The sequence below is a fragment of the Phasianus colchicus genome, chromosome 2 (assembly GCF_987193195.1).
Source record: "Phasianus colchicus chromosome 2, bPhaCol1.hap1.1, whole genome shotgun sequence".
Lineage (NCBI taxonomy): Eukaryota > Metazoa > Chordata > Aves > Galliformes > Phasianidae > Phasianus > Phasianus colchicus.
The window spans coordinates 40,625,610-40,769,788 of NC_143437.1; the positions used below are offsets into that span (position 1 = coordinate 40,625,610).

At 41.2% G+C, this 144,179-nt stretch overlaps 2 protein-coding genes and 2 long non-coding RNA genes across 11 annotated transcripts; 2 read left to right on the forward strand and 2 right to left on the reverse strand.

Moving 5' to 3' along the window:
• Positions 1 to 12,847: 12,847 nt before the first annotated feature.
• On the reverse strand, positions 12,848 to 37,631 carry LOC149918975 (uncharacterized). 2 transcript variants are annotated; one of them, XR_016464690.1, is made up of 4 exons: positions 37,446 to 37,631; positions 24,575 to 24,669; positions 15,850 to 15,916; positions 12,848 to 13,059 (listed from the first exon to the last, which is right to left on the reverse strand). It is a non-coding gene; the product is annotated as an uncharacterized LOC149918975 (long non-coding RNA). The 2 variants fall into 2 exon arrangements; XR_016464691.1 differs by lacking the exon at positions 12,848 to 13,059 and adding an exon at positions 14,854 to 14,901.
• A 6,481-nt stretch (positions 37,632 to 44,112) lies between these two features.
• FAM120B (family with sequence similarity 120 member B) lies at positions 44,113 to 102,097 on the reverse strand. 5 transcript variants are annotated; one of them, XM_090135462.1, is made up of 10 exons: positions 102,055 to 102,097; positions 88,823 to 89,868; positions 85,700 to 85,880; positions 80,366 to 80,461; positions 73,754 to 73,926; positions 69,417 to 69,509; positions 55,387 to 55,593; positions 50,724 to 50,832; positions 48,878 to 48,991; positions 44,113 to 45,635 (listed from the first exon to the last, which is right to left on the reverse strand). In XM_090135462.1, exons 2-10 carry the CDS (start codon positions 89,840 to 89,842, stop codon positions 45,574 to 45,576), a joined length of 2,055 nt encoding a protein of 684 aa, XP_089991588.1. In that variant the 5' UTR covers positions 89,843 to 89,868; positions 102,055 to 102,097; the 3' UTR covers positions 44,113 to 45,573. The 5 variants fall into 5 exon arrangements, with proteins under 5 accessions (XP_089991588.1, XP_031469314.2, XP_089991586.1 ...); XM_031613454.2 differs by lacking the exon at positions 102,055 to 102,097 and adding an exon at positions 98,367 to 98,505; XM_090135460.1 differs by lacking the exon at positions 102,055 to 102,097 and adding an exon at positions 92,938 to 93,054.
• Positions 48,348 to 59,682, forward strand: LOC116242619 (uncharacterized). 3 transcript variants are annotated; one of them, XR_016464250.1, is made up of 6 exons: positions 48,348 to 48,483; positions 53,840 to 53,917; positions 56,112 to 56,304; positions 57,454 to 58,251; positions 58,413 to 58,470; positions 59,593 to 59,682. It is a non-coding gene; the product is annotated as an uncharacterized LOC116242619 (long non-coding RNA). The 3 variants fall into 3 exon arrangements; XR_004169781.2 differs by lacking the exon at positions 53,840 to 53,917 and having other exon boundaries at positions 48,350 to 48,483; XR_004169780.2 differs by lacking the exons at positions 53,840 to 53,917; positions 57,454 to 58,251 and having other exon boundaries at positions 48,362 to 48,483.
• On the forward strand, positions 99,312 to 106,730 carry DLL1 (delta like canonical Notch ligand 1). The gene is made up of 11 exons (XM_031613442.2): positions 99,312 to 99,442; positions 99,559 to 99,870; positions 99,972 to 100,032; positions 100,161 to 100,418; positions 102,690 to 102,750; positions 103,225 to 103,355; positions 103,503 to 103,672; positions 103,811 to 104,027; positions 104,704 to 105,496; positions 105,611 to 105,728; positions 106,122 to 106,730. The coding sequence occupies exons 1-11, from the start codon at positions 99,383 to 99,385 to the stop codon at positions 106,125 to 106,127; spliced, it is 2,187 nt and encodes a 728-aa protein (XP_031469302.1). The 5' UTR covers positions 99,312 to 99,382; the 3' UTR covers positions 106,128 to 106,730.
• The last annotated feature ends 37,449 nt before the right edge of the window (positions 106,731 to 144,179 follow it).

Genomic DNA, 144,179 nt, shown 5'->3' on the forward strand with positions numbered 1-144,179 from the left:
TTGGTTTTTTTTTTTTTTTTAATTATTTATAAACATATCAGCACCATCTTGTTTCTGCACCATCCCCTCAAGCCAGAGTTATAGAAGTGTGAGCTTTTATGGTTTGGGATGCTACCTGCACATACCTCAGGGATTGCAGAGAATAACCAAAGCAAACGTGATTGCTTTAGCTTTAAGGAAAGATATCAACTATGGACAAATGTTAGCAATATCCTAACCATAATAAGGTGTTGACTTTTATTTATGACCTATATGAGAACTGCTTTCAGAAGTTAAATAAGGGACTTCTGAAATTCCTGAGACAAGACCAACCAGATATATCTCTTATAAAAAACCGCAGCCTGGGCAGAGCAGCAGCAGGTAAGTAACTGTGGACCAAGGACAGTCAGCAGCAACTCAGGCAGGGCAGGAGTGCAGCAAGGAAACAGGCTGTGGTCCAGAGCCTTTTCCCCAGGGTGAGGCTGTGTCAGGCAGCTCATAGCCCAGCAGAAGCTGATAATTCCTGAGAGCAGTAGAAAGTGAAGGACTGGTGAAGCTTGGATATGATGTCCAAGGCTAGTTTATGAATTACTTTGTGTTAGCAGGAGAGTTCAATGTTTCTGACCTCCTGTGAGCCCTGTCAGTATCCAGAAACAGAGTCCAGGTATGTATGTGATCTGTGTGGGATACATGCAGGGGTTTGGATATGCTCTCCATGCACAGACCTGTGGTGTTGCGTGCCAGCTAAGGCTGTTGCTGCTTGAAACATCTGCTCCAGCAACAGTAGGGAGCCTTATGGGGTAAATGAGTCTGGCTTTGCAACATCCATGGTTCTGGCGGTTTTTCCTGTTCATGTGAGGTTACTCCACAGAAAAAGACTGCTCTGGAAGACATGGGTCAGGAACCTGCTCAGCAGAAGGCTCCGGGTGACCTGGGAGTCAAGACAGGCAGAGATGTGCTCTGACACCAGACCTGACCTGTGGGCATAATGGTTTCTGGTTTTGCTGAAGTCACAGAGCACCCATGTCTCTCCTGCAGTCTGTCTCTCCCATTATTAAAGGGCTTTAAAGCACAGTAAAGACACAGTAAAGACACATTACAAAGACAACAGCAACATGCAATGTTACTATGACTTTACAGACTACTAACCTTGGTCTCTCAGACTGCAGCTTGGGACCTCCTGCTCTGAGTGCCTAGGAGAGGAAAAGGATGAACTGGTGGCTCTTAGACAAACAGCTGTGTCGCGTGCCATCACAGTAAGTTCATGGTGGCTGCAGTTTTGACAGACTAAGTCAAAACAGAACCGAACAATCAGGGAGAGTTTTTGTCTTGTGGCTGCAATGAATTCCCTGGTGGCTGCATGTGGCCACTGTTATTGTCTGTGGGAGTCACTGCCCTAAGAGAAGAATTCTTCAACAAGTGAACAAATAACTCAATTAGAAATGAAAGCAGTACATTCCTGAGCAGAGCTCAGCAGCCTCTTCTCCCACTAGCAACAGTGGAAGTTCCCAGGCTCTGCATCTCTCAGCCTTCGACCCTGAGCCATAGCTCCTTGCTCCCCTTCAGCAGATGACACCTACCAGGGAGTGCGACCGACTGCTTCACAATGACATGCCAGCTTGTTTCTTTTGGGTACCATTTGTTGAGATGTGGCAATGCACTTATTTTGGTTGGTCAAATTTCAGCTTAGAAAAATAATCCAATTACACACAATAAAAAGGAAAGAGCAGGGGAGACGAGCAGATTTATGAACTGATGAATGAGTTTTTTTGTGAGAAATAATTACTGAGCACTCACTTTGTGGGTGAGCTTGGTCTACAAAGGAGAAGGAAAAATCAGCAGTCCTGGGATCTAAAAACAGACAAGAAATCAAGCTAAGCAATTAGAGATTGGCCAATCTGAATCATGGAGTGAGTGCAGATAATGATGACTTTCCTCCAAGGTATGAAAGAGAGAGAAAAGTATTTTTGTTAAATGTATTCAGTGGGTATGGGAAGCAGGGACCTCCTGCAAGGAAGAAAATATCCTTTGAGTGTATGTCGTGGTAATCTAGTACTGAAAAGCAGAAGGGGTGAAGGAATTGTGAACAGCTGGTAAGTGGCAGCCCTGTGCCGAAAGAATAAAGTGTGGAGGAGGGGAGAAAGCAATTAAAAAGGGGGGAAAAGGGGAGGGGGGAAGGGGGGCTAAAATGGAAACTCCTAATTTCAACAGTAAAATAAAACCAAAACAGAAAAACAAAACAGATGTGTTGGGAGTGTATTGTCAAACACCAGATTCCCGTGGATCCTAAGAGCTGCAGAAGCCATTGTCCTCTGCTGGGGATGGGGGTCATAAAAAACAACACGCTGGGCTGGGAACGTAACTGCTGTGTGCTCTCACTCACAGTTCTCAGCTAAACCCAACACAACTCTCTACTGATCACAAAAGATGCTCCAGAGAGAATGAATGCAGCCCTGACTATTTGACCTGTGAGCGCTCACCTTCCTTTTTGTGCTCCTAAAGCTGCACTTCTGACAGCGGGAATAGAGACTTATCTCAGCCCCAGGCAAGGCACACTGACTTTTCCCTGTCTTCTTCAGGTACCACAGTAGCTCCCTGAGGACGTGTCTGTGGCCAGGGTGAGTACAGCACATGCTGCTCACTGATATACCAAGCTGGAGAGCAGGTGAGATGCTGTGTGCTGGTGCACAGCAGGAGATTCTGAGCTGCTGCTTTCAGTTCCCTGGTGAATGTATTTCTCTCACTGCTGGTTGTTGGCTTCAATCCTTCTGAGCAGGCAGATGCCAACATTTGCCATGATGGTACATGTGGTAGCTTGGTACCAGGCTTAAGACGGCTGGTCACTGACTTTTCCAAATTGCCTTTCATAGACATCTACTTTTTCAAATGCTGCTCAGAAATCAGGTGCAGTGTTCATAGTGGTTTGGACACAACTAGGTATGTCCATAAACACAATTCAACACCAAAACATGGAGACAATTTCAGCTCAGCAATCCTTAAATCACAGACTACCCAAAACCTGGAGGACTTTGATTTTTTGCTTGCCCAATTCTTGCACACTGCTATTGATCAGTGTTGGAAGATGGATACCAGGTAGGAAAGATCTTCCCTGAGCCCATGGGTATAGTCTTGTTTCCCTGTATTTTTCACTAGACCTTTACATATAAGTGATCAAAATCAACTTGTCTTTGAAATAAATGCATTAAAATTACATTTATCCGAAGCTCTGTGTATATCTAACTGCCACATATTTCAACATGCAGAATATTTACAGTTCTAAAAAGGATTCTGCTGATGGCTGCACTCATTGTTTTTAGGGCATGATTGACAGGGATCTATTTCGAGACACCTCCCCTTAAAAAAAGAAGAGAAAACTACCTTAATGGTGAGGCAGGGAGTGACAGCAACAGACAAAAGGTCACTGCTTTTTTGTTCTCCACATCTGAAGAAAATACACAGAACTCCATTGTATGACTTTTCCACTCACAGCATTGTCTCCCTTGACCTCATGCACATCTGCAGCCTCTGTTATCTCTGGATAACAGCTGTTCCATCGCTGATTATGCGCCAGCTCCTGTTCAGTCTGCCTAAGGTGCTGTGAAAAGCCCCCAGGTTGCTGCGTTTATGAATGCAAATTCTAGATGAAGCCTAAAACTGTTGGGGGAAAAAAAAAAAAAAAGATAAATAATGGGTAACTCTTATTTGACAGTTTGTTCAGTTATCTCTAACAAGTGAGCCTATATTTCAGAAGTTTGGGGATCTTTAAATCCCCCCTACTCTCACCTAAGTCCTTTTGTTTTAAAGTCAGCTTTTGACAGAAAAAAAAAAAAGGCACTCAGCACTGGGGAAAGAAGTTCTTCAGATATATGATTCACAGGAGCAGAATTTGAAGAACAATTAATTAATGAGGATTTTGAGTTAAAAGAGAGTGACTCAAGGGATGGGATATGTGCAAAACTGACCTCTTTGAATGCAAATGATCCTTGATCTTTATTTGGGGCAGAGGAAGTAATTTCTGTTTTCTCACGCTTGCTATGTGGAGCACAATTCAGCATGCACCCCCTCCCCAGTTAACTTATCTTCTGTGCCTCTCCACATCCCCTCCCCATCTCATTTTCCACCTCTGCCACTCCCCAGTTACGGATGCTCACATTCCCACATGGGTGCTAAATCGCACCAGTCCCTCTGTCAGAAGGATAAGGATGGAAGAGGATTTCTTTGATCTCCCCGGCTCTTTCATGGGTCGTTTCGGAGGTGAAGATGGAAGAAGGTGAGGATTTCCAGTTTATCAGCAAGGTGTTGATGGCCACCAGATTGCTGGGAACATAATAGAGGACAATCCTGTAAAAAAAAAGAGCTGCTTTTGCAGCTCAGCACTAAGTTGTTAATGAGCTCCTAGTGTAAATGCATGGGGTGCAGGGGCTGTACCTAAGCAGGTGGCTCTGCAGTGACAAGCAGCCCCAGGTTATCTACTTAGGAGTAAGTTGTACAGCTCCCGTCTGTGAAATCTCTGCATGCTCACTGTGTGCATGTAGAGCAACGCTGCAGACCCCACAGCAGTGAGGTGTATTTCCAGAAGTGTGGGCCCACCTTACAGACTGTGGAAGCACAGGCTATCCCGTAGGGCTGGCCCCGAACCCTGCTACCCGCGGCCCATTTGCCCTGTGGCCATCTGTAGAACAGCTGCTCAGAAGGGGCTACTCATTGATTACCATTGTAAAGGTGCTATGTATGCACAAATGCTGAAGGCAGCAGCAGCAGCGTGCCTATCACAGCACAGAGCACTGCACCTCATGTGGGATGCAGGCACGCAAGCCTACTGAAATGACAGAGGGACAGAGTTAGAGGTAAACATTAAACCTTTGTCCCAAATTGCCCAATTTGATTGCAAAACTGACTTTTTTTTTCATGCTCGCAACTTTTCCTTTATCTCTTTGAGTCCATCTACATCACATCCCTTGCAATTACATTATACTGCCTTTGTCTGCTAGCCAAGAATTTGCCGAGAACTTGCAAAATCCTCACCCCCAATTGTTTACCTGTTTTGTACAGCATTTCTGCCTTTCTTCAGAAAGCAGTTCTACTATAGCTGCCTTCTGTTAGACAAAATTATGCAAATTGCATAGATTAAATTGCTGTATAATGGTTGATCAGCTTTTCCTTATTGTTTGCCATTTGTTACAGAGGATTTGCGTGCATTTAAGAGTTTTATGTGTTTAATAGTTATTTAAGAGGCTTAGCATAGCTAATACCTTCAAGCAGTTCTATCCCCTCAGACTGCAGAGAAGTAAAGGTTGTCACTGGCTTTGACTCTGGGAGTTTGTAAAAATTGTTTTAAAAGCCCAAGTGGCCAAGGAGCTGGGGAGAAAGCAGTGATGTGGTGATGCTGGCATGCTGCTGTTTACTAGAAAGAGCCCCGTCCTCTGCTGATAAAGGGAGCTATGGAGCAGCCCCAGCCCCAACTGGAGGAAAGGGCCCCACAGGATCCACGCCATCCTGCTCATCTCCAAATTCCACTTCATTCAATTATAGCCTGTTGCCATTCACGTACATGCAAAATCTTGGATTCGCTTTCACGCGAGCATAGGCTCATAGTCCTGCTTGAGGCTGTTTGCAAGCAAACACAGAGGCATTTCCTCCAAGTTGCCAGATCCTGTTCTCATTAACGTGTTGCCAACACATTAATCATATCTCAAACCTCGTGTGCCCCTGAGCAGGCCTTCTTTCCCAGATGCCTCATCCCCATTCCTTGACAGACGTACTTTCATCTCTCTCCCACTCCTTACACACCCCCGATGTCCTCTGAGAGCTGCAGCCCAGGCAGAGCCAGCAGGCCTGGGGAGGGGGGCAGGGGGCAGGGAGCAGCTCGCTGCCATGCAGCTTCCACGCCAGCAGCCCAGCTGAGGCTGCTCGGCAAAGCACACACAACTGCTGCAATACCTACAGCTTTTCTGTAAGCAATTAACTGAAGAAGTCAGGTTCGGTTTTCTTAAACAAATTAGCCTTTTAGTATTGAGTTATACACACCGTTGAGAAAACAGAGAGTAAAGTAAATACGTATTTGAAAAGCAACCCTTCTCCCAAGCAGCCCCAGAGAGCAGTACTCACACATTTGCTCACTGCAAACAGATGGGCCATTTTCTTGCGTCTCTATTAGGTAATAGGCTCAAGCTGTGAACAAATAAAGCAGAAAACACCCAATATGCCACTGTGTTAATTTTGTCTTCCTGTAGGTGTCCCTGTCGGTTGCAAAAATGAGTCAGGCCCAACTTTTCCCTTTCTTATTTTGTTTTGCTAACAAAGACAAGTTGCAACCTTGTTCTTGTGCAAAACAAACTCTGTTTTTCACAATAGCACATACCTAAGAAGCAATGACTAAGCCACATGCTAGTCTGCTTGATAGGCCATTGGTATATAGATTCTTTTTTTAGACTGCTGGATTCTCCTTTAAATCCACATCACAGTACATGTTACTAGTGACCCTAGTTCGAACTACATGCCCAGAACCAGTTTCCCTAATGTACATATCAATACACAGTACATGTAGTTACGCATCATTGGCACGGCCTTTCTTACTTGAGATAGATGGTGCACTTCAGTTCAGGACAGGATCTATCTCAGACATCACAGACTTGATAAACTCCTGTCACAAGTGAATTGTTCATCATTGCTTTTATACACAGGACTGTTTCCATGCTTGCATGAGGATTGTCAGGGGGACCAAAATGAAAGGAAACTGCATCAAGCAGGTCTAGCTATTGACTAAAACATTGTAGTGTGAAGAAAAAGATTCAGTATCATTTTTCCAAGGTCCTTCTGGTCCAAATTTGCAGTTTGACTTTTTTTGCCTAGGATGTCTTTGTTCTTGCAGGGCTGAATGCTTCAACCCAAGGAGAAGCAAGTTCTGAGCATCAGAGGGGGTTGTGCACTTCCCAATGCACACTGAAGAGTTTTTAATGCAGTCAGGCCTATGCTCAAGAGATATAAAGGTTCTTCTCTTTCTTTAAAGTCTAACCTGATTAGAGTCACTCCTATGACTCTTAATTTACCACTATCAAACGACCTCTCCTATTGTTACAACCTTTCTTTCTTTCATGAGGGCTCTTTGGGAGCTTTTCACGTACTTGTTAAATGCTCTTGGTCACAAAGCTTGCTCAAGGTTCCCTTGATCGTGTCATCGCTATGGTGTAAAATTGAATTACTTTTACAATGCAAGCTGTACCCTAGCAAGGGGAAGCCTTTTCCCACAGTTAACAGGGGTGGAAGGCCTCAAAATAAATGAATAAAGGAGCATACAAAAAAAAAAAAAAGAAAAGAAAAGAAAAGAAAAGAAAAGAAAAGAAAAGAAAAGAAAAGAAAAGAAAAGAAAAGAAAAGAAAAGAAAAGAAAAGAAAAGAAAAGAAAAGAAAAGAAAAGAAAAGAAAAGAAAAGAAAAGAAAAGGTGAATTTTCAGTAAAAGGAAGAAGATTTTTTTTTCTCACCTTTTCTTGAAACTTGAGGAAGGCAAGCTCAAAGGGCTCTCTGGTATGTGTCAACCAGCCCTGCTATCTCACTCTTGAAAGAGAGAAATGGATTGACCTGCTTGGACGGTATTAATAGCAGTGGAATATAAAGTATTTGCAGTTTGCTTTATTTTTTTTGGTGATGGTTATAGAAGAAACACCAAAGTCTTATCTTCCTCAAGGAATCAAGAACACAAACAGTTTCTCCATGGCTGATGAGGGATGTGGGATGCTTACAGAGCTGCAGGTCACAAAGTTAGTTTTCATCTTGTGTCCCTTTTTGTAGGATTTGTTACCAAATGACTGCTGTTATCCAAAGCAGAAATAAGTACTAGAACTAGACAAGCCTACACAGAGCATGCTTTGGGGCATGAAGTAACTCCTAGAAAATAGAGTCACTCAGAATTTCTTTTGTATACAAAGGTATTCTTATACCTTGTTGCGCTCTATGGTCTTAACTGTGGGTATAGTCCTCCTAGCCCCAGTAGAAATCCAGCCACATACTCCATCCTGGCAAATAAGTCAGGCTTTTTTGTTCCTATTGCACTGTCTAGATCTTGATCAGCCCTGCTTTTTCCAGGATGTCATTATACACTTGTAACACCATACAGCATCAAGACTGTACCCGCACTCCACTACTTCATGCTGGAGATAGCAGACGCTTGCACCCATTCTTCTCCTTGGTAACTCAGTCCCAGTTTCAGGTGCCTCAGAATTCCTGTTTCAGTTCAAGACAGTCTCAAGCAGTTTCACTCATGCCTATTCTGTAAAAAGGGCTATGCTGCTGCATCATCGCTGAGCTACCATGTATATACTATGCTATACATACTCTGGTGAGAGCTTGTTTCCCACCTGCCAGGGTGACTTTATTGTACTGCTAATGCCGAAGGCATGAAAGGTGTTTGTGGGAGCTGCTTCCACACAGGCAGCACTGCCCTAGGATGCTGGCAGAGCGCATGTGGGGAGATGTGATCTTCTCTTCTAAGAGAGACCCTCAGTCATCTAAGCAGCAGGAAGAACAATGGGAGCAGCACCTTTTGACTTGCATGGTTTTCATGTTTCTTTTGCATCCCCTGGATTTTCTAAGGCAGGCCGTGCATACTAAAGTGTCACCACTTGCACTTAAGGACTTAAGGTGATAGTGCTGCTTGTTCACATCAGTGTGAGAGGGACCCCACAGCAGGAACTCAGCTCTTTCAGACCTCTTTAGAAATGTGTGATAATCTTATAGTGCACTGACACTTTCTCCCTCATCTCTCTCCCAGCCTCTAATTTCTCTTCAACAAGGCTGTGTTAGTCTCTACATTTTGTTGCTGCTGCTGACACAGCTCTCCTTTCTCTAAATTTGCCCCGTTTCACACTTCACTGTTTCATACCATTGCACTCTTCAGTGTTTTGTAGAAAGGTTTACATGTCCACTTGACACCTAGCCTGCTGTGCAGTGCTCTTCATGACGCTTCTTTCCATATACTTTAGAAGAGACACATTTGGCGATAGATATGCGTGGCTTTTTATGTTCTCTTTCTTTTCTTCTTCTTTTATTCCTCCTCTTGTAAGGATTGCTCTGTATTTACATTTTGCTCTTATGCATCACATTCCTCTTGTTCTTAATACCTAGTTTAGAGCCAGATTTATTTTCTTATTATTTTTTAAAACTTTTTTTTTTTTTTTTTTTTAAATCAAACATCACAAATATGAAGAACTTACCAGGAAAGGAAAGCCCCAAGTTCAAGTCCCTCTATGAAACTCACATTCAAAGTGTGAATCCACATCCCATACGAACACACCAGCAAAATGATGTTTGGTCTATGTACATGTTTGTTTCAATTACAAATCTACCAAACAACCACTGAAAGATTGTTTTATTTTGATGTGCAATAAAGTTGAAGGATCTGCAAAGAGTTTCCTGCCCAGCTCTATTTATATCATTGTAGTATCTGAGTGCTACTCAGAGGTTGATTAATTTGCTCATGCAAACCTGCAAACGAGGCTGTAATAGATCAAGCTGAGTTTAGACTTGGGCAATAAAGATACAGAAAACAGGTTAAGCAATTTTGCTAAGGTAATATTCGAAATATCAGTGTACTCCCTAACGAGATTCTTTCTCATGCCAGGTGAAGCTTTATCCCCAAACCCAACATTTTTAGTTAAGAAAGTGGCAATATTTATTCCACTACCCGATACCAGAGCACTGAGACTTACTGAACTTTTCATTAAAGCTGCCTACAAGCACTAATGTCTTACAGGGTTCATCTGGAGTAGTGACCGCTATTTTATCACTCCTGTAGGCTGTGACACTGAAAGACACAGTGGAAAGGCGACGAGCCCAAAACCGTGCTGAAAATCAGCAGTAAAAGTCCTCATCCAACCACATGCACAATTGGGTCTCCCGTGGAGGACTTCACCAGGATTTCACCAGGATCCTTTTAATTTGATTTAACCATTGGATGCTAATACCTCTGTGTATATTATTAATCCTGGTGAAGATCAGCATTTTCCTCTTTAGTGCAACTGAGGTACTTTAAACCCCACCAGGATTTATACACCACATGTGGGCCTCTCTTAAGAAGCTCAGCTGTAAAAATAATTCTCATCACACATTTCAAAGTTGACTGTGGTGTTAAACACAGCAGACATTTGGTGAAGTGTACTCTTGGACAGGACCAAGTAGTTGTTAAGCATGCTAAGAAACTGTTCTTTCATTCAAACAGAGGCCACCAAAATTTTGAATTAGAACTCACAGGATTTTCTTTGCTCTTTCATCTTGTCAGGAAATCTCTGTGAACTTCCCTCCTCTCCATTTGCTTTCCTTCCCTTTTCTCTGCTGCCATTTACCAGCCGGGCTGTTTTCTTCAAAGTACCCTCTAAATGTCACAACCACCAAACAACCACAGCAAATAATGGAAATGCCCTAGTAACCCTTCTCTAAGCACTTACACACCAGCACTGAATAATTTGACCTGCTCTTATTCTTGGGATACATATTTCATTGTAGAGGCAGAGGAAAGGGAACGGCTTCAAGATTTTGTTCCCTTTTCTCTTGGTTCTCTTTTGATGTAAGACAGATCTACAAACACAAATGAGAAAAACCCTACAACCTCAACCAGATGCCCCTGAGGAGGAGTGTGCTAGCTAACACAGAATGAGGAACATTCCCATTTAAAGAGCGGTTGTACACGCTTCAGTGTGTCTCCCTGACGATAAGAAAATTACTTAGAAGTCCTCAGGGACCTCTGAAACAAATAAGCCGTAAAAACAAAGGACTTGGATATAGCAAAGGTGCATCTGCTTATCTGTGAACATAGGATTTCACCCGGGAAACTGTAAGACAGGATTTCAGGTAGAATGCCAGTTCTTAGTTTGGTTTTAAAAACCAGAAGCCTTTCAAAGAGCCATGGAAAGGGGTGTTTTTGGCTGTCTGATTCTTTCTAATGTATCAAAAAACACTTGCTCTGAAGGCCCACACTATTAAGCATTTTACAGAGTTAAAGTGTGTTAAGATTCACTACTGATTAATCCTGGGATTTCTGTATCATTTCATTCAGTGTTGCTTAAACTTGTCATCTATCAATTTATTTCAATCTGTCTCTTTGATCATTGAAAAGTACGAATTTCTTGATAGTTTGTATTTGAGACATGCCTGAAGCAATATCCTCCAACCAGCTTCTACTCAAGATCAGAAACTAAATATTTAAATCAACTCTTAAGCTTTGAAGATGATCTTACTGCAGTCCCAACAAGACCTCTAGATCTAATCTAGAACAGATCTTTGATCTCTGCCCCTTTCTCTTTTACAGGGAGAGAACAATCCTCAATGTGGACTTTCACAATACTCTTCCCTCCTTCCCTTCAGGCTTTTCCCTATACTTAATTTGCCTTACCCTAAACAAGAAGCATTGACCTTATCTACTGTTATGGCAGAGACACTTCAAATCTAAGAGTTACTCACTCTGTCTTACAGGCCAGGAGTGAGTAGAAAGTGTTCAATTAAGCTTTCAGAGGTGTGGATTTAGTGATAAACTTCTCTACTCACACTTATGGTCCTTCTGAAGTAAGTGCTTTGCATCTGTGGAGAATACAACAGTGGCACTGACAGTGCAACCAAAGCAAAGCCAAGGAGTTTCCCTAGACGTGACTAAAAGGGCACTAAAAGAAAGAAGGGGATACTCTTTACCAGGGTCTCTTGTGACAAAACAAGGAGAAATTATTTTGAACTAAAAGAAGGCAGATTTAAATTAGATATAAGGAAGAAGTTTTTTCAAGAAAAATGGTAAGGCACTGGAACAGGTTGCCCAAAGAGGTGGTGGATGCACTGTCCTTGGAGACACTTAAGGTCAGGCTGGACAGGGCTCTGAGCAGCCTGGTCTAGCTATGGATGTCCCTGTTTATGGCAAGGGAGTTGGACTAGATGACTTTTAAGAGTCCTATCCAACTCAAACAATTCTATGATTCTATGGCTGGAATATGCAGGTGAAGGAAATTCAAAAGAAACAAATACAGAAGAACACCTCCACAAATTCAGCAACTTAAGTGATTATGTAATGAGGAGAAAAAGATGTTTCTGTATCCCACTTGAGGACTGACATAACTGTCCTCCTGTAGTGCCTGTTTGGCAGACTCCCATCAGATCTGCACTGGAGACTCTTCTCACACCAGCTAACAGCAGCCAGAGTTGGAAAATACTGCTGCCTTTACCATAATTTTGCCAGAAAAAGCCCTTTCTTAGGTAGAACTAAGCCAGCAAAAGGGTTCATTGCTAATTCTGCTCAGCAGACTGACACTGAAGAGAAAATGTGAAGGCTAGCTGTTGGTTCAGAGAATGACTACAACAACATTCCCTGAAGAGCAGACGAAGCCTTGGCCCTTCTCACTGTGCAGCTGCAGGAGCTGTTTGCCTCCCAGACACCATGTGGCATCAGTTCCTCTTCTTAATTAGAAGCAGCATGAGCAGGAGATGTTTGCACACCCAGCCAGCCCCCTCAGTATCTTACACAACTGCTCAGGAGATGAGTAGGCCCTTGTGGTTGCTGAGACTGGCCTGCTTTGCAGGAAATGCATTGCTGCAATACCCAATCTACTTATATGCTGTAGCCCTCTGTCTCTCTAGTCTGTAGACCCGTGGCAAGGATTTTCTGGAAGTGCATGGTGCCCAGCACAACACAACTCCCCTATCAGCTGTGGTTTCTAAACTCTTACACAAACAGTTCCTAATGATAAGATGTCCCTTGTTCTCAGTGTATAAAAATAAGCAAGCAATAAAAGCTTTAAATGTTCAGCTCTGGTTTTCCCCCACGCAATGCAATGAAGTTGGAAAGAAGCAAATCCAAGCCCTTTAGCAGTGCTTTCACTCACCTACAAACCTCTTCTCTATTTTTACTGCAGCCTCTTTGGCAGCACAGAGTTCTTCACTCGACTGTTAATACATTGAAGGTCATCATTTCCTAACCTGCCCTGTTGGCTTCTTCTTGGGATTTACAAGCTCGCTCCTTCTCCTGGTGATCTGATTTCCATGTGTATGAGATGAGGTGAGAGTTTGGCCACTTCAAAGCCTCGGAAATGGACACCCAGCACCGGGATGCTGAAAGAAGGCAGAGGAATCAGCATGAGAATGTTATCCTGACACCTTGGCAAGCATGGGAGCCCTCGAAAAAATGTTTATTCAGAGCCAAGGGATAGCCTAGCTGGGGAACATTTTATTTTTCACTCCTAGGAGTGTGAAAGGAGGACACACAAAGAAATTTATGACTTTCAGTTCCCCTTTTGAGACCCAAAAGATGCTACAAAGTTGTGGGAAAAAAAAAAAAAGGGCGTTGTTGCTCACAGTGAGCTTAAACCTGCAGCTCGTTCTTCTGACTCAGGTAAGAGTCAGGAAAAAATTGATGTTAGCAGGAAGAGCATCAGAAAAGAGAAATGGGATTTTACTCAGGCTTTCAAAACCAAACATTACACTTCTTTTCTCTGGCTGGGAATGCTCAAGGCACGATATGGTATGGCCTCAGGGCTGTGGAGGGGGTGAGATACCTAACAGCGATTAGCAAATCTGGTCAAGTAATGAAAGTTGCCATCTGCCTAGCAAAAGCTGTGAGTACTTATCTGGTGTTCTTGAAAGAGCACATGGCATATTAATTAGTGTTAGACACTAATGAAAGGCTGGCCCAGTGATTACCGCTGAGCCAAACCAGTGGCTGGGCTGCTGCTGCTGCTCAGTGCATGGTGCAGAAGAATGCAGTACACAGATTGGGTATTTCTAAACGTTTTGTTTTGAAAAAGGCAAGCCTCTCCTGCCCGCATAACATCTCTGAGAAGATCATCCCATGAGTATATTCGGCCCTCATGGAATCACAGCAAAATGTAATTGGAACTTCCTATGTCTGGAGAGACTTATCCCAGAAAGCCCACTCAATTTTTCTGACCTGAACACCTGTGTCCCCTAGCCCATGGGACTGCAGCCCATTCTGGTGCACCAAACAAGACTTTCACTTCAGAAAGATGATAAATTGCTGTGCCCTGATATAGATCAAAAGCAGGTGAACAAACAGCATGGCCTTGACCTATTGCTCATACATTTCACACAGGTGAGTTCACCCAGTTTCTAAAGTTTACCTACCTGTCAATGATAAGCAGTTTACTTTGAGTATTGTGTTTTAAGCACCAGCCACTGGCTACCCTAGTAAAGTGTTATGGGGTCACACTTCTCTACTCCAGACCAACAAGTCCATTCCATGAGCAATCTCTGACTGAAGCCAGACCTGTTGCGGAGGAACTAAAGTAAACAGGTGTCCTGGCACAGTAGTCCTCACTGCCCAGTCTTTCAGGACACTTGAATGAAACTGATACATCCATCTGTACATCAGAACATGGTGGCATAATCATGCCAGCATGCCTTGGACCATTGTGGGCAAGACCTCTTCTATGGAGCACTTTTATGGGAAATGACAATTCATTACAATTCATTTAGTTTTCAAAATAAGAGCAGCCCACTACGTTAAGTTCACGTGTATGAGTGTCCATGCTTGGTAGTCTCTGCAGATTGTTTTCCAATTGATACAGTGTACATCTTGCCATCAAAAATTTTAAAAATATTGGTAAGTCATAATCTTCTTGTAAGGCTTTTGTGTCTCAGATGGTATCATTTATAGACTGCCATATTCAGAAGAAAAATAGGTCCAAGAGAGAGATTTCAAGAACTGGCAGAGCTCAGGTAGAAACAGGTTATCTTTCCTCCTCTGGGAGTGATGTGGCTTACAGGGGATAACATTCATCTCAGGCCAACAAGACAACAAAAATCAGGTTTCTATTTGGACATAGCACTTCAGTTTTCCTTTGCATTCAGATACACAACCAGCACATGCAGGAGACTGTTTTGCTACGTGTTTTAGGATGGGCTGAACTGCTCTCCGAAGTTCCTGTTGTCTCTCTACTGGCAAAGGAAAGAAGACAGTATTGATTTAGATCTGCAGCAGAGCAAGTTTCAGACAGCTAATGCTGGGTGAGAAAGCTCCTTGGCAGGTCAGGTGTCTCCAATTAGTCAAGAGCACCTGGGCCAAACATTTTTGTCAGCTTCATGAAGGAAGTTTCATATTTCCAGTATTGTACCTCTTCCAAAACTGATTGGAGAAGAACTGCAGAACAGATGAGCACATATTTACTTGGACACTTAGAATTTTAAATCTTCAACTGTGTGAGGGCAAAATAAGAGCAATCAGAAACAGCTGTGGTGATTTTGGTGGAAGGATTGAAACTTCCAGCCTGAGCTAAAATCTCACAGACATGCTGGCCACTGTGGCTAGTGCTGTACTCACCAATGTCTTGGAAGATCAGATGATAAGCTTGCACACCCACATGGAATTTTCCAAAACAGCCACAGGAAAAAACTTAATTCCCTGAATGAACCTCAAACTTCCTAGCAGGGCATTTTAATTCTCACATTACCGAAGACAGAGCACAGCTGGCTATTGCTTTTGATGGCAGTAAAATTGCACTGAAAAACCAGGTTGTAGGTTTAAAGAACTGCAATAATTACAATTAGAAGACCCAATGAACCTCTGAATTCCATGTCTGAGTGGCAAGAGTCATATGCAAAGAACTTACAGGAAAATTGAACCACAGATGTTCATCTTTCTCACCAACGTTATAAAGAAGTATTCCTGATTTCTTAGTAAATCATCAAGTTAAGCCTGTATCTGAAGATAGAGCCAGATAACCTAAACTGATAATCTGATCTGGTGCAGCAAATCGCTCTTGGTTGTTATTTTGGCCTCTTTTTTTTCTAGCATCAATAGTTATACTTGACATGCAAGGCACTGGGATAATTATTGCATCTGTGTTCTCTATTACAGGCTGCGTTTTTAGCCGTATAATCACTTACAATTGGGTGGAGGATTCTCTGTGTGTTTACCAAAGAAGTCTACCGGGAGGCATCTGTTTCATTTGGTCTAGAACGAAAAAAATTAAAAGTCAAAATTGAGTACTTACCCTGGGGCAATGCTAAAATTAAGCTACATACTGAAGTTCAGGCTGCTATTCCATTAAATACATTTTTAATGTCTCCTTGTTAAACCTGCTAACGTCTCCTGCACCAGGGGTGCCCATATCTTGCAAGCATCCTTGCCAATACTATGAAGCAAGTGATGCTAACCAAGAATAAAATGCAGCAAAATTCAATTCCCAGACTAAAATGAGCTTGTATTTTGTGCTGTTATAATAAGTAAACTCTAATTAAATGTACTAAGCAAAGCTCTGGCCTGCAGAAGCTCTGCACAGACTGCAAAAACTCTGAAGGGCAGGAGATGCTTTATTTGACAGCTTCTGCTAAAGAAAATAAAAATAAATACTTAAATGGAACATTCACATAACCCCTTGTTCATTTCAGAGTCTGTGGTTTGCAGATCACTGCAGAAGAACTACAATTGCAGGACTTGGCTAAGTGAATTCCCACATATCTGTTTCAAAGTCTTGTTGTTCTTTGAAGATGAAGGAAGTTTCAAGGATTAAGATCATATTTAAAATCTTTATGAGGCAGTGTGATGAGGTAACTTTGTGCCTGTGTAGAGATGGAAAACCAAAGATTTATAATTTCTTCTATCTTTTCTTATGCTACTAGCAAAACGAAGAGCACAACCTTGAGCTGCAGAGCAGAGACACCCACTGTGTGAGAGATGGCACTTCTCAGGCTGTGGGCATCTCAGCTACACTCTACACTGCACCACGTAGCCTTTTTGAAGAGCCATGGCCGGGCTGTGTGCCCTGCATTCCTTGTTCCCAGAACCAAACAGCCACCAGCCTATGGTGAAGAGCTGGGCAGGCACGGGCAGAGGTGGCCACAGCCTGATGCTACCAGGAGGATGCACAGCTTTTCAGGACACGGGGCATGCACTGTGCCATCTGGCTCACAGTAAAAATCTCTGTCTTCACTCCCTGGTAAATTCCTGACTGCTGGCGATATTCTCTATTTCAGTAAGGTTCTCTAGCAGCAAACAGAGGTATTGTTGAGCTTGGGACAGGATTATACTGAGGGTGAAGCCTCCCAGGAGTTGTGTCCAATGCTGCAACACTGTGGATAGGAGGGCAATGAAGAGAGAGTGACTCTCACACTCCGCTTTTTCTGATGGTGATCACTTGACAAGAAAAGATCCTGAGAAACCTGATTTAATTGAATGAGTTTAAGCAGACTGTGGGATTTAATGAGCTCCAGAGGTCCCTACTAGTGTGAATCATTCCATGCTCCAGTGATTTCATCTCCTTTTTATTCCCGAATTTCCTTAGTTTAAAAAAAAGTCACCTCAGGTTGAATGTGCCTATGTGCTCTTTATATAAAGGCAACTAGGCAAGCAGTTAAAAACCAACACCCCTGCTCCGAAAGGAGCAGGTTTACTGAGTTAAAAGCATCTCTTCCACTGGGGACTCTCAGTTCATACTTGTACATGTCTTGTTGATTTCTCTGGCACTGATCAATTGTTTCTTTCCACAGCTGCCTCCTCGGAGCTCCTTACCAAACAGTTTTCTGATCGCTAACGTTTAATTGTCCAATGCAGAAGTTGTTTTGCACAGGTTTTACATTTGCATGAAAGCTTAGGGATGCATTGTGACTTCCAAAGGGATCTGAAGCTATCCACCCATAGCTGTCAGTGTCAACTGATGTTAATAAAACACTGTGTAATATTTCAAGCACAGCTTCATGCTCATTTACTGCTATTTAGAAAACCCAACAGCGTGAGGTGATAGTTAAATAAAAGCACATGTTCCAAAGTCACAGAAATGACTATCAGAGATTGACTTCTGGTTGCTCATTCAGCTGGCTGCTGTCAACGTGAAGAACGAAGCAATTCCATTTTTTAATGCCATGTAAATTATACCACTGTGTTGTGATACATCAATTAAGTTCTTTGAATAAATTAATCAGAAAATTCTGTAAGGATGCTTCTCTGCTTTCTGAAGGAAAAAAACAATAAACCCAAACACAAACCCGGGCTTGTGTTTATCTCGTGATTTGTTTTCCTCTGGAGTTAATTCATGGGTTGAAATCTCCATGCATATACATTCACACATGTAAATAAGGAATGAAAAGCTTGACGTTCCGCATGAAAGGCCCAAAAACACTTCTCATAATTTAACTTAATAGATGTTAGCAACATGCCAACTAAATAAAATGCCTTACATGCATTTACATGAAGCATCAGTTTTGCAGCTGACTATTGCTCCATTATTTCTACTAATTACATATTTAACTGCCTTAAGGAGCAGTTATACTATTGATTCAACTGGAAACAGCTTGCACAAAGCCAAAAATAAAGCAGCATTACGAAGTCGGACTTTTACATGCAAATACAGGAGCCAGGCAGTGATGGTATCAAGCAGCAGTCACGGAATTGCACTAAGAGCTGTGCCACCTCCTCACAGCTGAATTCGCTACAGCTCAGGTTTTAACATGAAAGCAGATAGGCTGGTTAAAATCAGATGAATTTAGGGATAATGTGGTACATGAGAACATCTTCCAGTGAGTGTGAATACAGCAGTGCTGCACAAAAGAACAAGAGTCAGCTTCACAAGTGCTGAATACCAGCAAAGTTCTCAACACTGTATTAAGAGCTTGGCTCATGTGTTTTGTCAGGAGCAGTGCTGCGTTTTGAGCAGAGCCTAATTTATCAGAAATTAATAGCCTCTTCTCCCTGTGTTCGTACAGTCTCAATGAGCTGAGATCAAATAATGGTTATGTCCAAGTTCTGCAGACGAGTGACCCAGACTGAAATATGGTAAGACCCAACACTCTTCCTCCCTTGTGTTTGATTGCTTCATCAATCTTAGATCCTGCTGATTTTTAATACTTATGACTTTCAGGAGTGGCTCTGGATAGCTGAGGAGATGAGTGCAATGTTTATCCAATGCACAGAACTCTCATAAGTTGGATTTGCTCAGCCATTTCCAGGTCAAAATTTGCTTCCATTAACATGAATCATGCCCCTTCTCTACCCTAAAAAAAGAATCAGAAAAAAGTTGAAAAATAAAACCTAATCAAATGCAATGGTTCCAAATCCCACGTTGCATGGTACAAAACACTGATGCTGAACATCTATGGAGTTGCACTGCTTCATGCAAACAAGTAGAATCATAGAATCACAGAACCACCAAGGTTGGAAAAGACCTCCAAGATCATGCAGTCCAACCACCAACCTAACACCAGTATTTCCCCACTAAACACATGTTCAACATCTCAACATTTCTTGAACACCTCCGGTGACACTGGCTCCGCCACTTCCCTGGGCAGAGGTCACTCCTGTTCCAGCATATGATCAGTCTTTAGAGAAGAAATGTTTCCTAACATCCAAGCTGAACCCGCCCTGGTGCAACTCGAGGCCATTCCCTTTAGTCCTATTGCTAGTTACACAGGAGAAGAGGCCGATCCCCACCTCACTACAACCCCCTTTCCGGGAGTTGTGGAGAACAATAAGGTCTCCCCTGGGCCTGCTGAGCAGCAGAGTGGCTGAGCCTCGTCACAGAAGAGGAAGACGCTCCCTTCTGTATGCAACATGAACTGGTGATTTGTATTTCTCTCACTTTGACTTTTTTCTTTGCACAACATTTCAGTTGAATAAAACACCTTATCGCTTATATGAGAGGATTTCTTTTGCCACTAAAAGAGCAGTTAGCAAATTTCTTACCTAAAATGTTTGAAAACTGTGCTAAGTTATTCTTTATTTTCGTCTTTGCATCTATGATCTATTTGACACTATTAGAGATTAGATTAAATTGTTTATAGATAAATCTAGCTAAATAGCCTAGATGCTAAATTGCTGCAATAGCCCATTATTAAAACCAGTCCCTGTGACATTTTCCAAAACTCAGAACCCAAAAGGGAACACTACATCCAGATCAGCAGCAAAAATGAGCTCTTGTTGGTAAGAAGACAGTGGGTTTTTCTTTTATTTCTATTAACTTATGTGTCTAGGGATTTTGTCATCCAGCAAGTGAAAGATATGCATCCAATTCCATACACAGTGAGAGAAAGTGTATATTTTGCACACTTGTAGTGTATTCCTGCATGTGTGATTAAATGTACAATACGTGTCACATATTTTCAAGGGAATGTGTGATTGTTTCTTTTGGAATAATGAGCAGAGCACTGCTTGATTATGGGACTGAAAAGCTCCCCCATCCCTTTGCAAATTCAAGCCTCGTCTGTACTGCATTCTAGCAAAAAACATAAGCATTAATGCTCTTAAACAATGTGGGCTTGAAGAAAAGGGATGGATGGACCGAGGGAGGGGAGGTTTGTAAATATTGCCCACAAATCATTCAGTGCTTCTTTCACAGAGCAGTACTGAAGCCAGACTAAATTGTCAGTCCACTTCCCCCGCTCTCCTTCCCACTCAAGTCATGTCTGTTTACCCTCAGTAATGACAAAACGTAGACAACTGTCTGCGAGGACTGTGGTGACATTGGCACACACATACCAGACAAGCAGAATGTTGTGGGAAACAGAGATTGAAGCATCTTGATATACGAGAAACAATTATCATGGGAATTGTTGTTTCTCAATGCAACAGCTATAATAAATAGTTGCCATATGCTAAGCACAGATGCCTCCTTGAAAAGCAGCCCTGTGATGGCACAGCCCGTGTTCTACGGAGTCTGGGGCTTTGATGAAATGATCAGCTTTCTGCAGGCAGATCTGCGGCCCCATGGAAAGGTATCTGAGAAAAAAAAAGGGCTCAGTAACAGCTTTGTGTTTTGCTGGTGGGTTTTGCGGGGGAATCTGAAGCTGATCCCTTCAGTCAGCTGGGAGAACAGGAATGGCACTTTGTAAAACGGATTTCACCTCTGCTTGCTTCTGAAAAACAGATAAAGGGAGAGGCACAGAAAGCTCTGTGGGGAAGGAGCGTTGTATGTTTATCAGAACTGCAAGATTATTTAGTGCACTGCAGGGCTTTTGGGCTTTGATTTAAGGACATAGGGATGGAACACTTTATGTGCATATACGTACATATATGCATGTAAATATATGCATCTCCACTCCTATATCACAAGATTGTTCTGTCAGTCTTGATAGGAAAGTGGGAGAGGCAGCTGAAGATTTCTGTAGCAGAGGCAGATAAAGGAATGAATGGAAGACTGTGAGGATCTCTCTCCTATTTCACTAAAACTTCACAGGTGATTGTGCTGTTCAATGCAGAGAACAAAACAAAACAAAACCTGGCAGACCAACTGCAGCCCTCAGGACTAGTGCTATTTTATCAGCTCTCCTGCTTTCTCTTGTGCCTAAATCCTAAGTTTTCCCTGTGCCACAGAATCCCAGAGGCACATCTCTGGCCTTTCCCACTGCTCAGTTTAAAGGTGAGATTAATAATTTCAGTGCCTAAAAAGGCAGAGAGGCCCAGCCTATAAAATACATGAAACCTCCAGATTTCAGTGAGAGTTAGAAAGACTACTTCCTTTGAAACAAACAATCAGAAGTGCTATCTGTACCATAACTGTCAAATGTTAAAATAAAAAAAAAAAAAAGAGGAAAAAGGAAAAAAAAAAAAAAAGCACAATTGCCTCTGAGCTTTTCAAGGCAGTAAGCGTGACTAGCTCTTACAGCACTCAGCATTCCCAGCTTCTGCACTATTAGCAATACCTGCTTCTTCACGTGTCTGGAAATGGGATGGCAGGCTCAGCCTGGCCATCTAGGTGCTGCCATAGTGCAAACATCTGCTTAACACTCAGTGCTGTGCTGTCAGCGCACAAAAAGCTGCCATTCAGATGGATGCTGCTAAGTGAGAAAGCCAAGGGTGAACATCTAAACCTGCCTGCAATCTCAGTGTGTGTGTGTGTCACTTTAAGGGGATGGAAGGGCATATATTTGGAAAGCCAGCTGTAAGACCCTTAGATAGGCTTTGGAACAAGCCAGCCCATCATGCACAGCAGATGCTGGCTTCATAAATGTCACAGAAGGCAGTGATGTAACCTGCTGCACTGCTTGGCTGACATAATTTATGTGTGCAATCCTACAGAATGCTAATTGTTTATAAAATACATTTTTAAAAAGTTGTTAGCCGAATTACTAAAACATGCTACAGAAACCTTGGCTCTTTTTCCATTTCTCGTGCTATTACCATACGACACCGATTAGCAACAAAAAGAAATTTCCAATAACTTAAAAAAATGTTCATTCGTACGGTCTGTTTTAATCAGAAACTTTCTTTTATCTGCATTCAGCTGCATGCTTTGTCAAGTACTGTACCACCAACAATACCGGGAACTTCCTTATTATTATCCCATTTATGCCAAGGGTTCTGATTGCTACCCCCCACTCCCATCCCAAATTTAAAGGAAAATGGAAAACTGTTAAGGAAAATTAAACCCTGCCGAGTGGTTGCTATGCATTTTGAATAGCCCTTTTGTGCGTGTATTATACATACATACATACTACATGAACCTTTTATTGGCTAAATTTGTATCCAGTGTATGTTTATTAAACAGCCCCCAAAAAGCCCCCGTTAAGAGGCTCCTGCTTCCAGCACGTGCTGTGTTTGCAGCAGCACTTAGCAGATAGCTGAATAAAGGATGAACGCTCAAGTATTAAAGAGCCTTTTTATAGCATATGAAGACTTTACAGCTTGACACGTGAAGTTCTCTCAGAAGTTCCCATTTCCAGGACCTTTTTTGCTTTCCTATTGAAACTTCTGAAAGTTTGTTGGTTGTTTTCTTTTTTTTTTCAATCCAACTTAGTGGTCATTAAAATAAACAGGACTTTCGGCAGTGGTGATACCAACATACAGACTAATTGAACTCTGTGAATCCCACAGCGCTGCTTGATCAGGGACTGTACAGATGCAGCCCCCTCCTGCACCTGGCTCCTTCCAGAGAAGCCTTTCTTGCTTCATGGGGCTGCAGGGAGGGAATGAAATTCTACACTGGCACCAAGGTCTGCATAAATTTAGACATGGGATTGGATCCATTCTAGAGTCTTTACTTAAACCTTCTCCATACAACACCTGCACTGAAATTAAGGAAAGTGCCAACAGGAGTAAGGACTACAGAACTTGGCCCTTCAACACTTAGGTAACACTGTGCAGAACAAACAGGCTACTGGAATAAGGCTGCCCTTGGCTGGAGTGGCAAAAGGAAATCAGTGAGCCCAACAGCACTCTCCAGCAGTTTAGGACAGTGATGAAGAGGAGAAATTAAACCAAAATGAGGAAGTCAGAGAAGCAATGTCCAGTTACTTTGAGGTGCAATTCAGCTGCAGTGCACGAGTTGGTATTTGACAACTGTGAAACAACTTCCAGGAGATGCTTCAGGACAAGAAACAGTCAGAACCCTGGCTTTGCAGTTTATGTGAAGGAGGAGTTCAGACACATCAAAAAGAACCCATGATGGACCCAAACTGTGTTTTGGAGGGCAGGAAAGCAGGAAGTTTTCTTCCTCTTTAAGTTCATGCTCATTAAGGGAAGCAATTTCCTTCTGTTTCCCCAATATGAGAAGGGTTATTCTGGAGATGTTTGCAAGTGAAAATTCTACATTCAGATGAAGGAAAGGTAGAAAACTAGTAGCTGATTGAATTCATGACAAGATGTGGGTGTTCCTGAATGGTAAATCATGGTGTATCCATGACAAGTGACACACAGCACTCTATGGAATAGATGAAGTTGAATGCAATGACATTAATTTCCTGCAGGAACTCTGACTTAGCCTTCCTGCACAGATCCTCCCAGCTGAACACACAGCTCAGGCACCAACACAGAGTATGCTCATGAGCTGAGATTAAAAGTTTTTCCTAAAGATACATCTCCAAAAGACTTTCCTGCATCTTCTTACAAGCTCAGGTTGGAACACTTTTACAAGCTGTTCCCTGCTGCCATAGGACTTCTCCATAGACAAATAATTGGTACATTTATTTCCTCATTTGTAAACACCGCAGAAAAATTTCTTCAGGTGCTACACCTGTATTTTCCTGTGGCAGATAAGATCTTAAATAGTGCTTATTGCATGTTCTGGATGTGGGCTATCACAGCTCTCTGGAAGCAATACCTGCTGCTCACATCACTCTATGAGTTTGCAGGGCAGTGGCTGTTTCTGACTGTCCCTTTCTATCACTTTTGTTGCTCCTGATGACTGACTTCTGATAGACAGCGCTGGGAGCACGGCTCAGGCTGATTGGCCCAGCAGTTATTGTTAGCTCTGCTTTCTGACAAGTCTAATTCAGGACGCTCTTACGTTTGTGTCTGTTGTGTCAAGAGTTCCTGTAGAGGGATCTTCACCTAATCTCCTCCGGGATATTCCTAAGTGTCTTGTTTTCTCTCTTCCTCCTGCGTGGGCTTTGTGCCTTTTGGTTTACACACCAGCTACATTCTCAAGTTGACAGCAGTTCCAAAGAATCTGGAGGTAACTTCAAGTATCTCTATCACAGGAAAAAATTCCTCCTATTTTCCCCAATTCAACTTAGCATAGACCGAGTTTCCTTGGCTAATTACTGTTATTGCTCTTCTCAAAGACAAACATGGTGTCTGTGTTTGACTCTCGAGTCTTCCAAGGTAGGAAAAAAGAAAAAAAAGTCAAGAATAATCAGAGGTTTCAGGCACACAGTGTGTGTTTTAAATAGGATCAGAACTCACCAACTGAAGAGCTACGTCCATTTTTGTAACAGCTTGTCATCCTCCACAGTAGGTTTTACTTACTGGGAATGGATGCAGGAACTCGATGTATCTCACTATGTTTTCAAAGGAGACAAGGAGAAAAAGTGACATTAACATTAGATTCCTAAATGCGCAAAGAAGGATTTAAGAAAATGCCTGAGGTATCAAGGAATCAGAGCAGCAGTCACCAGGATGTCAAAATTACACTCTGGGATTACATTCCTGTAAGTCTCATGAAAACAAGCTGGGTTGAGGAAGATGATTCTGTTTGTGCTGTCATTAGCAGCACAGAAGAAAAGGCATTAGCAGAAGCCAAACCTTACTAGGTGCAAGGAATCCACATGGGAGACATAATGAATGTCTCAGTCATGGAAGAACCCTCCACTAGAGGCAATTTTTTATTAAACACCAGAGAATACAAGCACAAAGCAGAAGTCCTGCAGTGATCACGCTCCTTTGATTCCTTCACTCCTGCCATGGAATATATTTTGTTAATTTTTTAATAAATTTTCTCATGTGGCCAATTCTCAGGTTCATCTGTCTTAGTTATTATGGGCTATTTTAAAACATTTAAATCAAAGCAGTACAAAGTATTACACAGACAGTCCTTTTGCCTTATTCATCAGACAAGATAGTCTGTTACTACTTCTAAGTTTGTCTGCTTCTTTCCACTGATTGCCTATATGCAAATAATCAAAGAAACATAACTGGGAGATCTGTGCTAACAATGTTCTGCCTGAGGAATTATTTTCTGAAGATAATCTTTTATTTAATTTATTGCACAATCAAATACTGCTGGCCAGGCCTGATATGGGTATTTGCAACAACGTGAAATTTAGCCAAGAACGTTGTTTTGCTAAGGATGAAATACTACTCAGCTACATATCCATTTCAACAATTTTCTGGTCCAGACCCCTCTAGTCATTTCTTATTACAGAGTGACTGGAGAATGAACTGAAAGGTTTGAGTTTGCAAGGCTATATATATGAAAATCCAGTAAAAAGGGATTTATTCATCTAGTACTGAAGGAAAGCCAGGGAAATATTGGTAATATCAGGAATTTATGGGAGTCAAGTAACACAAAGAATTGCATGAAAGCAATCTGTTCTGAAAAGAACCCACTTTTGCATTATTTTTTGCTGTTGTATCTTAGAGTTGCTGAATTCTGCCCTTTCACTAAAATTTCACACCCTCTACTTGGTTGAGAATAAGCTGAGATAGCACATCTGTCACCCTCCTATTGCTGATGGGTTGCTCATAAAGTGGAGGTACAACACTTTCCCTCTTAATCAAAGACTCAGAGTAGTGAGTCATTTTAAAAGGAAAACGTTGAGTTGTATTTATTTCTATGAATTAGCAAAGTTTGCATTATCTCCCTGCTTGACTGTTATAAGACAACATATCTGTATGGTTTAGCAGTCTGAAGGCAAATTACAAATGTCAAACTGATCAGCTTTTCCAGAATGGTCACCAAATGAAAACCGAAGTATTGGTTTTCTTTACATGCACTCATTGTGCTTACATGATAGTGAGCTTTGCTGATGCTTCCAATGCATGCATCTTTTTCTGCCAGTTTGAAATATTAGTGTCATGTCAGTGAATGCACACTTTGAACAACTTCAGAAGACCAAGATCTAACCTAAAGCTGTATCTGAGCATGTGCTTGCAAATGCTCTAAGAATGCTGCTTAGACTTGCAACTAGATTCTGTTTCAGGATGCTGCCAAACAAAAATGTATCTTCACAGATTTAGTACTGTGAGAAGTATGAATAACTGTGGCAAAAAAAAAAAAAAGCAAAAAAACCCAACTTCTTTGGGGACATCCCTGGGTCAAAGGAATAAGGCAACAAAGACCAAGAAGGGAGAAAGCTCTGAGAAAACAAAGAAACAGGATCCAAGGAGTCGGAGGTGTCTTCCATCAGAGGAAAACAAGAAAAATAAATTAGTAGTAGAGAAAAGCCTTCTGTATAACAAGTGATCTTTGCTTTTATCATAAAGTATATTTTTGTTAATCTGGGTCCGATGGCAATTTTTATCTCTGATTTTTTTCTATATGAAGGGGAAAAATGTAAAACAATAAATAATGTTTCAAAGGAGAAAAAAATTGTTTGGAACCTGAAAGACCATGTTTGGTATTTATCAGCCAGGGAGACAAAGGAGAAGGGCTCACATATCCAGACAACTTGTTGATGGATATGCTTGCCAAACATAATTTAGTGCTGAACACTGAGCTGAAAGCAACCAAGTAAAAATCAATAGGTATCCAAGTGGTGCTGTGCAGAGCAGTTTTACAGAGGACAGCAGACATCAAAGTATGCAGGGAGAGCGAGCTGTGGCCTTTTCAGCTCTCAGAACTGAATTAAGTCAAATGCACATCGTTTCTTCATACAATGCTAACAGGATAGAAGGAAGACTTAAGCCCATCAGCAAGAACAGAGCAACGGATAAACCTCTTTGACTAAGACTTAGTTTATTTAGTCAGATGGGGGAAAAAATGGTACACCAAAGCCCCCCTGAAACCACCACTATCCCATCTGTCTGTGTTATTAACAAAGACTCGTCCAAAGGCTGAGTGGTGTTAACAAGGCATCTCTGCTCATTTGAACTATACGAAGGTGTAGAAAGCCATAAAGTTAAAGCATTCACCAGACAAAAACAACAAAAGGTGACGAGAAATCCAAGAGGATCTGCTACCAGCATTCATTTCAAGGGCACAAATGCAGGCCACAAAATCCAAGTAACAGAATTTTTTTTCTCTCGTCCCATCAGCAAGTTAAACTTTTTCACATATGAAAAAAAAAAAAAGTGTGCAAGTGTGTAAATCACAAAAATAAAGTATATTATGGAGTTCTCTGTTGAACTGTGATCTTTGCTTATTATCTAACCACCACAAGAAAACAGAACTCAAAGTACCATAAGAGAAGGAAGACATGTTACATTGCATGCTGAAATGATGGGTGAAATCCAGCAGTAATATGGATCTTGGCTAATGCATGAGAAAGTTGGAAACCAGACACAAAACATTATTCACTGACAGTAATATAATAACATGCTCTCCTGAGACTGCTGCATGCAGGGTACTGATTGGCCCATATGTCTTTTTGGGATGCAATGCTGTTAGTCTTTTTTCAGACAAAGGAAAATTGGGAGCCCTAGAACTCATGCAAAGAAAATGGCATTACCAGTATAACTTTTCAATGTTTGGACGACACTGGGAGATTTCATCAGGCTTCTTTCAGAAATTACAAGAACTCACATGCCATCTGTTTGTCCCTAAATGTGCAACAACTGATGCCATTATCAACTTTTCTCGGCTAAAGGGGATGAAATTGACTCCAGCCAGCTTCCCCCATGCAAAGATTGCTTATTCCAGCATGAACTGCATGCAAACTATTAAGCCAGAATTTGGAGATGATTCCTGCAATGTGAACTCACTCTGCTGGATCCAACAAGTTATGGCTAGACGACAGATGCCAAAGGGAATTTGGACATTCATTGGAGTCATCATCACCCAAAACGATCTTGAAGCTTATGAATTACAGATGTGTAATGTCCATTCCTGCCAAACTGATGAATGCTTATGCATTAGTAATGGATTCAAATGCACAAAGATCCGTAAGTTCCAAGCCATACCAACTAAGTGACTGGCAACAGAGTTTGCAGGATCTCTACGCTGAAGATATGGCAGAGAAATATGAAAAAGAGAATAATCATTACCTAAAATGCCATCTGCAAGCAGTGTAGTGCTATACAAGACCTGTGAAGTAAATATCCAACACATTTCCACAAGGGGAAAATACTGTGTTGCTTATTGGTGGTATATTTAAACTTAGCAGTTCTCCACTCGTGTAATCTTTCTGTGTAATCAAATAAAGTGAGGATTATACACAGAAGCATGCTTAGCATCACTGAAGTACTTCACTGAGAAAACTGTCAGATCCAAGCAAAGTCTACAGGTACTAACACCTGCAAAGAGCTCTAGGAACAGAACATCTATCTGACCATGGCTCAGTGGCTGCTGGCTGGACACCCATCTGTACTTCTCAAGATCTCCTCAATGAGTTCCTTTTGGTAGATGAACCCGCTGTTACAGATGGGTAAATTGTCCTTTTTCACCAGCTTTCCCTAAATGGGAAAACAGGTTTCATTGGTGATGACAAGCTAGTGCTAGCACTAAAAAAAAAGTTCTGTTCTCTCCCTGCTCTCATTGTTCAATTCCATCCTTGTGGTACCATATGCTGTCTACTGACACAAGGGTTCGTGTAGACATGTAGTGAACTAGTCTGGAGAAAGTGGGTGCAGATACACCCTGCCAGCACACCCCTCCCCCTCACAATCTCTGAAATAATCTGCAAAGTTTATTTCCAGCTGAATTTCTTCCAGTTCAGCATTAGGTTGCAGAAGGGAAAGTACAGTGAAATAGTACAAGAGTGAGAACAAGCAGCCAGAAGCAGAGGAAGTATGGAATGACTTCTTTTATCAACACTGACAACTTATGCCAGCTTAAAACGTTTCTCTGACTACAACTCTGGGATATTCCAAATAGCAACTCATTCCAGTTTATGTATTACCATTCCATAACCCTGTTATCACTGCCTGAAGCTGGTCTAAATACTGCAGGAGAAGAGGGTTGTTTGGTGTTTTTTTTTTTGGGTGGGGGGGGGAGAAGGAGCAAATTCTCTTCCAAAAACTAAACTCAAGAATTTCTTCAGGTGTGGGTAGATATGAAAAGGACTCAATACCCCAAAGCCTTCTCCTGCACATTTAGACACAACGTGATCCCTCACTCCAAAATATGCCTTGCCTCCTTGCCTTTGACAAGCGGTAATTCATGATTACCAAACACCAAAAGTCTGAACCAGACAACAAGCCCAAACCAAGTAAAACAAGATCACACTTATTCAGAGAGCTTTTCACCCGCATTAACCTAACTTCAGCACTCCTCTCATAAGTTACAGAAGAGTTGCTCCCCATTTGCTTCTTTACTTGCACAACACACACAGTTTGTTGTGCAGGTCTGACAGTGTCCAAAACCTCTGCCTCCAGTGGGAAAAGCAAGCTGTCTCCACACAGCTCTAGATTACTTATTTCTGCTAACCAACAGCATCAAGTGCCATCTTGAAAACTTTAGGCCAAGATTGTAAAATAAATCAGCCTCCCTCCTCAGAAAGTTTCAATATTGACAAGTCTATGAGAAAAAACATCAAACATTTATTTTATCCTTTGCATATGGTTCATTTCAGATGAACTTCTTAGCTTCAATTCACTTGCATTGTCTTTTGCTAAGAAAATATTTTAAACACATGCCATGAAGTATTTTTTTTCCATAATTTGCTTTATTTCAGCACAACTTAACACATGCTAATATTGCATTCTTTTATACTTTAACACAAAAACTGACATAACTAAAATTGAGAATTTCAACTTCACAGAAATACAAATAATGTGTGAATAAAAGTGGCACATCTATTCTACAACAAATATACACGTTTCTGCTTTTTTCATCGATTCTGAGAATAAATACCCCTAATATTCATTTTCTGTGGATGCCTACTTGCTCTCCTAAAGGATGGCATTGGAGCAGTTGTGGTGGTACCCCGGAGCCCTATTTGCTGCTGCAGTGGTAAAACTGGTGACAACTTTTGGAGAAATGAAGTTCCTGCAGCACTCTCCAGATCTGCCACTCACTCTGGTTACAATCTGACTAGGTTTTTTTTTTTTTTTTTTTTTTTTTTAAATTGATTGTTGGAGCAAAGTTGAACATTCTGAGATGATGTCAGTACTCTGATACCTGATTTGGCTGAAGCCAAAGTCTCTTTGAGATCAGGAGGTTTTACATGCAAAACAAACTCAAGCCAATTCAGATGCTGATTTTAACCTCCACAGTGTTCAGGTGCAGAGAGGTCTCACTTCAATTCAATGATTCAAACCTACCTTTATGTAATAGCTCCTACCCTTTCCATAGGCAGCTTACAAGACTCTGAAAAACTTCTGGAATTCTGAGAATCATTCTTTTCCCTCACAGCCCTCTGCAGGCACTAGCATACATATTGCTGATAATACCAGAAACAACAACCAATTCCAACCCAAAGGAGGGACCTCACATTCGGGATAAAAGCAGGTAATGCCATTTCCCTCTCCTCTCCAGCACAGCCTCCCCTCAACAGGAACAGGCAAGAAACATTTTCTGAAAGTGACATATGTCTAATTGGCTGAAAGGTAATATTCAAAGGCCCGCTGCTCCTCTCTGTGCTCAGGGACTGCAGCTGGCAGAGTGTTAAATCAGTTAACAGTTGGGCCCATTACTGTGCTGCACCACTGCTGCTGCTGCTGCTGTTACCGGGGCTGCTGCCGAGCTTGGCTCATTGAGCCCCTCAGTCAATGGAGAAGGCATCTCTATTGTGCACCTCAAAGCATGCTCACAGCCCCTGAAAGAGAAACAGGCCCCAAACTACTGGGGCAGATCGTATGACAGGATTACTTGCTTGTTGTTCCTCTTTCTTTCTTTTTTTTTTTTTTTTTTTTTTTTGTCTTTGAAGGACTTCTATTGGACTATAGGAAGGAATTACGTGAGGGGGAGACCGTATTACATAGCGACAGCTGGAAAATTGGGGACTGTGGACTAGTAACAGAGCTGGGTTCCTTCTGTGCCTGCTGGACACCTACCTACGGCATCTTTTAATTAATTTGTGTGGAGAGTGATCTGCGGGGCTTGGGCAGCACAGTGCAAATCCTCCCACAACCGACGTTAATGGCAGGCTGCCCCCACCACAGGGACCATGGGATCTTTTCCCAAAAGTGCACGTTACAGCCCCACTTTGCACTGAGAGCACAGCAGTGCAATCAGGGATGTACTGTTTATTAATCACAGTACAACACTGACTACAGTTTACCTTCCAGAGTTGGGGATGGGCCACAGCACCAAAGACCTCTGCTACCAGTTAAGATGAGGACAGTAGTCAGTAGCTGTCACAATCCTATAAATGTAAAACAGCAAGAGTATCCTATCCCTATTTGGAACTCCAGCATGACCCTTAGCCACTGCCCTTTCCTAGAAATGCTCAGACATTACAAATTGCTGGTAAAAGATACACATCTGTCTTGTTTTGTACCACCTCAAAGCTTTGAAATTATTTAGTTAAACACTCTTGTTGTTCAAAAATCACCCCATAAATCCACATGGCAATCTAACTATGTAGCCACATGTAAAAATTCATATAACTGCTTAATCTCAGTCAAAAAATTGCAGAAAACTTGCAATCCTGTCCTGTGTAGAAATGCTGCTGGAGGCTGGGCAGATGGTGGCTCATACTATCAGTTTTCCCTCATGTTCCTTGATCAAAGGAAATCCGTGTTGTCAATTCTTAAAGCAAAGTGTTAAATTCTGTGTTGTTTTGATTCAAGATGTGTAGCAGTCCAGGCCTGTAAAATCAGCAAACCCCCGAGCTTTATGAAATTCTTAGATCAAAAGTTGGCCCCATTTTCATCTATTTTCTGGCACAATTATACCATTCTGGCAATGCAAAGGGACACCAAAGCAGATTTAAAAGCAGACTGGCACCAAATGAGTCACTACAAGAGAAGGTATAAATCTAGAGTGCCCAGGCTCCACTGTGGTAATTGTGATGAACTGAAGATAAATGCCTTTACCATAACCATGGTAAACACAAGGCAAAAGACTCCGCTTGCTGCTTGACAAAAGCACAGCACCTCACGTTCACTACAGAATACAAACCAGCACAGGCACTTACCACAATGAGGCAATGCGAATCCCCACCCTTGCTGGCCTTGTGGCAATTTGTTCATTGCTCGGCCCCAGGGTGAATTAAACCAAGCCATTGTGCCAGAACATCCTGAAATAGCAACATATGCTGAAGTTGTACATTATTATTGTTAACACCTAGGATTATGTCAGTGTGTATCACATCCAGCTCTACCACACGTGCCACGTAGTCTCTGAGCACATAACGTTATTATACTGTTCAGTCATTTAATTAGAGCAATAATTGATGTGTAGGGTAAAAAAGAAATAGCCCTTTTTCTTACAACTCTTACAAGAGCCTACAGCTCACTCTTATGAAAAGGATCTGACAGGGTGAGTTAACAAAAATGGGAAGAGGATTTCTGTGCTAGGAAGAGGAGAGGATTTCAGAACCAGAAGAAGCAAGGGGAAGGAGTGGAATGGCCAACCAGAGTGAGCAACTGCCAGGAACACTGGGAGAAAACAGAAAGGACAGGCTGGAGAAGAGGCTAAAAACTTTACTTTTTCTATGTAGGGACTACACATAGGAAAAAAGGTTTCAGTAAAACAGAAAAGCAGCAAGGCTGAGTGGAGGGAGAGGAATGGATGGGAGAATCTTTTGTGCTGGGGCTAAGAGATCATGGAAGTGCCCAGTGTGCTCCAGGGACCAAAACTGCAGGGTCAACAGGGAGAAACGCCAAGGAGCACTGACAGAAAATGAGAGACTGAGGCATTTCACCATCTCACAGTGTTTAACACCTACTGGCCATCACTTCTTACCCTGTTACCACAGTGCTGAGTCTATCACAGCAGCCTTCCCAACAAAGTTCATTTATCGGACACTGCTGTTTTCCCCTCACATTAAACATGGAGAGAACTAAAGGGGAGAGCCTGCCCAGCCCTCGTTTCTGGTATGCAGCTCCTGTTGGCACCGTGGCTGAGCAGGGGCCCTTGGTGTGCAGTGAAGGGCAATATGGTCTAGTGATCTCAGCAGGCGAAGGCTGGGAGGTGGGCATGCCTCGGTTCTCATGCCAGCTCTCACATTTTGCTTCTCTCTCTCTAACATGGGAATACCACCTGCCAGCCCCATAGGCTTGTCATGAGGATTGATTAACGCTTGCAGACATTTTTAAGAGGGGGGAAAGCTCTCCAGACAGAGCTGCAAAAAGGACACGTGCGGGCAGTTTTATCATTGCTGCTATGGCTTATCATCGCTCTGGCCCTACAAACCAAAGCTAAGGTTGTAAAGAGATGATTACATTTGGATCCAGTTATGCCTGTAAGACTTGTGGCTGTCAGACACAAATACAGAACGCAATAATTACAGAGCAAATGACTCTGGATGAAGGAAAAAGTTGCTTTTGCTCAGCCCCAAAAACAGGTCTGCAGCCCTGCACAGCATCAGGCTTACAGCACGTCTGTGCTGTGCCAGCCACGGCCCACAGGCCCTTCCCACACACACCTCCTGCTCTTAGATCTGAGCTTGCGATGGCAACAGTTGATCACAGTCACCACGTGCACGTAGGTTCCGCTCCAACCTTCCGCATTCACCCCAAAACGTGCAACTTGAATCCTGTGGAAAGCAGCCAGTGTAAGGACATGGCAGGGACACGGTAACCCGTGCCCACCCGGGGCTGCCATTCCAGAGCACAGATAAAAGTGAAACCCAAGCAGAAAATGTTTGTGGTGCCACTGGCAATCAAGGGCTGGGTTGTCCCAGCAACGGGAACACTTCATCAGCTCAGCTAACAGATGGTCAGTGAGCAACAGGCAGCATATGTTCCAATAAGCACTGACATCAGCACAGATGGAGGGTGGGCAGGAGGCTGGCCCTGAAACATAACCTGACATTTCCTTCTCATTTGGTGCTGCATTGTTATAACTCACACAGGAAGATTAGCAGGGAAAAGTGAATAGCATTAGGGAATCTGCTCAGGAACCGATTACTAACACTTCAGTGCAGTTTTAGATTTTTACTTAACCAGAGTGCAACATTGTTAACAACATTCAAGGGCAGAAAATGAAAATGCAGTGGGTTTTAACGACGGGCTTTATTTTCATCACAGGCAGGTTTTCCCAAGAACACTAATTAACAGATTGCCACCTTCTAGGCTCTGGATCTCCAGTTCCACTGATTTCTGCAGCTTTTTCTTTTACTCTTTCCACCCCCCTCCCCTCCCCCCCCCCCAGCAAAATGCACCCAAATGCCCCACAGGATTAAATAAGCCCCTACGACACATTGTCAGAAAGTGTGTAACTTTCCTCTGCCTAAAAATAAACTTTAATGGTTGCTACAAAAGACAGAAAAACTAAGTGCCACTGAAGGAAAAAAAAAAAAAAACCCTCAAGCATATATCCTTGCTGATGAGAGTTCAGTAAAAACCAGGAATCAAAGGGGACTATACTGCTTGGAAAGCAATGAGAGATTGATCTGGGAAACAGGGAATCAGTATGCAAACAGATTGCATGCATGTTGTATATTTATAGTCTTGCACTGAGGATAATGGGAAAGCATGCTGGATGGCTCCAAAATGCCTCTTTGTGACAGACAGCAGGATTTCAAGCACATCTACCCAAATGATGTTGGCAGACCGCTGTATCACAGGGAAATAGTAAAGAAATGCAACATGCAACAATAATATTTTGTTACTTTGTAAGATACCTTTGGAAGATTTTTCTTCCATTAACACATGGGAAAGTTTAGTAGGCACTTCTCTTTAACACTACTGGGACTTGGATGTACATCCATCTCTTGGGCAAGCAGAGGAACAGACCTGCAGTGAAAACCAGTCTTCAGTCCTGGGGGTTTATGAAGCAGTTTGGGGATGGCAAACACTTGCATCTCTGTTCATTGTACCTTTCTTTGGTGTGCAAGAATTTGCTCAAAGACTTGCAGTCTGGAGCCCACCCCAGCAATTTATATTTGTCTCTGAAGCTTTATTCAAATACTACACTGTCCTACAGTCCATTCACATAAAGTATCTCCTACTTCTCTTTTAGCAAAGGGTAGCACAGACAGCCAATTGCTCACATCTCATGTGGCTTCTAACTTTGCACACCTCAGTATCTGGCCTCAACATTGCATAACTATTAAGGATAATATTTCACTGGCATTTAGTAGCCACTTGCTACAGATATAACAGTGTCAGTAGATCTAAACTCCATACAGACTTCTAGAGAAAAGCAGGCTGTGCTCCATCAGATCGCAATGGGTGGCACAAGAAATTGGTATGTCTTAAACAAGGTCATTAAGTAAAGTAAATGACAGGTCTGGGAAGATGCAGGGGAGTTAATCAGTTCCCTAACTCTGTCCCATATCCTGTCGGTTAGACAGAATCTTCTTACAGCAGGCCAAATTCATCAAGTCTGAAAGACTGAAGTCTGAAAGCATGCGTTCAGTGAGCACTCTTGAACAAAAGATGAATGCAAATGAGTGGACAGTTGATCAGATATAAAGTGCAGATTTCTGCAGAGTAACAGTGTGTCCCATGTGCTCTTATTGCTGACTTCCACAGACAGGCACTGAAATTGAAGCCATTTAAGGACATTGTTAATCCAAAACCACTGAGTAGCTGAACCACCTTTCATCAGTTTCAGGAATCAGGTTGCCAGATGTTTTATGCTAATAGCCTACGAAAAAGACAATCCACAAGTCTGAGATGGTTCTCTTCCTGTTATAGGTCATTTTTCTTCCTTTTCTCCACTTCACATATATGAAGCTTGCACATACATCTTAGTTTGGTGCAGTCTCACTGCACATTACTTTGTATTTCAAACATCACTGTTTGGTTCTTTGGCAAACCTTCACCTAGCTTAAAGCAGAATAGCTCCTTCATGATCAACATTCTGCTTACATGGCAGTTTAGGTTGGGCAGACACACAAAGTCAAAATGACAAATTCAAAGCATGTATTTTATCTGCAGCAGTAACAGAGGTTGCTTACAAAACACCTGCAAGGTGAGCACAAACAGCCAATATCTGCCTACTAAGAACATTTGGAATGACTTTTAACAAATTAAGACTTTTAGGATCCAGGAGGATTGATCTTATTTTGCATAATGTGCATTAGAGAAAAAATATCACTCACATCTTTATTTGCACTATTTGAACTGAAAAAAGAGGTAAGCAGTGCATAGTCAACTGAGACTGTCTCTAGATTGACACAGTTTGTTCCCCACACAGGATTACTTTAGTCAGCCAGGACTGGGGTAACACCATGCTATTCATGGAACTCATAATAACATTGGTGTGGATAAAGAAGTGCTTTAAATTCCAGATAGCCAACATTTTTAATGTTTTCCAGAACAAATCTAGTGCTTTCAAACAGTCACATGTAGTTATATAAATGATCAAATAAGTGATTAATTAGGTTATTAATGGTTTTATGTACAAAAAGATGTATGTTAGATACTAACTCAACTCACGCTGCAACTGTAGAGCAGTCGTACAGATTCTAAAGGGCAATTACAAGCCAGTTTAATGGCATTAAACTGGAAGAAGGTGTATTTAGTTTAGACTTTAGGAAGAAATTCTTCACTGTGAGGGTGGTGACACACTGGAACAGGTTGCCCAGAGAGGTTATGAATGCCCTCTCCCTGGAAGTGTTAAAAGCTAGGATGGATGGGGCTTTGAGCAACCTGGTCTAGTGGCAGGTGTCCCTGTCTATAGGAAGGGGTTGGAACTAGGTGATCTGAAAGGTCCCTTCCAACCCAAACTATTCCATGATTCTATGATACAACCCATGTATTCCCATGAATGTGTGTCAGCTCATTGTTGCAGTGGATATTTAATCAACACCTTCTAACAAACACTTTTTCTTGGAGTGAGCCCAACAGTGAGCTTTTGGATGGAGAACTCAGGACAGTGAGCTCATCTGTAAGGCTGCATTAATGTTTCAGAACTTTGGCCTGTTTGCCAGCATGTATTATCCTTACTGAGCAAATTTCCTTCTGTGTGACTCAGATAAAATACTGGACCTTTTTGCTCTGAATTCTGTTAAATGAAACACTACAGTGTAACACTACAGTTACAGTGAGTCTCTCACCATGCACACCTTCACCTTCTTCAGCATAGACACAAACATGGTCCAAAACCCAGCAATCATAGTACCTGACTGATTTCCTGCTTCTGGGGGATGAGTGATATTCTTGAAGGGGCTGACAGCGCAGGGAATGGAAACACACAGCAGGAACACAGTCCACACTGATGAAGCACCTGCCTTGGGGTGACTGGGAAAGAAAGCACTGTTCTCCCTGGAATGAGTGCCCTTTCTTCCGCAGCTCTAGCAACAGCAGATGTCACAACTGCAATGCCTTGGAACTGAGACCTGGAACTTAGTGAGGACTAAAGGAGAAACATCCAAACAGAAACTGCTGTCCACATTGCTGAACAAGTGTGGTCTGGGGGCCCTGAGCAATGATCAATGTTTGGGTTTTGAAAAGACAGGCTGTTTTTTCAATTTTCAGTCAATCTGGCTTCCTGACCATAAACTAAGTATTCTGGGTGTCCTGTATTCATTCATTCAAGCAAACTAAGTATGCTGACAGCAGTTTTCAGTTTGCTACTGCCTGCTGGGAGTTTTCACGAGCTCACATACCAGTAAAGGTTCCAGACTCCCATTCTGCTTTATCCTGATAGCTTTGCTGTACACAAACAGAGCAGGAAATATTCTCCAGGAAATCAAGCATGCAGAAAGGGATGTGCAGTGGCAAACACCTGGGAATGACTGCAAAGTATTAACGCAGACAGCCTATAGCATATGCCCTACACCTACAGCTACCATCTCTGACAGGACAGACAAAACTACAGTCATCATAACTGAATACAGGACACCCAGAATCAGTTCATGGAAGACTTCCTGAGCAATTGCCTTTGGGACGTGGAGGGCAGGGGTCGTAAAATATAGAAGAATCCTTACTGAGCACAGTGCCTGAGGCCTATGAGAGATCACAGCAAATGGTGTAGTTGCTTTGCCTCGTGTTCCCATCGATATGAGGGCTGCAGTGATATGTTAAAGCATCACTAATAGAGGGACCTCAGCAAAATTTGCTTGGAGGAAGCATAAACAGAGCAGTTCTAACGAGGCTCGTGCAATATTAGGAGCATATTTGTGCAGGGACTGGCAGTGTTTTACAATCAATTGCAGGTGCCTGATCTTAATGCTAGCAACCGCTCCTTTTTGTCTGTACTGCAGCCAGGACTTGTGAGTGTGAGAGAGATTGAATGCTTTGTAATGAAGGTATATTGTAACATTTCTCTCCAGGTGGCACTTTGTTAACAACAATTAGATCCTGATTGATCTTTGAAGGGCTAATTCTTATGTGGTTTGCAAGGGTCCTACAAGGAGCAAGTGTTGAGTGGGGGCACTTTAAAAGTATTAGTGAGGAAAAAAAAAAAAAAGAATAGTGCCATAAGAAATTTGCAATACAATGCTCAAGCCTCCTTTGCACCCCACAGTAATTTGTTCTTATTCCTGTTATTATCCCCTCGGGCACTAATGGTCACTTTATTAATTAGTTGAAAATTGCATTCTAGGTCAAATGGCAGCTTTTTTCCCTCCCATTGTTGCAAATTGCTAGTGGTATGGCCCAGTAAATGGCAGTGTTACTGCAAAATGGGAAAGATCCTTTGCTTTTCAAGATAAAGCCCATGGACCAGCTGCGCTTTCCATGACATTTCTAAGCAGAGCATTTCCCCAGGCCTGCTTTTAAGCAGTTAGAAATTAAACAGAACTCACTGTCATTGTTGAGATTTCTAATCATAGGCTGTTACTGTATTAGCTCTCACTCTCCTCACCCTCCCCCCCCCCCATTTTAATTCTAGCTGAGCCTGTTTTCTAAGGTGCATCTCGGCAGTGCTTAGCCCCATTTCTCAGGAAAGGAGGCAGAGTGTTTAGGTGCCTTGGTTTATGATGCTGTAATGGAAATACTTTTGAGACATCTGCTCTAGCAGTAGAGGACAGATGCTCAGCAATTTCTGAGAAATATGGTTCTGTCTGTGGCATCTGAAGTTAGAGGCTCAAAAATTAAAAATCACTCTTGCAAACATCGCTGGCAATGTAGGAATAGAGCAAACCACAGCCTCTGAAAACAAAATTGGAATTGACAGATTTTGTGAGAGCTTTTCATAAAGAAAACTCCTACTGAGGACAATAGGTGTTTAGCCTTTAGACAGGAGGACCAGCCCACCAGAAGTGAACATCAAAGCATTCTATTTTCCATTAACTCCATTCTGCAGCCTACTGTGCTGGATGCAATCTGTCACACGAGTTGTAGCCCAGCAGTCAGGACACCTACCAGAAGTCAGGTCTGGGCTAATTTCCCAGCACTGTCAGCCCAACGCATCTAAAAGGATGTGGTTAATCTGAAAACATTTGCACAAAGCATTTAAAATCAAACATAACCCTTAATTTCTATTTTTCAAGCAATACTCTCATATTCTCATTCTTTTAATCCTGTTCTGTAAAATTACATTCACACTGATTTATAATCTTTTCTGGTGGGCCCAATCTAAAACCAACTTAATGCAGGAAAGAAAACCGCCCTCCCTGTTGCCTCTTTGAAATCATACAGGGCAAGGAATCTTGAACAGGAGGAAGATGCTTCAGTGTCTCTGACAGGAACTTCACACATGGTACCCTCACATACCTAGCATTATAACCACTGGTGGATTAACACCGTTCCTTTTTGAAGGCTGTATCGTATCTAGCATATGGAAAGGAGAATGCATCTCATCCTCCTGCAGGCTGGACACTCATCCACTCAAAATCCAAAAGCTCCAGCAGGCTGTAGCAGCTGGAGCCCCTAGTTAGCATTACATGCACAGTTAACAACCCCTTGAATCACTGCACTCTGGGAGCACAAGCAACAGAAGAGAAGCATCATCATCATCATTATTATTTTTATTATTATTATTATTACTATTACTATTATTTTGCCTTTCAAATCCTAATTTCTAAAACAACAAATTATGAGCCTTGCCAGTTTGGGCTTTCTCTGTAGACAGATGGGAGTGTTGATCAGGAAGAGGGAAGAACAACGTGGAGGATTGATCAAGCAATAACATGTTAGTGTAAACAAATGCATAATCAGAAATTTGGGATTTCTTTCTTAGTTCCAACAGGCAAGTGCTAGGACACACAAACTGGCTTCTACTAGCACTTTTTTAAAAAAAATGCTATTATTTTTATTACTCGGAGCAAGAATTTCTTGCAGAACTATTTATTATCACGGATTAACCCAGTAGCCATTAATGCAAAGGAATAGGAGTCTGTTCTCAAAGTAAGAGACAGCTGAATTTGCAGGTTATTGACTACTTTTGAACAATTACTTCAGGAAATCATTCAAAATGTGACCTTTATGAAAAGCACAAATCACGGTCACTGTCAAGACTTGCAGAGGGGTCTTAAAGTTGCCAAACAAACCTAGATGTGCACAAAGTCTGTTCTCTGCACAGGAAAGGTATCGGAGAAATTATCTAACACCTACAAAACAAAAGCATTCTCAAAGGCATAAGTATTGTCATTAGCTCAAAGACGTTTTAGATTAGGATTATCACTGTATTCAGTAAGCAACACATTTAAACCTGGTGATCTTTCATATGCATATTACCTCACAAGAGATCTTCATCGCCAGCATGCTACAAACCTGAATGAACTTTGCACAAATTGAAGGCCCTCCAGCAGAATGTAGGCTGGCACTTAAGGATCTGATGGGTTCAGTACGCCAGAGGCTGAAGATGATTATCAAAAAGCACAGCATTACACATTTGCAGCTGCTTAGATGAGCCGCATTGTCATCATAAATAAAAATTGTTCTCAGAAAGTAAATAGAGAGCCTGCTAGGCCTCTGCTATTAACAATCTTTTGACTAGAATAAAGCTGGATCTGATAAAGGTAATTCCTGAATGGTTACCATGAATTAAGTGTTCCAAATGTCGTAAGTGATGTACAAGTTCTCATCACAGTTCTAAAAACTACTATTGCCTTCTCTGTCCAATGACATTTAGAGCTAACTACAGCACATTCAAAAATCACATCTGAGGTCAGAGCAGTTCTTACAGTACACTCTTGCTCTTTAAGAAGAGTCCAAAGACCAGCTGCATAGCTGGCTACTTTTTTTTTTAAAACAGAGGGCACTATTCTCTACTTATAAGCCTCCAGGGCATTGTCAGAAGTATCACACCCAGGATTGGTTTCTGTGTCTAGTACTTTGTGTGTTCTCTGGCATGGCGAAGAGGACATGAATACATTTGAAATATCAGTGTATTTCAAACTAAAATTCATGCCTTGTTTAAGTATACTGACTTTGAATATGTAGCTTTTTATCTATCTTTTTAGCTCCAAGTGTGGAGCCCCCAGTACAAAAAAGACAGGGAGGTGTTGGAGAGGGTCCAGAGGAGAGTCACAAAGATGATCAGGGGACTGGAGCACCTCCCCTATGAGGACAGGCTGAGGGAGCTGTGCTTGTTCAGCCTGGAGAAAAGAAGGCTGCGGGGTGACCTCATTGCAGCCTTTCAGTACCTAAAGGGAGCCTACAAACAGGAGGGGAATCAACTCTTTGAAAGGGTAGATAACAGCAGGACAAGGGGAAATGGTTTTAAGTTGAGGGAGGGGAGATTTAGGTTGGACGTCAGGGGGAAATTCTTTACAGAGAGAGTGGTGAGGTACTGGAACAGGCTGCCCAGAGAGGTTGTGGATGCCCCGTCCCTGGAAGTGTTCAAGGCCAGATTGGATGGGGCCCTGGGCAGCCTGGTCTAGCATTAAATGAGGAGGTTGGTGGCCCTGCATGTGGCAGGGGGGTTGGAGAGTCATGATCCTTGAGGTCCCTTCCAACCCTGGCCATTCTGTGATTCTGTGATTCTGTGACCACTTATAATAATAGGACGTTCAATAAGTGATTTAAATAACAACTACCAGAGAATAAAAAGTACTAACAACAATAAAAATTCCTAAAAGTTGTATGCATCCTTCATATCCTGTGTATCTTATTTTCCCAGATATAATGCATTTTGTCTTTTGATGATGCTTATTGATAAAACACAATTTTGATATCAAATATGAACACCTAAGGTAGAATGCAACACTGTGACTGAAATTCTGCAGACAGTGTAGTTCTTTGGCCCCAGTCTACATCCTATCTGTGGTATGTAGAGATATGGATGACAGAACTTGAAACTGCTACAGCTGAAGTCCTGTCTGCACTCATAATCCTTAGTTGGAAGGGACCTTTGTGGACTAGATGGCCCTCAGAGGTCCTTTCCAACTCCAAGGATTCTATGATTGTTTTCAACGGGCTTCACATTTTGAAGCACTGTTAATGGGTGAGAAAGGTCTGGATGTCAGCTCTAAGGTCTATGAAAGCACCAAATGCAAGCTCCTAACTAGAGAGAGCTTTACAGTGACATTGCTGTTGTTACTGTCTTCAGTTTTTCAAGCTGCTTTCAACGGCAAGCTATTCCATAGAACATATTTACCAGTTTTACCTTGTCCAGTTACTATGGTACCTGCAGTCAGGCTTTCTGATGCCCTGTGCTATTTGGGCCTAAAGCCCCACTGCCACAGAGCAGCAAGTGTGGGCAGCTGGAAGAGGGAAGGGCAGATGCAGTGAGGGTGCAGGTCCACAGTACCCGAGCAAGCGCAGAGCAATTTGGTGATGGTAACCAGGTTCATGAAGTCTCATGATTGCTGGACAAGCCCACGGTAACGAGGCACAACCATGGTGAAACCAGGAAGCAAAATGTCTCTTGTTGGTCACTATTTCTGTTCAGTCAAGGTAGACCAAATTACTGACATTAATGAATGTTCTCTGAAACTTTCTTCAAGAGTCATTGATAAATAAATGCTCAATTTCAATGAACATTTGGTGAAAGGCAGCTGCAGTTCATAAGGGCTAAAGAAAATGGTAAGCAATCTAATCGAACAAAATAAGAATGCTTTTCTTGCATTTTTTTTTCAATTCACATAGATTCCCTCACTTCAAATCCATGCCTGTTTTACCAATTCAAAGTTACCCTATAGCCAGTTATTAATGCAACATCATTAGGTTGGAAGCTTTAAGGCTGTTTTTCTGTACATGAATTCCTTCTACAGTCCATAAGTTTGTGGTATTTATATTTCAATGACACTGGAAAATAACCCCTTTATCTTTCAGCTTCCTCCTATGGCTCTATGATTCCAAGTGGGAAAAATCTTAGCTTGGAAATAATAACAGCAGCTTCTGCTTATAGTCTAGTATCAGGAAGAAAAAAACCAACACAAATTCTCAGAGTCTAATAGTTCTTCAGTGGTCAGGGCAATTATTACCAACAATTCATATCATATCACAACTAGCACAGCAAAACTTCCACTCTAACTGTATGTAATTTTGTTTATTGAGGCCAACAGAAATCTTCCCTCGTATCTGAATTGAAAGAGGAATTACTAAGAAATTCTGGCTCATAGTGGCATTCTTTTCATATACACTGTTAAACACAAGATACCTGAAACTAAAGAACTTTCCATAAAACTCAGACCACATTATTCCAAAAGCTTTGGGAGTGGAAGGGAGAAGAAAAAGAAGAAAAAAGGAAAAAGAAAAAGAAAAGAAAAAAGGAAAAAGGAAAAGGAAAAGAAAAAAAGAAAAAGAGAGAAAAAAAAGAAAAAAATAGTGCAATTACAGTCATTGACAAATCAAACGAAAAAGGAAGCAGGAGTATCCCTTTCAAGACAGGAGTCCTCCAACGTAACTCAGATACTATATTGTATAAAAACTGTGTCTGCTCAGAATTAGAAATCCTGTGTTGCTGTCAATTTATTTGTTTAGTTGTTGCTATATACAGAGTACAAAAGAATGTATTTATTGTGTTACAATCAGAAAAAGACACATAAGAAAATTATAATATTTTCATCCACTTCCAGTATTGAATAGCGTCATCTGGGCAACCTAAAAGATCAACAGTTGTGAGGAGTCAAATAAGACACACAAACATCAACACTGAAACAATTCTAGTAACAAAAAGTTCTGTAAAAAGTTTCAATAGCAAACTGCTCACGAAAGCCACATGTGCCTGAAAAGTACTATTTTGAATTTCCTTTAAAAAAAAAAAATCCCTAAATAAAAGGAAATCAAAGGAATTTAGACAGAAAATAATAGGTGGATGCCAAAGGTGTACAAATTCAAGCCAGATAAAAGGCACTGAATGGTTTGTTAGCCCTGTGAAAATCTGTACGCTGTACCAGATTATAAAACTTCCTTTTAACATTTTGCCTCCATCTTTGTATATCCTTTATTCATTTCTGCTGCTCAGTCTTATCAAACTTTCATTTTCCTTTCATTATATACTTCCCATACAGAGATTATGATATGACTTATTATACTGAAAATGCTGAAGTACAAAACTAAAGATATGATGATTACAAAGCACATAAACAAAGGAAATCAGTTCCATAAACATCCACTTGAGTCAAGCCTATTAAAAGATCGCTAGAAACCTAAGAAAATGAAACTGTTGAGGATTACATAGATGAAGACAATTTTCAATTATATTGTTGAGATTTTGGATAGGGAAAAGTCTGGTTCTTATAAGTATTATTTATTGCCAAAGTAGGGCAGGACAAGACTCAGATTCTTTCTCTCCTCGGCAGTGTTGTGGTTCATTCTGCACATTCAGATGAGAGAATTGCTTAAGTACCAAAAGCAACAGCAGTTTTTGGCTGTTTCAAGAAATCACTGCATTTTACAGGAAGATCATTTTGTTTTGCTGGCAGGTGATATTTACATGGCAACAGTGATGACATCTTTCAAACTTTTCAACAGGTTTCAGTACCAATGGCATTACCCTTAAGATTAAGATATAATCCACCCAAGACACAAACAACAATTCAGCATGAATATTCCACGTGATTCATGATGAGCAAACTCTTGGAGTATACAAAACTAGAATAGTCAGGAATATCTTATGATGTGGTACAAGTGCTTTAGAATTTCCATTGTCAGTGGTACAAAATTATGTAACGACACCTGGATAATACTCTTCTTCAGCTGGTGCCATTAACCTTAGTTCCGTGATTCTGGTCTCATAGCAAGTTCAGATATAGCAAGGGATTCACATACTAAATACCCTCAGCTTTGAGCCATTTCTTCTGCAGTCATATGGTTCAGTTATTCTGTAAAGTTTGTGAGAGGCTCTCACAGACAAAAAACAATCTCAACAGCAACTATCCCACCATCGCAGTCTGCTAGCTCATCACATTTATTCTTTACCAAGGAGGAACGTGGAATCTTCTCCTCTGGTCTGGATGTCCTGATCTGTATCTTCTACCTGAAGGAAATCAAAATAGGAAAACCTTGTTTAGACTGCCTCCAAGAAAAATTATATTCACATATATCTTGAGAAAAGAACAGGTTCTTCAGTTGACATGTAATTACGGATAGTATTTTGAGATGTTAAAAGCTGAAGTCCATGACGGAGCTCTTCCTGAAGCTCCTAGGCTACTGTAACTTCTAAATCTATGGCCAAGTAAATGCTCCAGATAGTGAATTATAGAGGTCATATATACACAATGGTTGGTAGATCAGACTGTGCGAATTCAGGAGAAGAAAATACACTATTTTGAACCAGATAGAAGCTATACTAAGAAATATTTTCATATCATTTTAAGTGTGCCATATACAATACTGCTTTACTTGTACACTGTAGGTTCCTATAAGCAGAGTAGGATCCTAAATGTAAAACTTAGACAGAATAGAGTTGACCCCCAAATCCAACTTCTAAATACAAGTGTAAGTATGAAATTGTCAAAATACTTCACTATTTCCCAACCTCACTGTTGAGGATTCTTGTGGTAGCAGACTGGTAGCTGAAATTATTATCCATCACTTCTAGCTCTCTGATAGCTTTTATTCATTATGTCCTCATCCCCAACAAGGGTCCATCAGACAGAGGGTTCTATCCTACCAAAGGCAGATCAGAAAAGCTATATCCTTGCCAATGCCTTTCACCATTTCAAATGTACTAAGGTATCCTCAGCCATTCATGTAGCTTTTACAACCAGTCCCACTGATGACCTTCCCCTATTTTCAGCTCACTTTTGTGCTTTTTCAGAGAGGTCTTCCAATAACAGCATCAATGCCCAAATTACTGATATTTTTAAACAAAGTTTTAGAAATATAAGACAATATGCAAAAAAGGTTAGACTTTTTTTCACAATCTTTTGTACTTTGACTTAGAACTAAGTAATAGTTTGTACTAAAAAAATGCAACTGATAAAATCTCAATGTATATCAGATTCCCTTCTTTCAAACCCCAGATGGAAGATTAGATAGTAATTACAACAGACCAGTGGTTAGTATTCATCACAAAACGAGGGATACCTCAGTTCAATTCTTAGTCTGCCTGAGGGTATTCAAACCAACATCTCATTGAAATACTAGTGAGTCTTAGGTTTATGCTTTCTGGTGGAGGCACTGTTTCCTCCTCTGCTGAAGTCAAGCCATTGTCGTGGAATTCTTAAACATTAACTGATAAGCACGAGCAAAGAACACATAATCACTGAGTACTTTTCTGACAGAAGATATGGGTCCCATGGTTACTGTACCAGTAACTTTTAAATTGTTTTTTAAAATGCATTTTATTTAATGATTTATCTATAATATGCAACAGCAGGAAATTTAACATTTAACAATGGCCTTGCAGAAGTCCAGACGATGAAATCAAAGCCTGAACCTGCATCCTTGGGTCCAGTGAGACAAGTCACTAGGTTAAGTGCTCTAGCCACTAGGTCAAACAGGTTCCTGAAATGTATATGGCTAGATATCAGTAATATCATAGCAAGTTTTACCACAAGCTATCACACTTTCTTCATTTTTATTCCCTGTTTCTCTGATGAGAAACACACAGAACAGAGACAACAGCTACATAATGAAGCAAATCAAATACCTGTCTTAACATCAGCAAACTTATGAAAAAGAAGCTTTGTCAAAACATCAAAAATCTTGGCAGGTCAGCTTAAAACGAGCCTGAAACACTTCAAGACTCTTTCATAAGGAGAAGCATGTTTTCCTACTAAATCATTTTTATTTATAACAAAGATTTAACTGCAATTACAGCATCATATTTTAAGAGTGCCCTGAAGGTAGTAAATAAGGTTTAATTTTGCCTGTGTAGAAGAAGACATAATATTTTATTAATGTTATTGAATTATTAACACAATTCAGTGCAGTTACTGTGGAATATGCTTTATGGAATACATCTAGTGGTAAGATATGTGGAGGTGAACAGAGTGCCTGCAAAAATGATTCCTGAATAACAGGCTTTTTGAGACAGTCACGATGATAAGTTTTGGTTTTTAGTCAGCATGAATGCTATTGTTGTATTTGTTACATATACCATCAAACAAATTTATCTGTGAATTAAATGATAATAACTCATTTTGAAGACTACAACAAAAGCATCTGACGCACATTAAAGTCTTTACTGTATTTATTTATTAACACTTCTCCCCAATCACAGTCTTCTTTGAAAACATCATCTGGAAACACAAAAGAAGTTTAGGCTCTGCAGACTTAACAAAATAACTGATCTTTCTTAGACACTTCTCTCCCTTTTGTTTATTTAATCTATGTTAATACACCTTCATTTATAATAACAAGGAAGTAAGACTGAAGTAGTATCAACTCAGTGGAGTTATCCACAGTGATGCATTGCTGAAATGTCTGTTGTGTTCAAGAAGTGGGATTGGTAAATGATTCAAGATTAACTGATTAACTTTTGTCAAGACAAATCAGGACATCCATTTCTATTATTTAAGCAATGGTCTGGAAACTGAGACCTGATCTAGAAAATCACGTAAAATGTGTTTATTTCCATGCTTAATTGTTTTACTGAAGTATAAACTAAGGTTTGCAACTGAAGACTTTACACTTACATTTCAGTGCAGCTGTGCTGTATGGGAACTGCTGAATCATGGCCTGAACCTCTGATTGACCACCTGAGGTGAGCAATGAGTCAGCCACAGGGGCACAGGTGAAGGCAATTCACCTGTGCTGCCCAAAGGGGTGGAGCCTGGCTCCATCTCTCCTAGATCCATTTAAGAGCTGACTACCACTAGAGAAGGATCTCTTTTGGAGATCTGCTCTGCTGGAGTTTCACAAGTGAGCCCTGGATATGGGTAAGCATCCTGTCTTTTCTGCTTTAGTGTAATAATTTCATAGCTAAGCTCTCTGGTATGCTGTAATATCTGTATATTCATTGATTGTAGATGTGCTAACTCATTTTAGATCTGTTACAGTTTTAAACACCACTCAGCTGAGACCAAGCATGTAAGGTTTAAATACCACATGAGATGTTTTTTTTTTTTAGAATGTTGTGAGGAAAAGAAGATGTACTTCACTTGGTGGAGTTAGTTTCTGCTAGTAAGTTTTAAAAGTTTTGTTGCTGAGTGCTGTGGGCACAGGGTAACAGCAAACATACAATATATAAATATATACACTTATATACATATAAACTGTATGCAGACCTGTTATAGTATTCACAGAAAGAATTCCAAATACAAACATCTTTACCTTGTGGTTGAGGATTTCTCCAGAGGTTGCCCCTCATTTGATTATGATATGGAGAAATAAAGGAGCTTCTGTGTGATTGCTGGAACATAGGATTTAGTTCTCTTCGGTGTGTTCCTGAAAAACAGAAGTTACTAGCCAACTTCAATGGTACAGAAGATAAAATGAAGAAGAACAGAGATAACATTCTTTTTCTTCCTTTTTTTCTTGGGGGGGGGGGGGGAGGAGAACACTTTTATTAGATTTATGTCAAAACAGTTACATACAATTATGATTCTTTCAAACTACTCAGCCTAATAAGTATGGTTCTTGTCCTCATTTCCATCTATAGACATCATGATTACAAGCTGTTAACAAGTAAAATCAGATAATTTCCTGACACAGATTTGGAAACTGAAGTCATTACAATAAAACAGAAATCTCTGTCCAAATTAGAATCACAAATAATAATTAAAATGCTTAAGTACTGCTCTGAAGCAATAACAGACACTAACAAGATCTGGAATCATAAAACACCAACAGATACCCTTAGTTTTGAATGCTACCCACTAGTATGGTATAGTATCATATCCAGAAGCAGATAGAAGTGCTGTTACATAATGCAAAGTTCTGAACTAACAGAAAATCACTCTGCCTGTTGCAATTTTCTCAAGAAACTTGTAACAGGTAGATTTTATCCTCACAGACATCATACTTGATTAGGTATTAAGCAGGTAATAAAGATAATACCAGCAAAAATGCTCTATTACGTGATGTTCAGGTGATTCAACCACAATCCAATCTGAACCAGATCAAATTTACAATGCTAGATGAGTCTGTCATGCATGGATTGATAATTAATGAAAGCAGAACCAGATCTCTACTAGTAGACACTGAAACTATAGAACAGTTTATATGAATAAAAAGGTCCACAGACAGGCTACCTAGACCATCTACCAGTTCATACATTCAAAAGCTATCAAAAAACCTTCCTTTCTCTCACATAACTTGAAAAAGCACTAAGTTCATAGAGAGAAACTGACATACAAAAGGAAGATAGGGGTTCTTAGTGTTCTGTGTGAAGATAATTAGAGGCTGAAGGCATAAACTTTTTCTTAATAGAAATAATTAGCAGATAATGCCTCTGCTGTCTTATCCATATTTCAACAATTTAGAGACACTACTTAATAACAGCACTTTGAATAGTAATAATGACATTTTAAAGTCTACTAATTTCAGAGTGAATTATTTCAAAGCCTCAAAAACCTCAACAACCAAGATATGTGAATCATGCTGAAAACATTTTAAATTTTTTTCTGAAGGCCAGACAGACCAGGTGGGAAAAGGAATGTCTTCAGTAAAGCAAGCCAGATAGTTGGAAAAAAAAAAAAAAAAGTAAGCCAAAGTCTTAGCCTGAAAGCCTTTCTCCACACTGCCTCAAAGCTTGCCTTGGTTTTGAACTGCATCAGTGTGTTTTCAGTGCCTTACTCAGACCTTAGACTGTCATGGCTAGAATAGCTCCCTTTAGGGAAAGGCAGAAAAAACCTGTTATTTGGTTCTTCCTCTAAAAATAACTTTAGTCACTGAGCAAATAGCAGTGGTTTCTGTCAGTGAATAATATTTTATTTACTGCATGTATCTCACCAGCTATGTAACTAGATGGAAATATTTTATCCAAACTTGAGTAATCCAATCCACATGAATTGCTAAAAGCGGGAGGTATTTTCTCAAATCTCTCCTTTGGTTCTTGGAGAAAAATCTTATGATTTATTTAGCTTGACATGTTCCCTAGGTAAATGCTTTTGCAGTTGAAGGATAACTGAGCTTATCAACATGTTGATTTGATTGAGAAAACTAACATAGTGCCAACCTGTGGTAAATCCATTTCCTCTTGGTCTGCTCTGTATTGTTCTTTTCTTCACTGCACAAACCTTGCAAATGAGTGACTTCAGATTCTGGAAGGGTGTATACAAAGACTCCTGCAGACAACAGCATTAACATTAATGGCTGTTCTATCTTTCTATCTTCAGGTGTAGCACAAATCAATTACACATATAACAATCAAAATTATTTTATTAGTCCACACTCATACATATGTGAAGATGTCAGATTTTCTGGTTCACACTTTTTTAGGAAATGTTTAATATTAAAAATGGATTATTGGAGGGATTATTAGGGGTGCAGAAGGAATATTTTTTCCTTTTTTGGTTATGTTTGTTTTTCTCCTCTGCTCACATCTGTTTATTACTTACTTCCATGTTCTATTGTTTTGAATTGCTACCTAAGCTTAAGTCTATCAGCAGTACCTCAGGGAGAGACAGGTAAAGACTGATAAAGTGGAATGAACGAGTGAAAAATCAAAGTATCTTAATCTCATACATTACAAACACAATAGTAATACATCTGCCTTAACTTCAGATACTTGTCTGATAAAATGGAACTTCATCTAGAGACATGGAGGAACTGAATATCAGTGTTTACCCTGTGGGCTGAAAAATTCTGCTGTCAAAAGGACAAGCCAAAACTATTTGAAGACTTAATACTATGAGATGTGGTATATGAGGGCTGCTCTGAAAGCAATGCCTCCTATTTTATTATGATGGCACCTGACATCAGAGGCAGATATTGGTGGTATGGCAACAGAGGTTGAACCTTCCCACCAATATTGCATTACATTTTGTTGCTGTGTGACAGATGGCAGCAGAGGGGCAGTCTTAACCAATGGTGTCTGACATGGAAGTGTGTATGAAGCGGAGCTGTGTGACTGAATTCCTCCATGAGATAAAAATGGCACCCAATGACATTCACTGATGCTTGCTGAATGCAAAGAGAAACCAAAGAGTGGATGTGAGCACTGTGAGGTGGTGGTTGGTGTTTCAGCAGTGGTGACAGCAGATGACCTCCATAGTGGGTCACTTCCACAGACTGTTACAAGTGCAATGTGAAGGCTCTTGTTCATTGCTGGCAAAAAAAGCACAGCTAGTGGTAGTAACTGTTGGAAAAAAGGTTTTGTAGCTTCTCCACCAAACAGAGCTATTGTACTCTATCTGTTGTAGTTCCCGTGGAAATAAACAGGAGGTGTTACTTTTGCAGCAATCTACATATCTAATTTTACAGGTTTCAGTGAGCTTTGTAGAAGTGTCACATCCTATAATCTTCTTTGGTTAATTTATGTGGGGAGTTGCACACACTGAAGAGAATGAGGAAAAATAGTAGTTTTTAGAACATTGTAATTAGTGATTTTCATAAAACTGAACTGATTTTTAGCAGGATGACAATTCCATTTTGTAACCTATGTGGTGGAAAGGGGGGCAGCAAGAATGAGAGAGGATTACAGGAAAAGGTAAAAAGTCAACATGTATTGGGACTGGAGGAACTGGAGAGGTTTCTTAAGAGTCTAAATCTCTGAACTCCCTCATGAATTTTCCTAGCACTTTTCTTTTTTTTTGTATTAATAACCCTGTTTTCAGACAAAGTCTTAAGTGCAACCCACAGACATGTACAATTTTTTTAATACAGACTAAGTACAGTCTGTGAAGAACTCCCACTAATTGGAAAATCCTCTTGCTATATTACTGAGAGAACAAATTCAGGATGTGTTCATGAAGGTTGGATGAAAGGCATGATCAAAAAAGGCCAAAACATATCACTTATGCTGACCCAGTGGGTAATTTGTTTTTAATTTAAAAAAAAGAAAAAAGATAATGAACATACTCTGAGAAGTGCAATAAAAAGATTAATGAAGTGATAATATCATTACTTCGCTGCTTTATGGGACTGTTATATCCAGTTTTCTGTGTGGATAAACCAATATGATTACTATTATGTAAAACAGAACTAGTGCAATAAGAACTGAGTATGTATATATATTTTAAAAAACAGGATGGATATATTTTCGATTCTTATCAGCTTTCATTTTTTTATCTTTAAAAATTTCCAAGGCTGTGTAGAGCTAAATTTCAAAACAAACAAAACCATCTTGCCCACAAATATATTAACTGCATTTAATTTACATTTTCTTTCAGCAAAAGAATACGTAAGTGAACCTTAAAACATTCACAAGTGCTTGTGCACATGTAAATATTTAACCAAAATGGTGTTTCCACTGTAGTTTTCATAAAGTTATTAAATGTATTTTAAACCATCATAATCAAAACAACTCTGATTCTGAGATCTTCTGAACTCCTTGTAGCAATATAACTGTACAGATACATAGATCCTAGAAGTTAGGAAACAAGCAGGGACACCAAAGCAGTAACTTTTTCCTCTTATCTTTACAATAACAAAACACCAATGTAGAATAACTTTTTTTTTTCCCCCTAAATATAGCACTGTAGCTATCAACAGGTTAGATTTATGATGCTGAAGGGTAAATTGCTAACAAACAAGTGCTGAAAGACTTTGGCTTCCAATGATACATCAAGCTCTGCCAGAAACTAAGTACCAGTTTTATTTACTAAGTTCAATTTATAGTAATAGGGGCAACCAATCACATACACTTGTTGCCTTGCCAGTGTCCCCAGCTAAACTGAACTGGCATCTGCATCTCTCAGCAATTCTCCCAAAAACAGATTCCTGCTTTTCAAACTGATAAGCTATTTTATTAGAAAGCTATTTTATTAGTCTGGAAGCTCTCTTTGCCATGTATCATACCTAAAAAAAAAAAAAAAAAAAAAAAAAAAAAAAAAAAAAATTAAAAAGTTATTTAAAATTAACAGGGCTGGGCTATTTTTTTTCTCCTGACAGAACAGTTTATCTGGGGTTTGTTTAAACTTGAGTATTATGCTTTCTAAAATCCTATCCTAGATATTTTAGTTGGTCAAATAAAACTCCAGCTCTGTTCTAGGGATCTAAGCATCTTTCCTCACCTCCTGAGACATGCTAAAATAGAACTTCAATCTGGTTATAATGAGATTTTCAAATGTTAACTAAAGCATACCAGTTAATATATTTTTAGAATAACTCTCAGTCAATCTTTTTTTTCAGATTTATGTATACATATGCTAAAAGCTGTTAACTAATCTGAATTCTACCTGAATGGAAAAGAAGTAGTTTCACAGAGGTGTATGTAAATTTGTATTTTTTTTTTAATTTATTCTTTAGATCTCCTATTGTTCTGCGAAAGTTCTATGGGAAAAATTGAATGAATAGCTGGCCCAATCCAAAATGTGCTGAAATCAACACACTGATGGCCTCAAGTTGAGCCAGGGGAGGTTTAGGTTGGATATCAGGAAAAAGTTCTTCACAGAAAGGGTGATTAAGTACTGGAATAGACTCCCCCCAGGGAGGTGGTTGAGTCACTATCCCTGGATGTGTTTAAAATACATTTGGATGTGGTGTTCAGGGACATGACTTAGTGGTGGGCTGTCAGGGTAGTATGGTTAGGTTGTGGTTGGACTTCATGATCTTGAAGGGGAATGGATGCACTTGAGGCCAGGCTAGGTGTGGCTCTGGGCAGCTGAGTTTAGTGGTTGGTGACCTTGCCCATGGCAGGGGGGTTGAAACTAGATGATCTTTGAGGTGCCATTCCTTAAAGATCAGGCCATTCTGTGATTATATGAAGGTTTTTTTCCCACCTGAGCAATTCTAGGATTCTGTGATTCTATGATCATAGGAGCCTCAGGGTTTGGATGGAGGTGATAGTCCTAATCATATATAGGACTCCATATGGAAAGGATTATCATCTACATTCCACCACCTATGTGCATTCCACTATCACTCCAGATTAGGATGCAAATGAATTGAACACAGAATTGGATAAGAAAACTACAGTAAAACTGATACGAAGAGCACAAGATTGAAATTATTAAAAAATAAAACTCATTTCTCTATAATATTTATTTTAACCACAAGTAGCAGATGCAACAACAGAAAAAAGCCATTTCATAACTAAAGCTTTCAGAAATAACTAAATTGTATGTGTTTCTCAGTTCAACACTGAGAATAGAGGTATGAATTTAAGGTCTCAAGAACTATCTACACAGGTGAGTACAGATATACCCAATCTCCTCTCCATTTATTCTGTTTAAAAAAAACAACCCAGATGATATCTTCCTCTGACTTCCTGTTCCTTCTGGAATTCACTAAACCTTCATCTCAAATTTAAAGCACATAAGAGCGATATTTTAAAGGTATGAAGGAACTTAAAAAGTTATACCTAGAAAGATGATCTAAATATATTCTCATGATTTTGCCTAAAATCTTGCAGCAGAAAGATCTCACTGTATTTACAAGTACTAGTAAACTGCTATGGTAATTTTCATTTTTTGAAATTGCGAACATTTTTATTTCCTTGTATTGTTTTCTGAATATTGGAAACAAAAAGAAAGGCAGATGTTCAGCTTCCTGCACAGTCTCAGTATTTCTTCCCTATTGCCGTTTATTTGGCAGGAAGGATGAAATAGAAATAATGAAAAGAAGAAAAATACAAAGAAAGGAGGCCAGTGCAACAATGAATATTAATATATGTATAATTATGGACAGGTACACTCTTCAAGGAATAGAAAATTCTCTAAGAGGATGTAAGTACTCACATTGCCTTCCAAGAGCTCCTCCAAAGAGCAACTTTGGTGTGACTTTTGGTATTTTTCTTGAAAAAGTTTTCCGTCAAACACTTTCCAGGGCATCAAATCATCCATTCTGAATGGAAAGCCACAGGCACTATTGGCCATGAGCAATGTTGTAAGGCCACGAACCAAAACAGCACCGAGATGTACAGCTCTGGAGTCCACTTGCACAAGCTGAGAATATAAAAAAATAAAAAATAAAAAAAAAATATAGGGAATATAGGCAATCTTACCATGACACAATTCTGGGAACTGCAGAACAAATGAAAAATAGCCCCAGAGCTGTGACAATTGTGGTTTTCTATTGCGCAGTGAAATTAATCAAGGGATTCTATATCTCATTTTATTCAAGAAAATGAACAGTTTGTTTCAATAAATACAGCATCACATTCAAGCTTCTTAAGACAGATACATCTGAAGTGAAAACTGAAACAAATGGCTATTCTCTACAGCATTTCTCAAGATGTTAGCAGTTCCCCAGAAAGAATTATGTTGTGGAATGTAAAATATGAACTGGGTGTATTAAAAAAAAAAAAGTATATAATGATCCATTGCCCTTCCACAGCTTGATCAACCGGGAAATATTACAGCACTTATGAGATCATTTAAGTTACAAGACTTGATAGAACAAAGTTTATTGTGCCCAGGCTTCAGAAATACTTTAAATGCTCAAAATTTTCCTCTGATTGCAGACTGAAAGCCACATTATTTCTCTTAAACATGGATGTTCCCAGAAGAAATACAGGAATGGTATGACAGCATCCAGAAAATGCAAACTGAGAAACTCAACTAGACAAGTAAAACTTCTGGCCAAAACTAAGTCAATGGGTGAATTTAACACTCCTCTGTGGCAGAATGTAGCAAACTGTAAAAGCCTTGAATCCGGTAAGTGGAGAACTTTGATTTTAAGTATCTTGTAGATGGTACAAAGCTCCTCAGTAGGGAATGCTGCTTCTACGCTCTGTATTGCAGCAGAATACAGAACTAGGAGTGGTTCATAATGATGTGGACATCACTACCGTAATCCATAGCAGCTGTTGTACCCTAAGAGTAAAGTTTTCCTTACAGAGTAAGTTATACTAGAAATGGAACAGCATTCAAAACAGCCCAGAGTAGAAAGGCCTAAGAATGGCTCAAATTCATCTTAACTCTACTTCCCTGAGAGCTCTGTTTTGTCTGAAAGGCATTGGAAGGTTAGCTTTGGTTGCCACATGATAAGGACATCAAACTATCTGAGAGCAACCAAAGGAGGGCTAAAAGATGATGAAGAGTCTGGAGGCCAAGATGTATGAGGAGCAGCTCAGGTCTGTGTTCAGACCAGTGCAGAGTTGCTGAGGGGAGGCCTCATGGCACCACACAGCTCAGTGACAGGGCCTGAGGGAATGGCATGGAGCTGTGTCAAGGGAGGGGCATTGGGGGTTAGGGACAGGTTCTGCACCAGAGGGCAGTGGAATGGGCTGCCAGAGTTAGAGATGTGTTTGGACAATGCTCTCAGACATAGGGTTTTTTTTTTTTTTTGGTGGGTGGTCCTGTGTAGTGCCAGGAGTTGAATTCAGTGATCCCTATGGATGCCTTCCAACTCAGGATATTCTATGATTCACTATTACTAATGATAATATCATCTTATATCTTGAAAGATTCCCAAAAGATTCACAGGTATACACATATACCATCTCTATTCTATTTAAGAAAAATTACAGGTAATGGCAGACAACCTGAAATATTGTACTACTGGATCAGAACTGTTTTCCTGTTATGGTCCATGTACCAAAACCAGAAAAGCTTTGCTAGCAACACATAGCCACAAAAAAAAAACTTTCAAAAGAGCCAAACACAGTAAATCATTTGGGTGAATATAGCTCGAAGTTGGTCATAGGCTTAATCTTGCTGTATTATGAGCAAACATTGTACAACTTAACAATGTGAAAGTGATTTCTATGATAGGATCCCACTAAACACAGACAATGGGCAGGAGAGCTTTGTTTAAACAAACTTGAAGAAATGAGGTTACCTCCACTGGCTGTTTTTCTACAGGGCAGAAGCTAAAGAGGACCTATAGATGATGGCAAAGATACCAGGCAGGGCCACCCAGAACCCTCTAAGAAGAACTGTGGCCACCAGTGATTCCAGAGAGGCCTTCAGGGCACTGACCCAATGCAACACTTGGTTCCTGAAATCCACTCAGTGAGACAACCAAAGACAACCACAGATATCCAGACAAATGCAGACAACACAAGCTAACTTGAGCAGTCATTCAGAAAATGAAAGGCTCATGATTTATCTAATGTGATACTTCATATTTGAGTAAGGAAGACCTCCTCACTTTAAAATAAAAGTATTTTCAGGATAGGAACAGGCTACAAGTTTCAGGAAATTATTGCCTCCAGCTGCAAGTAATCATCTTCCCAGCCTATACCAGTAACTACATGCACTCTTACATCTCTGTTGCTCTGGCAAGTAAAGCAGGCTTTTGCAAAGCACTTTAAAATGCTGACAGGTACTTAAAATAGGAATGTGGTTTAAATGAACCAGTATTATTTGTACTAAAGTAGACTGTAATAGAGTACAATGCACACATCCAGTTATTAGGTTGCAGCTGAGAGATTCTTACATCATGCTAACATAACTGCTTCTGATCACCTGCCTAAATCTCAAGACCAGCTAAGGAAACCAGTTCACCTCAATTCAGGCTTTAAAATAGATTCTGCTTGGTTTGTGACTGAAGTGATACTTTATGAGTGGAAATCTAATGTGTAAGAACTACCAAGAATCTTCACAACTCTCCTTTTTTGTAATTTCCTCAACAGAATACTTTGACAAGTGCTGAATAAGGTAAGGCTTTGCTATTTAAGCTTGTACGGAAAATGGATGCTATCAAGCTAAAATTAGCAGCAGAGTCCAAAAATGATAGTAGCACATTAATCTGTTGAACCAAATTTGTTGGACAAATTTTATCAATATGACTTACACAACCAATATTCTCTTTATTATAGATACCTGTTTTTTTATTCCTTGGCATACAGATCAGTATCTTCTATTACTGAAGTCTCAGTAAGTATTGATAACACCAAAAGATTTAATTGTTGAAAATAAACTTTTCATTAGTATTTGAAACAGGTATTTAAGTTGCTGAAAAGAAAATAGTAAATGCTGTCTTAAACAGAAGCTTGTCTAACTTGATGGCTGTGTACTAAATGACCATTCATACCTTTTTGTCATTTATTGACAGAGATATGCTCTTACTGTCCATTTTAATCCTACTGGTACCAAGGATGTATAACAGCTGTTAGGACAGATTACTAATGCTATATATAGATGATGGATGCCATCTGGGCCACAAATCTCTAAGGCAGGGATTTCAAATCTTTATTTAATTTTGTTCTGAAATTTCTAAGCATACATACAACACAAGTATGTGATTAATCTAACTTTCTGTGATGACATTATTCACGTTAATGCAAATGCATACGTATTTGCAGAACACGCGTCTAAATAAGAATTTGAAAAATTTTCCTTTTGATGGTGACATACAAAGTAATAAAACATAGAAAAGGACTTTGAGGTTTCAGTTTGAATGACATCTCAAGCTGGAGATCGGTATAGTGCTGTCATTGATACTAGTTGCTGCTTAGTGAGTATGAAGTCTGAGCTAGCAATATAATGCTAGCTGTGCTCTTCAACTGAGATAAGAAAGTCACTGGTGGCAGGTTTTACAGGTCCCTAGTCTTCACTGTCTAAGGATAACAATCCAGAATTTTCCCCAAGAACTAATATAAGAGGTGGGAGGTGAAGGGAAGGCTTGATTTTTAGTGTAAATCAATATTACTGAGACTGAGAGAAGAGCTGTCAAGGGTGACTTCTTTATTTTAATAAGACAGGAAATAGATTTGCTAAAGGGTAGTTTTTCTATTTTCCATGTCTGGTAATGAAAAACAAAGAAAATGAAAGTGGAGCGAGTCTATAACAATTAGCCTGTGCACATGGCAAACCACAGAGTTGCTTTGCCATGGGAATGCTCACAACAGCTTGGTGTTTGCAATGCAAAGATGTCATGATGAGGATAAGTGGAAAATTCCAAAAGAAAAGAAGACTTGCCTTCCAGGGCATTACACCCTAGAGATTACTTCTTATTGGAAACTGTGTCTGTGCTTTTTGCTATTTTTATGAACTCAGGACCTTAGTGAATCATGTAAGATACACCCCTGTGATCCTGCTGCTGCTGCTCCTACCATCAGCTGATGACATCTGTGTGAGAGAGACAAGGAGTGCGTGAGAACAGCTTTTCTTGCACCAGCTGCCTGTGTTGTGTTGCTGCCACTGCTCCACCAACACCAGTTCCCCATCCTCCCAGGGTTTGGGGAAGAAAGATTACACTTCCAATTTGCCAACACTGATGGAAGACTGAGAACTCAAAGGTCACAGTCCTCTGAAGTCAGTGTAGTAGAGGTTATTGATATTGTGCTTAGAAAGCCTGAGCTGAACTGGATAACCCAATTCAAAAAGAGAGAAATGCAGCAATATCTACATGACAAATGCCTAATGCTTTTTGTAACAATTTGAGAAATATCTTTGCTAGAAGGGACATCATCAGAGAACAATTTCATACTATGCTTTCTTCTGCTCTACAAACACAGTGTTGCAGCTGATGGACCTTGTAAGTTCAGGCTGGTAACTGTGCTTGTGTGCACTCTCACTGACCACTGAGAGGGTCTTTGCAAGAAGGAATGCATTTACTCACAGATGCAGTCAGCAAATCTAGACTAAAAGACTGTAATGTATATCCAGCTGAAGGTTTTTTACTTGCAGGAAAAAATATATACATAATCTTATATATGATAAGCAAATTTTCAGATCAAATAAAATTAAATCATTTAAAAAAAATAAAGAAAACATTTTCATGATGTAAAAATACCTTGATGCTTTAAGACCTTTGAGTCTTCTTTGTGGATTCACAAATGTTTTTTCTTAATAGATGTATGAACTGTATCTGATGTGCTTCAAAAGCAGCACTTCTATGTGATATGAATATGGCAAAAACAAAAACCCACAAATCTTTCACCTAGAATGGTGAAACTGTACCAAGTTTTGAGAGCTCTGATTCTGTTTAAAAGATGAATAGGCTCTACCATGCTTAAATTGTAACAGTAAGTATCTGAATGTGCCTAATGTCAGAAGAAACAAGTGACAGCCAGTGGTAAACTGGTCTTTATTTCTAGAAATCAAGACCAATAAATACATGGTAATCATCTCACATTTCTTTATTTACACTACTTCATTCCTCATCTGTACTTCAGTGCACTAGATACTACATTTCATTTAAGAACTGGTTCCTTTAAGTAGGAATTTTAATAGCATTCTGGGGACACACTTTATTAATCATTAATATACATTTTTATTACATTGGAATTAAAGCTGTTCTTATACACTTTTCCCTCACTTTTTCCCTTCTTTCTGCAGCTGGATTGAATATAAAATATATGAACATGGCCAACATTTAAAATATTAGTTTAAAAATAAATAGCTTTAAAATGGTACAGAGCTTTTTTTCTCCTTTCTCTCAAAGGAATATTTGTGTTTCTGTTGTAAAAAGGAAAGTGCAACTCTCAAGGACGGGTTAGTACTTGCTTATTTCTGGTTAGAAGTAATCAAGTGAAGAACAGTAACTAAAAATCAGTGAAATTTGATTGCAGCAATAAGCTGCTGGAATTCATGTGATGGTGATAAAAATCTAAGTACTTTTCCAGTTTCACCATTTCTTTTTAGACCCATTTGAACTCAGTCAGTGCATTATCAGTATATTACTTGGTATATACTGATATACCCTCAAACACAACTTAAAACATCAAATATTTACCACAGGCAATTTATGCTTGAGCAATAATGGTAGCAAGTAGATTGTATCTTAAGTTCTTGTCATTGAAACACAGTAAGGTTTAGCTTTGCCTGGGAGAGGTAATGCACGCTGTGATTCAGATATAAACTTCAAATATAAACAGATGAACTGTTAACTGATGACAGCTTCACTGAAGTTAAAATTTGCTACAGCGGAAAGAATCAATGAACAGATTTTTTCAACCTCAAGATAAGAGTCATTTCCAGAATTGCAGGTGTTTCTGCCTTCAGCCCTTTGTATAAATTCCAAGTGCAAGCTGTCAACAGATCCATATGTACTGGAACTATATACTTTGCTCTTGCAAAAATAATCTCAACCAGTGCAACAGCAGTAAATGTAAGGAGCATTATCAGAGATGATAACACTGATGAAACAGTATGTTTACTTGGCAGCGGTCAGCTTTGTGCAATGGGTTGCTGGAACTGTAGTAAGTACCTCACCTGCTCCCTTCACCTGTCACAGTGAGAGGGGAGTTAAGTGCCTATGTTTTGAAAACATTACTAAGGTTTATTCTGATAAAAGATTATGGCTTAGTTTAAGCTCTTCCTGCTTAAACAAGGTGGGTGCAAAGAAAAACGGGGACTGAAAGGAGGAGATCCTATGAGGGTATCTACCAGCAACGGAAACGAGAAAAAACAGTTCTTAAATACTTCCAAAGACTTCACAGTAAATATTTAGGAGTAAATAACCCAATTGTTCAGTGTTTATACCTTGAAAGAGGTTTGTTTACTGTGCTTTGTCAGGAGTTTGATGTAAAATGATACACTGTTATTTACATGAGGTCAAAAACTCCAATGAAGTCAACCTAAACAAAACTGCTTTTACATTTAAGCACCAGAGGTAGTAACAACAAAAAATACCACTGCTTACCAACCCTAGAAGTCTCCTTCAGTTGCAGAAAGACTGCTTTTTAATTGCTTGTTTCATTTTCAAACATACGAATACTTATCAGGATTCTTAGCAGTGACTACAACAAAATCAAGCACAAAGGAAATTTCTATGATGATGAATATTACACTAGTAAAAAAAGTTCAACCCTTCCAAGTTATTCACACAGTTATGTCATAGACAGCACACTAGCACTTGCAGAAAGGTTAAAATAGCACCACTTTCCTTATTGTAACCACAGTTGTGCTCAATTCTGATAATAATGACTGCAGGGCTAATAACAGTTTATAATACACGTGACATTCTCAGAACATTCAGATAAACTCTGAGTTTACAGTCCTCAGGCTGTGACCCAGCCAGCAGTCACATCCTTTCTACAGAAACGGGCTCACTGGAATCTTAACTCTTACCATCTTCACACGTTTTTTTCCCATGCGTGTAGCAATGTCTCTCTCTGACTTGGATGCCCTAATAACGTGATATTACATTAGACCTTCCTCCTCTCTTGGGATATGTAGAGTGCCCTCCTTCCTTTTTTCCCACATTTAGAATATCTGCAGTAACTTATTTCTTTCCTTTCTTACTCCTACAGAACTGTCAAACATTCCTGAAAAAAACCAACATATTCAGAAACCATTAGGAGATGGTTAGTAGGAAAAAAAACCAAAACAGTTTAAAGAACTGTACAGAAGTTTATCTTCCTCTCTCAGTTCCAGAAATTTCCCACTGTAAATCCTCAAAGTTCAAAATTTCTTTCACTCTCTTTCTGACACTCACTCCATATTTCTGTATTGTATTCTGTATTGATGAGCACCTCTAACAAAACACTCAGAATCAAGTGCTTCACTTCCCACCACCAACATCTTAACCACAAGCCCAATCTGAAAATCTTATCTACACCTCACCTTAGCCTTCTCCCTCTGTTTAATTCTAAGACTGGTCCATAAGAAAGTTACAGAAGTAAAAAATTTGCCAGCAACACAGCTGCCCAGCAGCTTCCTTTCCACAGCAGCAGACTATACTGGTAAAAGATAACTGTGTGCAACTGTTCTCACTGGAGTGTGCCACTCACTACTGTCTTTTCTCAAGGATGTTTTGCACTGCATACTGTGAAACAGTTGCTGTGGATTAAGACATCATTGAAACTACAACAAAATTTTGATAGGTGAGAGTTAATTAGCCAAGTTTAGAATTTACTTTATCCCTGCAGTCCAAGTAGATGTTCAAGATCTACTTCATTGTCTCAGCATATAACCATTCCCTCAAATCTGTTTTGAGTACACACTTTTTAAGTGATCTATTTGTGACTGAAGCCAACAGAAGACCAGTGACTTTTAGCAGAATTTAGATCAGGCACTGCTTGGGACATTGAAGCTCTATAACTTTCAGAAAGCTTATAACAATAGTTACTAAAGTCATGTCTACTATATAAGCTCTTTAAATGAAAGCACCAGTGAACTGAGATGGTTAACACAGGGAACTTCAGGAGAACAATCACTGTTTGCCAGTGCAATAAAGCATTTTTTCTTCTTTCTCCCTGCTGCCAACCCCAGTTTCTTTGTATTGCAGAGCAGGTGCACAATTAGATTATAGATACTAAGGTTCACCTCTGAAGTGATGTATTCCAAGGTAAACAGTTCTGGCTAAAGAACTTGCAGGTGCTAAGTCCACGTGTTGAGGAAGGAAAGAGCTATCTGATTCTATTTCAGGACAAGCTTCAAGTCCAAGACAAATCAAACCACAGTTCAAAGCAGCAGCATCTCAGATGACCTGTGAAAGGATCTGCCAACCTTCAGCTTGTAATCAACTATGTTCAAGATACTTGGAATTGATTTGTAATTAAGTTGCAAGAAAGCACCCACTTCCAGAACATCAATTTCTCTTGGAATGGAAAAACTGCTATAGAGGACTTGAAAAGTGATAATTTCTGGTACAAAAATATCAACCCTATGATACAGTTTAGATGAAAACAAAAAAACCTGAAATTTGAGAATCCATACAGCTGTACCATGCAACCATAATTTTAGCTGGAGTGCCAGATTGTCTTTACCTTAAACATCTTGAAATAGCAATAGAACTAGATAGGGGGATTTCAAGACATACTGTTGCCTCACAGTCTTCACTTGATGCACGTTCTTATTGATCAACAATGTAATTTATTTATTGATTGATTTATTTTATGTTTAAATGCAAAACAGATCTAACTATTTGAAGATTTGAACTGTTTTATTTGGACTGATTCACTTAAAATGATGTTGAAGCAATGAGAAGAAAGCTGTATTTCTAAAGCTGAACAAGGACTGAACCAATCTCAGCTTGAAATCACCTGCTGTACTACTGCACTTTTATTCCAGATTAGCTCAGAACACTGAGAAACCTGAAGGTTACAGAAGATGAAAGAATGAGCTGGGAAGCAACCTCAGCCTGCCCATTCCCCTCTGACTAGTTACAATGCTCCCTATCATCTTAAACTTAAAACATTGTCAGATGCAAGTTTTTATGGGAATATAAAGCCCTGATTCGGTAAAGCACTTGGAAATGCATTATTACCAAAATACCCAGATGAAAGCAGACACTGAATAGAACAGATTTATCTGGGAGATCTCTACAATATTCTTTCTTATATTTTATGTTCTCTTTAATCCAACCAGATGGCAAGTAAGTATTTTCATCAGGAACAGTCAGTGTCTCTCCTGATGAGAAGCAATTTCTTTTTTAAAAATAATTGTATTTTGAAAAATATAGATAGCTTATAAAAGTTGCTCAGAGTCTGTCTGAAAATCATGGCATTTAATGGCTCTGACAAACATAGCTTGGCTTGCCAAATTCTGGAATGTTCAGAATCAGGTTATTATTTATGCTTTTCTGTTTGGATGGCAAGGAAAAAACATACCAAGGTTAAAAATACAAAATAAATCTGAACTATTATAAATACTCTAAAACACACTAATTTATTTGCATGAATGTGGCCAACTGTTTCTCAGGAAAATACTGAAAGAAAATTATCTTGTGTAATTTTGATATCGTATCATTACCAAGCTAATTTTGCTTGTGTGCCACTGTAAAACAGAAGATATCAGAACCTTCTACACGACCAAAATTCTTGCTTAAACTATTTTTGCCTGTTAGGCCAGTTTGCTGAGGTTAGTCTTTATTTTTTTATTTTTATTTTTAATTCTGAAATCTAATGAAGCAATACTTGCTAGTGATTTTTGTGGAAGTTCATTTGCAACCAAACTGCAAAGACTCTGGAACTGATCATGTAAGATCCAAAATGTCTGTGCTTACCCCGGATCTATAGCACTTTCTAAGAACTGAGAACACTTGAACTGCTGAAGGCATACATTTCAAGTCTGATGTTCTTACCTACCACACACAGCCAAACAGACTCTTATACCAGGGGGACAAAAGATGTAACTGCTCTGAAGTAGATACCATGGCATAATTGGATGTGTTACGGCAAAGCTGTAAGGAGCTTACAGATGCCATGAATTCAAGCAATATGTGATGCCTATATCCACCTACGTATCTCCCACTAACATTTTGTTAGTGTTTTATGACATACATATAACTTTTATAAGCATTTACAGAACTCATAGAATCATAGAATGGCCTGGGCTGAAAAGGACCTCAAAGATCATCTAGTGTCCACCCCCCTGCTACGTCCAGGGTCACCAACCACCAGACCAGGCTGCCCAGAGCTACATCCAGCCTGGCCCTGAATGCCTCCAGGGATGGGGCATCCACAACCTCCTTGGGCAACCTGTTCCAGTGCATCACCACCTTTTGAGTGAACTCAAATTTCATCTATCAATTTCCAGGCATATTTGCTTTTTAACCAAGTTTTCCCAACTGATCTTTGGCTGCAACTTCTATAAAGATTGATTCAAAACTTTTCACCACTGAAACAAATGTTCCCATACTTGAAGAAATCCTAGAAGAAATGTATTGTTTCTGTTTGTAACTCACTGTGGCCTTTCCTATTTGAACAGTATTTAGACATGTTACAGGTGAAAGATGATCTATCGCTGCACTTGTGAAGAACCAGGGCTGGCACAATATAAGAAACAACACTGCAAGCAGGACTGCTGGTGCCTTTTTTTTTTCTACAATGGCTGCAAAGTTAGACTGATGGCTCTCTGGGCTTCCTGCCAGAACAGCACACCAGATTAAAATAGAAAGAAGGGAAATAGGCAACCTGGGGTCCAAAAGTTAATTCTGACCTTATGTATAAGCTCTACGGGAGGCTTGGGCAAAGCAGAATATAAATATACCATATAAGGGGTGCACAAGGAAACCAGATTAAAAAGAAATGAATTTACAAAAGCTCTTGTCTATCACGTTCACATTTCAGTATTTTGAAACTGATCTTGAAAAACAACTTCACGTCTAAGAACTGAGTAGGTACTCGTAGTTAATAGTATAATGTGCATTTGAGTGATATGTCCACAGGACAGTTTCTTTCAGTGTGAAGTAAACTGTACTTTTTAATGGCTTTAACCCATTTTATTCAAACCATGCCCCTTTCTATTTCATGAATTTGTAGGCTTATGGATCTCATTAACTATGAAATATGGATAGCATATCAGAAAGCAGATTTGGAAGTGAAGGCTGAAATGATCTCTTCACCATAAGAGAAAACTGGGCTCCATTTACATTTTCTCTCATGTTAATAGTAGAATTTTTCAAATAAATTCACTAATGGACTCTTGCGCAGGAATAGAGCAAAACTATTTTGATTAAATTCATGTTCTTCACAGAATCATTTAGAAGGAGTAAACATTAACACTGTATTATCAGTTAAAATAGAAAGACAAATCCAAGATTGCAAATAAGCAAGCATTTTCATAAAAAATTGTAGATGCTGCCCAAGTTAAACACAACTTCTTTGAAAGCTTTGTAATAAGTTCTTCCCAAAGATCACATTTAACTTTTCAGAGAAAAAAAAGTATGACAAGTAGATTAAACTGTACTCCTCCATTTTCCTCCCCTAAAACCCATATTTATTAGCTGTATACTTGAATCTTCTATAGATTTTAAACACGAATACCTAGAAAATCAACTTAATAAATATCTACTGCAGAGTGATTTCATTTTTGAAAGTACCTGCAAACGGCAACAGTACCCAATCCCAACATGATACTGCCTGCTCCAGTAGTGTGCTTCAGTAGAGTGCACCATACAGCATAATAGCAGTTTCACATGTCATTTACCTTCATGCCATCTTATCTCCCACAAGTTTTGTGGGTAAACTGCAAAATTTGTGAGCAACTTTGAATTAGCAGAATGACTGCTGGAAAGTACTATGTATCAATTAATATTACATGTTTGGATGCGAAATAAGTGTCCTAAGCCACAACATTAATGAACAAGACATCCAATTCCAAGAGAGCAAACTTCCAAGCTCTTTAGAAATTTACATAACAACATCTGTAGAGGCATCTATAACAAACTGTTTCAATACTTCCTGCTTATGCTTGGCTGCCTTCGTGCTTTTACTGAATGACTGCCACATCAAACTTCGTAAAATAATTATACGCTCAATGTTAAGTACATTGTGTGTAATGATGTCCTCAAGACAGAAATAAATCCTACGTTTCCGCTGTTTTCCACATTGCTATTGTTTCATTGCTTCGTTTCTGGCATACAGTTCTAACATTTGACTACCTGCAGAATAAATTTGTGATGAATTTGTAAAAAAAAAAAAAGACGACTGAATTTCATCTGTCCAATAATCTGTCTGGAATCACGCTGTTTTTCTTATTTTGGTTTCTATGCATTAGAAACTCACAGACAATAACAGCAGCAGTTGAATTACCTTGCTATCAACATAAAGGACTTCTAAAGTCTAACATGGTCTGGTTAGAGTAGCATAGAGTTCCCTGGAAATATAAACAAGATCTGAGTGAAGGTGAATTGAAGTTCCTACCATTACTAACCCATCCTTACTTTTAGGTAGGCCCACAACTCAATTAGCCATTGACACATGCAGTCTGTGCTTTACACAACTAATAACTTGAATGCAACCTCAAATTGTGACTGAAAATACTCTTGCACAGATATTCAAAAATAACTATTTAGATGATTCTACTGCAATAACTAAGAATCTGTTTTTCAAAACATGAGTTCAAGAAGACAGGAAAGGGGAAAAACACAGATTTGCACAGAATGTATATAAAATTTAAAATCTCCTGAATAATGGACAGTCATGAGACTTGAATCTTAAGCAAGAATTCCTATCTCCACCCTTCAGCCTCTTGACTACAGCATATGAAGGAGAGCATGCTGACCCTCTGCAATCACTGTACAGAAAAAAAATGGTGCAATATAGGTTTCCTTAACCATTGTCAGTATCTTCAAAAATATTTTCAAAACGTACTACAGTTTGGTTCCAGGTATAAAAGCAGACTTGTAGAAGCCCTTGTAAATATTAGATAATTTTATATTTCTGCCTTTATCAACACACTGCTATTACTAATACATCACAAAATGATCATTACTTGACTGCTCAAATGTGCAGTCTCCACGCCTGTTTCCACAACAGCCATGACTATGTAATCCACACAGTTTCTGCTATATTTTCATTCCCTGCTAACCATTTACTAATAAAAAATAAAATATCCAGAACTATGTTAGAAAAGCTTTATGCACAGATCATAAGCTCTAAGAGATTAGACTAGACCGCATCAACACAGAAAAGAAAAAATAGTTCTCCGTAACCTAATATTATAGTCTAGAATGTCTTCACTACAATGGGGCCACATTAGGTAACACTTTTTTCTGGCTGGTTATACATTTTGCCACAAACAGTAATACCAGATTCTATTTAGTGTAGTGATTTTCAAACAGCTGATGTTCTGAAACACTGTTCTTCTACAGGAAAAAAAAAAAAATGAAGCAATGTTGCAGGACAAGACTCACCATTAAAATTTTCCATCATTGAAATATCCAGAAGCCAAGTTAGGCAGAAACCTGAGACTCATTCCTTCACCCTAAGAACACAACCACTAGAGAATATCCTTTCTATTTTTTTCCCACATGATTAACAAATATAAATATTTACATGAACTGTAGCACTAAAAGCCTACGTGTTTACCACCACATTCAGTTCCCATATCTGAAAAAAAAATTAAAGCTGAATCCCCCTCACCCCTCAAAATATTTATCTCTGAGTTTCTGTGAACATTTTCTGTTACTCAGTTATTCCAATCAGTACCTGCAAACTTGCCAGTTCAGCAGCTGACTTTCCTCTGAGGCAGAGAATGAGTGCCACAAATGCATTTAAGTCTTCCAGAGAGAGACTACTGACCTAAAACAGATGAAAAAGTAACACATTATTTGTAAGCTCTGAAAAGAAATTTTTTGATAATTGGTTCCTCTTTTTCTCAAGTACACCAAACTTAAATGAATGATCTCATGGAGTTATGACAACCATGAATTCATTGACAAGGAAAAGATGTTTAAATGGAACAAAATGCTTAAGTTACAATATTTGAATGAAGTGCATAGCTCATTATACCTGTGTATAGCATATACACACAATTTCCAAACACTAAACAAAACGCCCACTCTTTATGTATTCCCTTCTTCTATTCCTTTAGCACTTCTTAACAACAGGAAATTTCACAGAATCACAGAATGGCCAGGGTTGAAAGGGACCTCAAGGATCATCAAGGTCCAACCCCCCCGCCACATGCAGGGCCACCAACCTCCTCATTTAATGCTAGACCAGGCTGCCCAGGGCCCCATCCAATCTGGCCTTGAACACTTCCAGGAATGGGGCATCCACAGCCTCTCTGGGCAGCCTGTTCCAGCACCTCACCACTCTCATAATAAAGAACTTCCCTCTGACGTCCAACCTACATTTTCCCTACATTTCCCATTTCCTCTTGTCCTGCTGTTATCTACCCTTTCAAAGAGTTGATTCCCCTCCCGTTTGTAGGCTCCCTTTAGGTACTGAAAGGCTGCAATGAGGTCACCCCGCAGCCTTCTCTTCTCGAGGCTGAACAAGCCCAGTTCCCTCAGCCTGTCTTTGTAGGGGAGGTGCTCCAGTCCCCTGATCATCTTTGTGGCCCTCCTCTGGACCCCCTCCAACAGCTCTCTGACCTCAAGTGAGCCACAGATGTCACAACCATTAGGATTTATTCAAATGCTTACATGGTTACCTGTTGATTGTTACATATTGACGTGGGAACAACTCAAGACTGTAAGAAAACTAAATCTAAGATGCTCAAGAAAACATGAAGGAAAAGTCTCAATTCATGCAATAGCTCACTCAAACATTTCTACCAAAAAAGGGAGTACAAGGGGTATTTACTGCTGTGAAAAAGCGTTTGGGGATTCTCTAGATGCACGTGATCACCTCAGGATGAAGACAAAGCCTCTGTACCAGCCAGATTATCTCCCTGACTGTACTGTCTAATTCTGATCATCTACTTCCTCTGTGTGAACAATGTAAATTATACATGTGCAATGAGACAATGTACGAATTGCAACTGTTAAGACTACAAAGAGGACTCTAAATGAGATTCACAAAGCACTGAAAATCATTATCAATTGGAAACTGAAGGAAAGTTTCTCTTGTAAAAGTGAGGAAATTTGCAATGTGGGATTACAGTACAGCTAAAAGGCTGTAAGGCCTACAACTCTGCGTTGCCCATCTTTTAATGCCTTGATTTTCAGGGAAAGTTGTGCAAACCCCATTTCAATTCTCTTATGAGTTTCTATTAAGACTAATATAAATTACAAACTAAGAGGAAAAAATGAATGAGAAAAATAACAAAAAATACTGATGTAAATCAATAGGAAAAAGAAACACTAAGAAGCCGACTATGATTACTTCATTCATTTATTTGCTTAAGAAGAGCAACCCTCAAGATGTAAATTATTCAACCACTACTGAGAATTGTTTTGTTTTGTTGTGTTTTTTTCTTATCAGATCTTACTATTTATCTCATGGTAAAATACTTTCCTCTGTATGAAGTTATTAAAACTTGCATAAAGCATGACAACGTAAGGGATATCAGAGAAGCTTTAAGCTTCCAAATGTTCCTTAGCTTTCATTAACTCCACTAAGAAGGCTGCTAAGATCTGATAATGGCCCTAAATTGCCCTGTATTTCAGCTCAGGTGTCACCTTTGTGTAGATGGCAACAAACCTGTGAATCTTATACATCCCTGTAATAGAAATTTCATCTACAGAGCATGTCTTGCATAATTTTGTCCTAAGAAAAAGAAATAAAAGATTTCTTGCAAATTCAACAGGAAAAAAAAAAAAAAAGCCCCGAATAGAGCATCAGCAGCAAAGATTTTATTAATATCAAAACACTTCTTTAGAGAAATACTTCATTCAATATCCCAGCTTGGTGAGTTATCACACTTGCACTGTCAAATTTCTTATAAAAGTATAAAAACTTCAAATGTAAATGTTTCTATCTCCCCTTTCTCTGGAGGCCCTGCTGTTTGATCTCCAGAGATCAAACCCCCTTCCCATTTTTAATGATCAACCTGCTGTCTTTTTTTTCACTGTTTTTGTTCTCAGTTTGGAGGATATTTGAAAAGCACCCTCACTGAAAAGAGTGCTCTTTAAATCAACACTTTCTTTATGCTGTTATGACACAAATTTTGTGGAAGCTTGGGTAGTCACTATCCGGATTCCTACAAAAAAAACCCAAAAAACAAAAAAAAAAAACTGCTTTAGGTTAGATTAAAAGACAACAAATGAAACTGTTCTGAAATTTAATTCTCCCTCATATGACCTGAAGGAAATGATGTTAGCCTGTCAAAGGCAACCTAAAACTACATAGCTTAAATCACCACACAGTTAACAATCCAACTTAGCTCTTTAATACAAATGCAAGACTAAAGTGTGAAGGCAAGAATTAGACCACAGTTAGACAAACATTGTTTTCTCAGCTATAAGAACAAATGGAAGTACTACTCTCAACTCAAAGTGCACTTGCTGACACTTAGTCTTGTTCTTCCTATCAAACACCCCAAGAAAACAAATGGCAACATCAGAGCACTAAACAACTAAGCAATGAAACGCATTTTAATCCAAATCAGATTGCTAGCCTGGTTCACAGGGTAGATTGTACCTGTGCAACTCAAGAGTGCTGAAAATGGGACAGATGTTGAGAAACCAGCACTGCCATGAAAATCATTCCATCACCTGGCATGATGTCTTTGCTGTTCTTGAAAATAAGAGCCACAAAACTATTTTCCTCTGTTTTTAACATCAGTTATTGGATAATAAAAAAAAGTTCTGAAGACCATATACCTAAATGGGATCTATTGCACTTTATTAATATTCTGTGTTCAAGACTCAGTAAATCCAGTTTTCTATAGGTTATCTGTTACTTAACTTCTTAGTCACACTGAAGAAAACATTCTTTAATAATCATACTGTGGAAGAGTATACACAATAGCATGAAAAAATAAATGAAACAATGAAAACATATCATATCCAAACATGAAAAAAATTATACTATGTCTTTAAAGCTAAGTACACAATACTTACCTTGCTGCATTGAAATGGTAAGGCATGAAATGTGGTTTCACAACTTTGATTTTTAAAAAATATTTCCATTAATATTCTGCTATACAAAGATTAAAGAAAAAAAGGAGCTATATGGATCATTTGTTTAATTCTCATACATACTGCCACAATGTGTCATCTAAGACTGAGCAAACATACATGAAGAAAAAAAAAAACAATGGGAAACCTAGAGAGAATCTTTTTTCACTTACCACAAACTAGTATAATTCTTTACTAAGACAAAACAAGTAAAGTCTAAAAAACAAAACAAGGGATGAAATGTAATTTATTGTTAGTAAAAGTGCAACAGTTCACTAGATTAGATAAAAACATTATAATTTGCTAATTCTCAGAGAGAAAAATATACTTGTGAGATCATATTTGAAAGGTGGCAAGTATAGACAACACATACGTAGAAGAAATATAATTAATGAAGTAATATTGCTTTAAACTTCCATTCTTCTTTATTACAAATAAGCTAGTCTTCAGGCTGCCAGGTATTTAGAATTCTAACAGAACTACTAATTAGTGATCACCTGTTAGTCAGACTTTAATCAGAAGAGCCATATCCTTAATTCTGACTTGAAATGGAGTAGAATACAAGCTGGTATGAAAAAGCAGCGAGAGCCAATTAAATACTTATGCTGTCTGTTGGCATAGCCTGCATAGTCACTTGAGATGTCTGCTTTTGATGACACTATGGAAACACTAAGAAAAGCTTTAATTTTCAAACAAGTCCCCAAAAGGGTGAAAAACTCCTCTATTTACACTCCCTCTGTTAAACTGCCCAAGGGGCTTTGTCATGGACATGTGAGAGTTATGATGAACTACTAAAAAAAATGTGTTTCTTAAACAGGGTGATGCATGTCAAATGGGGTAATTAAAATGCTGCAATGCATTATTATTATTTTTGATCAACTATGCCTCCAGTAATGATTATGAGAAAAATTGCCCACAGGCCAGTAAGAAAGTTTACTAGTCAATCACAGCCAAAGAAACAGTAATTGTCCTAGTTACCTGCAGCATAAGGTAGGTCAGCAAGCAGCAGAATGCTGCAACAGGTGCTTCTAGAGCTTGGAGCTCTTCCATTGAATCCTGAAGGTGAAAGCATGCCAGAAATGTACTGTACCGTTGCTTTTCCACGTCAGGTCCTTTGGCAAACCACAGTGTTTTCAAATTAGGTGTTCCACCTACAAAAGAAATCCATTATTTTGTCTTGGCAACAACAAGATAAAACATGCATTCCAAATTACAATTTGAAAGGAAACAACTGATCTGCTTTTGGCACTTGCAAGGACCACAGAGTGACAGTAACAGTAATTTGATAAAACCTGGCATTTGAAAAAAAACCAAAAACTTAAGGCTTTTAATTCAAACAAATTGTATTGAAAGGTTAGCTACAGGAAAGAAGGGAACAGGCTCTTCAGCAGGGTCTGTTATGATAAAACAAGGGAGAATGGTTTTAGGCTTAAAAGAGGGCAGATTTAGGTTAGATTTAAGAAAAAAAGTATTTTACAATGAAGGTGGTGAGGCACTGGATCAGAAATGTGATGGATGCCCTGTCCTTGGAGACTTTCAAGGCAAGGTTGGATCTGGCCCTGGGCAACCTGATGTAGCTGTGCATGTCCCTGTTCATTGCAGGGGAGTTGGACTGGATGGCCTTTGAATGTCCCTTTCAAGTCTAACGGTTCTATGATTCTATCAATGTAGTAACACTTAAGAAGAGTGGACTGAATTCAACTGTTACAGAACACAGACAACCTTGAGACATTTACCCTTTGCAAGAATAAAGTATGGCTTAAAGTGTGTCCTTTTCCCTGCTCCCCAAGAGCATTAGGTGAGATTCGTTTCATCATTAGTTTCATAAAACAGTGATTCAGTGGGATATGACAATGTCTTGTTCTTTTCTCTCCTGGTGACAGTGCATTGGACTCCCCTGAGGTACGCCAGAATCTCCTTTCTCCTGACCACCTTAAGGAACAAACTGGCCACTTATGCCATTTTTCTGGCAAAGCCAGACGTTGCACTCAACAGAACACTGTGCTGGCATAATTATTCTGCAATAAGTTCACTAGCAAGTTTGGGGAAAAACTAAAAATTAAAAAAAAAAAAATAAAAAAATCAAGGCTATCTGACACTCTGTAGTCCCTAGGCAAATGTACAATACATTACCGCAAACACATACAAAAGAACAGTCATTGATGAAGTATAATATATCTTTCCAAGCTTTCCTATAGTGCCTTTCACCACAGTGTCTAAATCTTTAATATTTACTCCTGTTACCATCTCCCAACTTGTGACGCGCTGGCCAATGTAAAATTTGCTCCCTATTTAAATTACATTTAATGCATTATCCAAATAAACACTAATGCACATGAAATAACAGAACAGCTAAGTGGCTATGTGTAAGAAGCCCAATTACTGACTGACTCCTACCATAAAGCACTGCTGCTTCTGTAGATAAATAAAAGAGGTGTAAATTTTAAATGCGGACCAATTAAGCTGCATTTGGTAACACCTTTTTTTTTTTTTTTTTTGAGATGTGCAGCTGCTGTAGTCCAGCACCAGAACACTTGGTGATAATAAATTATTAACATGACAAGGCGCTGAATCTATACAGATGATGTTTATTTAGCCAAGAAAGCTCATTAACCAAATGGTACTAATTCTACAGGGAAGGTGAAAGTAGAAAGTTCTTAGTATTTGCTTTCTTCATCTCCCCGCAGTACGTCTGTTTTACTATTTAAGACCAACTTTCTCATCCAAATTTTTAACTATGTTAAGAACTACCACTGCACAAATTGTAAGTTTCTAACCTTTGTAGGAAAGAATGTATGTAGTACGTAAAACAAAAAACAAACAATCAAACACAACAACAGTAACTTGATTAGGGTTAGAAAGGTAGGTTAGAGATATCACAAACACTGGTGGTGAGAGGACCCGTATGGACAGCATGATACAGCTAGTTTAGATAGTGGTAACCGTTGCTTTAAGGAAATAAAAAATAGCAGAGTGAATTCCAAGAAGAAATGCAAAGATTACATGCGTAAGAACAAAACAAAGCTGACTTTTCCTACCAAGGCAAAATAAATATAACCTGCAAGACAATTTTTACTCAGGTAAGCCCCAAAAATTTTGCTTTCCCAAAGGTTCACGTTCAGCTGCATGAGGAGAAACTCCAAGAATCAGTTCCCTTTCTGAGTGTAGTTTTTAAAAACGAATTGCATCCAAGGGCATACCTAATAATAGAAATTTTTCTTTCTTCAGAGCAAAACCATGAACTACATCAATAATCAAGACTACATATCTATACTGAGAGAGCTCAACAAAATATTCAAGACATTTCTTCCATAAACAGTTCCTTATACTTTAAGAAGTGAAATTGACTTGCGCCTGGGAAAAAGAGGTACCGATGAATTATGAGTTATTTACTCTGGGAAAGAAAACTTGACACTATCTCCTTTTGGCACATACCGCCAAAGGCGCTATTTTTTTGAAAGAGTCTCAATGCATTCTACAAATAATTAAATTCCATGTCATAATCAAAAGAGAGCCATTTATTAACCCTTAAATGAAAGATAAGTAAAGCAAACAAATACACTGGAGTTTAATGATTCCCTCAGGACCACAGTCAACAGACCTAGGATTCATATAAAGTAGATCCCCAAAACAGATTTCTGCTCTAGTTTAAATCTTACAATATACTTTGCAGCAATTGGAAAACACTCCTGAAAGAGAAAATTACTTGGACAACAATGAGAAGTATTTTGCTTTCTTAACACACCTAAACATTTAGTAAACTAATTTTGAAACAACAACAACCACAAGTTAGTAACAAAAGGGAGAGAAATAGAGCAAAACATGCTCAAAAATGCAACATCTTTACAGTAAAGATTAGTCATGAGAAAGGTATTTATCCTATTTGGGTCATAGAAATCATAAGGTCCTATGAACTACAGAAAGAGTCTCAAACTCTGCATATGCTTATGGTTATTCTCAATATACAGAAAACTGTGTGAAAACAGTATTCAGTAGCATATAAACTGTAGTCCTTGGGCACTCCCAGAAAGGGGACATCACAAAGAACTCCGTGGGGATAGTAAAGGAAATGGTAGTACTTGCATAAATACAAACACGGTCAAAACAGTAAGTGAGAGAAAAATAATTTGCTATTTTTTCCCCCCTTTTCATTCATAAATTTAAATACACTTTCATCATGAAAAATATTTCATCTGTTTGAACTTCAATAACCAATTTATGAAGATGCATCGCATGCAAAATGCATTAACACTATGGGATCATTGAACTTACACAAAGCTGACTCTCACCTTCTTACCAGCTTAAATTATGTCATCATTCTGTATATGGACATAAATGTATAATATTAAACTGTTTACATCTATTTGAAGTAGTGACTGTTGACATTTCACTTTAGAACACCAGTAACAAAACAGCAACATTTCATTATTTTACACGCTCATGTAAAAACTAAGCAACAAAAATAAGATTATAAAAATATACTGGCCAATGCTCAGTGTACAGGAGTGCTCAATCTTAACATATGATCAACCTTGGCTAACTCTAAAGATGCTAGAAACCCAAACACCAATTAAATCTGACAATTAAAGAAGCATTCAGGAAACAGTATCAGAAAAAAGGTAACTGGAATATGAGCATACTCATGACATATTCCTGCAAGATACAATGATTAGAAGACTGAAAGTATATCCAGACTCCTTCAGGATAAAGTATTCCCCATACACAACAAGCTACAATATCCCATATGTTTTCATAAATAAAACAAAATGCAAAATCCATACATGTGTAGTAAACATTTTAAAACTTTGTTCCATAACAAATTGTACAGACATCAAATGAATGTTCACACATTATGTATGTTAAACAGTAATTTCTTAGATCATAGATCTTCTAATGAAATTCATTTCTCAGGCACATGTTTTAAAATCACTTTAAGTAATGCTCTGTTGGTGTGTGGGAAACATTGCAAACACACTCATTCAGCTGAAAGGAAACATTCCAGAAGGGAGAAAGAGGAGAGCAAGCAAAGATACTGATTGAGAAGATTCGCCCAAGAAAACTGCATATAAATAATAAACACTTCAGTTTAAATACATTTTAAACTATCATTTTACAGCCTTTAGGATTCGATGTTTCATTTAAAAAAAGCTAATATTCAATATATCACCAGCAAGCTTTTCATATTCACGGCAGTTCTGCTGTTTTACACACAAAAATCCATGCCTTGGTAGAAATAGAAATACTTTTTTTTTTTTCCCAAAATCAATATGAAATCTATAATTTTTAATGAAGCGCAATTCAAAATTCATACCAAATATTCTTTCTTTTTTAATCTAAATCAAATACAAGAGTCAAGATTTCCCATATATTCTCAGTACACTTCTAAAGTAGTTACTACAATGCTATTCTTTTTTTCCCCCCAAAATTAAACAAAGAACTTCCTCAGACTGATTGCACCTGTGATTTCTCAAATAGTTCCTCCTAAGGTTTCTTGTCTTTTTTTGAGTAACCTGATCTTGATTGACAGCTTTGAACTCTTAACTTCCCTTAAAAACTTCTTTAAAAGTAGCTCTAAATGTGATCCCTGTCTGAAAAATGTGATGCGCTGTAGAGAACCTTATTTGGTGAATTAGAAAGACGTGCTGTGGAAAATAAAAGATGCATGAGCGAATGTAAGGCATACAAATATGGACTGCAAAAATTTTAGAAAAATATTTGTTCGCTGAAGGAATGACAACAGAGCACTAAAAATAAACACTAGAAGTCCTCCACCCCCTTTTTAATAGTCTGCTAGAACAGCCTTTCATTACTGAGTTAGTGAAGATTATGTCTCCAAAGATAATGTTTTTGCAAACTCCTGATATGCAGCTGCTGTACACAAACAAACTCAAAGTAATTTGAAATTCTATTTATTGTCAACATGAAGGTGGGTTCTGTGCATGGTATGTTTGCAGAGCAGTAGAATCAGAGTACATTCCTCCCAAGAAAGGAAGAAGGAACTATATTACCTAGGAAGGAACATTTCACAACAATAAATATCATAATATTTACCATGCAATCAGAGAGAAACTACATGGAAATCATTTATACTTTGTTGAGTTTGTTTGTTTTACAATTGCATGTTCTCACACCATTATACGCTGAAATAAAACAGTTCTACAGGACGGGCAAATCAGTTTTTACCCTGCCTATTCATATCCATCTGGAAAATTTCACAATGATTTTATGCCATCATCAAGTCAATTAGATAATCACTCTGCTAATAACATATTGGAGCTACTGCACAGTGAAATTACTGTATATCAAATGAAGGGCTTGTTTGCACTTTGTTTATATAACTCAATTCTTTCCAAACATGTCCTTTCAAAAGGATTTTGAACAGGCTGCTATCTAAAGATCAGCTGTCTTTCCATCAATCTTGAATTTGAAGACTGTTCTAAGGTATTACCAGCTTTAATAATGAAGATAAATATACAATCTTAGGATACTTTAAGAGACATTTTACTGTAACATCTAAAGCAATCCCTAATAATAACAACAAAAAAGGCAGCATGCTCCAACTTGATGTGTATATTCACAAAAAAGCAGTGAAAGGATTTAAACCAGATCAGAAAGTGGACTGCTATGCAAAGCTCTGAGTACTGAAAGAAATGTTAGAGATAACTCTAAAAAATGTATTAGCTGATCATTTTTCTTAACTAGATATCAAAAGTATATCAATGGAAATAATGTTTTTCCTACAAAAACCACAAATCCTCTGAGCTCCTGGATCCACATACTATTGGTTGAAGAGAAAGAAAGAGAGCTGTGAGAATATAGTGGTTGCAGGCACAGTAGCATGGTCAAATTAACGATTAGAACAATTTTCCCTCTCAAAAGCAAACAAACAAAAAAAACCCCAAATGATATAGTACTGTTTACTTCCTATGCTAAACTTGTAGAGCATGATATAGTTTAGTGATAAAGAGATAAGTGACATATACAGTGCCCAATCTTTTAACTAAAGTATCCTTTCCCATGAACACATCCCTCATAATGATTTCACAGAGTGCTCAAGAATACATCTTTTACCAAAGGAAAGATGGTATGAACATACAAAACAGTCAGTGCTTAAGACAGTGAAAGACACCACACAAAAACAGGTAGCCCCACTACACTTCTGCTGAAAACTGGGTTCTCTTTTCTGAGTTGTCTCAGGTGATCTAAAATTGCTATATTCTCTACCAGTCTCATTAACTCATTCTCTCAGCTCCACAGGAGAATTTTAATTATAACCCTGCACACCACTTATCGTGGCCTCAGAGCAGTATTTAAAACATTTAAGGAATTGTTTGCATTTTAGAATGAATGTCTGAATTAGCACTGGGTTCCACAAGACACGGTAATAAGATATAGCTCAAAGCTGAATCCTATTATAATTACACAGGGCAAATAGAAGCAATTATAGGCAGACAGCATTTTTAGTTTAGCTTCTAGATTTCCACAACCACTTTGGATATCGTGTCTGATGATGTCTTCAGATGTCTGATGTCTTCTAACCTGGTTTCAGTGATGTCACTATTTCAGATTTTAAACACTATTTCATCCTACCTGGAATAGAGGGCTGCACAGGTTGTATCAGGTCTGGCTGCTGTAGAGGATTTCCACAATAGACAAACCATTCTTTTACCATAGGACAGGCTCCATCTAAAAATAGACAGAATTGGGTGAATAAGAGAAGAGCAAGTACTGACAATTGTATAAAATAAAGAGTGGTGGTAAGGATTCTAAGTAATAGAAAGCACTTCACAGTGACATGTTTGTTCAGCTTCTTTAAAAACAAACCAACCAAGAAAAATTAATTTTACTATCTTTATGACAAACCATCAGGATAAGTGAAGAGAGTTTTTATTATGTACAATAAATGCTGAGTTTTGACTTGGGAATTACAGTCAGAAATACGAATGTAGAATGGTTTTCACTGACTTTTTCAACATCCTTCATCCAATGTGAGGCCCTCCCATTCTAAGGCAGCTCAGGCAGCTGCAGAGGCATTTGGTGTAGCTTAGGGACCTGCATGAGCTACCTCAAACTCACAGGGCCACATACGCAGCCAGTCCTCAGCACGGTTCTCTTCTCAACTTGACCTGATGGTTCCCATGCCTATAAAGATAAAATTTTCAGAGGCTTTAACTATCTATTTGAAAGCTCACAGCAGTGGAGTCACACCACAGCAAGACACAGAGCTTTTAGATGCCACTGTTCCCAATCTTTTATTTGGCATAAAAAGATTATTTATGTCTAATAGCTCAAGTGGCTTGTTAGCTCTCAAACCCCAACCATACCTCACCATCCCATGTAAAGACTAAGGTGTTTCTTTACTTAAAAACTCTACTTTTGAGCCACACACTCTCCACCCCATACCGACTTTTAAAGTTGAGCTCACATTTAAATTCTAAGGGAAGCTATTTCCTGACTTTGTCCATAGTTCCATGCAGAAAATGACTGCTGGCATAAAATTCCTCAGATATGGTGCTAGTCTCAGGGATATGCAAGAAAAGAACATGACAAAACATTTTACTGCCCTGCTTCTTCTTTCTTCCTCAAGCATGGACCTACAGTACAAACTCCCAGTAAACTGAAGAGTTGGCAGCTGACTTGCGAAGGACAGCCCTACATCTGTTCTTAGGATGCTTCATTGTTTGAAAACTGCTGATACAAAGAATACAATGAAAAATTCCTTCAGTAGGGGAAATAAACACATTAAACTGAGTATTCTAGTACATGAATAGTTTCACATCTTGTTTACAAATTACTACCTATGACAGTGTTATTTCATTAAGAAAACCTTCAAATTTAATATCTCAAAGTCACTTTCACAAAGCATTCTGATGATTTAGCATTCTGTTTTAAGGGTTATTAAGTAAATTACTCTGATTTATTCAATCCATTCAGCTTGTTCAAACTCCCAGGTTTCAGCCTGGCTTCTTAAGGAAGCAAGGCTTATACAATTAAGATGCCTTTTAATTAATCAATGGACCCACAGGTCTTTTTCACCTCAATATGGAAAAGCACAAAAGATTTCAACCATATGAAAATGCAAAACATTTCACAAAGTCAGTGACTTGGCAGACAAGAGGATCCTATCAGGGCACCAACTGAAAGAAAGGCAGGGAAGCCAAGTTACCTCTTCCACCTCAAATCAAGATAGCAAATAGCTGTGGAAGAAATAGAGCTGAATAAAGACAGACAGGATCTGTGGAGAGCAACAGACAGTAAGGGACATACTTGAGAACACAATATATTGCATGATGGAATGCTGTGGATGTGAGAAGTTAAGAGGACAGCAAGAAAATGGAAATACAAAACTTTGCTGAGGGAAGCTGGGGGAGCCACAAAGCTCCACAACTCACAAAACAGCTTATCAAAATGTCACTTGATTCTAAATGCCAGTGAAATACTATTTTTACATCACCCATTGAGCTGAAGAACATTAAAAAGAGGAAACAGTTGGAAACTTATAGTATCATCTTTTTAATCTATGCAGCATCACATCAGCCCAGTGCTTTTCACTGTTATAATCCTTAGTAAGAGAAATATATGACTGTTCTCATAAGATGCCAAATAAATGCAGCTGAAACCTAAGTCATGCAAATTCTCAGCACATTAACCTAGCAAGAACAAAATGGAGGTTTGATTACTAAATGCCAAACCTCCTGGCATGGAATTATTGCTAGGGGAAGAGAAAAAATAAAAGGTTTAACTTTTCAAATTTTTCCCCCCAACAATGCACATACAGAATATCACCAATCGCATTCAGAAACAACAGCTCCTTTGCTTAAATAGGTTCTGAATGAACCACGAAAGGTCTGCCTAGCAGGTAAAAAAAAAAAAAAAAAAAAAAAACCACCTATGTGCAAAACACCAAAATTAGAGACTGCTGGAAACTCTGTGCTCCTCTACATCTGGAACAACAGCCCTACTGAGCTATCCCTGGTGGTAACGGGCAAAAATTCTCCTAATGGCCTGTTTTTGACAGTGTCAAAAGCATGGTCAGTCTTGGCTGCTAATCTTAGAACTGGGAGTGATGCCAGGACTTCCAGGAGCTGGCCACGTGTTCAGGCCACATTACATAACCTTGCAACTGGTGCAGGTATTTCCATGAACTGAGCTCATGCCAAAACCCGTCGGCTTTGTTCTGAATTCTTTGTGCACAAAAGAGCTTGGCTGTACTACTTAATGTTTTTTTTCCCTCCTCTGTAATTTTTTCTAATAGTACAACTGTTCTAAGAACAATGCTAGAAGTTGTCAGCTTACGTATCACTGTAAACAATACTCAACCTAATGATGAGAAGAAGCTCTAATAGTATTAATTATATATATTTTTTAAAGACAGGCAACAAATGCTGTATTGTCAAGATCACTATCAGTCTCCTGTTTATTTTCATTGAGTCAAAATAAGGCTCTGATTCTGGTAACATTTCAGTGAGTAAAAGTACACACATGCTCACCATACACCAAATTACAGTCAAAGTCATAGCTCCATGAGCAGTTCTTCCAGCACACTTGCTCACATCTTCAGGTAAGAATTGATTCATTTATTCCTACTCCCTGTCATTCCTTCACCATAACTGTTTGTGACTACAGAGCTGGACAGGGAAACAGAACCAGGTTAGTTACCCAACTGCAAGGAAGTAAGAGGGGAGAAAGTGACTATTTTCTGTTTCTCAATATACGTTACTATGTAGCTTCACAAACAGCTGCACCAGCACAACTGTGAGTTTGCAAAGGGACTGAAATGAGTGGCTGTGCAAGAGAACTAAACTGGCACTGCTTATTACACTATGGCTTCAGGCAAAGTGGCATCTCCTATGCAAGTGATTTCAAAGGATATGATATCCAGCTCCTGTTGATTCTTGGCTATCTTAGGCTACTTGAAAACCTCAACCTAAACATTCAAAACTAACAAGAGTTTCTTGTTTCAAGGTAGACAAAGCAGATTAAATAATTTCTAAACTAAAACTGCAATCACTGCTTTTGCAAAATATTGGCTGCTGTTATCTCTATTTTAAACAGTAAATAGGCAGATTTGTGAATTGGCCTGCAAAATGGAACGTTGTATAGTTAGCCAACTTGGTTTTGCATGAACTACAGTGCCAGTTTTTTCATGATGGCAGCAGACTCCACGTGCACTAACTTAATTGGTTGATTCCTTCCAGTAAACTCTTATTTTAATGCTAATTCAAAGTAATTCTACATTAAATGACAATCTGCATACAGCGTAGTTTACATCTCCCCCTTCTACCTCCCACTGAATTACAAAAAATAATTGACTTTATCTGAGTCAAACAGGTAAAGGATTCTGCTTTGCAGAGGATGCTACTGCCTTGAAGCTTTAGAAGCAAATTAATAAAAAAAGTAACATGGACATTTACTTATAAACTTCCATACAGCCTAATTAATGGTCTATGCTTTTGCTCTGGAAGCAACTATACACTGGAATAAAATATCAAGCAACGAAGTACTGGAAAGCAACATAGTTATAGCAGCTAGTAAATACATGCAGGAAATTAATAAATGCAGATTCAATATGGGATCCATGCACATACACTCCATGTATCTTTTTGGAAAGGTAAGGACTGGAGGTGTTCAGCTTAATCTAATGCAGAATTCTTTTTCTGGAACTTGAAGCATGAACTGAGAGCAAGAAATATGTGGTATCTGTGATTTTATTTTAAAAAATCACTTTCTTAAAAGAAAATCTCCTTTGTGTCCAAATTTCATATTCATTAGAATTCTAAATTAATGTTTCTGCATTTCAATTCTAATCTACTTCATCTGAGTACTACAAAAAACTAACACAGATGCAAATCTGCCCACTACCCTGCCATCTTGCAGCAACAATTGTTAATTGGAAGTTTTGGTTTGGGGTGTTTCTGAAAACATCAATGAACATCCTGCTGCGTAGAGGAATAAACAAAACCCAACCAAGTTATAATTGTCTACAAAATTTAGAGGCAGTAGGCCGAAAAATGAAAGATGACAGATGTGCATGGCTACTGCTGAGCTTTTTGTTTTTCGCTCTAAAGGACTGTGTAAACTCTAATTCAGTTTTTCCAATTTTTTTTTCCTATTATGGCATGACTTCAAACTCCAGTTGGTGAAGGAAGTCAGGTACTTAATATATAAGGCTTTTCTTTGAATTTTGAATATTATGTTGATAGTTTTGCACTTTCATTAATAAAAATGTAAAGTGATTAGCAAGGGGAAAACAACATATTAAAAAGAATAAAAGCGCAGTACAGTTTTAATTTTCAAGTCTGCCTAAAGGCCACTGAGAGCATAAATAATTCCGAGTCTTAAAGTAGAATAGAAGCACAGATACACCCACTGCAGAATCTACATACACCACTGGATAAATAAATCTTACTTTCTTCCACATTGATAAAAGCACTAATAATCACCAGCATGATTACTCGTGTTTGTATTACTGCAGTAAACACATTTGCCTACCAAATGTTCTTAAAATTGCAAACTTAAAGTCAACAGCAGGTAAAATGGCAACAGTGCATTATTGCTTTGCAGAAGAATATTACAGCTGAAGCTAATTCATTAGGAGCTGTATTTTCTAAAGCAAAATAAGGTTTCATATCCTCTCAAACTCTTAAAATGACCTAAACGTCACAGTTTTGCTCAATCTTTTGATCATTAACAGCTTTCATAACTTCTCATTTAATAAAATATTTTTTAAAACATCTCTTTAAAAGCACTGAAATTTAGCAACATGTGAAGTTTTTTAGCTGATTCCTCACAAAGTACATTTCAGCTGCCCAGCTTTTATCCTAAGTGCCATGCTGAATTAGCCAATGAAACAATGAATTCAAGATTTCGGATTTCAGAATTTAAAGTGTGCTTGAATAGTACCGTAAGGAGCCTCAATCTTACCTCCTTCTGATTCCAACAAGACAGAATAAATATGCTGACGAGCAGGGCGATAGATGAGTGCCTGTCCAGGAATCTCTGTATCACAATCGTCTTCCAAAGAGTTGCTGCACTCAAGCACTCCATTACTCAGGATATTGAAGATTGCATAATTTTCAGATTGGATGTGATGTTCTTTAGCTAACTGTTTGTTCAAAGAAAGAAGGCGTTATCTTCAAAAGTAAGAACAATCAAATAGTAAAAACAGAAAAAAATAAATGGATTCACTACTGGAAGACACACTACTTTATCAGGAGAAGACGACAGAATGTTTGGGAGGGAACAAGCACTTTTAAAAAAGAAGGAGCACAGTATATTTTCAGACACGTATCATTTTGTGGATAGGGATTACCAGGGAACTCATAATTGCCCTTCTTTTTATTCTCTCCCTGAATTCTAAAAATTGGTAGTTGTTTTTCCATGACATCTTTTAAATAAAAGTAATCATTCCTCAAATTAATTCTGAACGCAGATATAGAAAAATGAACTGCCCTCCACTAGTCACTTGTCTTTCCTCTCAAAAAAGGGTATGTGCACTTAAAGAAAAAAAAAAATAAGTGAAAGCATGACAAAACCCAACCTTTTTATTCTATTTCCAGATGAACTACACCAGTCTCTTTCGACAGTAGTTGAATTTGTGTAGTTTACACAGTGGTGAATCTGGAATATTTAAACTCACCACAGTCTTACTTTGCAAAAGTTTTTCTCCCAGGGAAAAAATAGTCTGCTGCAGTGAGGAAAACAAGGTCTCCATACTGGCTAAGAAGCAGAATCACAGCAGTGCCCAGACTGCAGGTTACACTAGGTACAGACACATCCGTATGCAGAGAGTACCAACAGGGACTGTTGGTCTGGAACATCTTATATGGAAAAGCAACAGAGCTGCTCTCAGGCACCTAACCCTAACCTGGACTCGGCAAGGGCAGAGACAGCCATACTTGGTACTTCACAATCTCAAACCAAACTGTACAGATGCTCAAATAGTTGAATGAGACCTATTATTTCCACAGGGTACCACTAGTAGACTCTCTTGGATCCATACTGTATGGTGAGCAGGCACTGAAGTTTCTCTGCTCAGCATTCCCTATGTGTCATGCTATCTATGTGACTTGGGTTGTGCATATACACAACACTCTCAGTCTCCTTCACTGGGAATTACCAGATCAGAGAAACTCACTGTCCCTACAGAATTCCAGTGTCTGCCAGAATGGGAACTCAGGAGTTCAAAGCTGCAGTCAAGCACTGGCCATTATGGATCACAACTAACTCAATTTTTGTCATACTTTCCAAAGAACTGAGCATAAAATGAACAGTAGGCTTCTGCACAATCAACAGAGCATTTTCTTATAGCAATATATCTATGGTTGCCCTGGAACCATATCTCCCTAATCTGCTTTTACATAAAACAAAACCAAACCCGAGGGAAGCGGTAACATGAGGTTATGTCCTTGAACTTGGAACTGGGCTGAATATGCCAGTTATCTGCATTTTATATAATGTACAGGGCAAATGGAATTATTTTAAAGATTCCAAAATATGAAACAAAGCACACACACAACATACGAATATCTAAACACTTGCTGTAGAAAAGCAGAAGACTAGTTAACATGTCTTCAATTTTGACTGTAATTTCCTTGGCTCAGTGACTGGCTTAACATAGGATTTATGCAGCAACATAGCATGAGGTGTTCTTCAATGAAGCTTCTAAACATTAATATTTTCAAACAGCAGTAGCTCAGCACAATGCTAGAGAACTGCAACCCTTAAAATGAAAGATCAAGAAATAATGACCTCTTGTCATAAATACCACATGATATGTTCTCTTAAGGAGTAAGGATATTGCTACTATTGTCCTGGCTGTAATCCAACATAGATGATTACATTCTACCTAATTTTTCCTTGCACTTCAAACATAAACAGTATTTGTCAACATTTAATTAGGATGTAGTGGTGTTTTTTCTTTTCTCAATGGTATCTTCTATTTAACTAGTACAGTGAAAAATTACATGTATTGTATTTGTATGCGGTTAACATCAAACCCAGACATCCACAGTTTAGCTGAAGTGAGCATTGCATAGGTTTTAATTTAACTTTTAAGTGTTTTGGAGTCTTTCTGAAAAGGAAAATGTACGTTATAGGATTACATGAGAGTAATATAATGAGGAAACAGAAGAACAGCTTTAAAGGAAACTAAGTAACAGACAGACAAAAAAAAAAATTCTCTCTTTGAAGCCCTTATGTATGTACCTCACAAAACAGGGAGTAACAGTAATAGCTATCATCTCCTTTAGACTTTTTTTTAAATTAAACTTCAATACATTCTCTTAATTTCCATGCATTTGCAGTTATACTCTAAGCTTACTACTGTTGTATAGACTCTGATGCAATGCAGCCCAGTTGGTGTAAAGATCAGTGCATGCGTTGGCAGCAGTTTTCTACTAGCCAGGCAGGCAACCCTAATTAATATATCCAATCTGCAGATGGTACCTCTTCACAACCCAACACCAGTGCATCTTTGCCCATGTGGGAAGCCATATGTGAAACTTCTTCATGCAGACCTGCCCTTTAAGGATTAACAGGCCACTGCTTTTGGTTCATCCATGGATTATGTATCTGAACAGTAGTGAGCGTGGTCCCAAAATCATGAAATATAGATTTATTGGAAGCTTTTCCAACACATCCATGAAAGCAATTTCAACTTCTGCATTCTTAGCACAGCTCTCCTTTGGTACTTTGAATGCCCGTGCCAGGCACTGCCAAGCAGACCATTAACCAGCTGTATCTGACCTGCAGGTTCTCAAAGCAAAAAGCAAGTTATTCCATTGTACAATACATGGAAAGCACATCTCTTTGCCCAACTGTGGGCCCATACATGTGCTGCTTCCCATTATTTGACCTGTCTGATACTTCAGAAAGAGAGGAACAACTTAATTAAAATGCGCTGCATCTGCCCTGAGCATTATGTATATAATGCTTCTAATTGTGGCTCCAGCAAATTTAAATACATAGGATCAGCATACTCAGTACCAGCTTTCACTAAGTAGTCACGACAATGAAATGCCCATTAAGCTTTAGAAGCCAAAGTACCTGAAAGATTTCCTTATCTCGACACATGGCTGTTTCTTCTTGACCTGAGAACATTTTGACATTTCTTGCATCAGGAGGAATCCATGGAGACTGCTGCCCTGGCAAAAGATAGGACTCCATTCCTCTGTAAAGTAATGTCTTGTCTGATCCCAGAGGTAGCATATCTTCCAAGTGTTTCAGGCTGCTGTATAAGCATTGAATTTTGGAGATATAATTCGCTACAGCTAGAATTATGCTCGTTCTTCTGTTGTAGCTCTTATTCCTGGAGGGACAGATGACTAAACATTTATGCCAGAAGCCTTCCAGCAAGTTTTCTGGAACAACATCATTGCCAAGCAAACAAGCAAAGAGAGGAAGGTGCATCATATTAAGACCTAGCGCACGGCAAAGTTCTTCTCTGGAGTACATAACAGTGACTAATTTGTCCAAGCAGAGCTTCTCAATGGAAAAATAGGGAGATGTATTATAGATGAGGTAGTCACTATCTTGCCCAAGAATTCCCATGCAGTTATGTTGCAAAGCATATGCAGCCACCTCAAAGTCTGCCTCTTGCAATGTGCACACTGTTTTTTGACCAAGTGACTTTAGAGCAAACCGTGTAAAAGTAGGCAGAGCTGAGGGAAGAACGAACATTCCTCTCCCCGGCTGTTTCCTGTGAGTCTTGATAAACTGAAATAGGTTGGCTATTTCCTTGTTATTCTGCTGCCTCCGTTTGATCCATTCATCTCTCTTTTTCTCTTCTACCACTCCATCAAAATAAAACACCAACTCGATACCAGCTGCTTTAAAAGTTTCAATGAAATCCTCTAAAACAGTAAGGTACTCTCGCCACTGGCCACCACACACCCAGGATTCTGGTGTGTACCAACGTCGAACACAACTCATGGCATCTACTACAATAGTAGGCGTGACATCTGGATGATCGATGCGGTGTTTTTCTGCCATCTCTTTCAGATCTACCATTCTGCATGCATCAGGGCAAACTCTCGCCACAAATCCCTGTAAACCTTTAATGCCCATGGTTGATTTCTGAAGCTCGCTGCAGTCTGAAAGGAGAAAAACAAAAACAGCATTCCAAAATGCAGTTTTGAGAAATGCTACAGTTGAAAAAACAGCTCAGAAATTGAACAGTATTTTTCTGCTTTTGCTAATAGCTGGCTCTTTTATCCTGGCCTTTAACGTGGCACATCCAGTTTTCTTCCCATCACCAACTGACTATCTAGCCCATTTGTTTTGCTTTCCATCCTTGTTTTTTTTTTTTTTTTTTTTTTTTTGTATGAGTAAAAACTGTGATTATCAAAATGTTCTCAGAAGTATGACTCCAAAAATTTCAGAAGAACACTCTTAAATATAAAAAGTATACACTTCTAGAAAAAACAAATATAGATGTAATTAAAAGCCTTACGGCATCTCACCTGGCAGCATACAACACATAAATTAATGGCTTGATTTTCATACTAAAAGTATATTAACACCTTGTAGCCAGATGAAAAAAAATACTGAATAACTTTGGAAATTGGTCCTGTACTTTCACTGTTCAAATTGGTCAGCTGCCATCAGCATTTACAGGCAGTACTCTATCAATGTGGCTCCAGTTGCAATACCTTGACATTATCAGTATTGCCAGTTTGCTGTGGATTTACTTCCTGATTCACGTCACCATGCTGTCATTTGGAGACATAATATTAAGTTTTAAGACACATTAAAGAACTACAGTAAATCTAGAAATCTGACAGTCATCAATAGTGAAGTTAATTTATTTTACTAAATGAGATCTCTAACATGCACAGCAATTTTGAATCAACCTATTCTCAAAAACACACATACAAGCATTGGCCAGAAATTAAATAATTAAAACTGCAATAAGTCTATTTTCTATTTGCAAACGGCCGAAAGAACGAAGCACAGCCTCCAACTTCTGTGGCAGAACTTTATTTGGAATGCTAAACGAACCAACGTATATCTTCCATAAAAAGAGTCACGGGATAAAATTAGAACCATTGATGACCTCCACTTTGTTTCTAGAAATCTTATTGCATATTATTAGTTTGGCACAGCTTTGCCATTAGATATGCTTTTTATCACAGTGCTACTTAAAAGGACCTTGCGATGAAAACTGGAAGAAACAAGTTGATTTTCTCATTGAGCTTCACTTTGTTCTCTGTTCTCAAAAAAATCTGTTTTGCTTTTATGTTGATTTTACTTAAAAGTGGAATGCCTCCTCCATTAGTGAAGATATTCACTATGTTTTAATTCATCAGTTACGATTTTTGTTTTGTTTTTCACGCTGCTCTGACATTTCAGTTATAGGTTGTCCCCAGAGCATTACATTGCTACATAGAAACAGCTGCCCAGGGAAGCGGTGGAGTCACCCTCTCAGGAAGTGTTGGAGGAAAGGATAGATGCAGTACTTAGGGACATGGTTTAGTGGGCATATTGGTGGTAGGTGGATGGTTAGCCTAGCTGATCTTAGAGGTCTTTTCCAATTTTAACAATTCTATGATTGCAATAAACATGCCTGTGACATACAGAAGAAAATAAAGGAAAAAACAAAAAAAGAAATTGAATTCAGAAGTGTTGCAATTGAAAATTTCTAGAGGTATTTTTGAGTTCTTCTCCCTTGAAGTTTTAAATATTTAAGTGCCTTTCAGATATTCTTTTGAATGCCATTCTCTTTAATGCAAATTGAAATACACAAATGCAGGTGTAATAATATCTGGGAGTATACAACAGACATCACTGTTATAGAATCAGAAACAAACGTATAAATCACACATGTTGCTGTACAAGTACATAAGGTAGGGCACTGCTTTCTCTGTGATGCTATTTCTTTGCAGTGATACCTGCATGCCCTTAAAACTCCAGCCATTTGCTTTCCAGGAAAGATATACTTCTGAGTACGAATGATTTGAGTTCTAGAAGGTTATCCCTTTTTATCACTTTCCATGGAGACCTAGCAAGAGGTGTGAAGATCTTCACCTTTAAAATTCACTGCATAGATGTAAAAAGCCATAGCAGATCTTACTTCTGTAGTAACACATCGTGTCCAAGCAAAATTTATGAACCAGTGCAGACTCTGTCCCCAGCAGCTACGCAGCTAGAGCAAGAAGTGCAGTAAACAACTTATAAGCTATACCATGCCATACGCAATTGAAAGAGACATTTTCCCCACCTTCTGAAACCTGTATCTGAAGATATTCTTGCCTAAGAACTCATGCGAATCTATGATATTATCATCACTATCAGAAAAATCTCCATGACCAGTAATGGCCTACTTTAATTAAGAGGCAGTTAACAGCCAGCCATATAAGCAAAAATATTGGCCACTACTACCATTTCAACATGACCACAAACATTTACTGAAAACAACACTAAAAAAATTAAGGATTTTATATTCTTCCACACACCCTGTTCCATCACTACACAGAAACCTCCACGTTAAAACACTCCAATTCACCACAGAGTCTGAAAAGGGAAGGCAAACATTCTGCCTACAGCACTTCTCTCAGGGGTACCTCACTACAATTGGAGGAATCATAGAATCACTGGGGTTGGAAGGGACCTCTGGAGATCATCTACTCCAATCCGCTTAGGAGTAAAACACTTTATGTTGGAATGCTTACGTTTCTTAACAGAGGAAAACATATTTTGTGCAACGAAGGCTGGATGTTTGTGACTTTTGTGAGACAGACACCTCAAGTTAGCACAGCATTTTAGCTGCAAAGCTACCAAGGGCATGAACTTAAGGGGAATAAAAAAAACCTCCATGACCCAAAACAGCCAGTAACATTTCCCTCTAAGCGTCGTACAGGCCCAAAGATTCCGAGTATCCCTACACCACGGCCTCTGCCAGCCAACAACGGCTACGACACGCACGCTACGCCCACGGAACACCGCACCCCATCTCAAAGCGCTGCGAGCACAGCCGACCGCTTCCCGCTCACACGCACCGCCACCCCCGCGGCCTCGCCGCTCTCCGGGCACGGTGAGCAGCCCGGGCGAGGTGCGAGCCCTTCCCGCGAGCGGCCGTGCTGCCGGCCAGCAGCGGGGCCCCGCTCGCCCCCATCCCTCAGCGCCCCCCCAGCGCTGCGCGGCGCGGCACCCCCAGCACTGACCCCAACAGGCGCTTCCGCTTCTCCGAGGGCGGAGCCGCGCATGCGCGCAGCGGCCGGGCCGTGCCCGAGGACCGCGGGTCGCTGGCCTGCGGTGCCGTCGGACGGCTGCGGCGGCCCGTTCTCATCACAATGGCGGCGTGGGGTTGGGGGTTGGTCTCGGGCTCGTCCGCGGGCCTGATGTCCCCCGGCACAAACAAAACCGAGAGGGGGAGGTGACGAGGGAGCGCAGCGAAGCGATTTGGATAAAAAAATAAAATAAAGAGCCCCAGCCTCGCACCTGAGATTGATGTCATTTTGCATCTGCGCCGCTCGTTGACCGGTGTTTGCGGGGACAAATAGCAGAGTTTGACCAACAAAGTGACCCCTGGGGCCCCGCGGGGGAGCGGGCTGTGTGAGGTGGGGGTGGGTTTGCCGTGCTTGGGGTGAGCAGGGAGCCCTGGTGTCTCTGCTGCACGCCCACCTCTGCCCGCAGCCAACAGGTGGGGCCCGGATAGCTCCACATGTTCTCAGGAGAAGGAGGGGAGCGAGGAAGGCTGAGATCTGATGTTATTGCCAGGGAAAAATTAACCAGAGCGGTGCTCTGGGGAGCGCAGATTAATATATTTGGTGGCTCGGCGTGCACAAAGCCTGGCCTTTGTGGCTGTGTCTGAATGCCTGTGAATAGGACGGAGCATATGTGGCCTGTCACCGCAGGTGCCCACATCTGTTCGTCTCCGGGCAGATGCTCTGAGAAAAGCGGAGAGCATTTCCAAAAGCACGGCCCGCCCCATCCGTACTCATCCTCTGTCTCATAATCACCTTCTGCAAAAGCCCTCTCCCCCGCGCAGAGATGCAGGAAGAAATAAAAACGACACAAATTGGAAGTGGCTCAGAGAGCCCTGCAAACATACGACCAAACTGTTGCCCCCTCTGTTTCTCCCCCCCCCCCCTCCAACCCCCCCTCATCCCCCTCAAGGTTTATTAGCAGCAGGTTCTGCGCTGCAGCCAGCACACAATGTGTGCACTGAGCGGGGGGGTGGGGGGGCCTCAGGGGACAGAAAAACCCCTCATGCATGAAACGTGGTACAGTACAGCGGCATGCTGCGTGGGCTGCAGGCAGGGAGCAGGGCTGGGGGAGCACTTTGCAGCCACTCTTTGGGGTTCTGGCTTATAACGATGATAAGCCAGTGAAAAGACAAGAGGGGGTTTCCTTAGGTGAAATAGTGAATGAATTAAGAACTGCTGCTGAGAGGAGCCTCATTGCCAAAGTGCAGAGAACTTTTCTGAGAAGTACTATAAGTTTCCCTGTGTGCACGATGTCAGCCTGCTCATGCCTCCCATTCCATGGCCTCAGAACCAGGGCAGGCCTGGTCCAGCCCAATGGGGCTGCAGGTTTGTCCTGGCCATCAGAGGGTGCCTGGCACCATGGGTGCTCCTCACACAGTTCCCAGTTCCTGGGGTGGGGAGCAAGCGTGGGGCTAAAAAGGAGAAAAGCTGCTTCTGTGGCAATAGAACTGAGCTGCACCCAAGTGAACCCTGGAGATGCTGTCATTTGTCCCCACATCCCTTCTGCAGAAGTGAGGCAGGAGATTTCAGCAGATAGGTGGGTTGCTGGGAAGTGGGCCTTCGTGCAGGCTGAGCGCCCTGGAGAAGGCATCTCTCCTGGGGAGAGAGATCAAGGGCGTGAGGCACGGGAAAGAGACGGGGAGCCCTGTATGAGGTCCCCGGAGCCTCACAGCAGGCGCTGCTTCCCGCTTCCCTCAGTGTGCCCCTAAAGGATGTGCATCCCGATCCGTCCCGTTTTGGAAAAGCACACACACACGAGCAGCCAATTTTATCCCTTGCGCTTTCCCACGAGCGAAATCTCGTCGGAGACGAACCAGGGAGAAAACCCAAACAAACACGAAGCGCAGGGGAACGGGGAGGGGGGGGGGGCAGGAGGGGGGCTCACTTTCTCCTCGTGTGCCATCGGTAAAACACATATAGGGGCCACTTCGGGATTTGCCCGGGGATGGGTTGGAGAGCAGCTGGCTGCGGTAATCGCATCGGGAGACAAAGGAATGCCCCGCCGGTCCTGGGATCACAGGTAAACACACTGCCATTGTCATGGAAATGAGGGGCGAGGATAGGGCCGGAGCAGATGATTTGCGATTTGAAAAAGGGGACTGGGGGGGGAGGGAAGGCCCGGAGCTGCTTATCTATCATCTGGCCTCGCTGTGTGCCAGCTGAGCCACGCGACTGCCCTTTCTTATTCTAATCAGCACATGCCTTTGCAACTTTGGGCTAACCTACATGCAGAACTCCGTAATCCCCTCCCGCACACGGCAGGCGCGGCCCGAGGGCACCGTGCGCGGGGTCCGGCGGCGGCCGAGCACCGCCCGGGGCAGCGCGATGCCAGCGCCCGGCACCGGGGACGACCGGGATGCCCGGGACAGGTGACGCGGGGCTGCGGCCTCACGCATGCCTCCGTAGGGGCCGGGGGGCTAATTAAAATATTATGCACACTCGGCTACACATAGCTCCACACGTAGGCACCGTTCGCCATATGCCCGCGGCCCCCCCGCCCCGGGAAGAAGGCAGGGTCGGGGGGAGGCCTTCATCCTCAGCTCCCCCTCCCCGCTTTGAAGTGACTTTTCCCATCCTCCGGTTTGCCGAAGGGAGCGCGATCCACGAGGGAACGCGGCAATCCAGCCGTCGCCGGCCGGGGGGGGGGGGGACGCGCCGCGCAGCCCCCGCGCTGCTCACCGCGAGCGCGCACCTCCGCGGGGGCGGCCCGGGGGAGCGGGGTGCGGAGACACGCGGTTGGGAGCGAAAAAGCGCCATTTGGTTGGGAGCAGATGGCTGGCTGGGGGGCTGATCGCGTCTAAAGGCGTGTCATCCCCCTTCAGCGAGAATCCCTAAGGACTCCCCTTGTCTTCAAAATCAATGAAAATTAAAGTGCAGAGAATGGATGAATAGTTAGACCTCGAGTCCCTCCTTTGTTCGCCTCAGCTACTGGTGGGCAGGAGTTAAACTACAACAGCCTCCTATAGAAACACTTAAGTTAAACAGTCTCCCCGTTAGCCCGGCATCTGAAAGAGAGAGGGAGAGGGGGAAAAAAGCAGAAAAAGGAGCTTTCTGCTTGATTTCCCCAATACAGAATCGCGTGGCATAAATTAAGCCGGAGAAGAATGAGCGCCGTGGGCAGGATCCTGCCGGCTCTCACGGCGCCTTTCAGTCACGCTCAGCAGCGGTAATCGAGAAATCTGTGCCACGTCAGTTTAACAAATACCCGGTGCCGAGGGGGGGGGGGGGGGGGGGGGGTGGTCGCGATTCGGGGGCACGGTTTTACGGGGCTTTTTTTTTTTTTTTTCTTTGCTGGGTGAAAGCTCTCGCGCGTGGAACTTTTTATTTCCACTTTCTTAAGCAAGGGGATGCTCACGGACCAACTTTCTATACCTCTCTTAGGCTAAAAGATCCTTAGCGATCTTCGGCAGATCCGTCCGCCCTCGGATCTCAGATATTGCCACCCCTCCACCCCACTCGGTTGGTAAACCCGATACGGAGGGGTGCTGGATGTGCTGTTGGCTTTTTGTTTGTTTTTTTTTTTTCTTCCTTCCCTTTCCCGAGGATAACGCCGCAGCCAAGTTGGCGGAGCGGTACTGTCGCTAGGTGGCAAAAGCAATGTGCGCTTGGGGCCGCAGCAGCCGCCCTCTCCGCTCCGCCGCCGGGCACAGCCCAGCCTCGCCCCCCGGCCGCATCCTCGGGCCGGGCACGGGGAAACGCAAACATTCCGGCACAGTGCAGCCTGCGAGCACCGGGACGGAGGAGAAGAGCCTTCTCCTCGGGTACCTGCGTGTACGGGGCTGGCTGGAGCGGAGCTGGGTTTACAGGAGAGAAGACAGTGCCCGCCCGGGTCCTGAGCCTGCAGAGCCGCGTGGGCAGCGGCGGTCCAGGAGCAGGCAGTGAACGGGGCTGAATGGGCTCATTAGCGATTTTCTTTTAATTGGTATTACCCGATGCTTTTACTTTAAGAAGTCTTTAAGATTTTTTTTTTTTTTCCTAGCGCATTGTAACGTAATTTGTGATCAAGACATCTGCTTCAATGAAAGTCACATTTCGCCATGCAAATGCACGTTCCCACCCAATAAAGTCGCCATAATAAGGCTTTGAGCACGGCATACCTACAGTGAGGTTATTGTAGCCAAATCCTCTCCTTTCGCACACCAGCTTAATCTGCGCTGAAATGCTCTGTTACAATTAAAATGACATTTAGGGAGACAGTTACACCTTGCATCCTAATGAACCCGAGGCCGAAGGTGTTTCGCAGAGGGCCCGACAAAGCGGCAGACCCCGTGCCAGAGCCGCCCGCAAACTTTTATCCTCGATCGCATCCGTCATTAGGGAGCTGCTCGAAGGGAAATCACCCCTACCCCTCTATCTCCTCGCCACCGAACTCCTCGCGATATTTTTACGATCAAAACAAAAGTTCCAGTGTCTGACGGATATGTAAAAAAAATAATAAGGTGACGGTTGGGGTAAAGTCGTCTTCTTCTTCTTCTTTTTTTTTTTTTTTTTTTTCTCCACGGAGCGGGGAAGTGCTGGAAGGGATTTCTTTAAAAAATGTGCGGACATTGTTGTAGAGGCAGCAGCGTGCGCCGAGGGGAGCTCTTTCTCTCCCTCGCATTGTGCAGGGAGCAGGTGCTGTCTACATTACCATACAGCTGAGAGCACAAAGAGCTAACTGATTCAGCCCTCACACAATAACAAACGGCCTTAATGACAGCCACGCGAACGACACACACCAAACTCACTTTTTACTAAGCTGAAGCAGGAAAAAAAAAAAAAAAAAAAGAGAGAGAGAGAGAGAGAGAGAGGGAGAGGCCGAGGTTGTTGGCGATGATGATAATAATCATAGAGGGGTGCAGGACCCGGGCGGAGCGGGGAGCTCTTCCCGGCGGCGGTGCTCCTGGAGACGGGAGCAGTAACCCCCGCAGCCCCCGTTCACCGCTCCCGGCGGCGCTCCCGGGGCCGGGGGGGCGGCAGACACCGCCGGGACCCCGCGGTCCTCCTCTCCGCTGCCGGGACGGGGGCTGCGAGCGGAGAGCGAAGACGGGCAAACCCGACTCGGGGTCGCGCCGTTCGCCCCCCGCTCCCACCCATCTGGCCGACGCCGGGGGAAATGCGGTGCGAAAGGAAAGGGATCGGGTTCCCCCCGCTGCGGCTCGCTGCCGCCCATCGCCCCCGGCCCCGCGGAGCCCCCCGGCAGCGGCCGCGGTCTCCGAGGCGCTTCTCGGGGCAGTGGCGGCGGCGGTGCCGGGGCCGCTGCCCGGTGCGGCGGGGGTGCCGCCCTCTCCCCGTAGCAGAAGGGGGATTCTTGCGGTTCCCGAATTTGTAGGAATGTAAATGAGCACGTTTTGTGAGCGCGGAGGGGAGGGGGAGGAGGGTTGCACATTTTACAGCTCACTGACCATTTGGCGATCCATTGAGAGGAGGGTTTGGAAAAGTGGCTCCTTTGTGACAGCTCCAGCCAGATTGGGGGGCTGCTCATTTGCATCTCATTAGGCATGCGGGCGGCCGGCGGGATATAAGGGAGGCCGGCGCCCACGGAGAGGCAGATCCTTCGCGTTCACCCTCGGAGAGAGCCGCGGGGCCGCGGCGCAGAGCGGGCACCCCCTGCCCCCCCGCAGGAGCACACCCGGACACGCTCCGTGCGCCGCTATTGAGACACGAGCTTATTTGTGTTGGCTGGGATTCCTCTCAAAACAAAAGTCAGCCCACAACAACGAACGAGCGGGAGCTTCTTTTGCAATTAAAAACATAAAAACAATAAAAAGAAAAGGAAAAAGAAAAAAAAAAAAAAAAAGGATCAAGGCTCCAACGTGACCCGCTGCCGCCGCTGCCGCTTGACACCTTCCAGCCCCGACGTGCGCAGGGCGAGCGCAGCCGCTCAGAGCCGCGCAGTGCCGCGCAGAGCCGCCCCGCACCGCTCCGGGAATTATCGCCGCTGCCGCCCCGTCCCGCGCTGCCCCTGCGGAGGGATTTCCAGAGCGCCGATTTGTGACCTTCCTTGGGAAGCCTCTTCTCTGCCTCCGTTGGGAATTAAGTTGCTTTTGTTTCATTTTTTTAAATTTTTATTTTTTAATTATTATTATTTTCTTCTTGGAGAAAAGGAGGAGCACCGTGGATTGGGCAAGAAAAAGAGTTTAGCAGATTAATCTTAAAACTTTTTTTTTTTTTTTCCTCTTTTTTCTTTCTTTTCCTTTTGCCATCCGAAAGAGCTGTCAGCCGCCGCCGGGCTGCACCTAGAGGTGTCGGTAGGGGGATAACAGTCAGAGACCCTCCTGAAAGCAGGAGACGGGACAGTATCCCTTCCGGCTCTGCGGGGCGGTTGTGGCCCCTCCGTTCTTTCCCCCTCCCCGAGAGACACTCTTCCTTTCCCCCCACGAAGACACAGGGGCAGGAACGCGAGCGCTGCCCCTCCGCCATGGGAAGCCGCTTCCTGCTGACGCTCGCCCTCCTCTCGGCGCTGCTGTGCCGCTGCCAGGTAAGTGCCGCTCGCCGACCCCCGACGGGCCCGGCCGGAGGGAGCGGGGAGGGCCACCGGTTGCTGCCCGATGCGCAGGGGCCGCTCCGCGGGCTGACGGCTGCTGTCCTCGGCAGGTTGACGGCTCCGGGGTGTTCGAGCTGAAGCTGCAGGAGTTTGTCAACAAGAAGGGGCTGCTCAGCAACCGCAACTGCTGCCGGGGGGGCGGCCCCGGAGGCGCCGGGCTGCAGCAGTGCGACTGCAAGACCTTCTTCCGCGTCTGCCTGAAGCACTACCAGGCCAGCGTCTCCCCCGAGCCGCCCTGCACCTACGGCAGCGCCATCACCCCCGTCCTCGGCGCCAACTCCTTCAGCGTCCCCGACGGCGCGGGCGGCGCCGACCCCGCCTTCAGCAACCCCATCCGCTTCCCCTTCGGCTTCACCTGGCCCGTAAGTGTTGGGGCGGGGGGGCTCATCCCGGGCTCCGGGCGCGGCGCTGCCCCCCCGGCCGTGCCCGCCCTCACGGCTGTCTGTGCTCCTTCTTTCCCCAGGGCACCTTCTCGCTCATCATCGAGGCTCTGCACACCGACTCACCCGACGACCTCACCACAGGTACCGGGCCCAGCGTGGACCCCTTCCCTCCGCGCTCCCTTCTTCCCATGCTTCCCTCCCGCCGAGCATCTCCCCATGCCCTGCTCGCTTCGGGCTCTCTCATCCCTCATTTCTCCGCTCTCATGCAGAAAATCCCGAGCGCCTCATCAGCCGCCTGGCCACCCAGAGGCACCTGGCGGTGGGTGAGGAGTGGTCCCAGGACCTGCACAGCAGCGGCCGCACCGACCTCAAGTACTCCTATCGCTTTGTGTGTGATGAGCACTACTACGGGGAAGGCTGCTCTGTCTTCTGCCGGCCCCGTGACGACGCCTTCGGTCACTTCACCTGTGGAGAGCGTGGCGAGAAGGTCTGCAACCCAGGCTGGAAGGGCCAGTACTGCACTGAGCGTGAGTGTCTGAGTGTCCCCTTTGTGTCCCCTGAGCTTTTGGGGGGAAGGTCGGGGGAATCTCTAACTTCAGGCTCCATGGAGAGGGGTCCAGGCAGGTGTGCATGTTGCTAGGTGCAGGCTTCATCCATGTGAATATGTATATATTCACATGTATACATGGGTATAGGCAGTGCTCAGTATTAGCACAGAAACTTGACTCAAGCAGCCACATCTCCAGCTAACAAAATGGCAGTGCCAACATCGCTCGCTCACTCAGTTGCCAAGCTGATGGCAACATGTTCAGCAGTTGCTTGGGGATGTATCACATCCATGGGTATGTGGCTCCAGGAGAGGACCTGGGAGTTAGACTAGGTAACCTTTAAAGGTCCCTTCCATCTAAAATGATTCTATGATTTTAAAGACCTTGGCTTTGGGAGCATCCCATGGCAGGGCTAGAGGTAGGACTGCTGCAGCCTGATGTCTTCCCATCTTGCACTGAAAAGAGCAGAGGGATATCCAAGATGTCCTCTGCGGCCTTCAGACTGTATGTTTCTCCTTTGGGATGCTCACATGCTGCCACTGCCAGGGGGAGTGCACCCGGGGCCACCAAAGCACTCAGCTTCTTCCCCATCACTCTCCTGTTGCGTTGCTGTGATCATTGCTACCAGCAGGAGTAGGCCATGGGACGTGAGTTTTGAGTGAGCCCGAGCTTGAAGCTTGTTGAGGAGTGCAGTGTATTGGTACAGCAGGGAAAGTTGGGGCAGTGAGCAGATTCCGGAGGGACAGGCGGTCATGGTTGCCAGGTACTGTTGGTTTTACAAGGAGAGTCCTCTGTAGATACACAGCTGCGTACAGATAGACGGACACTCAGCTCCCACTGTGGTGTGTGGTGGCATTCTGTGTGCACACACTGAGGCGTGCTGGCAGATGACAACGGGTGAGCCCTCCAGGCAGGCAGGGAGAGAACAGTCACAGTCCATAAAGCACCGTGGTCCCAGCTGAGCTGCTATCACCCGGCCCAGACCAACTGCTCACATTACTCGTGGCTGCTAAGATGCTTTTAACAGTTCATCTTACGATGTTGCACAATATGCAGCAAGCAAAAGAGCTTTCGTTTCCTTTGATAGCATTTTAAATAGGAACTAGAACCTTTCCCATGATCAAAAGTGCTTGTCCCGGCTGTGTCAGGGGGTGGGGTGAGAGGAAGCCCTTTGATAACCAGCTCTTTCGGTGCTGTCAGCACTCGGGATGCCTGCGCACCACCGCTCTGTCCGCCGCCCAGCCCGGCGCTGCCCATGTCTGTGCAGAGGACGCGGCTCCCGAGCTGTGTTTATGTGTGCATGCGAAAAGAATGTCTTCCCGTTAGCGAGCCGAGCTCCCAGTGGCAGATTGCTTCCCGTCTCCTTGCCCTCGGCTCCATTCTTTCCAACTTTGAGGCGATCTGATTATCAGCACCGATTCTTTCTTTCCCCTCCCCCCTACCCCCCCTACTCACCCCCCACTTCCCCGCCTTCCCCTTGCATGCCATTGTCTCCGGCTGGCTTTGTTGAATTAAAACTTTGCAGTGCCTGCTTAATGAGTTCCATAACCAGGCAAAGTAATGAGCACAAGTCCCTTTCTCCCTCCCCTCTCCTCCCTCCCGCTGGCCCGCTTACCTCCTCACCATGCCCGGAGTTGCCCGCCCCTGTTCCGAGCGGGGGGGAGGAGGGAGGAAGAACTTTAGACTTATTTATTTGAATAAGAAAAAAAGTTTTTGCAGCGAAATCACGCGCGTGCCATAGATTAGCCGTGGGCAGGGATAGGCTGCCCGGCCGCCGGCACCGGCCCCATTGGCTCCGGGGCCGGGGGTATTGTTGCAGCGGGGCAGCTGCTGGGAGAGAATAGACAATAGAGCAGCTGTCTTGCACTGGCACCCTGCACACCAGCTGTCCACTCTTATCTGCACACACACTTTCGGGGGATATTAAGAGGTGGAGCTGTGTGCATAGAATTGGAAAAAAGGACTTCTGACCCTCGCTGGGAAGGGAAGGGGGGCGAGGGGCTGCGGGGAAGGCAGCAATTGTGAGCCTTCTTTTGTCTGTGTGCAACTGTATTAAGAAGAATGCTCATCCCTGGCGATAAGTAAAGTGCCCGGCTACCAGGCGAGATCAATACTCCTGCAGGCTCCAGAGATTAACTCAGCTGCTATTAACTGCCCGGCCCCCCACCCACAGGGTGCTCTCGGGAGGGGATTCTGCAAGGGGAGGCGGTGGGCCTTGGCTCAACCCTTCCCTCCTTCCTCTGTTCACAGCGATTTGCTTGCCTGGGTGTGACGAGCAGCACGGCTTCTGTGACAAACCTGGGGAATGCAAGTAAGTTTTCCGCTCCCCCCTTCCTCCTTTCTTTGTCTTTAGCTTGGAAGCAGCAGTCCTGCAAGGGTCAGCTTAAACGCCTTTCTTCGTCTTAGATAGTAATTCAAGCAATCCAGGTAATGCCAGATCAAGGCATTAATCTACAAGTCAAACATCAGTGCCATTAATATTAACCTAATGAGTTTACTGCGCTGTGCGTAAGGTTTGGCTGTTTGTTATTAGAGTAAACAAATTAACTACCTGCAACCACGGCTCTATCTGAGGAAGTACAAGAGGTAGCTGGGGCTGATGAAAGCTGATGCTGCAGTTGGACTCGGTGACTTTCTCAGATGAAGGATCACTGAAGGCTTTTAGGAAACCTGATCCCTGGCATCAGTGTGTTTGCAGAGTTTGCAGTAGGGTTTCCAAATGTGAGAAGTCTAAATCTGACAAGACTCTGTTGTTGACTTTTTTTTTTCTTATTTTTTTTTTCAGGTGCAGAGTGGGTTGGCAGGGGCGATACTGTGATGAATGCATCCGATACCCAGGCTGCCTGCATGGTACCTGTCAGCAGCCATGGCAGTGCAACTGTCAGGAAGGCTGGGGCGGCCTTTTCTGCAACCAGGGTAAGTTCTAGGGCTTTGCCTGAGCATCTCCTTCCAAAAGCAGAAAACAGGCAGTTATTTCCAGCTCATGCATGCTATGCTAGCCTTACAAATGAGCAAGCATTTTGACTGATTTCTCTCTTTTCTTTATTTTTTTAAATCCCACAGACCTGAACTACTGCACTCACCACAAGCCATGCAAGAATGGTGCCACTTGCACTAACACTGGTCAGGGGAGCTACACTTGTTCTTGTCGACCTGGGTACACAGGCTCCAGCTGTGAGATTGAAATCAACGAATGTGATGCCAACCCTTGCAAGAATGGTGGAAGCTGCACTGTAAGTTTGAGTTGCTTGTGCTGAGTGAGACCCCAAGGGATGAGTTAATGTCAACTCTACTTATTTTTGAAGTTCTCCTTTGTATTTTAAAACAACTTCAGGTAAATATTTTGAACATTTATCATGTCTTCCCCTCAGGATCTCGAGAACAGCTATTCCTGCACCTGCCCCCCAGGCTTCTATGGTAAAAACTGTGAGCTGAGTGCAATGACTTGTGCTGATGGACCGTGCTTCAATGGAGGGCGATGCACTGACAACCCTGATGGTGGATACAGCTGCCGCTGCCCACTGGGTTATTCTGGGTTCAACTGTGAAAAGAAAATCGATTACTGCAGTTCCAGCCCTTGTGCTAATGGTAAGGCCAAACATAAAAGGAGACCATCCAGTCACTTTGGCTTCTTGTCTAGGGCTCATAATGAGGCCCAGTGATAAACCTTGGACCATGTCATGTCAGTAGTTGACTCAGTGGAGGAATTGTACTTAAAAATGAATGATGTGGTATGGGTCAGTACTTCAGATACCGTTTTCTTAAGGGGTTACTGTAGCTGCGTAACTTGGCCTGAAACTTCATGCATACAGGCGTGGAGGATTATATTTATAAAGACTCTTTGAAGCCATACAAACACTAAGTATGATTAATTATAATCCAGCAATTGCAATCTTCCTGTTTTGATTAAAGTATTTAAAACTTTCTTTAATGCAGTCCTCCTCATCACTGTCACTGTAACTCTGTAACATGAGATCGTGGCGTGAACCTGATCTGAACTAGCTTCATAGTCCCAGCTAGATGAAATGTCAAAAAGGGAATGGGATGCTGAATGAAAAATAGATTTGATTAAGAAATACCTTTCTTTAAGAAAAGGTACTTTTTGCAGTAGCTCAGATCTGGCAGAGATGGAGCTAGCCTCCCAAAACAGAAGCTTTTTTCAGCTATGAGTTGTGACAGCGGCCCTGAGAGCAGCAGTTGGGGTGTATTGCAGGGAGGGTCTGAGCACACACCGCTCAACCTTCGTCCCCTTCACATCTTGCAGGAGCCCAGTGCGTTGATCTGGGGAACTCCTACATATGCCAGTGCCAGGCTGGCTTCACTGGCAGGCACTGTGACGACAACGTGGACGATTGCGCCTCCTTCCCCTGTGTCAATGGAGGGACCTGTCAGGATGGGGTCAACGACTACTCCTGCACCTGCCCCCCGGGATACAACGGGAAGAACTGCAGCACGCCGGTGAGCAGATGCGAGCACAACCCCTGCCACAACGGGGCCACCTGCCACGAGAGAAGCAACCGCTACGTGTGCGAGTGCGCTCGGGGCTACGGCGGCCTCAACTGCCAGTTCTTGCTCCCCGAGCCACCTCAGGGACCCGTCATCGTCGACTTCACCGAGAAGTACACAGAGGGCCAGAACAGCCAATTCCCCTGGATCGCAGTGTGCGCCGGGATTATTCTGGTCCTCATGCTGCTGCTGGGCTGCGCCGCCGTCGTTGTCTGCGTCAGGCTGAAGGTGCAAAAGAGGCACCACCAGCCCGAGGCCTGCAGGAGCGAAACGGAGACCATGAACAACCTGGCGAACTGCCAGCGCGAGAAGGACATCTCCATAAGTGTCATCGGTGCCACTCAGATTAAAAACACAAATAAGAAAGTAGACTTTCACAGCGATAACTCCGATAAAAATGGCTACAAAGTTAGATACCCATCAGTGGATTACAATTTGGTGCATGAACTCAAGAATGAGGACTCTGTGAAAGAGGAGCATGGCAAATGTGAAGCCAAGTGTGAAACGTATGATTCAGAGGCAGAAGAGAAAAGCGCAGTACAGCTAAAAAGGTATTGTGCTTACTTGAGCTCAGGGGGTGGCTTTACTCTGAAAGGTGCATGTGTCACTTAAAGGCAGTGTTAAATAACAGCCATCTGATCTGTGTTGTTTGTTTTTGTCTTCAGTAGTGACACTTCTGAAAGAAAAAGGCCAGATTCAGTATATTCCACTTCAAAGGACACAAAGTACCAGTCGGTGTACGTCATATCAGAAGAGAAAGATGAGTGCATCATAGCAACTGAGGTTAGTATCTCACCTGGCAGTCGGACAAGTCTTGGTGTGTGATCCCCATACAGAGCAGGTCAGGGCAGCCAAACTGTTCTACCTGCAGCCACAGTCATCTGTACTCACTGAAACATGGCCACCTTCAGTCTGTGGCACTGCAGATGTTGAAAAAACTTGTGGATTAAGATAAGCTCCAGTGGGGGTTACAGGGACAGTGATTTTTGCGGGCAAGGGTATAACTACAGTGCAGTTGTAGCCTACTAACCCTACTGACTCATTCTTTCATATGCTGCCTGCAGAGCCTGCTTTTGCTTGGCATTGAGGTGAAGTCCCGACCTTCTGCATCCTCATAGTCCTCTGCTTTCTTTTTATTAACCTCTTCTGGTCTCTGCTTGTGTTTTCTCTCAACAGGTGTAAAACAGACGTGATATGGCAAAGCTTTTGTTCAGAACAATTTCAAAGGAGACGTGCCCCAATGAATGCTGCTGAAAGAGGAATGAGAGCTAGATTCCTTCACTGACTGCTGCTGAGAAACTAAATTCAGGCTTGAGCTGGTTCTCTACTGAAGTTAGCAAAGTGACTGCAAAATAAAGAAACAAGATGGACACCAGGCAAGGGTCTGTGTTCAAGGATTACTGTTGCACTGCCTTTTATGAATTTTATCATTGCACTATGGTCAGTTGCTTTTCTATATATATTTAAATGAATGGACTTAATTACTACATAAGAAGCATGCACTGCCTGAAGTGTATATTTTGGATTCTTATGAGCCAGTCTTTTCTTGAATTAGAGACAGAAACACTGCCTTTATTGTCTTTTTTGATACTAAAATGTGTTTTTTCTAGGTGAGAAAAAGTGTGTTATTTTTTTGAATCTGTAAAAATATTTTCATGATAATTGTAAAGCTTGAGTATTTTGTGATGTTCATTTTTTTATAATTTAAATTTTTTGGTAAATATGTACAAAGGCACTTCGGGTCTATGTGACTATATTTTTTTGTATATAAATGTATTTATGGAATATTGTGCAAATGTTATTTGAGTTTTTTTTTACCGTTTTGTTAATGAAGAAATTCATTTTTAAAATATTTTTCCAAAATAAATATTATTAATGATAACCAGAATGCTACTTTTATTCCACAGCAGATGATGAACCAGACTAAACCTTGCAATAAGAGGTCTGACACATTTCTGGGGACTCATGGATAGGGATGGGATAGGACTGAGGTCCTATCACGAAGAGTGGGGAACAACTTACTGTGTGTAGACCTCTCCCCTCCCCTCCTAACTTTCTGAACTATTAACCCCGTGGCTGTGCTCTCTCTTACTCAAAGGTAAACATCTGTAAAAACCTTGAGTAATGTTTGCTCAGTCATGTTAGACTACATATATATAAACACATATAGCATCACTTCCCAAGGAGGAGTGATGCAAATGCACTCCATCCCAATGCAGGCATGGGTCTTGTCCTGACTCAGCTTTGTGTTTCCTGCAACTTCAAATGCTTGCAGTCCAGGGGCATTTGAGGCCCACTGGCTCTGATTCTTAGTGGCCCACCCATGGGACATCATCTTCCCCAGCCACTCCAGCCTGGGGATGACCCTTCTCTTTTCAGGATAGGAAGACACAGAGTTGGCTAATAGCCACAACTCTCCTGACTATGACATCTCCCTCAAGTATGTTGTAACTGTGGTTTCAATTTTGCCCATGGTGCCTGCTGCCATTATACTGGGTCAACGTGTGACCCCATCCCCTGGTTTGGTGCTGAATGCTCAGGCCGTTTCCCAATTTAGTTTGCTCTAATGAGCTCTCCTTCAGGTTGTACCTCTTAATTAGCAGAGATCCTTCAGAAATATGCAAAGTACTCTTCCATCCCAGGAAGAAAAAGGAAAACCTAGAAAAATAGTGTTTTTTTTGATCCATTAAAGTGGATTCCATCCCAGTCACTGTAGGTTACATCCTGCAGCTTCTGGGAGATAATGAAAATAGTCTGTTCCCATTCTATTCAGCAGAGGTGAATTCTATCCCAAAAGCAAAAGCATGTGATAACACATACAATCAAGCAATTATGGCAACTGGTGATCTGTAAATTATACATGTACCTGCCTTATTTTTGTGTACAAAAATGTGAGAACAACTAGAACTTCTATACAGTGTCAGTAGAAAACACACATTGACTGCTTGTCCATTTATAGGGTGTTCTCATGAGCCAACCCTTAGACAAGATCTACTCAGTTTCCCAAAAGTGACCCAATAAGGTATATCCTATTCATTTATCCCAAAGTGTCTTCTTAGGTAAGGTTTTCATGAGGAAAGCAACGTGAAGTCACTGTGATATGTTCTGTGATGGTGTGAACAGTATTTACAAGCAGAAGGCTGACATAATACCCTGCCAAAGAATCAGTCAATAAATCTCACAGTGACCCAGGCATGACAGCGTGTACGGCAGCAGGGTGCTTAAAGCAATGCAAACTCACAAACTGGACAAACCTTGAGCAAAACACTCCATTTGTTACTTCCTGTTCCTAAGGTTTTTGGGGACAGGCTTGTCTCCTGCGATGTGCAGCACTTTGCACAGCCAGTGCCAGTGTCTCGGCTGGGACTTCTTAATGCTTCTTCTGTATAAAAAGCAGCAACGAGTAGAAATCACTGACGGCTGAGGGCCTCTGTGACAATGTTATGCCTCCAGCACCAAACTCAAGTACTATACAGTGTACTGCCAGGCAAAGGTCTGGAGAAGCTTACAGCCCCTTGCTCTGGTAAAGAGGCACAGCATCAGCATGTAATCAACTTCATGTAAAGATAAGACAACTTCAGAAAGCTGAGATTGTTTCCACGTGCTAGTTACTGGATATGCTAGGTTTGGTGAGAAAAAGACACTGTGGAAAAAGGGGAGAGCTGGGCTTTGTCTTTATGAAGCTCTATTTGCAACCACACTTCACAAATAATCTCAATGGCTTCTCCAGCTCCTGTCCAGCATGGCTGGGGCTCTTGCCTCATGCAGGATTTATTTCTTGCACTAAGTCCTACGAACTTGCACGTGTAGATTGGGGCTCTTAGTGAACAGATTGAGGCATGCAGTGGGGAGCAATGGATCCTCACTCTGCATCGTAGCACCCAGTTCCTTTGGAGGACAAAAAGGATGACCTAGGCAGCGTGCAGAAGTCATAGAGGTGACTGTGGGCTCCACTCTGCCTGGCCCTGTGTGTGAGGAGAAGGCCAGCTGGCTTCCCAAAAGCAGCAGGAACTCCCCTATTGGCAGGGTCTCCTGCTTCCTTGGTCTGAAAAGAGAGGAGAGCTGGTGTGGGGAGGCCGTTTAGCTGGGACAGCTGAGAATTCAGGGCCTGATCCAACGCCCATTAAAATTATTGGAAAGGCTCCAACAAGCTCCGGGACACGTGGCAGCGTGCCCCTCCTGACGCAGCACATCCCAGGGCTGCAGCATGCATTCACACAGTGCAAAGCACATGTCTGTCCCACCCCAAAGCTCATCCCTGGGATGGGAGCTGGAGAAGGCACCCTCAGGTTATGTCCTACCTGCATCTCGGTGGTGAGTAGTGGCATCCTGCAAGCTTTTTTGCAAGCTTGACATGGACAATATTTGTCAGGCACTCAGATTTGTAGAAGGGGATTTTTGAAGCGAGACATACACAGCTTTCAAAATATAGCAAGTTGTGGGCTCAGAGTGCCTTAGGTTTAATTGCAAGGCGTGTTTATGCATCTCTTTAAACTGATATTTGTACTTTGTGCATTAGGGCCTAGGCATCAGGAAACTTGGGTACTATTCCTGGCTCTGCTGCAGACACGCTGCATGACCTCGGGAGAGGAAGGATGGTCTGATGGTCAGGGCACTGCCCAGGGACCCAGGAGGGCCCCCTTCTATTTCCAGTGCTCCCTCCAGACTTCCTGTGCAACCTTGGACCTGGGTCACTTAATCTTTTCAGGGCCTTAGGAAAGTAGGGGCCTCCTGGCTGTGTGGGCAAGAAGAAGTTCAGAGGATATTGTGGTGGGGGGGAATGTCAAAATACCCTCTGAGGTGAGCAAAGCTATTTCCTACCTCCATAAGTCTGATTGCTTGTCTATGAGATGGAGAGCTATTTTTGTATAGTGCTTTGAGATGCTTGCATGGAATAAAGACCCCTATTACAATTGAAACATCCATCATTTGAGGGCGGAGACACGAGCCCCGTACTGGCAGCACAGAGTTGCCCTGCCGGGGATGCAGCTGCATTGTTCTGAATGCACAGGGTCTGCCACTGTGCTAAGACATATGCCCCATGAGGCAGCATTCAGGTGGGAAGCAGAGCAGAGTACAAAGGGCCATCACCCTCTGCACATGGGGGTCCTCTCTGCTCCCTTCCCTCCTATGGAGCTTTTCCTCCACTTGGCTGCTGAGGCCTGGTAGTCTCTGTTACGTGCCATGTGAATCAGAGAAAAACGAACATGGCAGGAATGACTGCAGCCATGAAACAGCATAGATAACTGTGCTCAAGGGACCTGGAACTGTTTAATTTCCCAGCAGAGATGTACCCAGAGCATCACTGAGCGCTGTACTGAAGGATCCTTGCTCCATGGAGGGAGAATGTGGTGCCTCAGCTGTGGGGTAGCTGTAGGGACTCACGTCAGCTGCTCAGGGTAGCACTGTTTGTGCAAAAGCCTGCGCTATGCGTGGGCTATATATGACTGTGATGATCTTCCTCCTTGTATAAAACTACACTAACAGAATAGCCACTACGGATGCAGCTATTTCGAAATAGAGGTCATGTATATCAGGGCAAAGAAATTCCCTTCCCTTGTTTATTTATCTAAACTGCACTGGTAAAAGCAGTTTTACAACACCATATTCTCCAAAGCACAGTTACGCTGCTATAGAACAACAGGTCTAAATCTGCTTGGACAAGGCTGAAGTTGCACAGGCTGATGCAATGTGTTGGTTAGTCTGTGCATCTCTTTGGGGTGATTTCTCAGCACGCTGAGGGCTGAGCAGGAGAAAGGGTTGGGAGGGGGCGTCCCCTGTTCTCTTTCACAATATGAAACATGAACTTTGTGAGGGGAAAGGACTTTGTATGGGAAAGGATAGAGCAAGAGAAACTTCTGGCCTGCTCTTGGTGCCAGGAGACACTGTGGAGCCACTTTTCCACCCAGCTGCCAGCACCACTGGGGTGTCAGCACCGGAGAGGGTTTGTGAGCATTTTGAACCAGAATTTTCACCTGCTAGAGAAGGTTTTCAAGTTACTATTTTCTAAAAAGGACATTTTCAGTGGTAAAGTTGCTTTCCAGTAATGGCAAACTGGAATATCTGCTTGAAAATCTCCTGTGGGTTTCACTTTCTTCATGAAGCAAGAAAGAAAATGACAAGCAAGCGCTTCTCAGCAGACAGAAAGTTCACTGAAAACTTCCTTTCTTTCTTTTCTTTTCAAAAATAGAATCAATGTGGGAATTCTACCTCATTAACAAGTTGCATATGTTACTTTTGATTTTGCTTTAGTACGTGAAATTTTTTAAAGCCCCTTGCCCCATTTTCTGTCCCTCATAGGCTGCACATTAGTGGCACAAGGAAGGCTGTGTCAAAGACAAGCAAATTGCAAGATTTGGCCATATGTCAGAAAGTACTTTTAATGTAACCTGCACAATGGCATTCTCAGGAATAACTGATGGCTTAAGACACAAAGCATTATGAGAAATAAGTTCCTAGAGTTCAAGGCTAGTGCTTTACCATTTATAACCTCTCCAGAAAGTTTTCAAGAGGCATGGAGTCAAAACACTTAATCTGCATTTGAAATAAAAAACTACACAGAGGAGAATGAGGCCTTCAGTACTTGGATCTGAGCAATATATCCAAAATAATTTGCCTATTGCTAGTGTATTTTCCTTTTCAAGATACTAAGGGTTTTTCCTTTGTGAGGTTTTCCATATATGCAAACATGGGTGTTTACAAAGGCCACCTGTCTGAAAATCGTAAGCCCTTTGTTTCAGCCTGGTTTTACCTTGTTCTGAATCAAAGGGGCTGTGGAATTCTCCATTGCCCACAATGGTGATGGCCTGGCACAGCTGCCACTGCTGCAGTTGTGGGTGTCTTTGGAAAGACAGACACTCAGTGCTCCTGCTCAAAGCTGGACTGTTCAGAACACACACACACACACAGAGAAATGTGGAAGGACAACATACAATGCTTGTTGTGCTTGTATCTTAATTTTCTTTCTTACTTTCCATATCAGCTTCAAGAAAGGAACCATGAAAAATGTGTAATGTTGTTTAAGTTCTTCCTATAATTTTCTTCAGGAAGTGTTATCTGGAATGGCAGTTGTGAGCACACAAACTCAGCAGACTTATCTGCGTTATCTAATTACCAGACTATAAAGTTCTGCTGACATTTCCTTTTGATAAATACAATACACTGCTTTCTTTATCTATCTATATTAAAGAAACAATGTTCTCCTGATTCCAACCCCATGCATGCATTTAACTAGAACAACGTTGTAATACCCAAGACTAACAGAAATGTTGCCACAACTTCAACAGTCATAAATGAAAGCAGTAGCTTTCAGCTGAAAAATATTATCTAATGGTAGGAAACCACTGCAAATCTCAATGTTTAAACTACAAACAAGCACGGAACAGATTTGACTGATATTAATTAAGCAAAAAGAGAGATGTGGAAAAAGGTAACAAACAGCACAGATATTACAAGTGTGCCTGCATTTGTTTCCTGCTGCTGATGTGCTTAACTGTGTGCAAAAATATATTAGTATTTCTTGAAAGACTTTCAAGTCCTGTTATAGCAGGCTGGATTTTCAAAGCTCTTCTTATGCACAGGAGAGTTTTGTATGGTCATTGAAAATGGGGCTCCCCTGCCCCAAGCTTCAGCACCAGAAGCCTGCAGGTAATGGACATAAGGGAATGGGTGCCTCTGAAGAATGCTTATTGTTCTCTGAGATCCCTTGCTTTCCTTTCCTACACCAGAAGAGGTCTGGGAGCATCCTGTGCTGGGAAGGGAAGGGGCAGGAGACAGCCAGAGGGGTGTTGTGAGGAACCTCCTTGCCTGCTCCACAGGGGACCCCAGCAGGGCTTGCTGTGAGCTGGAGGCTCAAAGACAAAACCAACACCAAAACATTCAACATCTGTAGCATGCAAATTCCAGCTTGTAAGCCTTCTGAATTTCCATTTGCCTCAGTAAGAATTAGGCATAGGGAAGTTGTGGTGGTTGGGAATCTTTTGGCACCTGTATACTTGCAAGGAAGTGGCCCTATTTGTCACAGACAGGGTCCATCAGAGAGTCAGAGGCAGAGCTAGGAGATGAAGGTGGAACTCTAGCATTGCCAGAATAAAAAAAGAGCCTGTAAATGACAAAGAAAAGCTGCATTACCATAGTAGGGTAATTCACAAATGCACCTTGTAGATCAAAGGTAGTCATCAAGTACTGAGGATGTTCCAAAGAGAGCTGTGTGTTCAGATAGGAAAATACCCATTTTTGTCAGAAATGCTAAAGGAAGTGTTAATGACAGGAATAAATAACAGGTGCTGGGAACAGCTGTTACTGATTAATGACTTGTCTTTTTTTTTAATTTAATAGGTTTTCTGTTTAGAAAAATCAGAAGTTTTCAGTAACATTTCATTGTCAGACATTTGAGGAATGTTTTTTCCTTTCTTCATTAAAAGACTACCCAATTATTTCTAAGGCAAACCAGATTCAAGAATCAAGCTAAATTAATATTTGAGTTTCAAGCCATCAATAGTTGAGGAAAATCCAAGCTATAATGGTTTTCAAGTGCACAAATAAGCTTTCTTTCTTTCTTTTCTTTCTTTGTTTTGCTTTTTCACTCTTTCTGTTTTTTTTTCTTCATTTTCTCTCCTTACCTATCCATTTCTCTCTTGCTGTTTATATGAGGTACCTGGAGGTAGTCTTTCCAATGACATGTATATTTAGCCTTGAAGTGGTCTTTTTTAAGTGTATGAGGAATGATGAGATTAAATGTTATAAGAAAGGCTGCCACTGCTGCCATTTTGCAATGATTAAGTAATTTAGAAGTCATTGAGAACAGCTCAGTGAAAACATCTGCTCTGTGCCTTGAGGCAATCAAGAGAAGCAAACAAAATAGTGTGATGGAAAACACACTAATAATTAAATCATTAATTTTTATATAACAATCTAATTTTCTAATGCATCTATATCTACTTCAGAAAACACGGCGAGTACTATGGTCTCCTGTTCTTCAGCACAAAAATTTAGGTAAAGAAGCATTCTTAGCTCTCTTGAAGTCACTGGGGATGCTAGTATTAACTCAGATGGAATTAGGATTTCTTGCAGAAATGCATACTTACTGTAGGTCATCCAAGACTCCTTTTCAGTAGTCTATAGACCTAGCTTTTTGCATCATAAAATGGACAGACAGCTGGAGTCAGTTCCCATTTCTACATTTCAAAACAAGTAGGGTAAAAAATGAATGTATGTCAGAGACTGACAGTGGAGGTGACTATGCATTTAGAAAGGTTTCTATACCATGAAAATCTGCTAGAGTTTACTTACCAAAGGGAACATAGTAATGCATGGAATAGAATTGTGAATAGAATTGTTTTACTTGTTTGCTGGAAAGGGACAGAATTAGAGCATTTGAAGCTACAACAGATTTCATCAGTGGAGTTTTGTGTCTCTGAATTTTGGTGCCATTTCAAGAGCTTAGCAGGCTTTAGAAAAGGGTCGTTGCTCTTATCAATAGTGAAGATCTTTACAGCTTCATTAGAGAGAATAAATAATAGTATGCAAATCCCAACATGCTGAAGCATAATATAACCATTAACTACTCAGGACACTCTGCATGTTACATACCCTCCCAAGGCTAGAGGCTTTGCCTCTTTCTTCTAAGGTAACTATTTGAGATCACCCCCAAAAATAAGATGCAGCATTAACTAAAACGGTGGTTCATTCTGGTTTAGAGACAAGGCTGAAGTGAAGAGTTGAGATTTGCTTCCTCACTGTTTTCAGAAACTCAGAGTTATCTGATCTCAGTTTTTCCTTCATCTGAAGATAATGCTATCAATAACAGAATCATGCTATCACTTTCAGGCTGCAAGCTCCTTAATCTTTGATGGCTCGTAAACTGAACACACACAGTTGTGACAGAGCCATAACTGTGGAAGGGTACAGCAGCAATCTGTTACCTATGACAGTTTGAAAGAGAAAAGTAGATACAACTGTATATAAGAGAAGGCTATAGTTTGGCCAAAGGCAATGATCCTCACCGATATGGGTGACAAGGGCCATTAGCTCACAGCATAGGAGGAGAAATGAACCCTGCTTCTGTGCTGTGCACAGCCATACCCATCATGTGCAGTTCCAGGTGGAATAGGGTCACTTGCTGAATCCTGACTGCCACCTCCTGAGCCAGGTGGCACCTGAGCTATGTGTGGAGCAATCCCACTGCAATCCTAGCATTGCCTTGTGCCCTCAAACTGCTTGTGAGTTTGACTGTAGGGAGACTGTATTTCAAGGTAACACAGACACATGGTTCTAGTCCAAAGCAATTCTAGAGTATCCATACACTCTTTTCATCATCCATACACTGTACTTCTCCTCTGTAACCACATCTAAGATTTTTTTTCAGGTGACACAACTGAAAAATGTTGCTATATTTAGATTTGCTAATTGTTATGAACAAGACACTTCTGGTTCCAAGAAAACATCCTTGGCTAAAACAGTTTCTGATAACACGAAGTGCCAAGTTAGCGGATCTGTTTGGTTTTATATGCTAGCTGCGACCATCCTTGACTGATTTAAAGATGTTCAGGAAGTATTCCCTCTGCCCAAAGAAATCCATTCCACAGTTTTCAGCATCCCTCTCCGACAACCAGGATTTCAAATCCCTTTATCTGGAGACAAACAGAAAGTGTGTGCTTGTGGTGAATAATTTGAGCTGATATTCTTGCCAGCTGTTAAGGGACACATGCAAAAAAAAAAAAAAAGAAAAGAGAAAAAAAGAAAAGTCAGTGACATCTGGTCAACACTGATATTTCCTAACAGAAGTATTTGTTTCGGTGTGGTGGGATAAAGAAAAATACCATCCTCGTGTACCCCTTTGCCCCCTTTTGAAAAGTGAAAGCGATAACATTGACCATAGCAACTGGAACAAAAATTGCAACTTACATCATGGGGAAACAGTGACATTACATTAGCCCATATTACACAATGGTTGAGCAGTTGCTTTCACACACTAAGCTTTCAACTTTAACTTTTTTTTCCCCCTTAAGCTACACAATGGATTTTTTTGCTGAGTTGGAAAATATCAGGAGACAGGCAGAAAGCCTTCCTTTTGTTCCTTCATCCTGCCGAGCACCTCATCATAAAGATTTTTTCCCTTCTGCTCTGTTTTGCTTTCCTAACTTCCTTTCCCCTTTTCACCCTCCCCCACTTTTTTCTTTCTTTCTTTCTTTCTTCTCTCTTTCTCTCCTTCTCTCTTTCTTTCTCTCTTTCTCTCTTTCTCTCTCTCTCTCTCTCTCTCTTTCTCTTTCTCTCTCTCTTTCTCTCTTTCTTTCTCTCTTTCTTTCTCTCTTTCTTTCTCCCTCCCTCCCTCCCTCTCTCTCTCTCTCTCTCTCTCTCTCTCTCTTTCTTTCTTCAAATGAATGTGACAAATTAACAGCAGGACTTCTTTCGACCAAAATGTAAAATCACCTCTTTTAACTTCATAAAGGTGATAAGAGCACATCCCCATTTGTTCTTAGAAAGTAAGCTTTTTAACTGCCTTCTAAGTGCTTTGCTTCAAGTGATGGCTTTCTTGGGTCTCAAACTGGAAGAGAAGTTGACTTTAGTTCAAGAGCAACTTCAGATCTCTCTTCTTTCAGGTCTTTTCACGGAAGTACACCCAGCTCAAGTCAGTAGATAATAGAAATCCCAGAATGGAAACACATAAAAAAAAGTTGTTTCCTGGGGTCAACAAAGGACAGGAAAAGAGCCAACAATTACTTAAATAAACAGTATTTATAAAAACAAAAAAAAAATAAAAAATAAATGCCTGTACAAACTGAGTTTCATGTGAAGGAAGCAATGGTTTAAAGCAACCCAGTGTTCATTCTACTGAAGTCCAATAGTATTAGGAAAAGGAAATCAAAACCAAATGCAATTCCAACAGTACTTACCCTCAGAAAAACATCTTTTTTTCCCCCTTCTTCCTACTTCATAATAATACTCTGCTCTTATATAATGTTTTTCATCCCAGGAGCAGTAACAGCAACAGGGTGGACATTCCCTGGGGATTTAGTGACTAGAAGGAAACTAATAAATTTCTGCAGCATCTCCAATCAACAGTTCCACCAGAAACTCTTCAGAAACAATTTCCACACCTCAGGAATTTCTGCTTACTAAGATTAGGAATAGAAGAGTGTTGGAATAATTGTGATTTTTGTACTGAATTGTTAGAAAAATCTTGGCAGGAAATAAAGAGATGAATTGTGTTTTTAAGCTGAATGTGAAAGATGCAGCAGTGAGAGGAGAATTCAGTTTTTGTTTACTAATGACTACAACCTACTGTCAACATGGCAAAAATCAACTGTCCTAGCAATCACTGTGGAGATTTATGGCTTCTCAGAGGAACTATAGGGTAAGTAAGGGGAGAACAGTCAAGGGAAATTGCCCTGCTGCGAGCAAATGCTTGGCCTTGATAAGCAGAGTGCTCAGGCCCTCATGGTGGCATTCAATGTTGGGGCAGCTGTGTGCTGCCTGCCAGCGGCTCAGCTGGCAGAAACAGTCCTGCAACAACTTATCTGGCTAGTGAACTTTGATGTTCTTCAGCAGGAATGAGTGTGAAGGCAGAAGGCCAGAACTGGGACTCAGAAGTCTGTGAGAATGTCCCTCTTTGAGTCCCCTTGCACAGACATGCAAAGCTGTGCTATTTGTTTTCTTTACTCATCTGGGCTGGAGCTCCTGCATTCCCTTCTGTGCTTTGGTACTGGAGGCTGGCTCTCTGCCCACAAGGTGGGTGAGCTGCTCTGAGACAAGCCACCTGATACGATAGACCTAGAGTCTCCATTAAAGGAAGGAGCCCTAGGTCTTTTAAATAGTCATTTCCAGAAACAAAAAACCTATCAGAATACATGTTGGGATCAGCAGAGCCTTCAATTCTATCTAATCTCCTTCTTCCTAATTGTAATCATTTAGGAAATGTGAGTTCAAATGGGTAAGGCGTTTAAGGCCAAGTGAGAAGAGGTGTCTTGTGTACTTGTGTCTCCAGTTTGCCATGGTGCCACTTTGTACATTGCAAAGCCCCGAGGATGAAATCTGTGTCTTGCTGATGATCACTAAGAAGCCTTAACTCCTTAGCATTTATCTTCCTGGTATATATGCAAAGGCTGTCTATGCTCTTTAAAAAAATAACAGTGCACTCTGAATCAACATCAAAAGGCTCCCCCTGACTCCCTCTGACTCTAGGCTGTGAAATGTTTACTGTGAAATGTTTTAAATAAAAACACATAGAAATAAAGGAACAAAGCAGTAAAAGCAAATAGAATACTTCAGTTAGGGACAAAGGATATATATATATATATAAAACATGAGGGCTACTCCAAAAGTAATGCCTATTTTATTATGTCAGCCCACAGTGTCAGAGGCAGATGTTGATGGTATGACAGCAGAGGTTGAACCTTCCCACCAATATTCTGTTACATTTAGTTGCTGTGTAACAGATGGCAGCTGAGGGGCAGTCTGACTAAATGGTGTCTGACATGGAGGTACATATGAAGCAAAGGTGTATTAGGAAATTCCTTCAGATGGAAAAAATTGCACCCGTTGATACTCACTGCTGCTTGCTGAATATTTATGTAGACCAAACAATAGGTGTGAGCACAGAGAAGTGATGGGTGGTGTGTTTCAGCAGTGGCAACAGCAATGTGAAAGATAAGTCACATTCTGGATGGCCATGCACAGCTGTCACAGTGCAAAATGAAGAATGTTTTGATCAGCTCACGCACAGATTGGCAGACTGCAACAAGGGAACTGTATAGAAAGCTGAATATTGTCTTCAGTGAATTGAAAATGATGGTGGAAATGTTGGAATATGGCAAAGTTTGCACCAGGTGGATCCTGTGAGTGCTCATATGGGAACAGAAAGAACACCATATGCAAGTTCGTTAGGACTTATTGAATCAATACAAGGCTGAAAGTGACAGTTTCCTGGGTCACATTGTTACAGGTGAGGAGATTTGGTGTCACCGCTATGAGCTGGAGTAAAAATGGCAATCCATGGAGCGGCAACATCAAAAAATAGTTCAAGACATAGCCCTCATCTGGTAAAGTGATGTATGCTGTCTTTTGGGATAGAAAAGGCCTAATCCTGGATTTCCTGTAACCTGGACAACTATCAGCTCAGACCTATATAACCTGATGCTTCTAAAGTTAGGCTGGAGAAGAAGACAACCTTTCTCTTGCAACATGAAAACACCAGTTTGAAAACCACAGAGCACACTGCCAGTCTTGGCTGGACTATCCTACCATACCCACTGTATAGTCTGGATTTGGTGCCTTCTGACTTCCATTTGTTCAGGCCAATGAAAGATGGATTGTATTGGCAACATTTTCTTAGCAATCATGCCATCAGAGCATCTGTGAAATGGTGAGTCCCCTCTCCTGGTGCAGATATTTGCGAGCATGGCATATAGGCTCTTGTTCACTTTTTGCTGTCAAAATCACATGGGTAATAGTGGTGACTATGTTGAGTTATAGTATTTTTAGCTGAGAATTTGCTCCATCAGATAGTGTAATTGTGCTCTTTGTTGTAGTTTCCATGGAAATAAATGGGAGGCATTACTTTCACAGCAAAGTGCATATATCTATCTATCTATGTATCTATATAGACACACACATATAGATATGCGCATGCAGACGTACCCGCAAAAACCACACACATCATCAAATTTGATCTCTCTCCTAACTTTTTTAACTTCATACAATTGAATTGTTCTCTGTCAGTCTTTTTGGAAACTCTTAACTCTAACAGGTAATTCCCTAGGCTGCTAGCAGCAGCTGGTATCTTTCTCAGGGCCTTCCCACCTAGCGCTTATTTTCCAAGAAGTGTGCTCTCACAGTCAGAAGGGTCTAAAGCCTTTGGATCATGGTTTTCACACCGCACAGAAATGAGAATGAGATTTTGGGCTAACTGCTCCAGTATTCTCGTCTCCAAAACCAAATTCTTGGATTTTTATTTCCTATGGTGTTGTGGATGCAATCCTGAACATTAGCATTCCATTTAGCTCCTCCAATAGGAAGTAAGAAGTAGTAATGGTATCACTGTAATCAGGAACCAAGTGGCAACCTCACAGAGACCCCAAACAGCCCTTCAGGGGTATCTAAATACAGTAATCTAAATACAGAATAATCAGTGCTTCAGGTGCAATGACTTGGGAAGAGAAGTATTGCGTAATTAGGTGAGCAAAAGTGGTGAGATTCAGTGGTGAGTGGCAGTGAAAGCCTTTTGGATTATGAGTTCTTTGAGAGCAGTCAGAACTGTTTATTTAAATTGTTTATCTTGTGTGGTTGAATTTCAGTGATATTGCCATGGAAGTAACACTGAGTTATAGCGTGTCACGGGTCAACTGAACATTAGAGAAGAGTTAGCAGGTGAACTGGAGGACATGAAACACTTCTCGGATAGAATAATGAAAACGAAGATCGTCTGTCAGGAAAGCTGCTCAGAACAGAACTTCACTTTGAGAGGATCAGCCTAGAAGGTGTGCCAACAACTAGCCAAATATTAATTTTACATGACTCATTCAACAACAGAATCTAGAGTCACCAGTGAAGGATCAAGTTTGTATTAACAGAAAATAAAAGCATAGGGTGGGATAGAAATGATCTCTTTCAATGCCTTATACAAGAGCTGAACAAGACCATAGCACAAAGATATTAATTCAGAAACCCAGCTTCCTGTTGTTTGGGAAGAACCTAGCACTATTTGCTTCTGAGCTCTGTATCACAAAATATCGTGAGTGCCTGAAATTCTCCCATTGTCATGGGAACTGTATGGTCCCAGGGACAACCACTGGCCTTCGAACGAACCCTGTTGAACTTGGAGACATCTGCCCTCCACTTGAATATCCTGACCTCTCTGTGTCTGGACCTTGCCTAATATGCCCCAAGAGCATTGAGGTTTTCACAAAGGATGCTACCTGTGAAGGAGCAGGAGGCTGCTTACCTCAGCGAGCGCATAGAGATAGGCAAAAAAAATGAGCACAGAAGGATGAATCCAGAAACAGAAACAAAATCAAATTACTTCTGTGAAGTTCAGATTGCAAGTTTTGAAGAATGAGTACGTGCTGAAAAAAAGAAGCCTGCTGGGGCTGTGACTGTACTATTGCCATGAAAGCTCCGGAACAAACAGTTTTGCATAATGAGTGCATTAGGCCTGTGTGACTAGTGACCTTTCAGAACCTCACAAGAAACTGAGGATTAGCCCTAAGAGAGGCTATTTTGAGTCACAGAGGGTCTTCAACTGCAAGGTATTTCCCATTTTTCTGTTCCTCTTTTTCTCTTGATCCTCAGCTGCCGGGCAGAGAGCTTGACATGACAGTGAGGTCAGCTTCGGCAGGTAAGATCAAAGTCAGAAGGCAAATGCAGCCTCACACTGTGCTCCCTGGCCAGCCCTTTGTCATTAATGGAGGCACAATCCAATGATTGCTGCAATTCTTGGCACATACGCCGTTGTGGGACTAAAACCCTCCACATCAATTTTTGCAGAAACACAATGGCAATTTCTGCTCCTTGTTCTGGCCTGTCATCTTTTCAGTGATTGCAAGGAACAGAAAAGAAAAGTGTGTATGGGGAGAGCATACCGTATTGTACCGTAGGTGGACGGGGTCACGGCGCGTGTGCACGGCCTGAGTGGCAGTGTGTAGTGCATGCCCGGAGCAATGTGCACTTACAATTAGTTGAATTTCACTGTGTTGGAGATGGAAGCTGACAGGCCACCACACAAAACCTCCCCGCAGCCAGACTCACGCTGAGATCCAGAGCGGAAAGGGATTTTAAGTGAAAGGCTTTGAAGGCTTTAAATATGGAGGCAGTGAATTCATGCACTGTTTATCTTTGCGGGCCTGGCTTTGACTCTGTCTTTCATTTTGTTTTAATGAACTAGGTGGTCTCATGTTATTCCTAATTACTGTAGAACACCAGTTCCTTAAGCTCTCCACTTTACAAGGTATGAATATTCACTGGACTCACCCAAATTCTGAAGAGGTCACACTACTGCAGTATTTAGATAGAAACAGTTTGAAATAGGTATATCCCCACAGAACTGACTATAACAGAGGCCTAACAGCTTTTGCATTAGCATGTGCTGGATGCTCCATTGGGGTACTGAATTACATGGACCAGAGGTCTAAGTGACTGTGGAAATTTCTGCTTTTAATTGAACCTAGGTTCTTCTGTTTGCAGCCAGTGCTGAAGAAATCTATGAAAAGAGTAATCTCTTCAGAGGGAGGTCTGAAGACTTACAGGTGCAATTCACCTCTAGATAAGGTTTCTACACATGCCTGAACGCTTTGTTCATATTTGTATTCTAAGAGATCAGAACACACATAACATACATGTATTTTGCAATTTGCCAACTAATGCTATATAAATCACATTGTTCTTAATATAATTCTGTACTCTTCTGTGAATCACAGACTTCATATTTCACAGCATTGCATGGAAATGGGCTCATCCCACAAATTCTCCACCCCTCCTTGCTCATGGCAGGACAGTCACTGTAGATCTTTATCCACAGTAACAAAATTCAACTTGCACTGATCCTTCTGGCAAAGATGTGAGCAAAATGAGTTTAATTTTGATTAAACAGAGAAAGGACGTGAGGGACTACGAGACTCCAGCCATAGTCCAGATACTTGCTCTAAGTGCTTGTTCTTTACCTTCCTGTCTGGTGACTGACTGAGGGCAAGATGGGATCAGTACTTGTTGGAACATTGCCTGTTCTCACTCCCTTCCCAAAGGTTTCAGCTAGCATGGAGTCAACAGCTCTATTTTAGATTTTGGAGAAATGACAAGCATTCACACTCTTCAAATACAGAGCTACAAGGTGCACAGACAGCTCTGGTACAAGTCAATATTCACTCGTATTCAGTTTGAAGCTGCTAGAAGTTTCCATTCTCTTTCTTTTCTTGACAGTAATATGGAATATCATCAACAAAAACTGAAATTTCTCCCTTGTACACAGATCACTTACTTTTCTTCAACTCTAGAAGGTGCATATGCTGATGAGGACCACTGCCACCCTTCCACAGATTGTCTCTGGCTGTGGTCTGTCTGACAGCTGATGAGGAACGGCAGAAACTCAGAAGTGCACCATGTGGGAGAGCATCCTGTATTTTTCTTGTGTTGCTTTGCATTGCACCTACTCTGCCAAGTAATGGATACTTGAATGTAGATGCTGGAAAGGACATTTCCTTAAATGTGAAAGAGGAGCATTTATGGCAACGATTTAGTTGTACAAGTCATGACCTGCAAAACCCAGGTTCCTCCTAATCTTGTCAGGCATCTTTTTTTTCCTTGTCCCTTTCCCATGCATCTATGTCCCATATCTGGAATATCACACAATCTGCTTGCAAAGTGAACTATCAGGAAGAGTTCGTTCAGATGTCAGAAAATCCACCTGCAGCATGGATCCTTCCACCCAGAGAGTGCCTGATGAGACCTCATTCTCTTATATCCTGTCTGTCTTTGAAAGAGGAAATGGACACTCAGAAATGGATTTCCTACTTTGTGAGGCTTAATTTCATGTCTTTGCCATCAGTTCTGAGTCCTGATGCAGACTTTCCCTCTTGTTTGTAGCAGTAGGCACACATTTACCTTGCAGAAGACATCTGCACCATTTGGGTAGGCTTCAGAGGACCTGTTGGTTTCTCCCAGTTAATTAGACCATCCTGGCACTGATGACTGGCATCTCTGATCTCTCATGGCAAAGTCATATTTCCCAAGGGGCATCCAAGGGAAACAGGGTGGCCATGGCTTAAAGTGTAACTGAAAGTCCTCATCATATTATTCTCCTCATAATACATTATCTCATGACAATAAGAAAGGTATCAGCTGCTCAGGGAAACACTGATAAAATTCATGATTAAAACTGTTCTCTCCAGGGCATTACCTTTTATTAACCTCTTGGAATTCATCTTCTATTTCTTCTTTTATTATGCTAACTACTTAGACCGAGCTCACTTTGATACACTCGCCCTCACTTGAGTTTGTTTCATTAAAAGCTGAAATTCTCTGAAAATATTATTAAAGCCGTTTTAATATACCTGCATGTGAATGATGCCCTTCCGCTGACATCAGTGGAAATTGGACTCAGGCCTCCTTGCTCCTTTTTTGCCAGTGGAGTCGTATCTCAGCCCCAAGGACTGGGTTTGGAAGCTCAGCTGGTCCTGCTGGAGTCCCGTACTTGCACGGAAACTCATGAGGCTGCCAACAAACAGCTGCATCAACACCTCAAGGCTCCTAAGAAGTCTTTACCACTTCAGAGGACTCTAGATCTTTTGTTGGTTTGAAGAGCAGATGTGGTGAAGGCAATACTCACCTGGAGGAGGGAGCAGCTGGACAAGAGGAGGAGGTGGTTTGACCCTACTGCTTTTTTTTCCATTTTTCAGCCTTTTAGCTGAGCTAGCCTAAAAAGTACCAATTATTGCCACTTGTAGCAATGGCCTTGATGATGGGGAGAGCTGTCAGCTGGAAAGTGGACTGACACAACCAGTTCATTTCACATAGGTCAGCAAACAGCCATCAGATTAAAATGATTTTTGTTCGCTATCGACCTGAGCTCGATTGGAATCAGTGACCCGGAGATGAAAGGCTCAGAAAGAGGGGTTTTTATTTTGTATATGGTCACACATCACTTCTGTCTCCACCTCACTCATTTTCTTGTCCAAAACTCTTTCTTTCTTTCTTTCTTTCTTTTTTTTTTTTTTTCACTCCACCCCAAAAATTATAAATCCATCCTCCACTCTTTTAATTGCAGTGCACCATATGGGGATCTGTTGAGGTTTTGTTAAGGCTTCAGTAATCTATTAGTCATCCTCTCCTTTGTATTACAAAAGATCTATCCTTCAAGAGGCAAGTATTGATTTCAGCATTTCTGAAACAGTTTCAGTTTGGAGGACACTTTGTGAACTAAAGCAGAGTGGTTTGAAATAAACAGTGATAGCATAATAGCATTAACAATATCAGGAATGATCTTACAGATAAAATACAAGGAAAACTTGAATGAATGGGAAAGGACATACACTGGTAGCGCAAATCTACTTTATCTAAAGTTAATGTTCTCTTGGGTCTAACACTTCTCTATCCTTTTTTAAACCATGGGCAACCCTTTGATTCTATTTCTGTCACTTTCTTCTGTCTTTTTTTCCCCACCTTCCTTTTGACATGTCACTGTAACTTCAATCCCTTCTCCCCACCCCCCCATGTCCCCTCTTTTTTTTTTTTTTTTTTTTTTGTAGGAAAAACTGATATGTTTTGGGAAGTGAATGTGCTTAAAAATTATTTTAGTGGTAATATATTGTTCCAGACCTCCTCAGTTTAGAGCTTTGTTTGAGAGAGCTTCCCTCTTATTTATACTTAAGTCCTACTGCAAAAACAGGCAGTTAAACCTTCCCCTGAGTTAGGGTCTTTGTTGCTTATAAACTGCACAAGATGCTCACAAAATTTGATTTTTCTTAGGACAAGGACAGTTTTCCTTTCTATGCCAAAACAAAAATGAAATAAATTGAGCTCAATAATATTTCAGTTTATAAAAAGTAAACCAATAAACATGTTGGACCCCGTAATGGCTTTCCCTACCATGCTCATGACATTCTCATTTGTTAAGGATGTCAAAGAATATCTGCATTAAAGTGCTACATTCTCTGTTCTCCTAAATGAATAGTGCAAATACGGTAGCCCACTACTTAAATCAATGCAATTTTCAGGCATTCAGAACAAGGCATTTTCCTAGGGAATGTATTCCTCTGTAAAATTCATTATCTGTGATAAAGTATTCATTATGATTAAACCTGTAATCCGTCTCCTAAAACACTGGTTATTATCATCCTTGCTACAGTTGAGCAGTATCATCATCATCCTCACCATGGTCATTACCATATGAATCGCTAGTAATAACTGATTTTGTTGGGATAATTGCTTCTTTGTCATGTCTGTTGTTGCATTTCTAGCATATTGGCAATGGCTGAAGACCAGGAATTGACAGTAGGAGGAGCTGAACCTGTGAGCCTCTCTGGAAATAGCACATCTTAATTCCTCCAGATACTTCCATTTAACCCACAGAAGCCTGCAGGACCAGCCCTTATTTTGAATTTTTTGTCACTGACAAGTGGAGATGGCTAGCACTGGCAGCTGAGTCTTTGAAGGGAAAGAAAGTTCTTGTTCTTTTTTAAGAGAGAGCCCTTTTCCTTCAGTTGGTAATACTGAAAGCATTGGTCCCAGAAAAGTAATCCTGGAAGGTACCTTTGGTGGTCATCAAATCCACAGCACTGCCCCAAGAATGGATCAACTCTACATATACAACCTATCTCCTCTCCTGACACATATTTTCTAATTGCTTTTGCAGTGATACAGATCCTGCACTCACTCCCAGCAGCCCATCCAGGTGCTTCACTGTCATGACGATCAGAAATTCTTCCTAAGGTCTGAATAGTGGATAAGAAAAGCAGACTATTCTCTTCCTTCTGGCAGCCTGTTTTTGAAGACTCATATTGCTGTCCCTCAGACTCTTCTAATATGATAACCCCAAATTATGTGGTCATCTCTCATCTTCTTTGGGTTCCGTCCTGCATTTGCACAGTCCATTACTGCTGCAATTCCAAAGGAGTAACCTTGCTTACCATGAATGTCTCTCTTACGAATTTTATCCTGGTTTATCCATCCATTTATCCATTTTTTTTGAATCAGCTCACATGCTAGTCTGTCTTTTCTAAGTAACTCTTCAATAAAAATTCAGTGTTCTTTTTCTGCAAACTCGATAAAGTACTGAATACTTGCAGCAATTCAGTACTGCTTACTGAATTAATGAGATTGTCAGTGAAAGCTATTAAAAAGAGGAGTAGATAAGATCTACCTTCACAATGGATGTGTCCACTCATGTAATATTGGGTGATACTCCATAGAATCATCAAAAACACTTCCTTTTCCAAGCCCTTGGCAAGCCCTGTGTTTCCCAGCACGGAAATGACCAAGACATCATGGGAAGATTTTCATGAGTTTATCCCAAAACTGTGAGCCTCCTATACAATTGTGAGTTGTGTAGGTTGCCCTTCTCGGTGTGCATTTTTAAAATGAGTATTTTCTTGATCTAATCACTCAGCGCTACACTGATATGAAGCACAGATGGTTGTTCAGTGTCTGAGGTCTCAAATTTTTGACATCTTTCAGTTCAGGAGTAGCTGTGACTCACTCCAATTTTTTGACTGTAGAGCCTCTCTTTTTCTCTCATGTCCTGACATTATCTGCTGTAAAGAGAATATATCTCTACTTTTATGAAATATATCTTAACATTAGTTATTGGTGAAAATAAATAAAATACAAGCCAAATTAATATAGCAGTGGCATCATTCATTAGAAGCACACAGCGATTGCATTCTAGAAGGTTCCTGGCATGGGGCTAGTGCCTGTGGATTTAGCAGATGTTGGGATTAATCCTAATGTTAGGATTAACATTATTTTGTCTTTGAAAAACTGCTAGTCTAATTCATGCTGTCTCTTATTCTGGAGAATTTACTTCCAGCATTAGAAGATTTTGACCTGTTTTTCTCTATCTAGAATAAACTCTAGAAACAGGCTTGTTTTCTGATCATAGAATCATGACATATCCCAAGCTGGAAGGGACTCGTAAGGATCAACTCCAACTCCTAAAACTGATGAATTTCTCAGTATTATTTTTTGCTGAGGGTTGTCTGGCAATGGTCTTCGATCACTTTTTGCCCATCTCTCATGCACAGAGAGTACAAAGTATAAGTTATTGTATGGTATGATGGCTGTGTGATTCTTTACAAGTTGCTCACTCCGCTTGTTCAGTGAGGTAGCAGGACCCATGATATCTCTAGACTGGAAGCCAGGGTTATAGAGATGCTGAACCTTTGCTAAAAAGTCCTGCAGAAGAAACTACTGTAGGTCCATGCAGCATTAATGCAACTGCATGGCCTCTAGAACAAAGTTTCCTTGGTTTTGATGGGGATGGAAGGAGTTTGTGCTTGCCTGGAGCGTTGGCAGAGTCAGCTTGTATCAGCCTACAAAGTTTTTGCAGCCAAACCCTAAGACAGTGATGCAGAGTCTAGGTATTTCTTTAATTTGTTCTGATTCATTTCAAAAACTTTGGCCTCCAGAGCTTTTCTGCAGTACTGGCTAATGAATTGTTTTCCAGCCTGTGTTTAAGCACAGTACACCAGCAGCAGTCCAAGGAGCAGGTTAATGAAACAGCGCTCTTCCTTTTACTGCATTTCTGGCAGAAAGATCCATGTTTAGGATACCTGGTGACCATAAGAACAGTTGTTAAAAGTCTCTGATCAAGAAAGCCTGATAACTCCGACACTGAGAAAATCTCCAGATCTCTGTATTGCCATTTACTTCTCCAACCAGTAGCTGGTTTGCAAGACCACAAAATCTGGTACCGTTCAACAGAATGCTGATGGCTAAATAGAAATGGTCCACAAATAGGGCTCAGTAGTGCTACAGAAATATGAACAACAACAGGAGAGGCAGCACGCAACATGACTAATGATGAAGTAATTAAAGCTTAGAGAAGTGTTTATTGCTGGATGTTGTGCAATTCTCTAAAGATGTTATAAATATCAACAAAGTCTCTTTCCTTTTTTTTTTTTTTTACTTTGTTTAGTTTCTTTGCTGGCTTATTTTTGGGCACAGCTTCTGTCTACAAGATATTTCTGGGCAGACCAGGGATTGTACGGTATGTGGACCAAAACAAATTGTGTGAATGCTGGTAAATGAAAATGACAGAGTTTTATTTCTTGACTATTTGCTGTGAAAGGAAGTTCCCTGTCTCTGGATGCAGTATTAGGAATAGAACATTATGCAATAATTATAGTAAAATTATAGTAGCAGTAATATCACTTTTGCTCTTTCCCCATTGATTTGCAAGAATAGTTGGCTCCAGCGCTCTGTATAATATTATGCTGGGATGCAGTTACTGGCTATAGCAGGCACTACTGCTGGACAATGTGGTGACTTTTCGTAAGATCTAAAAAGTTTATTCTCTACGGGCAGCAGTTTTATTTAAAATTTGGCATCCAGTGCTTGTACAGCATCTTGGCTTCTATGTCGTCTAATCCTTATTTTGGCATTGTTTCCATGAAGCTCAGACTCAGGGATCTGGCACCAGACCCCACTGTGTTTCTCCTCTCACTTTTCTCCTACTGCTCCCCACCAGCTAGACTGGAAAAAGAAATAACGACATCCTACATTCAAATGACTGACAGGCCTTGGGCTATGTGGAGGTGAATTCTCACTGAGGGAAATATTTGACTTGCAAGTAGGTACTGAAATCCTGTTTAGAAAAATCATGACTTTATGTCAGTGAAAATCAGATAGTTTTTTTTACTTCTTACTTGAAAGTAGAAGATAAAAATACAGCTAGCAGCACTTTCTTCAGGGAGGAGTAGGAATCCTGTCTACCTGGTAAGTGGTACAAAATGCCTGGATGTTGCTGTGTTTAAAAAGCAGCTAACAACATGCGGGCTCCCATGTTCAAGCAAGCAGATTTACTTGAAGATGAGAAGAAGGAAAGGTGGTAGCCTAAATCAGCTTTTGCCCCTGCCTTCCTCATATCTTTTTGCATTCAGGGGTTTCCAATGCCCATCAGTTCAAGCAGAGCAGTGCTTCTTATCAGCTGCCTGGCCACTGCACACATATGGCATGGCTGCAGCATTGCAAGACATCCTGCTGATGACCACACACCTACCATGTGGCACATGAATTTACATTTCTACCTAGAATTTCCTGAACTGACTTTGATATCTTCTTTGCATGCTTTTGCCTCTCATGACCCGGTCATTAGAACAGTGGTTCTGTTCTTCATACTGATCTAAAGTTCTTTATGTGTTGGTACATATCTCCTGTTGTCTTGGAAAGAGGACAGCTTTGCACAGACTGCCAAATTGTTTTTTTGTCACTTCTTAGACTTGCTTTAAGGAGTCTCTCACAGTGTTGATATGCTAAAAATGCAGTATATTTTTATATTTTCTCTGCATAGAAGTGATATTTTGCTCTAACTGCACACTTATCATGAGAACAAACAACAAAGCATCAGCAAAATATTGAAGGCAGCAGTTGGAAATAAAAAAATCATGAAGAAAAAGATAAAGTCAGGAACAAAGGATATAATAAGTGATAAGATGCAGAAAACTGGTAGGGGAAATCTAAAGTTGGGAAAATCCCTATCTGGAGTTGCTCAAGACAATGAAAATGACTTCTTCAACTACAGTAAGAACAAAAGAGATTCTAATGATGGGACATAAATCTTATCAGCTGGAGATTAGTATTAAAGAATTCCCACGTTATGGGAAAATATGTATCCCGTAGCTATTTTTGTTCCTTTCTTGATGTATTTCTATTTTATTATGCTCATAGAAGCTCCTTTCAGATGATAGGTTACCAGAAGGAAAGCAAAGCAACATCTTCTAATGATAATCATTTATAAACCATTAGGGCTTAATATACCTACAAGTTCAGCAACCATCGGATAAGGAAATTTTCCAATTGCTGCTCCTTATTTTGAATTAATCACGGAAAAAGTGAGGATATTCCAACATTAAAAAGAGTACAAATAGCACGTTGATATTTAAAGATGTCACGTAAGATGACCTGAGTTACAATGACTGAATTAGCCTACCATCTATGTGAGCATATGTGTACGTGAGTGTGTGTTTGGAGGCAGTAATACTTCTATTGGTATAGGTTTTAATCAAAAAAGAATTAAAGATAGAATTGCCTTTGAATCCATAACATCAAGGAAAGAGGATTTTGTCAACTAATTGTCAGCTCCTTCTTCAGTGAGATTCTAGGTGAGATTCTAGGACTTTAAAAGGTAATTGTAGAGATACAATAGATTTTCAATGCCTTCATGCTAGGGAAACTGCTCCCTGGAACAAATGGAAAATTAAGACTAAAATTCTTGAAAATATGAATAGATAATGCAATAAATAGAGAAATAGCTAGATACTGGCCTGTGTTGATGAAAAGTTGTCTCAGGATAATTATCTTTTAAAGAGATTGTTCCTAGCGAGCTTGACAGCAGGCTGATGCTCAAGCATCATCCTTCTCATCTTGGTGTAAAAAAAATGGTCCTGCTAAATATCTGCATATATACAAAGGTTAGTAGAGTGACTGAGGGCAGAGCAGTCATACTTAGGAATACGATCACAGGTCAGATAAGCAGACTGCAAACCTGTGCATACTTAGGAGCAAAAAAACGTGCTACTCCTTGAGAAAGTGAGGTGGCCTAGAATATAGCCAATCTGGAGAACACTGGAACTCACACTGGACAAGATGTCAAGAGTTTGACTACAGCAGCCATTTCCAACCAGTGGCTCACAGGCCACACACAACCTGGCACAGCTTGCAGTGCAACTGCCTCCACCATTTGCACAACTGTCACTCAGTAATGACCAAACATCAGTGTGCTATTAACTCCATCTGGGTTGAAACCAGAGCATAGAGTGTAGTGCAACACCAGCTCAAGTTATGGCAAATAATTCTAGGCATTTTGGTATACTGTCTAAACACTGTCGTGTGAACAGAAAAAAAAAACCAAAAACATGTAGTCATGCTTTCCACTGTGGTAAAAAAATTTGAGAATAGGTTTCAAGATTGCAAAAGGAAATTATCTTTTTTGTTTGTTTTTATATTTGCATCTTCATTTTCAGTCAACCTAAATACACAAGCTGCAAATTTTTGTATGGAATTTATAGAGTTGTAATTAGACATTCAACTCAAAAATCTGATCATGTCTCTCTACTGGAGTTTTGTAAGCCCAGTCTTAGCAGAGAGAAATATCCCACACTTCACAGTCACACCTCATTCATGTCATTGCATTTTGAAAGTACAAACATTTGTGAACAAATATTTTTAAGGATGAAGTGCAGGAAAAATAAGATTTCATCAAAAATCTCTGGCAAGTACCTTGAGAACTCAATGATAATTGCAGCCACTGCCACTTAACCACACTGATGCGTTGGTTTCACAAAAACAGGGTCACACATCCCACTAGCTTTACACTTTTGTTGCTCTCCCTTTTTATATTTTAACCAAAAAATATTAAAAATTAAAGTATTTTGTTACTTATATACATTAGCTATATATTTTATGAATGCCTCCTATTTTGCTGTGTTGACCCTTGACATCAGAGGCGGATGTTGGTGGTATGGCAGTAGAGGTTGAACCTGCCCACCAATATCCCATTACATTTTATTGCCATGTGACAGATGACAGCAGAGGGTCAGTGTCTGACATGGAGGTGCACCTGAAGCAAAGGTGTGCCAATAAGTTCCTTCATGTGGAAAAAATTGCATCCGTCGACATTCATCAACAGTTATGAATGTTGATGGAGACCAAACAGTGGATGTAAGCACAGTGAGGCAGTGAGTGGTACATTTCAGAAGTGAGGACAGTGACAGTGGTGACTATGTTGAAAAGTAGTGATTTTTAACAGAGAATCTGCTCTATCAAACAGTGTGCAGATACTGTGCTTCCTGTATCTGTTGTAGTTTTCATGGAAATAAGTAGGAGGCATTACTTTTGGAGTGACCTAAATACATGCAGTCCAAGACAATTCCTCTTCAACCAATGTGACTCAGGCAAGCCAAAAGGTTGGACGCTCCTGTGCTATAGCAAAGAGGGGAAAGCAATCCTTGGGTCTGTGTAGTATTAGTGAACATGAACAGGCAATCCTGGCTGAACACCAAGAAACTCCAAGAACAGAAAGATCAAAGAAGGGGCTTCCAATGAACAACCTAAGGAGTTCAATCTGTTTAAATTATCCAAAAAACAGAAATGAAACCCAACCAAAAAAAAAAAAAAAAACCATGAAGAGATAAAGATAGCAAAGAAGTCCACCTACTTTCACAGGATGAAAATGTTAAGTTCAGGAAGGCTCTTTTACTTCAGAAGAGAAAAGTCAGATAAAACCAAACACTGAAGCCAGGCCCATACAGATGAAAACTCAGGTATATATTTTTGAAGAACTGAAGTAATTAAAATACTGACACAAACTACTACAAGAGGTGGTAGTATTCCATTTTTTTTTTTATTCCAACTCATTAGGGCAGAATGGGTGATTTGTTTTAATCAAGCACAGGTGATTAGGCTCAATATGGGAATAACTGGGTGAAATATGATGGCATATGGCATGCAGAAAGTCAGAGCAGATGATATAACAATCCCTGCAGTCTCTAGCTATGTAAAATTGCGAACTCTGTCATATGAAATTCAGTGCTAGCAAAGCACTGACCTCCAAATTCAGCCCAAGAGAGTCTTTAATGTCTTTGGATCCAGGCAGATCAACCTGCTATTAATGCAGGCTTCACAAGTGGATCCTGGAATTTCATAGAACTCAGTCAACCCGGAGAAGTTTATCATATCAATCAACTGGGGGGAGGTTGAAGAAGCTGCCAGGCAGCAGCAGATGGCCCCTGCTCAGCAGGGGCTGTATACAGAGACAGCAGTAGGGGCAGCTCTAGAAATCAAGAAAATCCCTAGAAAGAGTCTCACTGATAGGAGCTGGCGTAGGATGAGGGTCCTGATATTTCCACTTACTTACAGAGGAACAATTCAAATCCAGAGGAAGTAATTCAAGGTTTATTATAGTTAATATAAATATTATACACACATTGTACACTGGGAGTTGATGGCACATTCATTCTCGTTCAGTGGCTATTGCCTGCTGAAAGCTCCTCTCAGAGATGTTTTAAATATTTAGTATGTTATAAACTCACACATTTAAATGTCAGCTTTGCAGCTATCTATGAAACAGATGTCTGACTCTGTCTACTGAAAAAAAAAAAAAGAAAAAAAAAAGGAAAAATAGAAAAAAAAATTAAAGAGCATTTAGGGTCTGATCCAAGTAGGCACAAACCTCAAGGAGTGACACTCATGGACCTACCCTGCTCTCCTTGATGCTGAAGCCCTATGGGCTGCGCTGGCAACCTCTCCCACCATCCTAATGATGCTCCAGTGCATGGCCTGGTTTTGAGTCCAGTTGTTCTCACCAGGACTTGCCAGCAATGCTTCCTCCTCCTCCATTTCTCATCCCATAAAATTATTAAACACAACCAGGGCACTCTCCCCTATCCGTGCTCTGAGTCTACACAGAAAGAAAGCAAACGAGTTAAAGGTAGGACATCGGCCACTGTGTTGGATTTCCTGCCTTTTGTCCAGACGTGAGACCAACACAGGTTTGTATTTATTGATGATTTTGGTGTATGTGAAGGACCAGTTACTTTTGTGCACGGTTTTGTCTTTCTTCCCGTGTTCTGTTTTCCCTGCTGCCGTAAACACTTGTGCCTGCAGAAAAAAAGAATTAAACCCAGGGAGAAAAATAGATCAGCCTCTATCAATTGGCCTGTTCAGAAGAAGGAATAGATTTTACTCTAATCTGTGCCATTAGCATAACAAGAGAAATGCTGGAGCAGTTGTTAATAACAGCAAAGAGGTTGTTTAAGTCAAGCATGTGTTTCAGCTCCACGGGCTGATTAATCTTGTCACCAATTTTTTTTTTTTTTTTTTTTTTTTGTCCAGCAAACTTTTCACTGGAGGCAGAGGGGAAAGAAGGGGGAAGGAAAAAAAAAAAAAAAAGCAGTAAAATAGCCACGTCCCCGCCTTCAAACCTGTCTCTGTGTCTCTCTGTGTCTACCCTTACTTCTGCCTGGATTAGTCGACATAAAGCTGTTTTCGACAGCCAGGGCCCTCAATGGCGAGTTAAATTTAGACAGATTGTGAGGAGTGGAGAACATGGGCCTGAGAAAAGGGACCCGGCTCCCGCCCTGACCCCGCTTTGTTCCCCCGCCGTGGTCACCTGCCACCCCGCACAAAGGGCCGCGCTGCCGCCGCGCCGCCCTGACCCGGCCCGGCCCCATTGGCTGCCGCCCCCGCTGTTGCCAGGGCAGGCTTAGGAGGAGAGCCGGGGAGGGCTGGAGGAGTGCATCCCAGCCACCCTGCTCGCCCAGCTGTGGGCCACTGGTGGTGTGGGGCTGGCCGGGCAGTGGGTGCACGGGGCCACGAAGCTGGGAGCAAGCGCCTGGATTGGCATGCTGCTGCCGCATCAGGTGGCCCATCTCCCCCTCCGCTAACCCCTGCTCTATCGAAGTGGATGCCTCTCCTGCCTCGGCTTCATTTTATTTTAATCTCTGTTTTGCACGGCTGGAGCTGCTTTGCTAAATGAAAAACAAACAAGCAGTGGGTGAATGAGAGCAGCCTCTGGCTCAACTTGTTACCAAAACCTACCTGCGCATGGCACTTGTATTTTTCTAGTTTGCTAAAGGATCTGTGGACAAAAACATTGGAGGGTGGAGAAGAAACAGCAGATCTTAGTCTAAATACTGTGCTTACCCAAATACCCATAATAAAGGGATTTTGTCCATACATGCTTCGCCCACTGAAACAAACAGGGAAAAGGTTTTGTTGCCTCTGTGTAGTGTTTTCTGATTCAGGAAGACATTTTATACACATGCTTTTCAGTAAACATGCCAGTGCCCCTTTCCATTTAGCATAAGTGCTGACATGCCTGAAGTTAATTCTGTTTTATAACACGAGGCCTGGGCCAATGTCATCGTCCACCTCTTGCCGAGCAACGTCTGCAGCCGGACCGTGAGCAGAGACCAACTGGTCAGAGCAGAGCAACAGCATCCCTGTGATTGGCCTGAAATGGGAAAAAAATAGCTTGCAGAAGCAATTTTATGCTATGAATGTGTAAATTTATTTCTACTGAAAGCAGCGCATTTGTACTTATTTACATCGCACTTGAAGTTTGACTTCCACTGTATTTTACTGAAGATCTCAGCAAGGGCTTTGAACAGCAGGTTTTACCTTGCTTCACCTTGTCATGGGACAAAGTAAACACCCAGCTCCTCCTGCAAAGCAGGCTGCCAATAAAGGAACCCGCAGAAATAGCAAAGGATGTGGTGGAGCCTCAGGGAGACTGAGGCATGGTAGGAAAGCAATTATGCTCACACAGCCAGCTTGTGAGGAAGATTGGAACATATATTTTAGAATGTTTGTGTATTGCCACTTTGATTTTGTCACAGCTCATGATATCTGGCTGCTAGAATAATTTTATTATTTTCGATCCATAAATATTAAGTATTTTGTAAGAGTAAGTCAAACAACCCATGGATTCCTTCATATGCATATATTCTCTTATATATACATATATACTCTTCTTTCTTCTTTCTTTCTTTCTTTTTTTTTCTTTCTTTTTTTTTTTTTTTTTTTTAATATATATAATAATGACTTTCTCCATGCAAATATTCCTATTCAGATTTCAGATAGTGGTCCAGATCTAGGCACTGTCATTACAGTTTCTGTAAAGGTTCATCCTCCCTTAGTGGTAGAAAAAACTACGGCTGAGTCAGAAGGTTTTCCTTCTGCTGTCTTCTGCTTCTGTTAAAATGATTTCAGAGTGCAGAGAGCAGCTAAATCTTTGATTTAGAAATGTATTTTTGCTGGTCTTACCCAATAGCAGCTCAGCAGATCATAGAATCATAGAATGGCCTGGGTTGAAAAGGACCACAGTGATCATCTAGTTCCAACCCCCTGCAATGTACAGGCTCGCCAACCACTAGACAGGGCTGCCCAGAGCCACATCCAGCCCAGCCTTGAATGCCTCCAGGGATGGGGCAGATCTCTTATCTAACATCATACCTGTCTTATCTTGTTAAGTGCCTCATTCTCTCTAGCCTTTTAGATGTATAGAATGATTGTCAAACAGTTCTAAATCAGTCTTCCTCATTTAAATTGATGATAACACTGAAATTGACTTTAAATAGTTTGTAAAGATGTGAAGGAAGGATAAAGTGGTGCCAAAGAGAGTAATATGTCTGTACAATGCTTGTTCTTGCAGCCACTGTGTGTGATGGGAGTCCTGTCCCTTTCCTCAGTGACTTACAGTCTGTCCTCTGTCCTGCCTTGCTCTGCTGCAGTTTGGATGTTCTGATTACTCCTCTTTGTTTATTTAATGGGAATATTGTGCCATATTGCAAAGTTGTCCCTGGTTCCATTCATGAAGAAGGGGAAAGGGTAAAAACATTCTAAGTGATACAAGTCCCTGCTTAAAATAGGAATCACAGAGATAGATATAAAATAACACAATTTTCTCCTTCGTTGGAAACCTTCCATTTGGGAGTATATAATATAGATGATGCAAAATACCATGCACATGATTCTTAACAGGAGAACAGTAGGCAACTGCAGTGTTTTAAATGGTGCACCAATATTTGCTTTGGTCTTATGTGTTGTATTGCACCACCTGATAGTTCTTCATGGAAAATCAGAAGTAGACACAAGGAGAGGTAAGGATTTTTGAAGGACTTTGTTTTAAAACTCCCACATCTCTTTTTTTCTCTCTCCAGTGTTTCAGTCTGCTTTAAGAGGGAACCTTTCAAGGTATTTAAAAAAATCAGCTGATTAGCATGATTTCTTTTAGTGTCATTCACATTGCTTACTTTAAATGTTACGTAAGAGTGGAGTTATAATTCCATATGTATTAAGTGGCCTCAAATTAATGAAAAATTAAAACAACAACAACAACAACAACCCAACAAATGAGTTTTAAAAAGTATAATTGCATTTGGGAGATAAAACACCATTCACGCCCTCTGTATCTTAGGGAAATATATTTGAAGTCCTGTTATAAATAGAGAAATTACCACAAATAGAGCTGTAAGTGATAACTATATTACTCAAAAGGCCACACTATTACAAATGATCTGGGGGAAAGGGAGGGGCACGGATGCATAAGAGATACGATGTCTATTTTAATGCTATCAATTCTGTAAACAAACATTTATGTGAACAGAACTGACTTAAAAGATCCAACTGCTAAGGAAGCTAGCCATCTTTTGAGCGGATTCTGGTCAGAAGGTACGTCAGGGCAATAACTTTGTAGAATTGTAAACATGGTTTTACTGGTAACATCTGTTGTGCTTTCTCTCGCCGTGCCCCATAGTGGGCTATTCTGAACTGACACCAAGGATATTGTGGTGAGTTAAAAGTAGCTCTCTGGAGACCGAACTGCTCTGTGCTTACTGTCTCTTGCTCTAAAAGTTCCCAGGAGAAGTGCTTGACACACGAACTGTTTGACAGAAGGACAAGGCAAGATGACAGCTTGGGACGCCTATGTCCATCAGAAGTCTCAGTCTGCATCCCACTAGCAGAGGGTATTTAAAGATCAGACACATAAATAATAGCATTCACACACATTTGGTTACAATACTTAATAGCCGTATCAGGAATCAGGAGAAAAAACAATGTGTCCTTTATAGCATTTTTAAAGGAATTAAAACCGCTAGTTATGACATTTTGTTGCATTTTGTCTTTTTATTTGTTTGTTTTTAAGCCTCCAATTTACTAGTGCCAAACTGATTCTATTTTAAATCTATAAAGGAAGCAAACAAAAGTGTTTCACTTTCCCATCCATTGTGGGCTCCGAAGGTTTGCCTTCCAAAAATGGTCTAGGTTGCTACTTTTTATTTTAATGGTTTGATGCATAGGAAAAGGGTTAGCTGCATAACTCAATCACACAATATCTTAGATTACAGATAGCCTGCAAGAAAAGGTTTTGCAGTGTGGTAATAACTACCACTGCATCGTGGGAACAGGCTGTGGCAGACAATGATGGAATTGACAATGGTGCATACAAAGGCCACCTTTGGGAGAAACCATATCTCACAGCATGCTGGGAAAAGTGAGAAATAGTAGCAGATGCTGTCAGGACTATAAGCAACAGATGCCTCCTGGCCAGCGTTCAGCCAGTACAACCAGATCACACCATTCATAAGCAGGGAACATTTTTTTTTCTCCCTCTCTTTGTAGGAGGGAGGTAGCAAATACAAATATTGCGGAGGAATTAAAAACAGCAGATGGTGGCAGCAGGATTTGATGAGATCAGGGTCAGGTATGGGTATACATTTGGTAGTGGCATTAATCATCCTTTCCCTTTGGGAACTGAAAGTTCAGGCCACTAACACAGCATTAAATTGACCACCTTCAGGTTATGTTTTACTTACCCAGTCACCCTCAATACCCCCTTGTCATTCTCCCCCCACTTCAACAGCATGGCCACAGAGCTCTCCCTCACAAGGCTCTGGTAGATTTAAGAGAGTTTAAAAGAACATATGTTCAATATTTGGTTAATTCAATTTGTGCTTAAATCATTAATAAGCCAGCCAATCCCGAACAGGAAACATTAAAAGCCTCCTATTAAACTGACTGCATTATCTCTCTGGCTCTTGTGCCAAGCTGGTTGTTTTCACCTAGAAACGCTCTCTGTTTATTATCGGCTTGAATATATTTGGTCACCTTTCATCTCCCATCTTAGCTTATGGCTCCCATAGTGAGAGCTCCAAAGGAAATAAGGAGGTAAATAACACAGCCCCCTTGGAAAAACAAAGTTAGAAAGTGTAAATGAGCTTTCTTGCATGCGTTGCTTAGTGTGTTGGGTTCAATACAGTCAGATCATTAAGGGAATGTAAATGAACAGTTCGTTTCAGAAAGTGACACAGATTTGTTTTCAGTAGCTTGTTTCAGAGTTTAGTTTTATTGTAAGAGTGGTTTGAACTCATTACAGCTCTCTGTGAGGACTTGTCAAATCTCTGCGATCATTTTTCAAAACCAAAACATATTTTCTTCTAGTCATTGCTCTATTATGAGAGTGTTTAGTAAACAGGATGATGATGAAGGTGTGAGCATTCTTCTCCTAGGGCTGTGGTTTTCTTTGTCAATTAGAAGAACACAGCCTGGTAATTAGATGATCTACATTCTAGCATTGTCTCTGATGCTGATTTTCTCACCTTAGGAAGGTGATATTTCTTCTATTCCTCAGGCTTCTCTATTGTGAAATAGAGATTTTCACTGTACCTGCATCAAAGAGGTAGTGTGGATGCTTAAATTATTCTCTATTTGCCTAATGAGCTTGTGGAGCCTCTGAAAAGCGTGCCCAGTAGACATGCTGTGCCAGATGCCAAAACGTGATATTTTGATGGTTGTAACCTGAAACTTTGGCACTTAAAATGTAAGTTCTGAAACTCAGGGTGCATAAGAGGTGAGAACTGACTTCCATTTATTGAATTTGCTTATTGATGCTCTGTGTGGCATGTTCTGGGAAGACTGACATCACCCCAGCACTCTGACTTTCCATATCAGTAGACTTTTTGGCCATCCACGGCAAGATTTGTCTAGAAACATGAATGGGAATTTGGCAAGCAGTTGTGGGCCAGATAAGGTCCTCCAATCAGATCATTAGATTCTACTTTACATGGTGTTGAAGATGTTTACTATGTGCTTGTTGAACATTTACATGTTCCTTAGAGGTTTTCCTTTTAATTCTTACTCTACAATTCATCCAAATTATCAGTGAGTGAGGAATTGGAGCATATTGTATCCATATGCTGGGGATAAATTGGAGATTAGAGAGGACTAATTAATTTATTAACCTGTCTGTTGCATAAATAGGCAAAGACGGACAGGAATGAAATGTTCTGTGGGCAGCAGAGGAAGAAATATTTCCAGTCTCCCTTGCATAAGTTTTCCTTCTCTTAGATTGCTATCTTCTGCATCATCAGGATCATTTGCCTCAGGGTCTATGGCTTGATCTTTCTCCTACTAAAGCTACTTGGCTCCTCACTACTAAAATGGTAAGAAGACTGCACTTTCATTATTCAGTATATTCTTCTACAGTAATTTTTTAACAGAAATGGAGGAAATTTGAGTGTCTGGCTGGAGAGTACATTGACAATAGGTGCTTACTTCTTTTTCACACAGAGTATATCTATGAAAAAGGCATTTGCTCAATTAAAAGGCAGCAAGTGTAAAATGTAAGGGCATGATTCTTCATGCTAAGATGTTTCACAGAGCTCTGAGCCAGATAGGACAGCTACGTAGATCACTTGATTTGACCTCCTCTTAATCAGAAATGATTACATTTTTCCCAGTAACTTCTCTCTCTTCGTATGCATGTTTGTCAAAAGCAGAGCTTGTGCTTGGTGGGTGCAGGTACAGTTAGCTGATGAAACGCCTTTGGAATATTAATAAATAAGATAAAGTAATAGATATATATGTGGGTAGAAATACTACCTACACTAATGCTATTTGCTCTCAGATTATGAATGATAAGGGTTTTCTGAGACGTTAAGGTTCCATGTCTTTTATAGTTACAAAACTGTGGGCTTTATAAAGGATTTTATTATTCTTTTGAAGGCTCTGGCATAGGCCAGTGTATTTAGGATGGTGGCAAAGTTTTGATGGATCAATATTTACTCTATTATTGCTGTGATATCCTACTCAGCTGAGAAGGTATAGCAGAACTCTGTTACATTTTCTTGGATGAAATGTTAGTATAAAAATCTGGGCAAGCATTCAGTTCACGCCTACCAACAGCTAAATGCACAAAGATTAGCATAATCAAAGAGAATGCTTTTATTGGATAGATGTGGTTCCTCTACCTGAAAGAAATCAAGCAATCATACTGACTCTGACTTCTTTGAAGTCTTGAAATGCATATGATTTTGTTGTGCAAAGTGCCAGATTGAAGGTGAATTTTTGTGGAGTTTGAACCAAACCTTTATCTCCCAGATGTCTGGAGAACAAACTAAATTGGCCCCCAAACCAGAGGCTACCGAGCCCTATAAATATGAATTTTAATGCTGGAATCCATATTTAGTTACGGAGCCAGCTGTTCAGTAATGTTCAGTAATGGGAGAAAACCTGTCCTTGGAACGGAGCAATCTTGAACATGCAGCTACTGAATTCTTGCAAGCAGGTTATAGAGTTGTTCTCAAAATATGTTTTCGAGAAATAAAATGGAACACTTCAATATGTTGATCCTACTAGCATAGCTAGCATATCCTTTGATATGCTAAGAAAATTGGTATGCATTAATTACATGCTACTTGAGCCTTAAAAAGGCTCATTCCAAGGATGGGCAGCAGAGAAGGCAGAGCCATGCCCAGGACAGTGCAGGAGAGCATGGTAGGTTGGAGTGAGTGTGAGTGCAGCTTGGATGTGGCTAAGGCAAAGCATGAGCATGCTCCAGCCAGGTGTGGGAATGCAGCTTTGGAGAGTATGGAGCAACCTGCACTGCAGCACTGTGTGAACTTTCAGAGTGGGATCATTTCTGATCGTGCAATCCTGCCTATGTTGAAATATGGGTATCTAGAGTTAGTTCCTCAAAGATCTGGATGGACTTTAGGAATACTGATTGTCCTTTAACTTCCTTGAAGTGTATCCAAAGGTTTTAGTGCCTCTGCAAATCAGAACATTGATTGAAATTCCAGTTTGGATGGAGCTCCAACCTTCCACACCTGCCTCTGAGAATCAGCAAGATCCATTCTTTTCATTTACAGATTGTAAAGAAAGAGACTTGTTTGGGAACATATTTTTTATTAATAGCCTTTTGTATGTGGTCAGTGCCATTTCTTTTAATTGCTCTTTCAACAGAAGTCGGGAGCTGTGATCACTGGTGAAAACGAAAATTAAGAAATAAATCTTTTGGAGCCTAATCAAGCTCATGTATTTGTTTTCCTGCTAGACTTGGGATAAATCTTTCCACCCAATAGGAAGTTTTTTGTTTTAACTTTCTGTCTCAAGGAGCCAATAGTCAAACTTCCCTAGTGCCCGCAAGTTCAGCTGTCATTAGTCCTTTCTTCTGAAATGACTAATTTCCATCACTCCATGTCATCTATGAATGGGAAAGTAATCAGCACCATTTAGAGAGAAAAACCACTTGAACTGCAGGATCCTTTTCTCTCTGTTGGCTGATTGTGATTTCATATCTTTTATGTAAAGCAGACTTTTCAGAGCAGTTACCTATTTAAGGAATTTTTCAATTAACATTTTTTTTCTTCAAGAGTGACCAGGGCCTTTCGATTCCACCACAAAGGGTTGGCTTACTTTTCATATAACACTGTGCTCAGCTCAGTTCCTTCATCCTGAAGGTCTTTTCTTTGGCTGTAATAATTTAGTTTAAACCCTCACCAATCAATAGCTGATCAATGCACAGCGGGAGAGGATTTCTACTGAAAACCCATTACACTTCAAGGGACTAAAATTTCTCATTTGAACAAAAGTGCTCCAGCTTTATTCAAAATCCGTCTAATTGGCTCTTGGTTAAAAACAAAAATAAGCCTGAAAGGGAAGAAAGTTCCGTATGAACATTAAGGAGAGATCGAGTGTAAGGGCTGATCCTGAAAGGTAATGAGAGCCTTTACTTTTTGAAGAGCTCAGCCTTTTAGGGCTTGAGAAGGTTGGGCTTTAATGTTAAAGTGCATTTTATGAAGGTCGTAGTTATTTGTAAATGTTTACATTAGGATTTATATATATGTGTGTATAATAATTATATATATATATATTTTGAGAGTGATATATATTATTTCCAAACAGTAAATCCTTCAGAATACATAGTTTTTTTCTGTCTTCATGATATGGAGTAAAATTAAATCCCGAACAACATGCATAAGTTGTTCATTACCAATATATTACTTGGTGGTTCTCCTAACCAGGGAAGATCATTATAAGAGGTGTAAATATTGTAAACTTGACCTCAGCCCTAGGTGTGTTGTTCCTGCAGAATGATTTTCAACATTCGTGTGTGCTGTGAGCCTGATCTGGTACACTGACATCATGGGCAGTTTTGCCATTGATCTGTGTGCTGTTGCATCTCTGTCCTGCCAAGACTGCAAGACTGCACTGATAAAGTCTGGATAGTGCTTGTAAGGCTGCTTGCCCATACACCTGTTGCTTGCTCCTCTACTGGGAGGTGTTGGCTGGATCCTGGTGTGCCTTCTTGCATTTTTGTCTGCATCTCTCTTGTGCTTCTTCCTTCTGCTGTTTCCCTTCGCTGTCTCAAGCAGATGAGGTCAGAGACAGTTGTCTCCTTCTCAGCTGCTGGAGCACAAGCTCTTGGCAAAGAAAGGAGCTATACCTGTGAGCTATTTCTATGAGTGCTACCATACAGCAGCAGTGGCAGCGTGGTCATCTCAGAAGGATGAGATGCACCATGAGTGCACTGTGCAGGTGGAGCCCCACGAAAGCTTCTGCTGAGTTTCCCCTGTATTGCTCCAGGGCAGATTGTGTCCCAAGCCAGGTGCAATGTGCCTCCCTACCTCCCTGGGGAAGGAGTTACAGTCACAGGCTTCTCAGGAGGGATGCAATTGTATGGTTTCATGTACCCTGCGGGGAGGAAGGAACACCTCGAACACCCATTCTTAACCCCAGTGAGCAACAGAT

Coding starts and splice junctions, on each gene's coding strand:
- DLL1 (XM_031613442.2), top strand. CDS start 99,383: ATGGGAAGCCGCTTCCTGCTGACGCTCGCCCTCCTCTCGGCGCTGCTG. Junction 99,871..99,971: donor CCTTCGGCTTCACCTGGCCC/GTAAGTGTTGGG, acceptor TTCTTTCCCCAG/GGCACCTTCTCGCTCATCAT. Junction 100,419..102,689: donor GGGCCAGTACTGCACTGAGC/GTGAGTGTCTGA, acceptor CTCTGTTCACAG/CGATTTGCTTGCCTGGGTGT.
- FAM120B (XM_090135462.1), bottom strand. CDS start 89,842: ATGGGCATTAAAGGTTTACAGGGATTTGTGGCGAGAGTTTGCCCTGAT. Junction 69,510..73,753: donor TGACCTACCTTATGCTGCAG/GTAACTAGGACA, acceptor CATCTGTTTTAG/GTCAGTAGTCTCTCTCTGGA. Junction 48,992..50,723: donor AGGAAATGGATTTACCACAG/GTTGGCACTATG, acceptor TCTGTTTTTCAG/GAACACACCGAAGAGAACTA.